General features: G+C 43.5%; 1 protein-coding gene across 1 annotated transcript; it reads left to right on the top strand.

Moving 5' to 3' along the window:
- Nucleotides 1-49,859: 49,859 nt before the first annotated feature.
- Nucleotides 49,860-97,728, top strand: SERPINB5 (serpin family B member 5). Its single transcript, XM_088471805.1, has 7 exons — nt 49,860-49,941; nt 58,357-58,527; nt 70,587-70,724; nt 72,179-72,296; nt 89,930-90,072; nt 94,429-94,596; nt 97,156-97,728. Exons 2-7 carry the CDS (start codon nt 58,360-58,362, stop codon nt 97,546-97,548), a joined length of 1,128 nt encoding a protein of 375 aa, XP_088327931.1. The 5' UTR covers nt 49,860-49,941; nt 58,357-58,359; the 3' UTR covers nt 97,549-97,728.
- Nucleotides 97,729-144,179: the final 46,451 nt, after the last annotated feature.

Below are 144,179 nucleotides of genomic sequence, written 5' to 3'. Positions count from 1 at the left end.
TGATGTTAAACAAAAAATCAACAAATGCCAGAGGGATAACTACTGGGTAACTTACCTGTAATGCATTGTTACACTTTAAATCTAAAAAACTATTTGTGATTGTGTTAATTTTTTTTATCTGTTGTTTAATTACACAGGTAAGTTTGGCTACGGCTGTAACGCCTTTTGTCGCTTCTACAAATTTTTGATGAGCATGAATATAATCAGGCACATATATTCACTAGATCAGTTATTCAGCAGAGTTGTTTACTTGCCGATGTTTTTTGAGAATGGAGCAATTTTTTTGCCACTGCATATGCATCTGAGTCTCACTGCACATGCATCAAGGTATATTACCATAGTCACATGCTGCTAGTCTTTAATTGCAGTGAGATTGATAGGCAGGGAGCATTTGGGGGTGTAATAGGGGGTATTGGCTAAAAACACAGGGGGTCTCGACTGTTCAGTGGGTGTGTCACATTCTATGTCTGCAATCTCGTACATAGTTAACATAGCTCTGGTGTCTCAGTTACAGAGGAAGTTCTGAGAGACCATAGACAGAGTCAATGTTTGCCTGATTTGTGTCTGATGCTGTGTGTGTACACAGTTGCAGACAGCTGCTATGGGTTGGGTTGGCATCTCAGTACAAGTCCCAGCCACTGCTGCATTAGCATATTTTCACGCCTCCACAGCTAAGAAAATCACAGCTGTGGGAGCAGCAGCATACAACTCTGAATCAGGCCCATAGAACACTCTATTGGACTATTAAAATCTAGGTTCAGATAACTTGATTCATCTGGTGGTGTTTTGTTATATGTTCCAACCAAAATATCAGATAGTATGCTCTGCTGCTGTCTATTGCATAATCTGACATTACATTAGCCTCCGCCACCTAATTATGCAGTAGAGAATGAGCAGGTAGAGGTATTGTTACCATCAAGCAACTATCAGAGAACAGAAAGTGGAAGTCTGGTTAGCTAATCACTTATTAACAACTTCTTCACACCTAAGTATACATGATTTATATACTTTTGTACTATTATAAAATTAAATGCAACCATAACTCAGTGTAGCATACTGATGTGCCCAGCTATAACGTTGCATCACAGCGTTATCTCTCACGCCACGCATGGCGCGCCACACACCACGCCATGAGTCGCGCCACAAAGAAAGTTTAGTAGTGAAAAAAGTCATTACGTGTAATACAACATTTTGCCCACCAGGTGTCACTTTTCCTAAACTACATAGCGCATGCGTGTGATTTCATTACGTGTAATACAACATTTTGCCCACCAGGTGTCACTTTTCCTAAACTCAGTGGCGTCACAAGGGGGGTGCGGGCCGCACCCGGGTGTCACCCGCTGAGGGGTGACACCAAAGTGCAGACTCCCCCTCTGGTGACAGGAGCCGGGTGCTGCACTGTAGAATTACGTGCAGCACTCGGCTCCTGTCACAGTGAAGGAGCCAGCACTACAAACACACTGGTCCCCGGGGGCAGCCCGCACCTCCTGGACCCCCCGGAGACACTAAAACCAGGGTTCGGGAGCGCGGCCCCGCCCCCACATGTGAGGCCCCGTCCACTCGTCCTGATGCCCCGCCCCTTTCCCCGGCGCGCGGCTACGCCACGCTCCTGCTTTTACACCCGCACCGGGTGCAACAAAATGTGAGGACGCCACTGCCTAAACTACATAGCGCATGCGTGTGATTTCCAATGTACCGTACAGTATGTTCTGTATCACCGCCCGATGATTGTTTGACAGAAGCGGTGATTCGGTACACTATACAGTATTACAACGTTTTCCACATGGAATCAGGAATGTACGGTATAATAAAGCGGTAGAAGAATGTCTAATCCAGTTTGAAATCATTAAGCTCTGTATTACCCACTGACTGTGAGGTTGAAATCATACTGTGTTTGCGCAAATGTAAATACTGTCGGCACTGTCCCAGACATAGACATTAGACTTTACAAACTACAGAACTCTAGTAATGGGTGAAGCGTGTGGCCTAGCGGTCTAATGCCTAGTCTCACTGCTTCTCCCCTCTTCTTGTTCCGTGGGTTCGAGACCTTGAAAATACAGTATGTTTTTTTTATTTATTTTTAAAATCTTCACTTAAAATATTCAGTATTCAATACAGTACATGTGGAGCGCATGCCTGCCCAGTGCTTCGGGAGTCAAACAGCGAAAATAGGATTTTTATTATTGTACATACAGTACTGTACCTTAGAACGCAAACTTGCGTCAATGCCGGCGCTGACATAAACGTGGACATTATAGTGATTTATTATGACCATCAAGTGGCAATGGGCCCTGTCAAAGAGACTGGTTTCTGTATATCAAACTGACTGCGCGTTTAAACCGCAAAATTGCGTCAATGTCTGCGCATGCCCAGTGGTCGGGTTTCAATCACAATGGAATGTGTGCCGCATGTCCAGTGGAGCCAAGCCATACATTAAGTAGCGCTATGCCATGGCGCATGCCCAGTTGTCTGTATTGCTAACAGTACTGTTGAATTTTCACACTTGTGCCATTCTGCACTGTCCGAGACTTACCGCACAGTATACACAATAGTAAATTCATGACTTCATAAGGTGCTACAGTAGTGGACTAACAGCAGTTTGTAGGGAAGGCTGCTTATTACATACTGACTGTGATGCAGAGCGCAAACTTGCATCAATGAAAATGCTGTCCTAGACTTGGAAACTTTAGTAATTTAATATGTTTAGTAACTGATAGTTGACTCTGTATAAGAGAGGGGTCTCTATAGTACAAACCGCAAAATTGCGTCAATGTCAGCACAGTTTGCGTTGTGGTAACTTAAGCCAGTTCTGATGGGTTACGGTACAAATAGGATCTCTGGCGTGTGCCCAGTGGCGGGGTTGCAATGCAGTGGTGCTGCGCCATAGCCATACCCTTGTAGCGCTATGGCTATGTATGGCGTACAGTATGGAAGATCATACTGTACAGTAGCGGGTCATGATTCACACACAGTGAAAGTGTGTTAATATTACTATTAATATTGTGTAATACTGTGTAATAATATTATACATAAACATAAAGTACTGTAGAGGACTAGGAGAGACTTGTGAGCAAGGGCTTAGGTGATCCGTCTTGCTTACACTTCTCTCCTTATGTTCGAGACCTTGATAATGTAATTTTTTTAATGTTCACTATAGTACTGTAGTTCAGTCTTGTTATCCAACCCTTACAAAATTCAATATATCGTACTGCGCATGCCCACTTGTCTGTATTATACAGTACTTACAACTGTAGTTGTAAGTACAATACGGTAGACATTGTAGTGATTCCCTGACTCTAGGAACTACAGTACAGTAGATGCAGTAGTCTAGGGGGCTAATGCCTAGCCCTACTGCATCTACCATTTTCTTGTCCCACTGGTTCGAGACCTTTAAAGTATATACTGTATATGGTAATTTTATTTTGTTTTAAATCTTCGCTAATACATTATCCAGAAATTCTGGTATTTCTATGCCACAGTACTTTATGACAAAAAAGTGTAACCTTGACTGTGTAATAATAATAAAAAATAAAAAGTGTAACCTTTCAAGTTTCGAACCCGCAAAAGGGTTGTACAGGCAGCGTAATGTATTGGTTTGATTATTTACCATTACACTACAGCCGCCTGCAATACCAAGTTTGCACATGGCTTGAGTGTTTCCTACAATACTGTACGTCATCGTATCTCAGGCGCATGCCCAGATCTACGGTATACCCTTGTAGCGCTTTTTTTTTTTTTTTTTTAAGTCTTCGCTACTTTTGTTCAGTATTGTTATCCAACCCTTACTAAACTCAGTACATTTTATATATTAGGGGGTAAATGTACTAAGATGGGAGTGCTATTAAGAAGTATTACTGTATCTTCTAGAAGGTTCTACTGTAGATAAATGAGAAGTAGAATCTGTTTGGTTGCTATGGGCAACATACAGTACAGTAACTTCTTGAATAGAACTCCCATCTTAGTAAATTTACCCCTAGAAGTTTCACTTTTTACAACCTTTTTTTTTCTTCCGCCCCCAAAATGAAAGTGAATTTTTAGTGTGTTCTGACTTTTTTTTTTTAAAAGTTACGCAGTTTACAGTACCTTTAGGGGACTGTCTTAAGGCTGCACGTTGAAGGCTTCCCGCAACATTGCACCCCAATTCACCAATTTTTTCCACCTGCTATTCATACAGTAGGCGAAACTTTTTCACATACTGTCTTACTGTACATTGCATTGACTTCCCGCCTACGGTAGGCGGAAAAGCTTTCAAATTGAATACAGCGATAATTTTACGCCTGGTGAAATGACGTAATCTGCGAAACTTTTTTTAGCCAATCACGTGTTTTTGCTCCAATGGGTGAAAAAGTGCCAACCAATGTGCTCCCAACTGTCATCTCACAGGCTTTGTTTGAAAAATGACAGTTGGGAGCTGATTGACTGACACCTTATCACTTTTTTATCACTTCTCACTCTGTCTCCTAACACTGCTTAGTACAGTAAATACACCCCTTGGAGTGAAAAGACAAGACCGGCTAAAAAAAGTAAATAGACCACCCCTAAATTGAAAACGTCCCTCAGTGTATACAGTACTGTATGTCTACTGTACTGTATTCAACTGTAAGTGCCGGGCAGCTGTGAAATCACTGTGATGGGCAACAGGGATACTGTACAGTATATGACTGTGGGCGGCAACCCCCATTGGCCGGCGCGCCTCTGGTGAGTGAAATCCTGTCCAATAGTACGATATACCCCTGCATCTGTGTGTTATTGACTTTTTGTACCTTTTTAATGACAGATGCATGTGTTGGGTCTCAGACGCACTTAAAGACTGAATTACATACAGTACAAACACCAGTTGTATAAATTAATGAAAATTTTTATTTAACCTACAGTAACATGCTGTACAGAGGGGGGGGGAACTTCTTTAGCTTTCCACCCCCGTAGTCCTCTACTGTCCCCCGCTTCTTTCTTCTGCCGCTGGCATGTCCTGGAATTCCAAGCTGGACACGGACATGACTACTGTACAGTACATACAGTAGGAGGAAGGAGATGACGTGAGAACAGTCCTTCCGATACGCCCTACTGAACCGAGGACTACAGTACACAAAAAGATTAGGCTTTTAAGTTAAAATCATCACTGGCACTTTTGGCCTCAGATCCAGGTGCAGTCTCTACCTTGCATCGGAGTGCAAGGTCCACTGTACACCCTGAAGAAAGGAGGATAGGCAGAGACAAACAGACAGTAAAAGAGGGACACACAGGTTCTCACCGGAGATGCTCTTGTTCTTCATCCTGCTTGATCCCACACACCCTGTACTGTAGGAGAGAGAATACGCCATGCAGGGCCCTTTCCTGCTCTAACAGTGTCACACTAATCCACTTCTCCACATTAATATATGCCCTAACTAACCAGACTAACAAATTTATTAATAACTAATTTGAATTATAATTAAGCCTGGTGGTGAAATACTGTAAGCAGTGCCCCTAGGCCCACAGCCCATAATATAACGATTAAAAAAAATAAATACATGAAACAAGACAGTATTTGGGTGCCCCAGATGGAGGTGAACACCAGCTGTCTGAATACGATAACAGAGCACTAACATTATCAAAAATGCTTTTCTCACCTTATCCTGATGTCGAAGGGACCGCCGCTCCAACCATACAGTAGATGTACAGTAGAAGCCTGTCTCTCAATTCACGGTGCATCCACTACTGTACAGTACTGTATGTCTGCAACTATGGATGTGGATGTTGAAGCAGCCACTACTACTGTACTGTATATGAACCAAAGGAACCTGAAAACTTGAAACATCTGCATTACAAATGGCAACATCAAGCGCAGTAGCAGAAACTGGCAGCTGCAGCACAATCTGTGATGATGCCAATGTGTGCCTTGGAACAGGGGGCAATGTACAGTAAAAGTAGGTGTCAGTAAAAGAGGAAAAGTATGAAGCACAGTACATAAGGTACAGTAAGGGAAAGTTATTGTAGATAAAGAGCTTATAAAATAAATTAGGAGAATACTGTATACTGTATAATGTAGGGACAGAAAGCACAACCACAATACTGTACATACAGTATGGACACAGTGTACAGTAGTTAGCAGTCCGGATCACAAACTGAAAAGAGGAAGTTAAACCCCTCCTCCACATTACTAATTATATACAGTACAGTATAAGCTACATAGCAGTTACTTGACCGTTTCTTTCGATGACAAATGGTAAGACTCTATGAAGATGATCAATATAATTGTTACACTGGGCACATGTCAATACTCTTCTCCAAAACTTCATTATTCCATCCAAAATTTCCTGTTTAGTTGTTGGTTTCACATCAGACCTGATGAACCTCTTCAACTGGGCCCAGACCATTTCAATGGGTTTCATGTCCGGTGACCTACAGGAAAGTAAAAAAAAAAAATTCAGTCACAGAGTACTGTACTTTAGTAAAAAGTACTAGAATAATTACTGCTCGGTACTGTACATACTTTTTGGTACAATAAACAGTTAATACAGTACTATAGGACAATACTCACTCTGGTGGTGTGCGTTCCCAATTTATCCATCTCTCTTCCATGAATTTTGCTGAAGCCGAATGTTTGGGATCATTATCCTGGAATAATCGATGTCCTGATGGAAAGCATTTTCTCACAAATGGCACCATACAGCAATCTACTATTTTTTCTTGGAAGAAGGCCTTATCCATGATGCCTAAAGAGATGAGAAATTGTCAGTAACAAGCGTACACTGTACAGGACTGTAAATAATTTTTACAACAAACTTTACTGTACTGCACCTTCAAAAATATAGATCGGTCCTACACCCCAACGAGATATACCTCCCCATACATGGACCTTTAACGGATGCTTCGGACGTGGTTTAAGTGAGAGATGTGCGCGGTGTCGGAAGGACAGTCTTGAGAACCTCTCGAGAGAAACTGAAGTTTCATCTGTGAAAATGACGTCATTAAAATTCTCTCCACTCTCTATCCACCGTCGTGCTTGTTCAACTCTCTTTACTTTATTAACATCCCTTATCATGGGATTTATCCTGTGGAATAAAAACAAGTTTTAGTTTACTGTCATGTAAAATCAGTGCATTATTAATATACAGTATATATATATTTGACAGTATGTACAGTACCTTGTAGGGCCAAAAGTCCATCCCAGTTCCTTACGCATCCGTTTGATGCTGGAACAGGAGATGTCCAGGTCACATTCTGCTTTTAGATTACGTTGGATTTGTAAAGCTGTACGCTCATCATCCTCACAAGTCAATTTGTGCACAATCTTTTTGACGCTCCTACGTTTGAACACATACATAGCATATAGCAATTATTGGACAGTTAGTGTTGAAATTGGAACACAATACAGTAGCAAACTAGTAACATACAGTATACTGTAATAAAAAAAGGTTGATGTAAAGTACCTACCATGTGCATTTAGAAGGAAATCTATATCTGGTCCGCGTTCTCTCAAATGCATGATAGTGCACAGTCTGTAAACTAACAAGAACACCAGGCCTGGATCTGTCGTGTTGTTTTGTGTTCTTTTTTCATGCTTGCAATTATCTTGCTGACGGCTTTGCTGATTTTTGCCATGTTTGACGACAAAATCTGTGTAAAGAACAAGAGAAATACGTTACAGTACTGTTGCTGAGTATACAGACTGAGTAAAGTATACAGTACATAATTTAATGTACAGTATCTTAAGCACAGGGGGGTATTACATTCTTACTGTACATCAGCCGTAACATGTGTACACCGGTATATACTGTACTGTACAGTATAACCAGCTAGTAAATTTCATTTTGCAGGCTGTGTTTAATAAATGATAGTTTTGAGCTAATTAGTGATATATATTTCCCAATTTAATCTCACATCAAGCTTTCATACAGTATGCTCCTAAATACGCAAATATGCATCTACCATATGAAGGAGACAAACAGGACAATAAACACAGCAATATTGCGACTGAAACTAAGATGGCCACCGAGCAAAACAAGATGGCAGCGGGTACAGGACGCTCACTCACGGGAGACCATGTGGGACAGCGGGAGGCTAGGAAACGATCGGTGTGTGTGATAGTTACTTGATACACAAATAAGCGTCTATGGGGATGGGTGAAGGACGGGGCATACCGAGGCAGCGGGACGTTAAACACAGCAATATTGCGACTGAAATTAAGATGGCCGCCGAGCAAAACAAGATGGCGGCGGGGACAGGACGGTCACTCACGGGAGACTATGAGGTGCAGCGGGAGGCTAGGAAACGATCGGTGTGTGTGTGATAGTTACTTGATACACAAATAAGCGTCAACGGGGATAGGTGAAGGACAGGGCATACCGAGGCAGCGGGACGTTAAACACAGCAATATTGCGACTGAAATTAAGATGGCCACCGAGCAAAACAAGATGGCAGCGGGTACATTTTTCAGGACACTAGGGCAGAGCTAACTGCTTACAGTAAATGGATTAACAAAGCTTCCTTTATTATGGTAAGGTGAGGCTCTTGCTTGCTTTGGGGGAAGGGACCTGATGCGCACTGTGTATGACTCTCGGCCCCACTGGGCATGCGCCAGAAATCCCATCGCAACCCTCCTACTGGGCATGCACCCGCCAGAGATGGAAATTCAACAGCATACAGTACTGTACCGACTGCAGTAATACAGCCAACAGCGCATGCTCAGTGATGGCATAGCGCTACATGGCATATGGCTTGGTGCCACAGATCCCATTGTACCCCCCTCCATTTCTAATCCATGGCAGATGGCTGACAGCCACCATAGCGCCAAACGTGTAATACAGAGAGCTCTCTCTCATACAGATCCCACTACTACCGTACTAAGTGTGCATGGTCGGAGCAGCATCACCAATGTCATAAGTTTGCTATGCAACGCTATTTTGCGCTTCAAACGCGCAGTCAGCTTTGAACACAGAGCGCTCTCTCACAGTCGGAAACCACTCTCAGACACAGTCCAAGGGACGTAGCCATGGCGCGTAAGGCTGAGACCGCATCTACGCTGTCGCATGTTTGCGTTTTGGGTGCACAGTTTGTGATACAGAGCCCTGTCTCTCATTCTAGACAGTAGATTCACTAGCAGTTTCTGCAGTTATAAAATCACTATTTTGTGGTGCTAAATTCAATTTTAATATTCAGTACAGGCACATTCATAGTGGCACACTAGTTGTCCTAGCAGACGGGGGATGGTGTCCTTAGCAATGGTCACAATTCATAGCATTTTTCAGGACACTAGGGCAGAGCTGACTGCTTACAGTAAATGGATTAACAAAGCTTCCTTTATTATGGTAAGGTGAGGCTCTTGCTTGCTTTGGGGGAAGGGACCTGATGCGCACTGTGTATGACTCTCGGCCCCACTGGGCATGCGCCACAAATCCCATCGCAACCCTCCTACTGGGCATGTGCCCACCAGAGATGGAAATTCAACAGCATACAGTACTGTACTGACTGCAGTAATACAGCCAACTGCGCATGCTCAGTGATGGCATAGCGCTACATGGAGTATGGCTTGGCACCACAGATCCCATTGTACCCCCCTCCATTTCTAATCCATGGCAGATGGCTGACAGCCACCATAGCACCAAACGTGTAATACAGAGAGCTCTCTCATACAGATCCCACTACTACCATACTTAGTGTGCATGGTCGGAGCAGCATCACCAATGTCATAAGTTTGCTATGCAACGCTATTTTGCGCTTCAAATGCACAGTCAGCTTTGAACACAGAGTGCTCTCTCACAGTCGGAAACCACTCTCAGACACAGTCCAAGGGACGTAGCCATGGTGCGTAAGGCTGAGACCGCATCTACGCTGTCGAATGTTTGCGTTTTGCATTTTGGGTGCACAGTTTGTGATACAGAGCCCTGTCTCTCATTCTAGACAGTAGATTCACTAGCAGTTTCTGCAGTTATAAAATCACTATTCTGTGGTGCTAAAGTCAACGGCACCGTCAGTTTTTCATATTCAGTACAGGTACATTCATAGCGGCACACTAGTTGTCCTAGCAGATGGGGGATGGTGTCCTTAGCAATGGTCACAATTCGTAGCATTTTTCAGGACACTAGGGCAGATCTGACTGCTTACAGTAAATGGATTAACAAAGCTTCCTTTATTATGGTAAGGTGAGGCTCTTGCTTGCTTTGGGGGAAGGGACCTGATGCGCACTGTGTATGACTCTCGGCCCCACTGGGCATGCGCCAGAAATCCCATCGCAACCCTCCTACTGGGCATGCGCCCGCCAGAGATGGAAATTCAACAGCATACAGTACTGTACTGACTGCAGTAATACAGCCAACTGCGCATGCTCAGTGATGGCATAGCGCTACATGGAGTATGGCTTGGCGCCACAGATCCCATTGTACCCCCCTCCATTTCTAATCCATGGCAGATGGCTGACAGCCACCATAGCGCCAAACGTGTAATACAGAGAGCTCTCTCTCATACAGATCCCACTACTACCATACTTAGTGTGCATGGTCGGAGCAGCATCACCAATGTCATAAGTTTGCTATGCAACGCTATTTTGCGCTTCAAACGCACAGTCAGCTTTGAACACAGAGCGCTCTCTCACAGTCGGAAACCACTCTCAGACACAGTCCAAGGGACGTAGCCATGGTGCGTAAGGCTGAGACCGCATCTACGCTGTCGCATGTTTGCGTTTTGGGCGCACAGTTTGTGATACAGAGCCCTCTCTTGGCACTACAGATCCCATTGTAAACCCTCCACTGGGCATGCGCATGAAATCCCATTGCAACCCCTTGAAGCAGACAGCCACCACAGCGCAGACATTGACAAAAGTTTTGCACTATTTAAACACACAATCAGTTTGCAATGTCTTACTTTTAAACAGCCTTTTAAACAACAACACGTACAGCAAAACACTACTAAAGTAGTTTCACTATAGTGTCCAGAGCAGACAGTGACAATAAAAAAAATATACGGTACGGTATATTCTTTTCCAGGGATCAAACCTGGGACCATAATTCTACCAAAGTGATCACCTAACCACTAGCCCACACGACAGCTACAGTGAACCGCACAGAGTGGCCTCATCCTTGTGCACTCCTCCCGCTGCTGTTTTTAATAAAATAAAATAAAAATTGTCATACTGTAATTCATCCCATCTCAGTGAAAGCTGTGCGTGCATCTCATTAATCTACAGTATCGGTTATACCGTGACAACAACTCGGGCAACTTCTCTACTATTCAGAAACTGCACCGTACCGTATGTATAATACAGTATGTGCAGTGATTTGCATCCTGTTATAAGATCTCACTGTACGGTACAGTACTATATACTGTATACAGTATGTATATTATGTGACATTAAAAATTCAATATGGGTTGTGCGTACATGCAAATGCTGTGAATGTGATATCCATCCAATTTACTGTAAGTTTAACAGTATGGCATTCTGTACAAGGCATTCAGTACAAATTACAACAGTGGAGCACTCGCCACCCAGCGGTTAAGCACTGTATTACATGCAATTACAAAAGTGGAGCACTCGCCACCCAGCGGTTAAGCACTGAATTACATGCCGTAGCATATCCTTCGTTGAAGAATACCACGGTATTCCACAAGTCCATGGCACGACTCAGAGGCCTGCACACCACGCCACAAGTCCATGGCGCGACTCACGCCATGCCATGAGCAATAAAATAGCTGGGCAGATCTGTAGGTGTGTGTTGAATCACAACACAACCACTGAGTTTTAGACAGAAAGTCAACTTGAAAATATTTCAGTAACTGTTTTACTTTGCAAGTTCAAACATCTTTATGTTAGCAGCATCAAATAGCACAATGTTATATTTTGTGGGGTTCAACTTGATATATTATTTATAGGCATGAAATTGATACCACATGCAGTGAAAGTGTCTCCAGCGTCAGTCCGTGTGTCCATTCTGCACAATCATAGGGATACTTAGAAGTCCAATGATCTGTGACTGATGCTGCATCTTTGTACACAGATGCAGTGGGATCATGAATGGGGTGCGGAACACACCTGGGTGTCACCCTCAGAGGGAGTGACACCAAAATGCCAGCTCCTCTGCAGTGACAGGAGCTAAGTGCTGCAGTGTGACATTCTCCTGCAGCACCCGGCTCATGTCATAGGAGCTGACACTGCAGACAGCCCAGTCTCAGGGGGCAGCCCAGCATCTCCAGTAATGCTGGGCTGCCCCCGGAGTGATGTTATTGGGATCCCCTGTGAGTCCATGCCTCCTTTATTCAGGGCCATGCCCCCTTTCTAGCTGGAAGCGCCTCCGGGTATCACCAAATCCGGTGACGCCTCTGCAGATGTTTGGATTTGCAAAGCCGCAGGTGGGTGTCTCAATACATTCTTCAGCGTCTGCATTATTTGCATATTATCACACAGCAGCTGCGTACCAGATCCCAGCTGCGATGGCATTAGTGAAAATCTCTGAATCAGGCCTATATTTTGGTGGTAAGTATAAATGTCACCAACATTTATGAAATGTACTCATTTACTTTTTCTTTTTAGGAAGTGGAGCAGGAAATAGAACATAAGGGTGTCTCCGTGCATACCTGGGTAGAGATGGTGGTGCAGAGCTGGTTGGTAGTGCTGCTGACAGATGTAGTGCTATATGGTTCAGGTATGCAAGCTACTATTTGTGAACCTAAAGACTATATTACTGAGACCCATTTGATTAGAATTCTTGCAATCTAATGATAGCAGGTATTTGTGGCTCCATGGCTGTACACAACCTCTTAAAGCTGGTATTCATATAGTATAACATATTATTTACTCTCTGTATCTCCCTGGAGATTTGCTCATTTTGCCTCATTTGTGCTTTCATAAAAGAAAAACCGAAAGATTGCATAAGAAAAGAGGTGTTTTAAACCTCTTGGATGGGGGCTGGCATTTATGCAAATCACTAGTTATAGGTAGCTTATGGCAAGTAGGGGCGGGTTTTTAATAGGGACACTATGTAAGGGGCTAGAAGTGTGGGCCAAAGCCTCTTTATTTCAAGATTCCCCACCCTCCCTCCCCAAAAATATTTGGCCATACTGTTGTGGATTTGTTTTTAGTGTGGCGGGAAAGAACGCAAGGGCACCAGTCCGGGTGCAATTATTTTGTTAAGAGCGCTACCTTCGCTGACTGGTAGTTGGCTGTACCAACCTAACGGGGAGCAGTATCATCACCTAAATGGGTGGGTAGTCAAAGTAGAGGGTGAGCATTACGTATTGTTGATTATATGGTTTATATTATGTTTATGCACTCTGGGCGATCTAAGTCTGCTATGCCTTTGTTGTTTGTGTGTGGGCATTGCAGATTTGGCTGATTTCCAGCCGTCCTTTCTTTGCCACCATACATCCTTAAATAAATAATAAATAAATAATGAATAATTGTTGCTCCAATAAATCGCCATCAAGTTATCTGCCAAATCCATGTCTCAGTGTCTTTATTTATTTTAGTAGGGTAAGTGGTTTGCACACATGACACACCTCATCCGATAGAAGGTTTATCAACCTGTGTTCATCCACTGCTGGATCTCTTGCAGGTGTTATTTGTGGTGCAGGTGGAATGAGCTGTTGTTTCATCTGGCTGTTGTGCAGGTGGTAAGTGAGACAAGAAGTGCAGAGTAATCATGGGTTTTTTTCATCAGGCCTTTCCCTTTGTGTAGAAGGAATCAGTATGTAATACTGCTGGCCACATGGTTGGCAGTTCGATTCCCGGCAGCGCCAGGCTGACAGAGGAAAAGATCCCGGCAGCGGCAGCCCGACAGCGCTGGAAATCCCGATCATCCCTAGGTAAGCATGAACTAACCTAACCTACCCCTCTAACCCTAACCCTCCCTTAGGGGTGCCTAACCCTAACCTCCCCCCCAAGTGCCTAACCCTAATCTCCGCCCTCTAAGTGCCTAAAGCTAACCCCACCCTTCCCCCGTGCCTAACCCTAACCTCCCCCCGGGGGTGCCTAACCCTAACCCTCCCTCCCCCTAGCCTAACCCTAACCTCCCGGGGGGGTGCCTAAGTCCCCCGCGGGAGCCCTAAACCTAACCCTCCCCCCCGCGGCTGTCCGCTCATGGCGCCCACAATCCCTTCGATCGGGATGCCGGGCGCCGGTCTCCTGGCGTCGGAGAAATGAGCGGTATCTACATCTATATACCGGTCATTTAACCCTCGCAGGGATATGACAGTCGGGAAGCCAGCTGTTTGTATAATGTAAGCCGGCTTCCCGATTGCATCCCGTGTAGAAGGGTCATCATGCTGCAAGATATCACTTTCTGATGAAGAAATCGACAGGTATTAATGATTGTGCCCTAAGGGGCCTATTCATCATTACTAATGGGCTTGTTACAGATGCAAAGCTCTAGTTTCTGAATGTTTTTTGTACAGGCCCATTCATTATTAGGGGCCCAATATTCTGTTTTCAGAGTATGCTTACGGGAACCAATCACATCTAAAGAGGCCGTTGATTCCTGAAGCCCCACTCCTTCGTAGGAGAATGAGGTCCAGGGTCCTGAAGAGGAATCCGAGAGGATCCCTCAGCCGCCTCCTCATTGCGAGACCAGTGGCTGTGCACACGCTTGACCAAGCAATTATTTGTTTATCAGCTACATGACCTCTACATTAATTTTTCATTTATTTATTGTTATGTTTTTAGTGTTATGGGAGAATTCAATTAAGTGTAACGTGCAGCCTTGATGTCTGGCTGTGCACATTACCATCTGTAACAGTAGCCAAATTTTGCACACCCCTATAACAACTGTCCATGTGACACACATAATGACATATCATAGATTTGTTTTATTGCCCCAACCAGTGAATTAACCAGGATAGCAATGTTCATTCCACCTTCTCTGGTCCTCCAGAAGACAACTTTACTCATATTCAATTGTCAAAAGTACAATATTAAACACTACTAAGGCTAGACATCAGCAACAAGCTCTGGAACTGAATAAATTACTGATGGTCAAGCACTCTGGTGCTTCATACCTGCCCATATGATGTCAAAGTAGATGGCCTGCACTTGACCATAGTGACATCACAAGCTGCAATATTTCCTGCTGAGTAATACAAACTTTCCAACAACTCTACCCCTTAAGCATTGTGCGACCCATGAATTGGCTCTGTACTAGTGCAATAGTGACATTTGTCAGTTTCCTCTGAAATCTGCTAAATTCCAAAACATTACTCAACAATTTATACTGTAACTGCTTCAGCATTTTTCCTTACCTTATTCAGCATTTTAGATCTATTTGATATATACAGTACTGCATATAGACGTATCACTGTTCAGAAACCACTTAGTTTCATCCATTAGCATATGAACAAACATGACACACACAGGACACCTATACATTAGATTAGACAATAGGTTTTGACCACTTCCTTTGCTGGTGAAATTCTTACTGTCAGCCATAGCTCACACTAGCAACAGGAGCAGATGTTGAGATTAGAAGATACTGATCACAGAGGCAAGGGCTGTCTGGCAACTGGGGGGTAGACACAAACAAAAGGCCCGGCTTTTCTACCAGTGTGTGCAACAGATAAATGGGTGTAATAAAAAATGTTGTAGGTGTGGCTTAATGGGGGTGTGGTTTAAATATCTATTGTAATTTGAGACACATTGTTATGTAAATGAGCTACGGATACATCACCTACAGTGTTGTGTACATCCTCATCCTCACAGAGTATTAATTCGACCACCACCACAGGTCCCTCTGTACGTTCTGGAGGCTGGTCTCCCTGGAAGAGTTGATAATTCATTTTTATGAACATCATCTTCTCCACATTTTGTGGAAGCAACCTCCTACGCCTTTCGCTGACAAGGTTCCCGGCTGCACTAAACACTCTTTCGGAGTACACACTGGAGGGGGGGCAACTCAGGCAAAATAGAGCCAGTTTGTACAGGGGCCTCCAAATTGCCTCTTTTTCCTGCCAGTACAGGTACGGACTGTCTGACATGCCTACTTGGATGCTGTCACCGATGTAATACTCCACCATTTTGTCAATGGTGACAGTATCATATGCAGTGACAGCAGATATGTCAGAAATTGTGGCCAGATCCTTCAGTGCGGACCAGATGTCCAAACTTGGTCCTGCCTGCCCTGCATCACCGCCAGTGGGTTGCTTAGGATATCTAAGTTTTTTCCTGGCAGACCCAGTTGCGGGAGAAAATGAAGAAGGAGCTGTTGACGTGTCACGTTCCGCTTCAGCTGACAGTATTTTCACCAGCAGGTCTTTGCACCTCTGCAGGCTTGTGTCGGCCGGAAAGAGAGACACCACATAGGCTTTAAACCTAGGATCGAGCACGGTGGCCAGAATCCTGGCAAAGCGAATGAAGGGCTTCATCCACAAGTCCCTCATGCCGAGCACAATCGCTCCGTCTTAGCTCCTCCATCCTCTGAAGCATATAGAGGGTTAAGTTCCACCGCGTCACAACCTCTTGCTTCAGGTGATGGCGGGGCAGGTTCAAGAGTGTTTGCTGGCGCTCCAGTCTTCGGCACGCAGTCGCTGAATGGTGAAAGTGGCCAGAAATTTTTCGGGCCACCCAAAGCGTCTCCTGCACACCCCTGTCGCTTTTCAGAAAATTCTGCACCACCAGATTTATTGTGTGAGCAAAGCATGGAACGTGCTGGAATTTGCCCAGATGTAATGCCCGCACAATATTGGTGGCGTTGTCAGATATCACAAATCCCCAGGAGAGTCTAAGTGGGGTAAGCCACTGGGCGATGATTTCCCTCAGTTTCTCTAAGAGGTTGTCGGTGGTGTGCCTCTTACTGAAACCGGTGATACACAGCGTAGCCTGCCTTGGAACAAGCTGGTGTTTCTGAGATGCTGCTACTGGTGACGCTGCTGTTGTTGCTGCATAAGGTGATAAATGTACCCAGTGGGCTGTCACAGTCATATAGTCCTTAGTCTACCCTGTTCCACTTGTCCACATGTCCGTGGTTAAGTGGACATTGGGTACAACCGCATTTTTCAGGACACTGAGGACATTTTTTGTGACGTTTCTGTACAGTATCGGTATCGCCTGCCTAGTGAAGTGGAATCTAGATGGGATTTGGAACTGGGGACACACTACCTCCTTCAATTGTCTAAATCCCACTGCACTAATGACGGACACCGGATGCACGTCTAACACCAACATAGCAGTCAAGGCCTCAGTTATATGTTTTGCTTCAGGATGACTGCTGTCGTACTTCATCCTCCTCGCTAAGGACTGTTGGAGGGTCAATTGTTTAGTAAAAGTAGTGGTGTTCCTATTTCCTCTCTGGGATGATGAACGACTCCCAGCAGTAACAGCAGCAGCGGCAGCAGTAGGCGTAGCAATGCAGGATCCTCCAGAGGAATCCCGGATAGGAGAGTCAGTCATGCCAGTGACATGGCCTGCAGGGCTACTTCCGTTCCTGACTAAGGAGGAAATTGACGAGAAGGGAGTTGACGGTGTGGTTTTCAGGCGCTTGGATACAACAGGACAAAGGGATTTAGGTGTCCCTGGACTGCTTACGGTCTTAGCCAAAGTTTCTGAACTTGACAGTAACTTTTTATGAACGCGCTGCAGGTGACGTATAAGGGAGGATGTTCCTAGGTGGTTAACATCCCTACCCCTACTTTTTTCACCTTTACATATGGTACATATGGCAAGACAGTTGTTGTCCGGATTTGGATAGAAATATTGCCAGACCAAAGAGGTGGAATGTTTGGTTTTCTGCCCAGGCATGACCATGATGGGCTTTTTCATCCCACGGACAACAACTGTCTCCCCCGGAGCCTGATTTAAACAAACCACATCACCATCAGAGTCCTCCTCACTAAATTCCTCCTCAGCGCCAGCTACAACAGTATCCTCATCCTGTTGTACTTCAACAGTGACATCTTCAATTTGCATATCAGCAAGTGGACTGTGGGTGCTCCTTTCAGCACTTGCAGAGGGCATGCAAGTGGTGGAAAGAGCCACCTCTTCCCGTCCAGTGCTGGGAAGGTCAGGCACCGCAACCACCACCACACTTGGACTCTCCTTGGGGATTTGTGATATCTTCTTAGAACGCACAGTTTTTCGCTGTGCTTTTGCCAGCTTAACTCGTTTGATTTTTTTAGCGGGATGAGGGCTTCCATCATCATGTGAAGCTGAACCACAAGTCGTGAACATAGGGAAAGACCTTAGCAGTTCCTTGGCACTCCGTGTTGTAAATGTCATATTGGCAAGTTTACGTTTCTCCTCAGATGATTTAAATGTTTTTTTTAAGGTCATTTTCCTGAACTTTGTCATTTGGGATTGTATATGCCCTCTACTAAGACATTGGGCATTGGCCTTGGCAGACGACGTTGATGGCATGTTATCATCTACGTCATGACTAGTGGCAGCAGCTTCAGCACTAGGAGGAAGTGGTTCTTGATCTATCCCTATTTTATTTTTATCGCAGAAAGTTTGGTCCTCCATTTATGTTATATTGATATATATGTGCGGCTAAGGCACACACAAACACAGAAAATTATTTTTTATTTTTGTTGGAGACTAGTGCACTTTGTGGGTTACACCACCGTTTAAGAAATGAGCCAGCCGGCTCTTTACTTATGGGACACAGGCGCACGCTTGGCGCTGCTCCTTTGTTGATGCACGTGCAGCTACAGTGCACACAATTCACAAACACAGAAGAAAATGTTTTTTTTGTTGGAGTGCACTTTGGGGGTTACACCACCCTTTAACAGATAGACGCACGCTTGTCGCTACTGCTATGAGGATGCAGGTGCGCTACTGCGCATTCATCTCACACACAAACACAGAAAAAAAGATTATTTTATTTTTGTTGGAGCGCACTTTGGGGGTTACACCACCCTTTAACAGACAGAAGCACGCTTGTCACTGCTGCTTTGAGGATGCAGGTGCGACTACTGCGCATACATTTCACACACAAACACAGAAAAAAAGGAGATTATTTTATTTTTGTTGGAGCGCACTTTGGGGGTTACTCCACCCTTTAACAGACAGACGCACGCTTGGCGCTGCTGCTTTGAGGATGCAGGTGCGGCTACTGCGCATACATTTCACACACAAACACAGAAAAGAAGATTATTTTATTTTTGTTGGAGCACACTTTGGGGGTTACACCACCCTTTAACAGACAGACGCACACTTGGCGCTGCTGCTTTGAGGATGCAGGTGTGGCTACTGCGCATACATTTCACACACAAACACAGAAAAAAAGAAGATTATTATTTTTTTGTTGGAGTGCACTTTGGGGGCTTGCACCACCCTTTAAGAGATGAGCCAGCTGGCCCTTTACTTATGGGACACAGGCGCATGCTTGGCGCTGCTCCTTTGTTGATGCACGTGCAGCCACAGTGCACACAATTCACAAACACAGAAAATATTTTTTTATTTTGTTTGGAGTGCACTTTGCGGGTTACACCACCCTTTAACAGATGAGCCAGCCGGCCCTTTAATTATGACACAAGCGCACGCTTGGCGTTACTTTGTTGATGCACGTGCGGCCATAGTGCACACAATTCACAAACACAGAAAATAATTTTTTATTTTGTTTGGAGTGCACTTTGGGGGTTACAGCACCCTTTAACGGACAAGGCAGCCGGCCCTTTACTTATGGGACATAGGCGCACGCTTGGCGCTGCTCCTTTGTTGATGCACATGCGGCTACTGTGCACACAATTCACAAACACAGAAAATATTTTGTTATTTTGTTTGGAGTGCACTTTTGGGGTTACAGCACCCTTTAACAGTCAAGCTAGCCGGCCCTTTACTTATGACACAGGCGCACGCTTGGTGTTACTTTGTTGATGCATGTGCGGCTACTGCGCACACAATTCACAAACACAAAAAAAATAAAAAAAATTTGCAGTGCACTTTGGGGGTTACAGCACCCTTTAATGGACAAGGCAGCCGGCCCTTGATTTATGACACAGGCGCACACTTGGCACTACTTTGTTGATGCACGTGCGGCTACTGCGCACACAATTCACATACACTGAAAAAAAATAATTTTTTTTGGAGTGCACTTTGGGGGAGCTCCCCTGATGCACAGATCACCCCCTGGACATCACTACAGCACCCCTCCAGGACTACAGCCTTTATGGGACACTGCACAACACAGTCCAGCCAGCCCCTATAGACTTTGGAGTGGACACAGCCCCTATGGACAACTGAGTGCACAACACAGCCCAGCCAGGCCCTATGGACAACAGCAGCACAACACAGCCCAGTCAGCCCCTGTGGACTGAGTGGACACAGCCCCTATGGACAACAGCAGCACAACACAGCCCAGCCAGCCCTAGCTCCCACCCTCCCTCTTCACTGTAGACAGCCGGAGTGAGAAATGGCGCCGATGCGGGGACCTTTTATAGAATCCAAAACCCGTGAGATCCAGAAGGCGGGATGATGATGTTTTGCCTCGATTTCCGATCCGAGTCAGGCAGGAAAAGTCGAGCAATAGAAATTACCAAGCAAGTTTGGTACAGGTGCTAAGATGGGCTGTCAATTCCAAGCTGCTACTAAATAGGGCTAGTCAGGCCCATGAAACATATATATAAACACAAAGAATAGTAGTGCTATTGATGATACGAATATATTTATGTAAGTCGAAATGCATGGATAATTCATTACTTTAATAAACACATATAACAAAGACAATTAATATAAATATAAAAAATATATAAAAATGCTGTAAATCATCAGCCTGAATTGATAGAACAATTTTCCACCCTAATTGCACATCTAAATAAGCATGAAACAGCTGTTCCTGTAGTGCTCCTGGATAAAGTTGGTCTAAAAAATAAACAGTATTATTTATGAAATTCACTGTAGCTGTCCCATATAGATAGTCAACTGGTGACAAATGGCATTTAATTCAGTAGCAAATAAATTTTTCATGGTATAGTTACCATTCCTTACACCGATAGGGGGATCTCCTATTGACATACACACTTGATATGCTTCACTTGGAGTCCTCCAAATTCCACGGTGTGGATCTGTGTTAAAGTCCCATGAATGCAGGGGTGGTGAATAATCCAAATAGACCCCAATTGGGGTATATCCAGTGAGCTGGTTCAGAATGTCCGGTTCAGCAATAACACGGGTGATAGAGTCAATTGGGCAAATAGGGGAGCTGTCCTGGTGGTGTTCTGATGCGTTTCACTGTACAAAATGACAGCTTTTTCAAATGTATAGATTGTGCATCTGGTGGGGCTTTTTTATACCCTTCCAAATATCCATAACTATTGGCACCTGATCTTAATGATCAGCTCATTAATAGATAAACAGAAAATAATGTTTAAAACAAAAAACAGAGGCAGACCCATTCATATATTATATACAAATAGAACAATCAACTTTTAACAATTGGTAAACTCAGCAAAACGGGAAAAGTCGACCCTGACTCAGATACGACTCGGATCGGGGAGGGCTCGGGGGGGTTTGGATTTCAGAAATCCGAACCCGCTCATGCCTAATATATATATATATATATATATATATACTGTATATGTATATATATATACATATATCATAGATAGATATATATATATATATATATATATATATATATATCATATCTATATATATATATATATCTATCACACATATATAAGCAGACCCCACACACACACACATATATATACATACATACATACATATATGCTGTATCATACACACATAAACAAGCACTCCCCTCACACCAAACCACTTACCTGTTTTCTGATACTAATGTAGGCAAGCAGTCATGGCTTCAGAGGGGAGTGAATACGAGGAAACATGGGTACTGGGAGGAGTTGGGAGAGGACGGAGTAGGATAGAGAAGGGAGCAGGAGAGGAGGGGTCAGACTGTAAAGGAGCTCAGGTCATTGGTGGCTGGTCCCAAGGGAGGGGCCAGCCACTGTAAAACCCGGACAGCAGCAGCTTTGTACTAGTGTAGAATAGATCAGGCAGGGATCTGCTGCTTGGGACTCGGACCTAGACAGCTCCGCCCCCAAAACACTGCGGCCCACAGATGGCAGCAATGTACCGGTCCGGGGGGCAGATGGCACCCTACCTCCCGGCCCAGCCGCCACTGCACAGTGGTCAGGCAAGCTGTGTTCTCTACAGTCAGGGGTCCAATAAGGAGTTGCTAAGAGTCAACAGCAGAGGCTGTAGAGCCTGGACAGCAGTCATAGCCACTGCAGCAAATCACTGTCCTTGCCCAGAAACGCCTTGATGCCTCCACAGCTGCAGTGAAGAATCCAAAGAATCTGGGGGGAGGGTGTATTTACAATTCAAGACAGTGAGATTAGAGCTTGAAACTATGAAAAGCTCATAAAAAATAAAATAAAATACACTGTCTGAGGAAGCAGTCTGTTGCACAGAGAAATGCATTGCAGAGACACAAGCACTTTCTTTCATGTAAGAAATCAGTTTTTATTTTGTATTTATTTTAATTTTTATTTTATTATTTTATTATCAACATTTTTTTCTTGCTTTTTTTTTTAACTATATTTTTTGTTATTCTTTATATATTTTATTGGATCAAAAGCATTTTAAAACACCTGGTTTTTACTAGGGGTGTGCACCGGCCACTTTTCGTGTTTTGTGTTTTGGTTTTGGATCTGGATCTTTCTTCGTGTTTTGGATCTGGATTGGTTTTGCCAAAACCACCCTTCCGTGTTTTGGGTTCTGGGTTTTGTGTTTTGGATCTGTATTTTTTTGAAAAAAAGCATAAAAACAGCTAAAGTCACAGAATTTGTGGGTTTTTCTGCTCCTATGCTATTATTAACCTCAATAACCTTAATTTCCACTCATTTCCAGTCTATTCTGAACACCTCACACCTCACAATAGTGTTTTTATGTCCAAAAGGTTGCACCGAGGTAGCTGGAAGACTATGCTAAGAGATATGAGTGGGCGGCACAAAAACATGTGGTCGATCTAGGAGTGACACTGCAGTGGCAGACAGGATGGCAGTTTGAAAAACTAGGCCCCAAACTATACATAATGCAAAGAAAAAAAAGAGGTGCAAGATGGAATTGTCCTTGGGCCCTCCCACCCACCCTTATGTTGTATAAACAGGACATGCACACTTTAACAAACCAAACATTTCAGCGCCAGGGTCTGCCACACGACTGTGGCTGAAATTATTGGTTCGTTTGGGCCCCCACAAAACAAGCTGGCAATTAATCTGTCCCTGCACAAACTGGCTCTACGGAGGCAAGATGTCGTCCTCATCCTCCTCATCCACCGATTCCTCACCCTCTTCAGTGTTGTGTACATCCTCATCCTCACAGAGTATTAATTTGTCCCCACTGGAATCCACAACCACAGGTCCCTCTGTACGTTCTGGAGGCTGGTCTCCCTGGAAGAGTTGATAAACACTCTTTCGGAGTACACACTGGAGGGGGGGCAACTCAGGTAAAATAGAGCCAGTTTGTACAGGGACCTCCAAATTTCTTCTTTTTCCTGCCAGTACAGGTACGGACTGTCTGACATGCCTACTTGGATGCTGTCACTGATGTAATCCTTTAACAGACAGACGCACGCTTGTAGCTGCTGCTTTGAGGATGCAAGTGCGGCTACAGCCCACGCAATTCACAAAGACAGAAAAAAAAAGAAGAATATTTTTATTGTTTGTGGAGCGCACTTTGAGGGTTACACCACCCTTTAACAGACAGACGCACACTTGTCGCTGCTGCTTTGAGGATGCAAGTGCGGCTACAGCCCACACAATTCACAAAGACAGAAAAAAGAAGAAGAATATTTTTATTGTTTGTGTAGCACACTTTGAGGGTGTCACCACCCTTTAACAGACAGATGCACGCTTGTCGCTGCTGCTTTGAGGATGCAAGTGCAGTTACAGCCCACACATTTCACAAAGACAGAAAAAAAAGAAGAATATTTTTATTGTTTGTGTAGCACACTTTGAGGGTGTCACCACCCTTTAACAGACAGACGCACGCTTGTTGCTGCTGCTTTAAGGATGCAGGTGCGGCTACAGCCCACACATTTCACAAAGACAGAAAAAAAAGAAGAATATTTTTATTGTTTGTGGAGCGCACTTTGAGAGTTACACCACCCTTTAACAGACAGACGCACGCTTGTCGCTGCTGCTTTGAGGATGCAAGTGCAGCTACAGCCCACACAATTCACAAAGACAGAAAAAAGAAGAAGAATATTTTTATTGTTTGTGGAGCGCACTTTGAGGGTTACACCATCCTTTAACAGACAGACGCACGCTTGTCGCTGCTGCTTTGAGGATGCAGGTGCGGCTACAGCCCACACATTTCACAAAGACAGAAAAAAAAGAAGAATATTTTTATTGTTTGTGGAGCGCACTTTGAGGGTTACACCACCCTTTAACAGACAGACGCACACTTGTCGCTGCTGCTTTGAGGATGCAAGTGCGGCTACAGCCCAAACATTTCACAAAGACAGAAAAAAAAGAAGAATATTTTTATTGTTTGTGTAGCACACTTTGAGGGTGTCACCACCCTTTAACAGACAGACGCACGCTTGTTGCTGCTGCTTTAAGGATGCAGGTGCGGCTACAGCCCACACATTTCACAAAGACAGAAAAAAAAAGAAGAATATTTTTATTGTTTGTGGAGCGCACTTTGAGAGTTACACCACCCTTTAACAGACAGACGCACGCTTGTCGCTGCTGCTTTGAGGATGCAAGTGCAGCTACAGCCCACACAATTCACAAAGACAGAAAAAAGAAGAAGAATATTTTTATTGTTTGTGGAGCGCACTTTGAGGGTTACACCATCCTTTAACAGACAGACGCACGCTTGTCGCTGCTGCTTTAAGGATGCAGGTGCGGCTACAGCCCACACATTTCACAAAGACAGAAAAAAAAGAAGAATATTTTTATTGTTTGTGGAGCGCACTTTGAGGGTTACACCACCCTTTAACAGACAGACGCACGCTTGTCGCTGCTGCTTTGAGGATGCAGGTGGAATCTAGACGGGATTTGGAACCGGGGACACACTACCTCCATCAATTGTCTAAATCCCACTGCACTAATGGCGGATACCGGACACACGTCTAACACCAACATAGCAGTCAAGGCCTCAGTTATACATTTTGCTTCAGGATGACTGCTGTCGTACTTCATCCTCATCGCTAGGGAGTGTTGGAGGGTCAATTGTTTAGTAAAAGTAGTGATGTTCCAACTTCCTCTCTGGGATGATGAACAACTCCCAGCAGCAGCAACAGCACTAGGAGGAAGTGGTTCTTGATATTTCCCTATTTTATTTTTATCGGAGAAAGTTTGGTCCTCCATTTATGTTATAGTGATATATACGTGCGGCTAAGGCGCACACAAACACAGAAAATATTTTTTTATTTTTGCTGGAGAGTAGTGCACTTTGTGGGTTACACCACCCTTTAAGAAATGAGCCAGCCAGCTCTTTACTTATGGGACACAGGCGCACGCTTGGCGCTGCTCCTTTGTTGATGCACGTGCGGCTACTGCGCACACAATTCACAAACACAGAAAAAATATTTTGTTTTGGTTTGGACTGGAGTGTACTTTGGGGGTTACAGCACCCTTTAATGGTCAAGCCAGCCGGCCCTTTACTTATGACACAGGCGCACGCTTGGCACTACTTTGTTGATGCACGTGCGGCTACTGCGCACACAATTCACAAACACAGAAAATATTTTTTTTTTGGTTTGGACTGGAGTGTACTTTGGGGGTTACAGCACCCTTTAACGGTCAAGCCAGCCGGCCCTTTACTTATGACACAGGCGCACGCTTGGCACTACTGTGTTGATGCACGTGCGGCTACTGCGCACACAATTCACAAACACAGAAAATATTTTTTTTTTGGTTTGGACTGGAGTGTACTTTGGGGGTTACAGCACCCTTTAACGGTCAAGCCAGCCGGCCCTTTACTTATGACACAGGCGCACGCTTGGCACTACTGTGTTGATGCACGCGCGGCTACTGCGCACACAATTCACAAACACAGAAAATATTTTTTTTTTTGGTTTGGACTGGAGTGTACTTTGGGGGTTACAGCACCCTTTAACGGTCAAGCCAGCCGGCCCTTTACTTATGACACAGGCGCACGCTTGGCACTACTTTGTTGATGCACGTGCGGCTACTGCGCACACAATTCACAAACACAGAAAATATATATTTTTTTGGTTTGGACTGGAGTGTACTTTGGGGATTACAGCACCCTTTAACGGTCAAGCCAGCCGGCCCTTTACTTATGACACAGGCGCACGCTTGGCACTACTTTGTTGATGCACGTGCGGCTACTGCGCACACAATTCACAAACACAGAAAATATTTTTTTTTTTGGTTTGGACTGGAGTGTACTTTAGGGGTTACAGCACCCTATAACGGTCAAGCCAGCCGGCCCTTTACTTATGACACAGGCGCACGCTTGGCACTACTTTGTTGATGCACGTGCGGCTACTGCGCACGCAATTCACAAACACAGAAAATATATATTTTTTTGGTTTGGACTGGAGTGTACTTTGGGGGTTACAGCACCCTTTAACGGTCAAGCCAGCCGGCCCTTTACTTATGACACAGGCGCACGCTTGGCACTACTTTGTTGATGCACGTGCGGCTACTGCGCACACAATTCACAAACACAGAAAAAATATTATTTTTTTAGCACTTGGGGGGAGCACCCCTGATGGACAGAGCACCCCCTGGACAACACTACAGCACCCCTTTAGGACTGGGACACTGCACAGGACTTTGGAGTGGACACAGCCCCTATGGAGAACTGACTGCACAACACAGTCCAGCCAGCCCCTAAGAACTTTGAAGTAGTGGACACAGCCCCTATTAACAACAGCAGCACAGCACAACACAGCCAGCCCCTATGGACTTTGAAGTAGTGGACACAGCCCCTATGGACAACAGCAGCACAGCGCAGCACAGCACAGCACAACACTACTCTGCACTACACTACACTACACTACACAGCCCAGCCAACCCTAACTCCCACCCTCCCTCTTCACTGTCCACAGCCGAGTGAGAAAATGGCGCTGACGCGGGTACCTTATATAGGATCCAAAACCCGCGAGACCCGGAAGGCGGGATGATGACGTTTTGCCTCGATTTCAGATCCGAGTCAGGCGGGAAAAGTCGAGCCTGACTCGGATCGTCATCGGATCGGGGGGGCTCGGGGGGGTTCGGATTTCAGAAATCTGAACCCTCTCACCCCTAGTTTTTACCATACTTGCTATGTACAGTGGCCCTGATTCAGAGCCGGACGCTCTGAATCAGGGCCGTCCTATTTAAATTTGCAGCGGCCTTTTGGACGCTCGCATAGCTGTGGGTTACCACCCACAGCTTATGCGAGCGTCCATGATGATGGTCGCGATGGTCAAGACCATCGCGACCATCGGGCTTGCGATGAGACCCTGCGGTAGGGTCTTGCTGCCGCAAGCCCTGGAGTGATTTTGGCTCTATCAGAGCCAAAATCACTCCCACTGACATCACTAGTGATGGGAACGCCTCCGTCTGGGCAGCCACGCTCCTGGCATGCCCAACAAAAGGGGGCGTGCTGTCACTCACCATCGACAGCACGCCCCCTTTGGTGCGAGACCCGGAGCGACAGCTTGGCTGTCGCTATGCAGGTCTCGCACATGCGCACGATGGAGCTTGCGCATGCACATTTGGGTACCATCGACCCGCTTGCGAGCGTCCTGCGCTCGCGAGCGGCTCTGAATGAGACCCAGTATTCTCAACTTAAAATTCTTGCTTTTATACAGTATACTGAGTGAAACTAATTTTGTAAATATAACCTGTGATATAAATATATGAGAGCTTGACTAATCTTGAGGGGATATAAGCACCTGTTTTTTTTTTTCATTAAATTAATACTAGAATCAGCTGGTTAGGTCCTTTAGTAAAAGTTGTGGGATAAGGCTATCAGCATTTTCCAGGGCAATGAGGGTGGATGAGTTGGATACAGTCTTTAATAGTTCTTCGAATACAAGTCTTTGGATCAACTAGGTAGGGGGTGTTGGATCTTTTTTCCTTCACCTCCTGAGCTGTTCATTTGTCCTGTAACATTAGCTAAGTGTTTTTGTCAGGTGCGGCCGGAAGGTGGGGCTCAATGGTTGATCTTACTCATGCTGATCTTTTGCAGTTTACTTTAGGTTTGCCTGTTGAACAGTATGGCATGCACTCATTTAGAATAGGGGTGGTGACTTGTGCAGCAGCATTGGGTTAGTCAATCAAATCTATAAAGCAGCTAGATCATTGAAAGTCATCTGCTTGGTTATATAAGGAGAGACATGTTACCTAGTTAGTAGTACTTCACATGAGTTGTTTTTAGGAAATCCAAGGCCTTCAGCCTCCAGCTGCTTTGGGGGAATGTAGTTCCTTCTATTTTGTGCCCTCAGTGAGGCTTTTGTGGTTTTCACCTTCATCTGGGTAACCCAAAAACATTTGTTTTCCCTTTCTTGGCTAGAAATTATTACTATTATTAATTACTAATGTTGGGAATTTTTCTTACAGGTTTTCTGGGGGCATATTGTTGGGTGTTATTCATGGGGCATTCATTTATTTATTTGGCCAGCACGCATACACTAGCTAGTTTGTTAGGTTGGTGTAAGAGGTTTAAAATGGGATGGTCTTCTAGACCTCCTTTGGAATGATGAAGGCAAGTTTGGAACACCAGATTGGTTGGCTTTTCATTTATGGGGAAACAATTTGGGGATCTGTAAAGGCATTGAACTTATCAATTCTATTAAAAGAGATTTACAAGTAATTTCGAACTGGTGGCCGCAAATAAGGCTATATAAATATTTATCCACTGGGCTGCGGCTGGGGGAACATTGCTTTTTTCTGCCACCATGCCTAATTCATTTAACAAATTTGATAAATAAATTGACTGTGACCTCAATTTTTTTCAAAAATATCACTGTGTACATGTCATTATTTCACTTAGTTGTTAAGTATTAGTATAATAATAAAATCTTTTTACACCTTTAGTGTTTGGAAGTGAAGGAATAAACACCCCTGATATTTGAGTCAATACAATTAATTTATTTAGAAAACCAATTGGCCTATCCTTTCCATACATCCATTTCTAATTATTATATGAATAAGAGATTAGATCTCCACTATATGGGAATACTTTTGACCACAACTAGAGCCCACAATTTTTTTTATTAGGGCTAGCACATTGTTGATCTAACTAATTTCTCCTATTTTTGAAGAAAACATATAATATCCAGTGCCAGAGAAACACACACAAACCTATTATGTAGAACAACAATTTATAGAATTGACAACATGTTGTAAATATTTACCACTCTGACTTTAATATGTTTTTAAAGTTTAAAGTGTTCTTTTATAAGATTAAAACATTAGCATTCTACGCTGGTAAACACAGCCATACAGTATGTTTATAGAGATTTCTTGCTTGGAGAAGCACTGACACACCCAAACACTCCCTATGCATAGCATCCATTATTTGTCCTAACTTGCTGAAGTCATCACTTCTTCAGGCTGGCTGCTCTGGATGATAAACTGTCATGAAAGGAATGTGCAGATTTTTCGCAACATCTTCATGTAATTTAATATTCTTAAAAACATTGGGCCTGATTCAGAGCCGTTCGCTATTTGCGGTCGTTCGTTCAAAAACAAGGGGTGGCTATACAAATGATCCGTTCGCAAATTGCAGTCTGTTCACACCTCTAAGTCTGAACGAGCGAGCAAAACATACGCTCGTTTATTTGTTACAAACGCCCCCTGGCCGCTCGCACCATACGTCATGTCCGCTATTTATTAGATTAATCGAGTACATCGACCAGCGTATGAACTGCTCGCTATTCTTGTGGTTGGTTTTTGCTACCACAATCTTGCGAGCAGTTCTGGCTATAAAATAACCCAGTGACGTGGTCAATGACGCTGCTGTATTAATTATGCACACCCATAAAACGCCCGTTTTGACCTTTAAGCACGCCTGCGTTCTGATCTCCACTCCCCGTTTTCAAGCACCTTCCCCTGTTACCACCCACATACGCCTCATTCTGTCACTCAAAATAGCAGGCATTCGCTATATTGCGAGCACATGAATTTCGGCCGCACTGACTGGTTCGCGCATGCGTATAACGATCCGTACGCATGCGCAGATGTGCGAACATCGCTCGGAACGAGCGTACTGCCGCTAGCGAGTGGCTCTGAATGAGGGCCATTATTCCTTTAGCTGCTTGATACATGCTTATAATAACTCATTGATAGGTTCCTTGACATAAATATAATATATATATATAATATATATATATATATATATATATATATATATAAATATATAAAACATGTACCTTTTAAAAAGTTTGTTTTCTTCCTCTCATTAAGCAGATTTCTGAAACCCACCTTATATTAGGGAGAACCATAGGACTTTTAAAAGGGGGGATTGTAAATCTTTATAGAAGAAGGCACTCTGGATCCTCAATCAAATATTGCTGCTTTTATATAACTGATGCAACATTTACAATATTAGAATATATTTGTAACATTTATGACCCAAAGTGCTGCTTCAATTGTGTGGTGTGTGTGTATATAAACATATGCCAGCATATGCCAGCACCAAAAGAAAAACCAATCTATGATTTCTAAACATATGTTTTTTTTTACTATGAAATTTACTTTATTATTATAATAACATAATAGTGCCTGTGTGAGGCAGGTCTTAGTTTTAAATAATCTACTTCCACGGCAGTGCAAATACAATCATCATTTCAAAGACTGACTCATCGCTGTGAATGTCAGGCTGCCCTGGAGACTGTGGAGAGCTCCTTTGCAGTCCGTAAAGGATAACTGGAAAAGGCACCTTTGATCCATAGACATTTCTGGGTGGAGACTGGGAGATGACCTAAAGTGATTGCAAAAAGAGGTGGCACGGACATGTTATGGGAGTGTCATGAGCGTATTTTAACATGTGGCTGTGATCTTTTTTGCAGCACCACAGCCACAGTGGCTATATTTTTAGTAAGTTACAAGGGAGTCTGTGCGCCAAGCTGGGGCAACTCGAGGAGTTGATGTTGTGACCGATGGTGCTTCAATGGTGGAGAGATTGGATCCACTAGTGCAGATGAGCATTGCTCAGATATGCAATGTGGGTGTTGCAGGAGCTACCCAGTCTGTCACACAGAAGTACACAAGAGGAATACTCAACCTGACATTTGCATATTTTTGCACTTGCGAATACATGAGAAATCGCAGCATCTCATGGTCTGCCTGCACCTCTGAATCAGGCTTTGAAACAGCAGAAAATAAAAGGTACAGAGGGCGCTCTGAATGAGCGCCCGCTCTGAATCAGGGCGTTTTTTTTTTTTTGGAGCTTCCTCCTGGATGCTCGCATAGCTGTGGGTTACCACCCACAGCTTATGCGAGCGTCCATGATGATGGTCGCGATGGTCAAGACCATCGCGACCATCGGACTTGCGACGAGACCCTGCGGTAGGGTCTCATTGACCGCAAGCCCTGGAGTGATTTTGGCTCTATCAGAGCCAAAATCACTCCCACTGACATCACTAGTGATGACTAGTGATGTCAGTGGGGCCGGAACCAGACGGTAGGCGTTCCCATGGGAACGCCTCCATCTGGCAGCCACGCCCCCGGCACGCCCACCAAAGGGGGAGTGCTGTCAGTCACCATCGACAGCACGCCCCCTTTGGTGCGAGCCTGGAGTGATGGAGAGCCCGTTGCTAGCCGGGTCTCGCGCATGCACACGACGGAGCTCCCTCCGTCGTGCGTATGCGCACTAGGGCACCATCGACCCGCTTGCGAGCGCTCAGCACTCGCGAGTGGGTCTGAATCAGGCCCAGAGAACAGTTTCCAAGATACTATTCAGAGTTAATTTTGCCCCCCCTCATTGAGTGTACATGGGGGGATGTTTCCAAGTACCTGGAAACCAACCTGACCCTGTTATATCGTGGACTCACAGGATTCCTGTGTATACAGATGGTGCATGCTAAATTCCAAACAAACTGATGATATTTTATTACTTCTGCCTAAGGGATCCTGTGACTGGAAACATTGTACAAAGGAGCTTTATTACAGAATTTTCAAATAATGTAATTCGAAAATGTAACTATTTCCAAGGGATGATTATCTTTTATTCATATTTTCTTTTCACACAGATTAACCAAAGGGGAAAAAAGAGGCAGAGCGCTGACCTAGTGTAGCATATTTAGTTAAAAAATTATGTTAAAAATTACGGATGAGCTGGTTCGGCTTCCTGAGAACCGAACCCACCCGAACTATGGAGAACCGAGGCAGATCTGAGTCGGCTCGAGTTTTCCCAGCTGACTGAGATCTGAAAATGAGGCAAAACGTCATCATCCCGCTGTCGGAGTTTCGCGGGTTTTGGATTCTGTAAAGGTCCTGTGATCGCCGCCATTTTTATATTCCAGCTGTGGAGAGTAAACAGTGAGGAGGGAGGGAGCTGGGATCTGTGATCTGTGCTGTTGTTGCACGCTGACGCTGTGCATAGGGGCTGGCTACTGTTGTACATATAGGGGCTGGCTGTTGTCGTGTCCATAAAGGCTCGCTGTTGTCCTGCCCATAAGGGCTGGCTGTTGTCTATAGAGGGGCTGTCTGCCTGTTGACCTGTCCATAGGGGCTGTCTGCTTGTTGTCCTGTCCATAGGGGCTGGCTGTTGTCTTGTCCATAGGGGCTAGATGGCTGTAGTGCTGTGTTGTCCAGGGGGTGCTCTGTCCTTCAGGGGTGCTCTTCACCAACCCCCAGTGTGAAAAAAATTTAAAAAATTGTGTTAGCCACACTTGTCATCTGCGCAGTGTTGCTGTGCTGCTGTCTGTAAAGGGGCTGCTGCCTCTTTCAGGGGTTCATCCCAGGGTTAAAAAAACAAACATTTTTTTTTGTGTGTGTGCATGTTAGCCACACCTGTCATCGGTGTAGGTGCGCAGGGGTGCTGTGCTGCTGTCTGTTAAGGGGCTGCTTGCCTTAAAAAAACTATTTTTTGTGTGTGCGTGTTAGCCTCACATGTCATCGGCGTAGGTGTGCAAGAGTACTGTGCTCTTGTCTGTCAAGGGGCTATTGTCTCTTTCAGGGGTTCACCCCCAGTGTTCAAATAAAAAAAATGTTTTTTGTGTGTGTGTTAGCCACACCTGTCATCGGCGTAGGAGCGCAGAGGTGCTGTGTTGCTGTCTGTCAAGGGGCTGCTGCCTCTTTCAGGAGTTCACCCCAGTGTTCCAAAAAAAAATAAAAAAAAATGTTTGTGTGTGGTTGTGTGCATAGTGAGTATGGAGGACAGTCTCATGACCAGAGAGCAGGATCCACATACCAGTCTTGTAGCTGCCAGCAGCAGTCATGATGACGATGCAAGGCCGTCAACATCATCTATGAAGGCCGATGTACCAGGGCTTAAGTGAGGCAAAAAAGTCCAGCTAAAAAAAAAATCAACTTTTACCCTGTTTAAGCAAAAAAAAATGTAACGCTACAGTAAGTCAGGTTTAGAAAAAAAATTGGCAATATGCCATTCACTACACGAAGTGGCAAGGAAAGGATAAGGCATTGGCCTGTATTTATGATGACTGATGGTTTTTCTAATGTCAATTTAAGCCCCTCTGCTTTTAGGAGAGGTACAAAAAAAAATTGTTAAGATGAGTAAGACACTGGAACCAACTGTGAGTTCTGAAAAATCACAAATCCCAGATTAGAGTCCAAGTGTGTCTGCTGTTGCCATGTGTAAGCCTGACCTTTCTAGTAATACTGTACTTGAAGAGGATCCTTCTTCCACCATTTGTATGCCTTCTGATGTAGAAATCGAGGATGCTTCTGTGGAATTGCACGAGGAGGATGAGGAGGATATTTATTTAGTTGGCGATAACAACAAGGATGATGAGGATGTTGATGATGATGAAGATGTTAATGGCGAGGATGTTTGCGTAAAGCTGTAAATCAGGCAATAGTTGTTGCCCATGGTGGCAAAAATCCCATTGTTGGCATACCTAGGCAAAGGACCAAATAATCCACTTACATTGTGTGGAATTATTTCCACCCAAATCCGGACAACCTTTGCCAAGCCATTTGTAACCATTGCCAAGTAACAGTCAGTAGAGGTAAGAACCTTAACCATCTTAGAACCTCCTCCCTGTTATGTCACTTGCAGCTCTTTCATCAAATTGGAAAGAGTATTTCAAATTCTAAAACTATGGGGACAAAAAAAGGAACAACATTCAGTCCAGTGTCACCTAGCTGCTCCCTTCTATCAGGATCCAAGCGCCTGCAATCTCCACCACCAACACCTGCATCATCATCAACATCCTCATTTGTGATTGGAAGTAATTTAAAAAAACAATTGACTATTAAACAGTCCTTTCACAGAGGAAGTAAGTATAACAGCTGTCATCCAGTTTCACAGCGGATCACTGATGCCATGACAGTTGTGCTAGTATTAGATGGTGAAATAATAAAAAATGAGGATGATAGTGTGGAGGATGAGGGGGAAATTTGTGTCCTATCTGACCCTAATGTGGATGTTGATGATGAGGATGTGGTTTGCATAAATCAGCCACCAGTGGCAGCAGTTCTTGCTCATGATAAAAAGAAAGCCAGAAAAGCCACATCTTGGGTGTGGAATTATTTCAATCTAAATTCTGACAACAGTTGTGAAGGCATCTGTTCCATTTGTAAAGCCAAAGTTAGCAGAGGAAGGGATGTTAATCATCTAGGCACCTCCTCCCTGTTACGTCATTTGCAGCGAGTTCATGCAATTTGTTTAACAAAATTGTAATTTGTAAATTAATAACAAGCAGTCCAGTATCAGCTACCAGCAGTTTGGACCAGCACATGCAATCTCCACCACCAACACCCTCATCATCAATCTCCTCCTTAATAATTGAATGTAGTCCTTCCAAAAAATGTTTTGTGGGGGCCCAAACAAACCAAGGAGTTCACCCATGAAAGTGTCAGTCCTAGTGGCTAAGGTGCTTGATTTCTTAAACTGTGCATTTACTTTTTAATATCCCACGTAAGAGTGGGTGGGAGGGACAATTCCATCATGCACCTCTTTTTTTTACATGTTGTACAATTTGGGGCATTGCCGACTGACATTATTATAGTTTATTAAACTGCCATCCTGTCTGCCACTGCTGTGTGGCAATGTTTCATAGATGTCCTATATTTTTTTAAACTGCTGTGCATTTGTGCAGCTGCTCTGTTGCTTACTCTAGCCAGCCAGCTCACTGCAGCCTTTGGCCTATATTGGTGAAAAATAGTGAAATCCATATTGTGAGCTGTGAGCTGGGTAAAAATGCATGGAAATGCCCGAAAATGATTGTTATTAAGGTAATAATACTGTAGGAACAAAAATAGGCCCAAATTATGTGGTTTTAACTGTTTATATAATTTTTTGGAAAAAATACAGATCCCAAACCGAAAAACAAAACACCAAGGAAAAAGATCCAAAACCAGATCCAGATCCAAAACAAGGGGAGATCCAGACCCAAAACCAAAACACGGGAGTCAGCGCATATCTCTATTACAAATGAATAATACGGACTAATAATGTGATAGCATTAAAATATCACATAAATAAAAACATAAGATCTTTGATGGGATAAGGCAATTATTCCTAACACTGTAAAACTGAAAATTGGGGGACTATAATAAAGGATCTTACAATATAAATTCCAACACCCGGACCAGATGTATACAACATCGGACTAGAATTGAAGCTCCAATGAATAATAGATTGTTGTTTTCTGAATAGAAGCGCACTTCATTTTCTAAATAAGTGCATCAACATTTTTGGAAGGATTATGGCCTTCAAGGGGCACCAGCGACATCCCAGTACACCATGGATTGCCTACTAAGGCCACACCAGGGGTACGCTGTAGCCTATTTAGACAACATTGTCGTATATACAGTACCGTAGATTGGGACTCACACTTGTCCAAAGTTCAAAAAGTACTGGACAGCTTAAGACACCATCGGATTTTCATAGGCCAATTACCTTGGGTATGTGATTGGCAAGGGACAAGTGAAAACTCAACTTCGAAAAGTGGAGATGGTTAAGTCCTGGCTAAGACCCTCCACCAAAAAATAAATGAGGACTTTCCTTGAGCTGTTGGGCTATTACCGCCATTTCATTCCGCATTTCACCTCCAGAGCTTTACTGTTGACTGACACCCTTAAGAAGGCTTAGCTGGAAAGAATCCTCTGGTCCAAAACAGCTGAGGCAGCATGGGAGGATATGAGGATGGTCCCATGTACCAATCCGGTCCTACAGAGACCTGATTTTCAGAAACCCTTTGTCATGCAAATCGATGCCTCGACAACAGGCTTGGGAGCTGTTTTGTCACAGTCCATTGCAGGTGAGGAGAAGCCGATTCTCTACCTGAGTAGGAAACAACTTTCGCTATAGTCGAGCTAGAATGTTTGGTGATAAAATGGGCAGTAGAAGCCCTAAAGTATTATCTCCTGGGGAGAGAGTTTGTCTAAGTCACTGATCACGCACCCTTGAGGTGGATGCATCTCAACAAAAAGGTCAACTCCAGGGTTACGCATTGGTTCTTGACCATGTAAGCTCTTGAGAATGTAAGCTCTTGCGAGCAGGGCCCTTCACCCTCTTGTGCTTCTCCTTACCTTATTTTCATCTACTTCTTACTCACCACTAGGACACCTAACACTTGGTGCTTATGCTCTTTTGCATATTTGGGTGTTATGACCACCAATGTATCAATGTATTATTATCCATGTCCTTGTCCTGCATTGTATTGTATTGTAATGTAAGTCACTTTTTTGGATATGTACTTTGTAAGGCGCTGCGGAACACTTGTAGTGCCACATAAATAAACAATGATAATAATAATAATTGACCATTAAACAATATAAATTTGTCGTACAACATCGGCCTATAGCTCAACACAGAAATGCGGATGAATTGTCCCGGAACTTTGATAAAGCCGAATGGTGTTGTCCGTCACCATTGAAGATGTACACTTCCCCAAGCTTGGAAAAGCAAAAGGGGGGATGTGTGGTGAGAGGGGTTGCCTCTCATCTGAATTACCCACATTCCTGTGGGATCAGTCCCCACCAAGTAAAACCTGTGCAGTCTGCAGTAGCAGTGGAGGTTTGGAACTCCGGGTTTTCAGGATAGCACAGGTCCAGCTGCCAGTCGTCACTGGAAGACAGGAAGAGTTTAAAACTCTCATTCACCCGGGGCTCTGGGCACTAATGCCGAATAGTGGCCAGCGAGTAGGCCAGAGTTTCCGTAGTGCCAGGGACTTTTGGATTTGGTTGTGCTAGGAAGCATAGCAGACTGTGGCTGCATGCTACTGCAGCAGACTGAACATTAGCACTTTGAGCGCGGGATCATTTATTTCCATCTGCATGTCTAATCACTGTGCCTGTTTGTCCAGCCCTTTGTGTGTATAGGTTAAGCTGCAATATTTGCTTCCATTAAAAGACACTGTTTCACTGGGAACCTGCCTGTCATGTGTTCTACTTTCTGTGACCCTGTTACACTATATAAATATATATATTTAACAATAATTACTTTCATTCCCTCTTACACGACAATTCCATTTACAATTTTCATCCTTTTTACGGAATTGGTTTCAAAAAAGAAAACCATTAGTTCTTAGTCTTTACACAGCATAGTCTAATAAAAATGTACTAAGCCTAGTGCCCACTGTTGCCCATCTTTCAGCGCTTATATAAACTTATCTCTCAGTGAAGATTAGTTGAAAGTTGCAGAAACAAGAGAACAGACTATTAATACTCCACCCGCCCTTCTGGAAAAGGTCTTAGATTGCCAGTCTAGGTTACATACCAGCTATATACAGAATTCAAAATTTAACAGACACATTGCGCTGATAAAGACCATAGACCAAAGCCCATAATGACTGCACTTTTCTTCTTCACACCCTTTTTGTCTCAACACAATCTTGCACTGTGTACTGTTCATGACATGACTGACAGAGTTGACTAAGAGAATCCTATGTGTCATCATTGAGTAAGCAGCAAATATACTGCAGTGCATGCTTTGAGAACCTGATGAATCATTAAGCTCCTCTAGACACTGATAATAAAATTAGAAATGACAAATAAATTTGTAATATGTATGATATGATGCAACAAACTGAATTTGCTTTAATAAAATATACAGTTTGGAGCAACATCAGCTAAATCATCCACCAAATTCTACTTTACTGTATACAGTGCCAGACTGGAATTTAAAGGGCATACACATTTTATACCCTAAATAATAAATACACAATAATTTACAATATGGTTCTGAACTTTTTCATTGGTTTTATGGTATCAAAAAGTTCTAGGTGCCTAGCAGCAGTCAATCCTCTTGGAGTTTAACAGGCAGTGTGAACATGAGTATATTATAAATAATGTTCATGTAAATATTTTAATGTGTACATGTTTTCTGTGTCATGAGGGGGGTGGGGGCCCACCAGGGTGTCACCCTCGGAGTGGGTGACACCAAAATGCAGACTCCTCCTCAATGACAGGAGCCAAGTGCTGCAATGCAATATTCTCCTGAAGCACCTGGCTCCTGGCACAGAAGAGGAGCAGGCAGTGCAGGCACAGATCTCTGGGGGCAGCCTAGCATCTCCGGGGATACTGGGCACACCCCTGGAATTACGCAATTGAGATTTCCAGATAGGCCATACCCCCTTTGTTAGACAACACAGTGCAAGGGGGGCTATAGAGTGCGCACCGGGTGTCACCACACCCGGTGACGCCTCTGTATGTATGTTGTATGTATACCCTTAAACAGTGTTGATTTTCCATAGAGGTACTTAAGTTGGTCACCTGGGAACCACTGATGCAAGGATGCACATGTTCCAAGATTCTCCATCCCATGCAATTTATTTCTACATTATGGGCCTGATTCTGACTCGGATGCACTTCTCATGTTGGACGCAGTTAAGAATTTTTTTCTTCTGTGCATGCGTCTAAGGGGCATTGCACATGCATCCAGAGGGCCTGGGTGCTAATATGCACGCAACGCAGTTGCTAATATCAATGGTGATATGTAAATGTTTGCATTCGCATTGTGTATGCAGCCTAACATAATGACGCCCTCTTCCCCTTAGTCACATCTGTATACTTATGACAACATAGGTAATCAAGCTGTAACATCGAGTAACATCGGACCCATACGCACAGTTAAGGCAGGTCAGACCTCACTCAGGAATTGCTAACTTCATCACATGCTATGAGGCCTCAGGCTGCGTATGGCATCAGAGTGGCTAATTTATACACGCCCATGCAAAGGCATTGAAAAGCACTGGCACGCCTGCATTTGCTCTACCACTGCCCCATCACCAACCACAAAGGCACATCCTGTCAATCACTCTGCCATGGGTCTGCTTAGCCTCTGCGATCACAGTTCCGATCGCAGTGGCTTGTTTGCGCACTGCAATGCATACGCATGCGCAGTACGCAACAATCGGCTGATTGCATGTGTATAAGCAACTGTGTTCCTTGCTGAATCAGGTCCACAGTCACAGTTGAGATTGAGACACACGGTCTCTGAAATGTCTTGAAAATGTAGTGGGCATTCCTGGGCAGTGACAGGGAGGTGGCAATGTAGATGCCCAGAGATGGTCTGTCTTATCGGCATGTTATGGGAGTATCAACTGGTTGTAAACACAGACACATAATCACTCACATTGGAGGGCATAAACTGACGTTGATTGTACACCAACAATAGCATGGGGATAGTGCAAGTTTTGATGGTGCAACCGATAGCTGCATTTAAGGAGGCACCAAGCAGTATTTTAGCAATTAAAAATGCTCAAAGTGGGTGTCCTAGTCCTTGTACATTCAGATAGATGGGTGTACACCAGGGAAGGGCTTGTTGTGACATCTGTATAAAGTCGCAGACAAGAGACCAGCAAATCACGCAGACAAGGAGACCACTGTGTGCGACTCAGAATCAGCCCCTACATGCGGGGATACATCAGTTACTTAATAGAGGTCAACATTTCAATACTAGAATATATCAATAATTTTGAGATAGACTGTATAGATCCAAACTCATGCATTGTAAGAAAATCCAGTAAATGGTGATCGTATAACAATCCAAAAGGAATAAGGTATAGCATTGGCAAGTAGTGAAAACAAAACTGAATTTAAATATGTACTGTATTTGGAACTTCTGGCTAATACGGTAAAGATGAAAACAATTAAGTATATGTACAATGTATTTTGTGACAAGTAACACAATTAATTTTGTGTACTGTCATTAAACATTTTGTCATTGAGTTTACAAAATTGGGAGATAGGCCACAAAATCTTTTTCGTTATTTGAGACATTTCTATGACAAAATCAATTATCTACTGTAGCTACAAAGTGTATTTTTAGAAAAAAAATCATCTAGTGACATAACAAAATGAGAACTACTGCAACAATTTTTAGCCACTAAATAATTTATAGTAAATATATGTAATAATATAGAAATGATCAAGTGCTATTTGGTAACTTAGAATTTATTTTGTAACATAAACTAATATATTTTGTCTTAAAAATATGTTATATTACAAGTTTAATATACGCCATACAGTACATGACATTATCATCATTATACATAATATTGAAAGGGATGTTTACATAATAGATTTAGTTTACAGTAAATCTCTAATATTCCTCATAATAGATTTTGTGCAACAGATATGTCAACAATCAAACCAGCCAATCAAAAACTAAATTAGTGGTCATTTTGAAAAAACAAAGCCTGCTGTTTCTCCCATAGTTTTCTCTGCTCCAAGACTTTGTTTTGGTTTTGCCAAAACTGCCCTCATGTGCTTTGGTTTGGATCTATATTTTTTCAAAAACTGATAAAAACAGCTAAAATCACATAATTTGGTCCTGGTTTTGTTCCTACAGTATTATTAATCTGAATAACATTAATTTCCAGTCTTTTAAAGTCAATTTTGACTACCTCACAATATTGTTTTCATCCAGTTTATGTCAAAAAGTTGCACAGAGCTAGCTGGCTGACTAAGCTAAGTGACAGCAGTGAGTGGCACAAACATGTGGCAGTTCAATTTCCAACATGGCACATCTAGGAAACAGAGTGGCACTGCAGTGGCAAACAGGATGTCAGTTTAATAAACTATATAACCCCATATTAGAAACCAAGAATGTTTTAAGCAATCAAGAACTAGATCAGTGGCCCAAGGGAGGTGGATTATGTATCTACTGGACATTAGGGAAAGATAAAAAGGATAGATTCATTTGTAAATTTTATTTAATTTTTTGATGCCAAAGTAAGTTTGTGAGGCAGGAGGGGAGCGCTTTACAAAGAAAATTTGCCCATTCACATCAGTCCATGCCCCAGTGGAGCTTACAACAATCTATAGAGGTGGATGTATGAAGCACGGAGAAGTGTGCCAGTGGAAAAGTTACCCATGGAAACCAATCAGCTTCTATCTATCATTTTATAGAATACTTAATAAATTCAACCTCAAAGGGCAACTTTTCCACTGGCACACATCTCTACTCTTCACTGCTTCATACATCTACCCCATATGTTCCCAATCACAAGCACACACACGTATACACTAGGGGTCATCTTTGTTGGGAGCCAATTATTAACTTACCAGTGTATTTTTGGAGTGTGAGAGGAAAACGTAGTACCCGTAGGAAACCCACTCAAGAACAGAGAGAATATACAAACTACACACATGATTAGTATTGATAATTTAACCATAAATAAAGCAAATCCAAAAAATTTTAAACTTTGTTAAAAAAACAAGCATCCAAAATCCCAATGAAGTTGATTTAAGGTCTAGTCAAATTGAATAATTAATTATATAATTTGGTGATACTAGTCTGCATCTGTTGAGAACCTGCAGGAAATGAGGCCTATAGGAGAATGTATCTGGATGATAAGCTGGCGATGGATGGCATTGCAAGGTACAAAAGAACATGAATGCCCCAGTAAAGTACAGTGGTAAACAGTACACTGCCTGTCAAACACACACAATCTTGTCAAAGCCCATAATGAAAAATGGTGCAAGATGGAATTGACCTTTGGCTCTCCCACCCACTCTAAAGTAGTATATTAAAAAGGACATGCACAGTTTCACAAACAAATCACATCAGCGACAGGGACTGTCACTTTTTTGGCTGAAGTGATTGGCTTGTTTGGGCACCCACAAAACAAGTTACCAATGGGCAGCTAACAGTGTTGTTAATGATGGGATTAAGGCAGCTAACAGTGTTGTTGTTAATGATGGAATGATGGGCTTAAGGCAGCTAAGCTAACAGTGCTATCAATGATCTCTACAGTGGCAAGATGTCATAATCATTATCATCCTCGCCCTCATCAGTGTTTACATTATATCACGCAATATTAATTCATCCCTGCTGGAATCCACCATTACATAAGTCTCTGTTCAGATGTTTCCACATACATCTATCCTCCTAGTGAATAAAACAGCCCTTCTAGTTGAGCCATGCCATGGCATGACTGGGTAGCACTGAGCATCTTATTCGCACAGCGGTGCAAATATAAAGCACAAGCAAATTCTGCTGATTAAAATGATATACTGCATGCCTATATTCTGTGTGCAACTGCAGGTCCAACTGCATGCGAATAGCTACATTACAGTGTCACAGCCGCTGACCTTGTAACATAGCATTTCGCATGCAGATACATCTGCAGTCACACATAGAATATAAACATGCTGCATATTATTTTAATTAGCAGAAGCTGCTTGTGTATCCTATTCGTATTGCTGTGCGAATAAGAAGCAAAGTCACATGCAAAGACACTCAGCACTGCTGTCACATGGCACTCATGCGTTATGTTTAACGAATCTTGCACATGGAGGACAGATGTACTGTGTGTGGAGTGGACACATCTGTACTTTGACATAAATGCCGGTAAAGGTCTTCCTCATGGAATTTATAGTACATTTTGATGAACATCATCTTTTCCATATTTTGGGGATGTAGCCTCCTATGCCGATCAGAGACAAGGTATCCAGCTGTGCTGAAAACTGTTTCTGAGTACACACTGAAGGGAGGGCAGCTAAGTAATGCAAAACCAGTTTGTATAAGGGCCTCCAAATTGCCTTTTTTCCTCCCAGTAGTCAAAAGGACTGTCTGACATGTCTATTTTTACACTGTCATTAAAATAATCCTCCACCATTCTATGGAAGGTGGCCATGTCAGATTTTATTACAGTAGAGATGTCACTAATATTGGGCAACTCTTTTAGACCTTACAAGATGTCAAAATGTTGTGTTGACTCATCCGCATCACCAGTGGGTTTCTTGGTAAAGCACAATATAAAAAGGGGGGATGGATGCGCTGTCACAAAGCAGCTAGTGATAAAGGGATAGTCAGTCCCTATAAGGAAACAACATACAAATATATACACAAAACCAGCGCTAAATAAGATGGACGGTGTAATGTAAACCACAAAGTTTTATTTACAAAACATAAATACCTCAAATAAAAAATGAATGAATAAAAGTTCGCAATAGAACAAGATAAATGAATGTCTGTTCCTGTGTAATGAACAGCTGGAACTAGGACAACCTCCAATACGTCCCATACAGATGAAGGCAACACTTAATTACCATGAGGTGGTGTGTAAATCACAGCACAGTCCTTAGCATTCCAGATGCAGCACTTTGTAAGCTGTGTAATCAATCCACATGGAAAGTTCCATTATATGCCAAAGGGGTCCAGGAGGAGTAGATCAGAGTCCAAATTATAGTCCAGCAGTATTACAGGAGAACAGAGGGGTCTCAACGCATTTCACTGGGTAAAGAAGACCACCCAGCTTTTTCAGGAGTACTCATCTGTACTCATCTGTCTTGTAGTGAGACCTGTAGCGACTGAGCTGCAGTTGCAGGATGGGTCTCGCGCATGCGCACGCCGGAGGTGGCGCATGCGCAGTGGGGGACCATCGACCCACTTGCGAGTGGGTCTGAATCAGGCCCCTAGTCCAACAGTTCCCAGAGTGCAGTTTACCCTAATTGAGCTATACCATTAATGCATTGGGCTTTAGGCAGTTAATTGATGTCCTGTGTCCCAGCTACCAAATTCCATCTCGATTCCATTTGACTAGAAAAGCAATTCCTCGCCTGTACCAAGATGTTAAAAAGATGTAATTATTGGTCTACAAAATGCCATTGTACCCACTGTCCACTTAACCTGACACCCCACAGTGAAACAAGGAGGGAGGTAATTGCTTTTCACTGACGACTGCATAGCAGTTCTCCTGGGGGACATATGATAAAGGCCTCAAAGCAGAGATCATACGGAGAGCTACAGTATCTCTGAAGGAGACGCTGACACCCCACAGTGAAACAATGAGAGAAGTACCTAATATAAACTGTATATTAGATTGTATAATTAGTACTCACTGAAGACTGCTTAGTAGCCTTTCAGGGAACGTATGAAAGTTGCTTATAGCACAGATCATATGGAAAGTTGATCCCTGCAAGAGAAACTGACCCCCTGCAGTGAGCAATGGAATAATAGGACACAGGTGTCAAACACACTTATCCTGTTTTATATATAGATCTAGATATTGTACAAATTAATAAATAGTTTTTGTTTATACACTACAGTCTAAGGCTAGTTTTCTTTAACACGAATTCCAATCAGTTGAGCACACCTGATATCTATATCTATATTAATCCAATGCATTAATGGCAGATATTGGACCCAGATCTAATACTAGCATAGCCATCATTGCGTCAGTGAACGGCTTTGCGACTGGGTGACAGCTGTCATACTTGCTTCCTCTTGCAAAGGATTGTTTAAACTTCAATTGATTTTTGAAAGTATTACTAGTATTTTTGGTTCCCTTCTGGGATGAGAGTCCAACCAGCAGCAGCAACAGGCCTGATGCTCAAGGATTCTCATAAGGAATCCTGGATAGGGGAGGACTCAGTTAGCCTTAGAAAATTGGATGCAGAACTAGCTCTGATCATTAGTGAGGAGATTAATGATGAAGATGTTGGCAGCAGAGATTGCAGGTTCGGGGATCTAGCTAAGAGAAGAGAGCTAGCTGATGTTGGACTACTTGTTACTGGTTTAGCATAAGTTTCTGATTTTGCCAAAAACTTTTCATGAATGTGCTGCAAATTATGTAACAGGGAAGAGATTCCTAGATGGTTGAGGTCCCTCCCTCTACTTACTGTGGCTTTACAAATGCTACAGATGGCAAGACAATTGTTGTCAGGATTTGGGTAAAATAATTCAACATATAGGAGGTGGATTTTTTGTCTTATGCCAAGCATGACAATGGCCTTCTTCTTATCACAGGAAAGAACTGCTTCCACTAGTGCCTCACTTACACAAACCCTCATCATCAACATCCTCATTAGCACCAGCATCAGCTACACAAATATCCCCCTAATCCTGTTGCACTTCCACAGTAGCATTCTCAATTTCTAGGTCAGCATCTTTGCTTGTGCTGTTTATCCCCACTTTGGCAGAGGGTGCACAAATGGTGGAAGGGGGCTTCTCCATGACTACAGAAAGGTCAGGCTCACACTCGTGGACACACTTAGACTCTCCTCAGGGATTTGTGACGCTTATGAACACACAGTTTATTCTACTGGCTTAGTGTTTTTTTTCACCACTGAAATTCTGGTTAAAAGCCACCGGTTCAAATCCCAACACTGGAAGCCCGACATCAGAAAATCCAGATGCCGGCTGGTAAGTATATTTAACCCTCCCCTCTCCCCCCTATCCCTCCCCTATCCCTCCCTTAGGGGTGCCTACCCCTAAGACTCCAGGGGTGGTGCCTAACCATAAGTCCCCCCGTGGTGCTTAATCCTGAACCCCCCCTCCCCCACACCCTAAATCTAAATCCCCCTCAGGGGGGGTGCCTACCCCTAACATCAGCCCGGTGGTGTCTAACCCTAACCCCCCTTCCCCTAGCCTAACCCTGACCCTCCCAGGCAGGTGCCTAACCCTAATTCCCCCGGAGTTGCCTAAACCTCCCCCCCCCGGCTGACAGCTCCCAATGCCCGATTTCCCTACTTTCAGTATGACGGGCGTCGGGATTTCAGCATGGAGCTAATGATAGGTATCAGTATTTACACACCTATCTTTAGTCCCATGCTGGGCTTTCGGAGTCAGGATTCTGGCGGTTGGCATTCCGCCCTCCGGCATCCTGACTACATCCTTCCAAAACACGCAAAATCCGGTGCTGGGAAGATGTTTTGCTTTGTTTTAAAATCCAAATTGGGGCTCGGATCTGCACGGATCAGGTAAGTTCAGGTGGGTTTGTTTTCCTGGAAACTGAACCTGCTCATCTCTAGTTTTCTATTGGTTTATGCAATCTGTCACTAATCTACTGTACTTTTTTCATTCTTGATATGATATTTGAGGACTCTATGATCACAATGATACAATTCTCTCATACGTAGCTCCACTTTGTACACCAGTGTTCTGAATTTCATTTCATAATTGATAACTCCTGATTCTTTATATAAATATAATTGACATTTAAAAAATGACCTATACAATTGTATGAGTACACTGTAACTCATGGGCTTATTTCCCACCCCTGCTGTAACTAGATGATCTGCATGCTGCATATTAGAGGCAAGAAGCAACAACGCTAGCCCTCAAATGGAGCTTTGTTGTGCATTCAGGGCCGGATTAACGGGAGGGTGACAGGGGCGGTCGTCCCGGGGCCCCCACACCTAAAGGGCCCCCACAATACCTGGATCCTGGAGTACAGCATTTCACTGCCTCCTGTCTTGACATTAACTGGCTGGCTGCTCCCGACGCTCCTCTTGTTCCTGCTTCTCCCTGCGGGGCTAGAATAACAGCGGCCGACTGCACACTGCTGTAAGTAAACCACCGGACCCGCTCAGCATTCAAGTCACTCCTGACTTGAATGCTGAGCGGGTCAGGTGGTTTACTCTTTCCCCAGGACCAGTGCTCCGGGTGGCTGTACGGCCCCTCATACCAGCCGCGGCGGTTACTGAGCCCTGCTGCGGAAGCCTTCAGTCACTGCACCTTCTCGATTTCCGCAGCTGCTGCTCCTGGCTCCCGGATAATTGCCGCTGGACAGAACTCCGCTCTCTGTGCTGTGGCTGCCCTCCTAATCTCCACCCCTGTAGCTTCCCTACACCACATCTAGATCCCTCTCTACCACCGATAGACTGGTCACAAAAGCAACGTGTGAGTAAAATTTCCTGTGGGAGCCTATATGTATATGTGTTTTTTCCTGTGGGTGCCTATATGTATATATGTTTTTTTCCTGTGGGAGCCTATATGTATTTTTTCCTGTGGGAGCCTATATATATATATATATATGTTTTTTCCTGTGAGTGCCTATATGTATGTGTTTTTTCCTGTGGGAGCGTATATGTATATACATTTTTTTCCTGTGGGTGCCTATATGTATATGTGTTTTTTTCCGGTGGGAGCCTATATGTATATGTGTTTTTTCCGGTGGGAGCCTATATGTATATGTGTTTTTTCCTGTGGGAGCCTATATGTATATATGTTTTTTTCCTGTGGGTGCCTATATGTATTTGTTTTTTTCCTGTAGGTGCCTATATGTATATGTTTTTTTCCTGTAGGTGCTTATATGTCCTGTGAGTGTCTGTGTTTTTTTTTTCTGTGAAGACCATGGGCCCCATTTAACAACAAGCACCCGCTAAAGGAGTTATGTCATCTTTCCAGTATTTAATAAACAGCTGTAAACTTATCTTATCACTGTTTGTCAGTGTACCACTTACACCATACCTCCCAGCATGACCCTCTCCAGGAGGGACACAATGCTCTGGTCCTGGACTTCCCTGGCAAGAGGTGGGGCTGCAGCGCAGTTCAAAAGTCAAATAGGGGAGTCACACCAACTGTCATTTCACACGCTCCCAAACATCACTGGCTCGGACTCACTGGCAGTTGGTGTGACTCCCCCATTTGAATTTTGGACTGTACTGCAGCCCCACCTCTGGAGCCACCACCAATCATAAATTACCAGGGAAGTCCAGGACCAGAGCATTGTGTCCCTCCTGGAGAGGGTCATGTTGGGTGGTATGCTTACACCACTGTATGTATAATATATATATATATATTTATATATATGCATATATTTGATGGGCCCCCCGCAAGTTTGTTGCCCAGGGACCCCCACAGACCTTAATCTGGCCTTGTGTGCATTTGTCATACCCTCAAGAGGATAACTTGAAATTACCTGGTCCTGCTCCCCTCCAAACCCCGTAGCAATTGATTTCCATGCAGCAGCATCATTTCTGCTGCTACTGCATACCTGGAACTTTATCTAAGTGGCATATATCATTCTTGACAGTATTTTGAAATAACTTCCAGTGATACTTTGCTGCTAAAGTATCAGACATGAAATTATGTGACTGCTGTATGTAGGCAAGCATTCTTATACTACAGCTCCTATCAACTTATTGTCTACTCATTTTGACTATAATAGAATATCTTTTTGCTTAAAATACATCTATGAAATGAAAGTAATACTAGTAAGAGTGGAAGAAAACATTTAAAGAGTGAGAACTTTTCAACCTAGGACTTCCCTGAAAGTTGGGACTGATGGCAATTATGTCAGGAGTCACATGGCTAATATGGTAATGAGGCATAAAACCATCCAAACAATGTTCACTCATAGACATTTTCCACTTATCACTGTTTACAGTAGGGAGATGACCTTAGTACTCTGGGCCTGATTCATCATGGATCGCAATTGCAACCACGTATGCAGATTGGTCGATGGTGCATACTGCGCATGCGAGAGTTAGCTTTGCAATCATCCTGCGATCACCTACACAGATACAAAGCCATCACAGAGTGAGTGAGGTCAGGTCAGCGTTTGGGGGTGGTGACATGAAAGTGGTCGGAGAAACACAGGCGTGCCAGTCCGTTTGAACACCGTTACTTGGGCGTGCATAAATTAGCCACTGCGGCAGCATACACAGCTTGTGCACTCACTGCATCCGACGAGATTAGCAATTTCTTAGTAAAGTCAGACCTGTTGTAATTGTGCCTGAGGGGCCAATGTTATTCGATGGTACCGATGTATATGCAGGATTGCAAGGTCTTACGGATGTACGAAAGCGGTAGTGGGCGTCTCTATACTGGCTTTGCGATTGCAGTCATTAGAATATTTTTGCAGCATACCTGTTTGTGTAATCGCAGCTGCAATCACAATAGAGATCTGTAGTGAATCAGTCCCTCTATCCTCCTCCTAACATGTCTTCAAAATGAATTGGGTACTTGTGTACTTTATGGACTCATTGCAGAGAGAACCCAAGTGTCCTACACTCATTATTATTATCAATCATGGTAATGTCTAAATCCCCTTCACGGAGAAGACCCTGACATCATCAGCCAGTGTCCAGCGTCATTCCCAGTGTCCATCGTCATTCCCAGTGTCCATCGTCATTCCCTACCATCCAAGTGGGCAGAGAGGGGGAACATAACCTTGTGGCGAGCGTAGCGAGCCACCAAGCCTGAAGCGTGGCGAGCGGACAACTTTCTTCTTTAGGTGGGGACAACTTTCGGTACTTGTGTACATAAAGTACACAAGTACCATTTAAAACATTCATTGGGTTCTCTCTGCAATGAGTCCATAAAGTACACAAGTACCATAAATTGTAAATATGCCCTTTTTTATATTACTGTTAGTTCTGGAAGCTGCTATAATTTGCAAGAATTATTCCGATACAACAAGACAATTAAAAGTGCATAGACTCCTGGATTCCACAAGACTGTAGCCAAAGACAGCAGTTTGGTTGGACAAACGTGTTTTTCCTTACAGCACTTCAGCTCCATTAAACCACTATCCCAGTGTTCTTTATATATGCTGCCAATACTTATCATATCTGTTGGGTGGGAAAAGAACTGACTCATGCATGCCTTCACACATGTCAATGGGTGTGTTACTTGTGCTCAGCTACAATTACAGATTATTTCAGCACCTTAAGGCAGTAGCATAACTACAAAGCTCTTTTCAATTCTACATCTCTTTCTGGGTTACTCTTTTCTCCAGATATAACCAGGTAAGCAGTGTACAGATCTTTATATTTTATGCCTTTTACATATTTTCTAAACCGTTTCTAACTAGTGTAAGCTGTTTTGATAAACTATGTGAAATAAGACAAGAATTTGTCATGCAAAATATTTTGCTTGTTATAATGGATTGCTTTAATTACATATTTGATTATAGTATTACCTGTACCTTAATTAAAATAACCATATTACCCACAGTGCATAATGATCATAGATTACCTCTCTTATTCTATATACGTTTTATTGTATGAGTAAAATAAACATGTTTATGTCAAATATAATGACTTTTTTTCATTCAAGAAGCTGGTAAACATAGATGATTTTGTCTGCATGCAAGTCATAAATTGGGTTTATAATTAACTAAATACTGAGAGAGTATTGTTATATTGCTGTATCCTGTTATTATCCCTATTATAAAGCTGTTCAGTATACATTTCGTGCCCCAAGCTTTCAGTTTACTATCATAACGATATGCTATTAGCAAAGAATGTAAAATAAAACTAACAATTATAATATTATAATTATTTAATAATTCATTTAATTTACATTTATACCCTTCTGGATGCCGCTGCTCCACTCTTCTGAGGTGGAGAGTGAGTGCGTACGCAATGAAGGACCCCCACACAAGCACTGTAGAGCAAAGATGCACCCAAAGGAGTAAATCACTGGCCCTCTCCCAAATTTTGTTACAGAGCACAGAGGTGCTGTGTTCTGCTCCTGTAAATGTATTTGTATGTATACTGTAACACAGGGTATAGAAATGAGGACTCAGACAGGCAGGTACTTGGTAAAGCAGTGGCTTTTAATAGCAGCCAACACTGCACCTTAGCATACGTGAGCATAGGCCTGGATACACACAGACACATAACAGAAAATAAGCAAATAAACATAAAAGTAAATGTCCCTGCACTCCTTGTGCTAATATCTGTGGACCTTCCAGGTCCTGTCACCCTAATGCTATTCGCCATCATACAATATCCCTTGCCTTGCCATCTTTCAGCTGATCCCCAGCTTCCGGCCTCACCAAATTTCTGCTCTAATTCTTCTTGGGCTGTCCCTTTACTCCATCTGGCACAGTTGTGCATTGTGTGTGCATGTGAGCCTGTGTGTTTATTGTGTATATTATATATATGACAGTTTTGATGCCTCAATAGAGTGTTTGACATTGTGTCTGTAAAATGTTGAGCTTTTGTAGGGGCTGATATGCATCATCATAACCAAATTTTAATGCATTGCTACCTAATAAACCGTAATGAATGAAAAGAAAGGGAAAAGACCAGCTCTATGGACACAACACATTGCTTACATACATGGGGGGAAAGTTTCTGTAGATCTTCTTGTTTGGCGATTAAAAGCATACAGTATTGTTGGATGTAAAACAAAACCACCAATAGGATTATTGGTCAAACACATTTTCTAATAATTTCATTAAACATTCTGCATATCCGGCTTAAAATGTAATGGTGGAAGATTGTAAATGTACAAAATGATATCATGCTTGCCACATGGATGGTAACTCTAAGAACCAACATATGAAAAATTATTAATATGGTTGGTACAAAAAAAGGAAAGAATGAAACTAAAGCTGGGTACACATTGGAGCGATGTCGGCACAATATGTTTTTTCTGGACGAATCGAAATGACATATGGGCCGCATTGCTCAGTGTGTACAGCCAATATGCGCGCTCCCACGGACGTGCTGCATGTCCAAATGGATGATAATGCAAGATCCAATATTTTACAATAAAAGACCAATATTAATCTAGCTTTCCAATGCAGCGTTTCCTTTGTATTAAGTATAATGTCCACAGTCCACTATAGACACATGAAGACCCTTCCTCATATTTAATACAGTGTCATTGTGTGATCACAAACCAGAGTTGCCCAACTGAATAGAAAGCACACTTTAATGTAAACTTGTGCATTGTCCTTTTCTAAGAGAGGTTGTACTTGTACTTAACAAATATAGGGGCTTATACAGAAGTAAGAGCAGTTTAGATTTGGTGGCAAATGACCAATGTTTATTGGACTGTGCATGTGTCGGAGATACAGTGTGCATGTGCCACAATGCTGCTGCAATGCTGGTAACAATTAAAAATAACTTGCAGTTTGATAGACAAACTGCAATAATTTGGGGGTTGGGTACGGGATGCCAGAGCTCGAGATCCCAGCAGTCAAAATCCCGATGCCGGCATCCCGACCAGGTTACAATGCTGACACTCCAGGTAAGTAATCCTAACCTAACCCCTCTCCTTACCCCGAACCCTCCCTCCCCAGTGCCTGAACCTAACCTCCCCCCATGTGCCTACACCTAACCCTCCTTCCCCACAACTTAAACCTAACCGCCCCCCTCCTGCAGCCTAAACCAAACTCTCCCCCTAGTGCCTAACCCTAACCCAGAGTTTCCCAAACTCCGCCATTACAGTCCAGATTTTAAGGCTATACATGCTTGAGCACAGGTGACTTAATTAGTACCATAGTCAATTCGATTTAACCATCTGGGCTCAAGCATGGATAGCCTTAAAACATGGACTGTACTGGCAGAGTTTGGGAACCTCTGCCCTAACCCCTTTCCTTAACCCTATCCCTCCTCCTAGCCCCAGGACTTACCTTCGAGATTTCGGTGGTTGGGATGCCGGCGCCAGGACTCTGATGTGTTGGGATTCCGGTGTCAGCATTCTCACCACCGGAATCCCCGCGGTCGGGATTCTGACCGCATCCCTAAGTGGGTGGCAGAGACAGGGAACATTGCAGAAAACAGACATGTCTCTGCCGTTCTGGGGAGTATCAAAGCCAGCGACTGCATCTTTGGACGCATATTCTCTGGCCCTAGCAGCTTAGTTAAGGTGATCATTCTGAGCAACCTTAGGGTTGCTCAGATGTCTGATGCTCGGCACAATGGACAAAATGTTTCTCCAATGCTGCATCTTCAGATTCATGCAGCGGATCTGAGGTGGCTGTCTCATTACACAAGAAGCCACCTGCAGCATCTACATAACTTCTCAGCTTCCCTGAGGCCAAAGACTCAGCACCGACCCAGACTGCATGCACCTCTAAATCAGGCCCATAATTTCAATTATCATTAAATTAACATAGATGCTCATTCCTTTCCTAAATGTTGGCCAGATTCCCCATAGCTAACAGAAAGTCCATGGTCAAAAACAATGCTGTGTGTATAAGAACCTGCCACTTTAGGATTTATGAAGATTGCTCCCAGCACTGTGTGCTGGGCTGCTGACATGTAAGAGGGAGGGGGCCTCCATCGGGCCCTTCCAACAAGCCCGGGCCAGGGTAATTAGTACCCGCTCCCCCCCATTTCGATGCCCCTGATACCGATAACTGCACTGTGGAACTTTTTTGCGACTTCGACACATGCACAGTTGAAGAACATTGGGCATTTGCGTGAATATCGCCATTGCATTCAACTCAGAATCAGGCCCTTACAATTAATACAGAAGAGCAGCTATACAAATTGCAATCTCACTGTAGGTAGCACCCAATATGTGGACAATACTTGGACTTACTTATACAGAGTATAACCACAGCATGTTCACGCATGACCATGCTACTCATACATAATTCATTATTTCAGACACTGATTAGGCCTTTCTTATTAGTGTGACTTTTACTAACAAAGCATTTACATAAACATGATTAAAATTAAAGGTACTCAGAACAAAACAAAATTAAAATAACATAATGTTGACTTAAATTAATAGCTTTAAAAATAATTAAAAAGCTACTGATAGCTGCTCATAAATGTATAATTTAAATGGTAAAATAAACTCGATTAGCCACCATATCTCCTAAAGAGAAACTATTCTAAATGATGGGGGTATTCAATTAGGTGCGAGAATAGCTAAAATCCTGCACCTGTGGGGTTTTCCCTGCAGTTGCGGGAACTTTGCTAGTCAATGAGGTGTGGGGGTTTTTAATTTTTGAAGTGCCTGGAGGGATTTTGTTGTGCACCTCCAGGGTGTGTGTAGTGTGTGAGTGTCTGTGAGTGATTGTGTGGAGAACTACATCTCCTAGCAGACACCTCCCCTTCCAGCAACCCCTGGCCACCCAGCAGCCTCCTCCCCAAAGCTGGAGGGGAGATGACCAGGAGCCGTCGAGACCTCCAGAGAGGGTTAAGTAGTTTTTTTTTTATCTTGCACCGCAGGCTTTTCAGTGCTGAAATCAGATACATTGATTTTTAAATTGAATACTGCGGGTATCCGGGGCGTGCATACCCATGGTAAATAAAAATTGGACGCGAGGTCCGCATGATTTTTTGAGGAGGAAACCTCGCTTCCAATTGAATACACCCGTATGAGTGGTCAAAATGGGAAACTAAACCTATAAACGAACAGGAAAGATTGATGCATAGGTTAAAATATAATTATATACAATGCAAAGTATATTTGTTCTCTTTGGTTGATGCAGGAACAGTTTGCATGTGCAGTGAGAAATACTGAGCTACATTTATTGATTTGATAAATTATCAATGCCTGGACCAATATGAAATATGCAAATTATATGACCAAATCTTTTCATGTGGGGGCAGAATAACACACTACCTCATAAAGTAGCAGCAAGTGATGTTGTAAGGCAGACTGGCTGATCTGTGTTCATTGTCTCCAGAAACATTTCTGTTACTCATATGGGTGTGTCACATAATGAAAAGGAAATTTGTATACTAGTATTTTATCTTGTTAGCATAAAGTTCAGTGCTGGTCCTACTATCAGCAAAATGTTGCCCTTATATGTTCATTTTATTTGAAAGAGCACCTACAGTATCTGAGTCCAAGCAATCTCTGTCTGGGTATATAAAATGGGGTTTCTTAACTGGTTATTATAATAGCTCACCAATGATATATCTACTACTATTCTTACCACATTCTTTGTAATGGTTCCCCTGGCATTACATTGTCTCAGTAATGACTCTAGCCCTCATTCAGAGGCGGTCGCAAGAAGCGATCGGTCTCTCTGAATGAGGGCGGTGCTTCATTTTTGAAGTGCGGCCTCCTGGTCGTTAGTTAAGCTGTGGGTTACCACCCACAGCTTAGCGACCGACCAGGTAGATGGTCGCGATGGTGATCACCATCGCGACTATCGGGGCTTGCGACGAGACCCTAAGGTTGGGTCTCGGCAACCGGAAGCCCCAGGGAGCTTTCTGCTCTGATGGAGCAGGAAGCTCCCCACTGACATCACTGATGATGTCAGTGTGGCCGCCCACAAAACGGAGGGCGTTCCTTAAGGAAAGCCTCCATTTTGGAAACACCCCCCCCCCGGCCCGCCTACAAAACGGGGTGAGCTGTCGATCTGTCGACAGCCGCCTCTTTTGTAGCGAGTGCGGCCACTGCGTGTGCGCAGGGCTACCTATCGACCCGGTTACGAGCGCATCAGTGCTTGCGACCGGGTCTGAATGAGACCCTCTATTCCATCTTGATGTGAGTGCCGGAGCAATTCATCATTGCTCCTGTACGAAGACTGCTCCTTGTATTTTCAGAACTTGATGAATTCTGTCACCATACTAGTGTATGTGGACAGCGGGCTTTTCCCGGGAGAGAAATGAAAACATGAATAACCTGAACACTTAGGGCCTGATTCAGAGCCGCTCACTAGATGCGATCGCTCGCACGATGTGTATGCAAATTGCGTAGGCAGTGCTAACGCACAGCAATGCATTAGCACGCCCAGTATTTCTTAGAGAGCGATCACACTGTATATGCAGACACCCACCACCCTGTTTTAAGATGCCCACTTGTGCATGTCATGTCCATGAAGTGTACGCAACCATCGGTATATCGGATGCTATTGCAGCACTTGAGGTTGACCATACCCTGCCACAAGCACTGCAAGCACTTCAGTGTAAAAACAAGCCAGGTGACGTGTACTGTGATCAGTGGCAGTTCTAGGTGTGGGCTAACACGGCCGTCGCCCGGGGCGCCGGCCCCTAGAGGGCGCCACTGAGTCCCCAGAAGGTAAAAAAAAATTAAAATCCCATAATAAAAAAAAAACAGTGCCGTTCCCCCCTGCGTTGCCGGGCGCCTGTTGATATTTGTTATCAGCGGGCACCCGGCTCCCTCCCTGCAAAGGCAGCCAAAGCTCACTCCAAAGCTCCGGCTCCTGCATAGAGCACTATGGGAGGGACGTCATGAAATCATGACGTCTCTCCCATAGATCCGTGGAGCCGGAGCTCACTCCAGAGCTCCGGCTCCAGCAGAGAGCACTATGGGAGGGATGTCATGACGTCTCTCTCATAGATCCGTGGTGGAGCCGTGGTCGGACTGGACGGCAGCGGACGCAGGAGCGGGGCCTAAGGTAAGTATTGTGTTTGTATTTTTTATTTTTCAGAAGGGAGGCATGGGGGCATTACTACTAGGGGCATGTCTGTAAGGGGGCATTACTAATAGGGGCATGTCTGTAAGGGGGCATTACTACTGGGGGCATGTCTATAAGGGGGCATTACTATTGGGGGAATGTTTATAAGGGGCATTATTACTGGGGACATGTCTATAGGGGGGCATTAATACTGGGAGCATGTCTATAAGGGGCATTACTACTGGGGAATGTCTATAAGGGGGCATTACTACTGGGGGCATGTCTATAAGGGGCATTACTACTGGGGGCATGTCTATAAGGGGCATTACTACAAGGGGCATTACTACTGGGGCATGTCTATAAGGGGCATTACTACTGGGGGCATGTCTACAGGGGTCATTACTACTGGGAGCATGTCTATACAGGGGCATTACTATTGGAGGCATGTCTATAAAGGGGCATGTCTATAAGGGGGCATTACTACTGGGGGCATGTCTATAAGGGGCATTACTAATGGGGGCATGTCTATAGGGGGGCATTACTACTGGGAGAATGTCTATAAGGGGGCATTTCTACTGGGGGCATGTCTATAAGGGGCATCACTACTGGGGGCATGTCTATAAGGGGGCATTACTACTGGGGGCACTACTATAGGGGGCACTACTGGGGGCATTCCAACTTTGGGCACTACTATAGGGGGCATTCCTACTGTGGGCACTACTATAGGGGGTTTTATTACTGGGGCACTACTAATGTGGGCACTACTATAGGGGGCACTACTACTGTGGGCATTTTATTAGGGGCACTACTACTCAGTACTGTGGGCTTTGTGTATAAGGGGCACTAATTTAGGCATTGTGTAAAAGGGGCACCACTGTGTGTCATAACATGAATAAGGGACTAATGTGTGGCATAATTTGAATTGGGGATACTGTATTATAAAGGGAATTACTGCATGTGGCATAATGTGCTATACAGGGCATTACTGCACGTGGCATAATGTGTTATACAGGGCATTACTGCATGTGGCATAATATGTTATAAAAGCCATTACTGCATGTGGAATAATGTGTTATAAAGGCCATTACTGCGTGTGGCATAATGTGTTATACAGGGCATTACTGCATGTGGCATAATGTGTTATAAAGGTCATTACTGTTTGTGGCATAATGTGCTATACAGGGCATTACTGCGTGTGGCATAATGTGTTATACAGGGCATTACTGCGTGTGGCATAATGTGTTTATAAAGGGCATTACTGCGTGTGGCATAATGTGTTATACAGGGCATTACTGCGTGTGGCATAATGTGTTATAAAGGCCATTACTGCGTGTGGCATAATGTGTTATGCAGGGCATTACTGCGTGTGGCATAATTTGTTTATAAAGGGCATTACTACATGTGGCATAATGTATTTATAAAGGGCATTACTGTGTAAGGCGCATAACTGCACATGGCAATTATTCGCCACGAGGGGAGAGCTTGGGGGAAGCGCGTGTGCTTTCAGCGCGTGCAGAGGAACGTCATCTACAAAAAGTTTTTTTTGGGGGGGGGGCACAACTGTGAACTTTCACCCTGAGCTCCACAATGTCTAGAACCGGCCCTGACTATGATGCTGTCTTATAATTATGCACACCTCTAAAACACTGTTGAGATGCTCAGGCACGCCTGCATTTGCAGCTCCACTCCCCCGTTTTTAATGGCCAGCCCCTGTTACCACCTTCAAATGGCTTCTCCTGTCACTCACTCTGCTGGGCTGTCTATGCACAGTGAGCGAATGCATTGTGAACTTTCGCTAAGGTATGCACATGCGCACTGCACTACATACACAATGCATACCATCGGCAGCAGCCATAGTATGCATCTTAGCGAGCGGCTCTGAATCAGCTCCTTCATTTCTACAAAAGCAGGTGACAATGGTCATTTTCACCTGCTTTTGTAGAAATTAAGGGATGATGAAGTAGCTAGGTAGGGAGTGGGAAGCCGTGCTCAGAGACCCTGTATTCAGTATTTTTGTATATTACAGCTTCATTGTTTTGTGTCACAAGTGTATATTACATGTCATTACAGATTTTATAAGCCATTTTGTTTCTTTCAGAAAATGGAGGGCTTTCATCAAGCAAATACGGCTTTATCAATGGACGTTTTAAAAATATTAACTGAACAGAGCAAGACAGAGAATTTTATCTTCTCCCCAATATGTCTGTCATACTCTTTGGCTTTAGTTTTTAAAGGATCCAAAGGAAATACTGCAACTGAGATAGAAAAGGTAGGTAACACATTAAACCATATTATTTAGACAGTATTAGAAGACAGTTTAATTGGGAGAGTTCTTACTTCTTACAGTACGTACTTAGCTATTTCAACCTTTTCATGCTAATCCATGTCATTAGGAACAGGCCCTCGTCTCCACTGGTCACAGCAGTCATTCACCTTCCTGAGGGACAGACAATTTGGAAGGAAAAAGCTGGGTGCTGCATGGGGAAGTTGCGGTTTCTTAGTTCAGTAGCACCATTTCTTAGAATAGGTATTTGTTTCATACTGAGGGGCCTATTCATTAAACCTAAAAATTATCTAGAGATAATTAGGTTTAGAACTCGCATGGAGTTCTACCACATTATAGGTGGAATTCATCATTCCAACCCCTCCATAAGTATCTATTCCGAAAAGCTGTCATTTATGCGATGACAGCTTTTCGGGAAATAGTTACTTTTCATTGCCTACACTACCTTATCGCATCTGGAAACAGTGCTGCGCATGCGCTGTTACATCTGTAAAACCAGCGCATGCGCAGCACTGCCTACAGATGCGTTAAGTTTGTGTACCCCCTCACCCCCCTCCGCTCACCTCCCCCCCCCCGACTTACCTGTCCGCGCAGTAGCCTCCGGCTCCGTCCTGCTGGTCTGTCATGTGGTTTCCCAGCAGACCACATGACAGATTAGAAAAAAAGAAAAACTTTTTTTTTCTAAACTTTCTTGTGCTCTGCTGGGGAGCACACATGACAGACCAGCCTCCGGAGCCTGAGGACGGAGCAGAGCGCCGGAGGGACTCGTCGGGGGACCTGCACACGCGGATACAGGTAAGTCGATTCTGCTATTCGCCACCTCACAGTGGTGGATAGTAACTGCATCAAATTCCGAAAATTCATAATTTTCGGAATTTGATGAATACCATAATTTCCACATCCCCATACTAATGTATGGGGAGTGTGGAAATTAACGCAGGGGAACTTAGCAAGGAGATATCTGTGATATCTCCTGTGCTAAGTCTGTTCATGAATACCAAAATAACGTTATTTAAGGAAAATGTCCTTAAAAACGTTATTTTAGTGTTGATGAATAGGCCCCTGAATATTTAAAAAATGTGAAAAGAATATTTGGCCTTTTTTATTTACTATATGCATAATGCATTTTTGTTTCAAAACTATGCAATTTGTCCTTCAGAGATTTCATAGAACAACATTTTTGACCAGATGTTTTTTTACAATGAATAATTATTGTATTTATATTTATCAAAAGAAGAAGATCCCTAAATCCCCTGAAAACACCAGGATGTGATGGCCATCGCCAGGTATAGCTGTGGCCATTGCAAGGGCTCTGATGTAATGTCTTGCCCTTGCTTGTAATTGCATATTTAAGCACCACGTCGGGGTTACCTGTATCGCCGGATGTTATCCTATGCTCTCACCTTATCAGGTTAAAAATATGCTTTATTACTCAAATATAATTTTATTAAAACAAGTTTTTCCTATATGTTAACATTTATTTTGTATTTATATTTTTAATTTGCACTGAATCTGCATCTGGAAGCCCAATACTTGGCTCCGTGTACAATGCACATGTGTGACACAGCAATGCCAGGTTATTCATGCTCAGAAGGCACTCCAAATGGCCGGCCCTGCTGTAAATTATTCCTTACTGCTGCCAGCCAGTATTACTGGGAAGCTGGGCATTGCTCATTTGCAGCGGCAATTTTTCATTTAATAAGTATGTAGTACCCCGATGTGGAAGTGTGGGCACAGATAAATTAGGTATAGATGGTAGTAGAGACGGCAGCTCCAGTGGATCTTACTTTCTTCTTCCATTGACTACAACGGCTCTTCCTTCCCAGACTGTAGCAGAGAGGCTAGGCCCGCGCACAGTAAAATGGCTTAACGTGACAACCTTGATTAGGCTGAATAATTTAGCAAATTTATTATTAGCAAAGTATGTCCAAGTAGTAATATGCACATAACACATATAATGAATAGCAAAATAGAATCCATTTTGAATTAGCATGCAAAACTGTACAGTGGTGGCCAAAATTGCGGACACTTTTTGAAATTTGAATGTTTTTCAACTTCAAATGCTTATAAAAACTGTTACACTTCACGCAGTGAAATGATTCATATATCAAATGAAAGGAAATTTAATGCTGAATTCAACACAATAAACAGAGGTCAAATATTTGCATTACAAGGGAAGTTATGAAGTGAAATCAACACTTAGGGTGAAAATCCCTGTGTACTTATGATGTTACTGTCCTATCAGTATTTCGTTGGGTATCCTTTATTTTTCAAGACAGCAGATATATGAATCATTGCACTGCGTGAAGTGAAACAGTTTTTATAAGCATTCGAAGTTGATAAACAATAAAATTTCAATATGTGTCCGCAATTTTGGCCACCAGTGTATATACACCCCAGATTGATCAGTCGTTTACTTAATACAAGTGATCAAAGAGTCCTTTTGTTGGAGTTCTCTCTTGCTAGGTGGTCACTGTTCTATTACATGTAAATATTTGTAATCCACAATAAGACAAAAATTATGCTGTTTTGTCCTGCACTTTATTGATTATATATTACAGTCCTGAGGGCATATATATCTTCAGCACTCTAGCAAGTACTCTCCGTCACTTAGCCTTTTATATATCTTTCCAATACTTAGCAAGGCTCAATTCACTTTTAACATATGAATAATAAGATGTAGTACAGACTTATGTTGGGATGTCCCCCTTCTCTCCACGGATCCTTCAGGGCCACAGCACTGCCACACTGCACTGAACACTGGGCCTGATTCAGACCCGGTCGCAAGCACTGAGCGCTCGCTACCAGGTCGATGGTGGTCCAGAGCGCATGCGCACGACAGAGCCGGCTCTGTCATGCGCATGCACGAGACCCGGATAGCGATGGGCAATTCGTCGCTCCAGGTCTCGCACCAAAGGGGGCGTGCTGTCGATGTTGAGTGACAGCACGCCCCCTTTGGTGGGTGAGCCGGGGGGTGGCTGCCCAGACAGAGGCGTTCCCATGAGAACGCCTACCGTCTGGGAGCGGCCCCACTGACATCACTAGTGATCACTGGGGTCACTGGGGGACACAGACGGCTTCTAGGATTCGTAAACGGAATAGAATCTGTTCAGACCTCATAAAGAAACTTTGCACTTTAAATAGGATGTTTTTGCGAGTTTAGAGTGAATGGTTTGGTACGTTACACAAGTGATGTCAGTGGGAGAGCTTTCAGCTCTGTCAGAGCCGAAAGCTCTCTGGGGCTTGCGGCAACGAGACCCTACCTCAAGGGTCTCGTCGCAAGCCCGATGGTCGCAATGGTCTTGACCATCACGACCATCATCATGGCCGCTTGCATTAGCTTTGGGTGGTGACCCACAGCTATGCGAGCGGCCAGGAGGCCGTTCTTAAAAAAAAAAAGACCGGCCCTGATTCAGAGCGAGCGCTCTGTTAGAGCAACCGGCTCTGAATCAGGCCCACTGTCTCTTTCCCAACTGCCAGAACTCAGCTGTGCCCTCAGCACTACATACAGCACTAGGTACTCAGTGGCTCTCCAATCCGACTCCACCTAAGTGCTATCGCTTGCCCCAGTCTCCTTTCAGACTCACACAGACCTCTAAGCCAATTCTCTCCTCACACATAGACAACTCCTCTCCTCAGTGTCCTCTGCTTTCAACTGTGCATGTCTTAACCAATAGTCTTTTTTTGAATGTCTCTCCTGCACCCTACAGCGGCACCATGAGTACACCTCCCATACTACAGGATCCATAGGATATAATGGCAAGCTTTGTTCAGGGGTATCACAAATATCCACAATATTTGCTATTGCCATGTTTAACAACATTTATAGTTGCTTGCAACAGGAAATTTTACTGTCCTGGAAGATGTTGACTGTATGTAATCTAGCAATAACTAAGCAATACTGTATATGTATATAAATGCACGCAGAGTACTATTATACTTGCATAGATATGGGGGCAAGCTTGTGTTTGGCAAGGGTGTATATGCTCAGCAACCTAAGGCCTATTGAGAGAAGAGGAGAAACTGTGACCTGTGCTTTTTGGGTGTTGCCAGTGCCATGTGTTTCCCCCTATACAATGAGCCCCAATGTCTCCCCAAATTAGTAAAAGTAGAACAATTTGCATCATTTTATGAAGAAAATAGAAATAAAATGTTTACTTATTATTTATGCCCAACTGTGTGGTCAGCTGGGAAACTGGTGACTTTGCTGCCATGATTATGGGTTTATTTTTATGTGAGGTCAGGAGCTGTAGTACCATCTGCCCCATTGTTAATCTGGCCCTGCTCACAATGGCACCCTCATATGGAATTATAACTTTAGCAAGAAACTGCTGTAAAATGAGTTTACAGCAATTTGATAAATTGTAAATAGATTGTATTCCCCATAAACTGATACATTTGACCACCCACGGGGACTGCTGCTGGCAATAGTACTACCATCGCCAATGGTTACCCGCTGATGTATAGGGCAAAGTCCTATTGTATCTCTTGTGAAAATGCCTTTTATCACTGTATAATTACACAGATGTAATTACACAACCCCCAGTACCTTATTGCTCATTAATGACTCCTGCGACCGTCTATTTAAGATAACGCAAGGCATTAGACAGGCCTGCCCTCTCTCTCACCTCAATCTCTCCTTGCACCATATGCTTCGAGTATTTAAAAATTTGCAGATGATCTTTTGTTCTATACTGTATGTCCAATATTGCTTCCTCTTTGGACTCTCTTACAGAGAAAATCACAGAAACTGGTCTTGGGGTTCCATGTAATTTTGATAAATTTAGGCTGGGGATTAGATGACCTTCTTGAGTTGTTAATACTTGATTGACATGGGTATCCAAATCTATGACATATTTAGGTATTCAGCTGTCGAAAAACCTAGCTAATCTATTCAATTACAATGGGAAGAGATCTGTGATCTCTGGGCCTGATTCTGACCCGGTCGCGAGCGCTTCCTGGCCATTCGCCAGCTATTTGAGTGACCAGGAGGACGTTCAAAAAAAAAATAGCCTGGCCCTGATTCAGAGCGAGCGCTCTGTCAGAGCGTCCGGCTCTGAATCGGGGCTTCTGTCTCTCCTACATAGAAAGAGCAAACCTCTTGAAAATAATGAAATTACCAAAATGATTATAGCCCTTGCTATCTTTACCCCTACTGCTCACCAAATAAGATGCCTAACTAGTTAATAATTCCTTTATCTCCTTTATTTGGAGAAATAAATGCACAGGAATTATCTTAATCAAATTACAACAGCTCGTTGCCAATCGGGACATTAATCTGCCCAACATTGTTGCTTATAGTTATGCTGCACTTCTACACTATTTGAGTGACTGAATACACTATATGAATACACTATTTGTGACCTACCTTTCCACCTTTCATGAAAAATAATTCCTGCCAAACCTGTCTTTGTCAGTCCTTCTAGAAAATCTCCAGCAAAAAATTATTGCTGCAAAATTGGCAAATTCACTGTCAGACTGTGCTCAGACTGTAGTTCATACTTTATCCTAGGGTTGACGTATTTAAGTCTTGGAGAAAGATAAAGAACCAACCAATCAGATTTTAACTGTAATTTTTCTAGCACAGCCTGTAAAACAACAGTTACAAGCTATTTGGTTAGTACTTTATCTTTCTCCACATTATCTCTCTCCAATATTTCATAAATCTTCCCCTAAAACACAGATATAAACTTAATCCCTATAAATCAGCCCATTTGTCATTTATGGGCAATCCTGACTTTCAGCACAGTGGGAAGATTGTGTGTTGAAAACAATGGGCTATGTACAGGTCTTGGAACAATTTCCGGCCTTGGGTCCTCATTATCTTGCTTTTATGCAGGCCCAGCATTATGTCAGTAGTGTGGACAACTTTTTTCTACACTCAACTGGACTAAACCCCTTAATACACTGTTGCTAATGCCTCCCCCTCATAAAAACAGCGATATCTACTCATTATACCTTGTTATATGACATTTTTATATGAGTGGCTGGAGGAAAAAATCACAGAATGTTTATTTTATATATTTTGGAGAGTTTTGTTGGTACTCAGTGGACCCATGTTAAGTAAAGTATTTGGAGATGATTTGTTCCACACTTTGGTATGAAACATAGGTATTTTTATAATATCCTCCTATTATATGGCAATAGTCCCATACATAACTTTCCCTTCTGACTTTGTCGTACCTCCTGTTAACTCACAAAAAGACCTTCGGGGGTCCCTGCTCTCCGTTATTTTACCACAATTGTTACTCCTTGATTTCTCGTTATTTGTCTGTATCAGCATCATAAAGTTTAAAGCCTGATCCACTGGTGTTTCCTTCAATTTTCTATGTGGTCCTTTTGGAGCTTCGTAACTTTGTAACGGTTGTACTGCACGGGATTACCTATTGTCTGTCTACAATATATGAATGAGCATTTCCATTAATAAAGAATATTTAAAAATAATAGGCTTCCCGGGTCAAAGTTCTGGCCAGCACCTCCGAGTCAAAGTTCTGCCCAGCATACACAAACGGGAGGTCTGACTAGGACCTCAACCCCGTAGTATGTGTTCTGGGATCAAATGTTACCACTCTGTTAAGTTTTCCTACAAATTCATCCAGTGGAAAGGTCAGAACAGGTTCCCCGAGTCAAAGCTCTGCTTATTGTACACCAACGGAAGATCCAACCAGGACCCTAACCACCTAAAACCTAGCCAGGATCCAACTGGACCACCTTGCGTTGGTTTCATCCCAATCTGTGCAGGGGTGTCTAAATGCATCCCCGGACAGTCAAACAAACATACAAACAAATAAATGGTCCAATTAATTTTATATATAAGATTTGTCAGGATCTGGTCAAAATAGAGACAGTCAGCATACCGGCGCTTAGAATGCCGGCACCGGAATTCCAACACCTGTCAGCAGTAAGTACTGGGATTAGGGGAAGTGTTAGGGTTAGACACTAAGGGGGAGGGTTAGGTTTAGGCACTAGGGAGGGTGGGTTAGGGTTAGGAGCAGGGAGTGGGAAAGAGTTAGGATACTGACTAATAAGTGTCGGTATCCTAACCCTGTAGGGATGCTGGCATCAGGATTCCAAGTACCGGCATCCTGTACCCAACCCGATTTGTTATTATGTCACTTTGTTGCATTGTCAAGTTGCCCTATGTGGTCTAAAGCTTACTTTTCAATACTAACTGACTTTGTAAATTTGGCAGCCTTACCTTGAGAGCTGTGGAAGATATTCAACAACAAACAAACTTCTTCATATATATATATATATATATATATATATATATATATATATATACAGATACAAGGCAGCACACAGAGACTGGTTAACTGGTGAAACCAATTCAGTGTTTATTTCTCAACGTTTCTGGGTACGAATCCCCATCATCAGGATATAAACAAATACAATGTGCACATTAAATAATCTTACCTCCATACACCCCCGCGGTCACCGTGGCCACGCCAGACACTCTTCCGGGGTGTATAATTCCGGGAACGGCAACTCTGAAGAACCGAAGTTGCGTCACTCTGGGCCGGGCAGTGGTCATGGGAATGCTGCAAACACAACAACAGGATTAACCGTTGCTATGGCGATCCTCAATAAACATACTAAATGTGAACAATCTGTCGTGTAGCATGTACATCTAAAAAAGCATAGTAAAAAACATAAGTACAAATGATAAAATCATCTCAAAGTTGTATACCATGTGAAGCATAAAAGAATGTTTAAGATATGCTGTGATCAGCATAAAAGACACATTAGTGCAGTGATACATGTGTTAAAGTCCCATCAACAAGTGAAACTGTGTTATGTCATAATCCACTCACAATGTACCACTATCATACTGCAAACTACTACCAATAATAATTACTGAACATCTATGTAGAAATCACATCTGTCGGCATATATGCCTGATAATATGGTTCCAACATAAGGAATGTGACTAAGTTTATTCATGATCTGATAAATCTACAGTTAATGAACTCAGGGCCTGATTCAGAGCCGGACGCTCTGACCAGAGCGCTCGCTCTGAATCATGGCCCTCCTCCCTAAAAATGGAGCGGCCTCCTGGCCGCATGTATAGCTGTGGTCTTTGACCATCGCGACCATCGGGTCGGCCCATCGGGTCGGCTGCCGCAAGCCCAGGAGTGATTTTGGCTCTATCAGTGGGGCCGGACTCAAACGGTAGGTGTTCCCATGGGAACGCCTCCGTCTGGCAGCCACGCCCCCGGCACGCCCACCAAAGGTGGCGTGCTGTCAGTCACCATCGACAGCACGCCCCCTTTGGTGCGAGACCCCGAGCGACGTTTTCCTCGTCGCTCGTCGGGTCTCGCGCATGCGCACATCGGAGCTCCCTCCGTCGTGCGCATGCGCATTCGGCAAAAATCGGCCCGCTTGCGAGCGTCCTTTGCTCGCGAGTGGGTCTGAATGACCCCTCTGTTTCAAAATACCTATATCATACCTAACTATTCGAGAGGCAAAAACATCAGAGATTATGTCATCAAAACTGACATCTCTGAGGGCCGTATCGTATCTGCATTGTATTTGTGGAGGTCATCATCCTCCTAAGGAGGGCATTGGAGTAAGTATACACTATGAGCACAGGAGTACTGGGTTTTGCAATATATATATATATATAGATAGATATAAGATATAATTGTTTTTCTATAGATCCACCCCCAGTAGCTCCACCCACAGTTCCTGAACCTATTTTTCCAGAAAAATAGCCACAGTCAAAAGTATTACCACTCATTATTTTGTTTGTGCCATCAATGATGTCATTAGTCACATGTTTGTCAAGAAAACAGATATTGCAATAAAATCTGTGCTTAAATATGTATGTCCTGTATCCAAATGACACTATATGGTTTGTTTTTAAGCATATTATATTATACAGATTTTGCAATATTGTTTTCTTTAATGCCTTAACCATTTATTTGAAGTAGAGATGTGCGTGGAACTCCGTGTTTGGGCTCTATTTCATTGTCATGTTTTGGTTTTGGTTTTGCCAAAATCACCCTCACCTGTTTTGGTTTTGGATCTGGATTGTTTTGAAAAAATTATTAAAACAGTTGAAATCATATTGTTCGCTCCTGTGTTTGTCCCTACAGTATTAATAACCTCAATAACATTAATTTCCAGTCAATTTTGACACCTCACAATATTTTTTACCAATGTTGGCCAAAGGCTGGCTGGCTAAACTAAGCAACAGAGGAGCAGCACAAACACTTGACAGTTTAAAAGAATATAGCACATCTATAGCACAGCAGTGGCAGACAGGTTGGCAGTTTAATAAACTATATGACCCCATAGAAACCAATAATATTTTCATTAATCAAGAACTAGATTAGACAGAAAGCTAAGGGCAGTACAGGGAAATTGAGGTGGAGTATGTAGTGGAAGATAGATAAAAAAGAATTATCAATTTATCGATTAAAATATTTAAATTGAGACATGGCCTTGCAAGAACTGTTTTGCAGCAACTGAGAAGAGAAAATACCATAAAAGAATACAATGTTAGCCAAGGATTCTGGACAAGGATTGCAAGAGAAGCTGGCCATACTACCCTCCCCAACTCCCTCCTCCCTATTTGCGTAATAATGTAGTACATTTATGAAGTGCACCACAGAGTCTGAGTAATATTTTTTAACACAGGGTCTGAACACATAACACAGTGCCTCACAGCGCTCCCAGAAATGGCACCCTAATGACATTATTTTTTTAATACAGTGCCTGAGCACATAACAGTTTTATTTTAATATTTAATAACACAGTGCCTAAACACACAACACAATGCCTCACAAAGGTGCTAGTAATGACATCCTAATGATGTTATTTTTTTAACACAGTGCCTAAACACACAACACAGTGCCTCACAGCGCTCCTAGTAATATCACATAATGGCTTTTTTAACACAGTGCACACTACAGTGTTTATTTTTTTACACAGTGCCTTAAGAACACACAGTGTGGTCCTCACAGTGCTCCTATTACAGTAGCATCCAATGGCATTTTTTTAAACAACACAGTGTCCCTTTAACACAGTGCTCCTAATGGCTTTTTTTTAACACAGTGCCTGCCTGAACACACAACACAGTGCTTTTTGTAACACAGTGCTTGAAGTCCTAAACACACAACATACTGCCTCACAGTGCTTCTATGGAATTTTTTTGTAAATAACACAGTGCCCCTTTAACACAGTGCTCATAAAGGCATTTTTTTTAATACAACACTGTGCCCCTTCAACACAGTGCTACTATTAGTTTTGTTTAGTGCACACTGCCTGGCTCTGAACACTCAACACAGTGCCTCACAGTGCTGCAGCCCACAGTCCACACCCTCTCCGTCTGATCTCTTGTGTGAAATGGCGCCCTATCACAATGGAGAGACTTTTCTATAGAATACAAAAAATGCATGATGCGACACCGGGAAAATGTCGCAATCCAAAAAATGCGACATCCGGCACTGGCAAGATGATATTTTGCCTTATTTTGGGTTCCGAAGTTGGCGGGAAGACCTGAGCCACGGCTTGGTTCAAGTGGTAATCTCTAAGTTTGGGTGCGTTTGTAGTCTAGGTATCCGAACACACACATCTCTAATTGGAAGTAATGATTTAAGGTGTTTGTCTAGTGCTGTAATTCATTTTACTTTGTTATAAATAATGTATCAACTCCCAACTGCAAGTTTGTGACTAGACACTCACACTGTGCAAACTTGCTGAGGCCGCCTCAGTGACAGCCCTGATATGAAATCAGGTAAATCATGATGTGTCAACACATTCTCTGACAGCTGACTTCAAGTATATTGGCAAATTGGTGCCTAGAAAGTGCAGAAGCCTCCATGTAAATAAAGGGAGCCTGGAAACTGATAAAGAACAGTATGTGTTAAAAAAGTACACACATTACAAACACGTCACAGAGGTTAGTTAGAAGCAGTCTGTAATAGGTAAGGGGAAATGATTACAGAGAACCCTGACCTGTCTAAAGATGGGTACACACTGATAGATATATCACCTGTTCATTTGAACGGGTGATATATCTATAGCGCATCGTCGGGTGTGTACAGCGGACATGTCTGTGAACAACGTTGTTCACAGACATATCCGATCTGCTATGCAGCACAGCATATGGCCGATATATCTTATAGCTATATCGGCCATCTGCTGGTGTGTACGGGCAACCCACTGATTGCCCGTACACATGCTGCGGCATCCGGCGGTGATTGACAGCTCAACTGGGCGGGCGATTTAAATGCCCGCCCACTTAAGCTGTCAAGCCCGGCACATAGGGCAGATGAATTGGTAAGTATGTATACACTTGTATTAACAATTGGTAAGTACACTTATGAATTGGTAAGTATGTATAAAAGATGCGATCGCTTAATGTTAATAATAGCATCGCCATATGTACTTAAGTGTGAGTTTAGCTAAAATGTCGCTGAGCGGCCATTCGCAAAATGGAGTCTTGCCGATCTCATTTCCAAAATGGTGTCTTGCGGCCATTCGCAAGATGGAGTCATTTCGATCTTATTTTGAGCTGATCTTGTCTCAGCCAATTATCCAGCTTTGACAGCACCAATGGTGGGGAGGTAAGGGTTAGGCACTAGGGGGGTTGGTTAGGGTTAGGCACCACTAAGGGTTAGGGTAGGGAGAGAGGAGGGTTAGGGTACTTACCAGCCCCAGTAGGGATTTGGATCTGTCTGTCTTCTGCTGTCGGTATTTGAAACGGCAGCTATTCAGCCACCGGCATTACATACGGATTCCTTTCAAAGTGCATTAGTGTAAATATATCTATTGTGTCTTCATTTCAAATTGTTCAGGGCAGGGCCCATTTCATGGGAGAAGTGGGCAGCATACGGGAGAGCTGCCCATTATAAAAGTAGCAGGGAAAACTCCCCCAAATTCCAGGAGAGTGGGAAACTATGTCTGACAGTCTGCAGATTCACTATTCTAACATATAACACTGTATTTTTTTAATGTAGAATTTACTGTCTATCCTTCCTTATTTACATTATTAAATGAACATGAGACTGTGTAATATGATATATTTCTATTACTAGGTTCTTCATTTTGAAAAAGTCAAAGATTATGATTTTGGATTTCAAACTCTGACTTCAGACATATGTAAAATCAGTGCTACCTTACCCTTGAAACTGATCAAGCGTCTTTATGTGGACAGTAGTTCCAACTGCTCTAAAGTGAGTATCATAAACATTTGCATATTATATTTATATTGTATGCACAAGAAAAAGAAATACCTGTGTACATTCACTTCTGTGTAGAAATAAACCCATTAATGAAAGCTCTTTATCACTTTAATGACAAATTCCTGATCAATGTGGGGTAATTCAAATGTTTTCGTGGGCGGGTGACAGTGCCAGGCGGCCGAAGGAGCATTTCAATTGTTGCTCCTTTAGGACGTGAACAGCCTCCGGCACCAGCAATTCTGCTCACTCCCTCTTGAGGAGGCGAGCAGAACTGTGCAATAAGTCCTAGTTATGGATAATGAATGGGCGCCCAAAACAACTGAATTGCAACATTGGATGCCCATTAATTACCACTACTTAAAAAATAATTGAATCCTCTAATATGTTTCAGGTTGTCCAATTAAGATGTCTATTATATAGAGATAAGCCCTAAAACCAGCTAAAAAATATTTTTCTCTCTATTTAAGAATACTTCCCTACCTGTTGCTGGCTGCACACTACCCTATTTAGTCAGGATCCTCTTATCACTATTACTGTCTGAGGTTTGGGATACAGTAGAAAGGAGTCAGTAAAGGAAAAAAATGCTGCATCGTTAAAATAAAGCATTTTTTCCTGTGCACAATATACTATATATACAATATATACCCAGTTTATTCATTCTGTCCCATGTATTTCCACAACCAGGACTAGCTCACAGAGCCTGGTGCTGGTTGATGAAAATACGGGGTCCCCCCTTTGTCTTTCCCCCCCCCCCCCATATTTTCACAACCAGAACCGGCTCACACAGCCCTGTGCTGCTTATCCTTTTGTGGAGGCCCTCACATCACTTTTTGTTTTTACTTTGACACTTTCATTCCATTTTTATTTTTTACACACAGAAGCCTTCACGGATCTCACTGATCTGTGAAAGCTTCTGTTATAGACGCTGTGCTAAGGCTAAAATCAAACTGAAGCAGGTCTATTATTTTGCAATTTTTTTTGCTAGTTCCTGTTCACGTTTACACCTCGCACCCTATTACATCTTGTGAGTTGTATGTTTGTAATGGCAAATCATCTGGATGTGAGTTTGGGGCATGCGAGGAGTGGAAATGCAAGATTAGTGCAAGTTTGTATGCTCTCGCAGGCTATTACATTTGCAAATCGCACCTATTTTGCAAAATAAAACACATTTTCAGCTCTCGCAGGAGATTACATTTCGCCCTTGTTTTTTTTAAATTGTGCTCTAAAATAGCTTTTATATAATAATAAATATTGAAAAATGATTAATGTTTTAATTAACAGACTAATAATGTGAAAATGGGTGTTTTCAAACCCTTTTCACATTTATTTTAGTATCACAAGAATGTACTAATGGGCAAGAGGAGGAGTTTTTGTAATTATATTGCACACTTAATATACTGTATATGATAGAACAAAAACTTTCTATGTACATCAATTCCTTTTAGGAATTTATTAATTCAACAAAGAAACCATATCCATCAGAATTGGAAATTATTGACATCAAAACCCGAGCTGAAGAGGCCAGAAATCAGATAAATACTTCAATAAAAGAACTCACTGATGGTAAGTAACTATGTTTAAAACTGTATATTGCACCCAACCCATTCTTTTATTTTTCTACTGTATAACATGTCTCATAAGGAGCAAAAATATTATGATGTTTTTGCAGCAAGTAGGATTCCGTTTTAACACTTAGGGGTATATTTACTAAAAAGTGGATTTTTAGAAGTGGAGATGTTGCCATAGCAACCAATCAGGTTCTACTTAACATTTATCTAGCACCTTATAGAAAATAATAGCTAGAATCTGATTGTTTGCTATGGACAACATCTCCACTTCTAAAAACCCACAATGTAGTACTGTAAATATACCCCTTATGGTCCCTTTGACTTGCTCTTAATTCCCAGTATACAAAGCATTGCCATATACTGTAGCTCTGCATTATTAAAGACATTCTAAGAGGTGACAATTCCTACTCAAGGGTGGTTTATTATTATTATCATTATAATTATTATTATCCTTCTTCATTTATAAAGCACTATTATATTGCATTGAACAATGATGGGAATATGGCATAAATAAATACATACATTGATATAAAACAGAAGGTAAACATGGCCTTTCCCAACTTAGCTTACCATATAAGAGAGGTGGTAACAATTTATACAAAACAATTGCATCTAGAATAACAATTTAATTGTCGGTGGGGAAAATTGGTATGACTACTGTAAGGCAGCAGCATTATTAGTCACTGTTGGTAACTGGCATTTCTGTGCAGCTGCTAGTCATGCTCTATGGCTGGACTCACAAGAGACAGTGGAGGCAGGAGACAATGTGTTGATATGTGTGTGCTATTTGGTGGTGATATGCACAGATAAATAGCAACACCAGCAGCATTCCAGATACACTAAACAATCCAGGTACTTAACCAGGTGAAGAGAAATGGAAGTAATTCAAGGCGCTGTCAGATCAATACATTTTAATCACAAAATAGATAATAAAAGTAATAAAATAAAACACAATACAATAAATACAGTTAATCACTAGACCACTTCCTCAATAATGCAACTCTGGATCCAAATCCAAGACACATGTCTATAATAGTGAATACAGAATTATCTGTACTTCAGCTGTGATTCACAATAATTGTATCCAAAGGAATAACAACACAGTCATTAATCTGTATCAACCAGCGAGAAATTGTATCCAATATGAAATCTGTGTTCTTTCACTTTAAAACTTAGGCATATTTGTGAGATTAGTATATATTTCACACACAAAAAAAGAAAAAAACATATAGTTCTAAAAAAGTGCACTCATCCCCTTTCACACAGAAAATGAAATTACTGGGTAAAGCACTTTTGTACATGTTTTTGTCCAGTGTGAAAGGGTCAACCCGGGTCGAAAATGCCGGGTCTCCAACCCTGGTCAGAGACCCGGCATTTTCGACCCGGGTTGACCCTTTCACACAGAAAAAAAAACCTGTGTTGATCTGAAAATTACCAGGTAAAAGTGTTTTACCCAGTAATTTTATTTTCTGTGTTAAAGGGAGGTAAGTCTTTATTAGGTAAACCCACCCGGCATTTAAATGCCGAGTAAAAGCCGGAAAATTTCACACATTCTTTGGGAAAGCGGTATTAAATAACAGGGAAAGGGGAAATGGAATGACGGGTCGCACCAAGACTCATGTACACGCAGAACTACCCTGTTAGTAATCTATATGTGTCTCAATACTACATAACATTCAGGGCTGCAACAAAGGGATATAGTATAGCATATCACAAAAAGAAAGAAAAAGAATCCCCATAAGAGTGCACTATTTCTTGCCAACATCCACATAAAATATAACTTTTATTAAATATTCTGTTAATAACCACTTAAGTGGTAAAGTTAAAAACACAACAAAATATACATAAAAAAAATAAATAAAATAGTATGTATAATACTATCAAGTGCTCAGTCATGTGTGTCCTAACTATAAATACTCAATGGTATGCCAAATGTAAGTTGACTACAATAGATATGTGAAGTTGCCTAATGTAGTAAATTCTATCAGTATTATAGATAAATAGGCAACCTTATACAGCTATGTCCCTTAGTGTTGTATAAACTAATGCCTGAGCATATAGGGCCAAATGTAATAGGGTGAGAGTTTAGAAAATGTGAGAGTTTAGCAGTAAACTCTCACATTGGTTGAGTTTTATCTTCAAAATGGGAAAACATCTGAATGAGATTTTGAATCGTGAGAGTTTTTTAAGTCTAAAAAAATGTGAGTTCGCTCTGTTACTTTGTTTTTGGACTCTATTACATTGGCAAAGTTTAAAAAGTGTCAGAAACTCTCACTTTTCTAAACTCTCACCCTATTACATTTGGCCCCATATGTGCACTATAAATATGTAACTGTTACATCAGTATCCTTCCTATATGTAGTTCTAAACTAGGCACTGGATATACTGGAGTAATCTATATATAACAGGCATCATATAGATAATCCTGTGTAGATATCGTTGTATCAATACCAAATATACAGTCAGTACTACATATCCCCCTTGTATTTAACACTCCCGGCTTGTACTACTGATATTCTCTATAAAGCTGCCGCGTGCTCTGGCAGCGCGGGCGGCTGTCAACTGAAGCCCGCACTGACTCTGCAGCGTCGTGCGGCTTACAGCTCCACTCGTAGCCGCCGTGAATAGTGCACAGTGTGAGACATATAATCACAATAACATATGGTTACGTCTTCATCAACACATTTGGCAACATATTTCTACACATCGAAGACAAACTAGTCTTTTCAGAAATCTTAAGAAAGTCAGCTGCTAGCAGCCATTGATGTCCACAGCCATCATCATTTATTGTAACTGAAATTGCTTAATCTTTTGCTTATGGAGACTCTTTAAACAAATATTCATGGTGTGTTGCCTTACAATATGTTTAGTGTTCTATGGCTGCTGTTTGAATGCTTGTCAAAATACTAATATTTAGGTCCGTATGACTGTAGAGCACATCAGATCACCAAAGAATGACAAGAGACCATAGCTGTGCAGCATGTGTCTTTTGTGTCTTTACTCTGCAAATGCTAACACCAATCTAAACAAACAAAAATGGCCACTGAGTAACATCAGGTGCAAGGGTCACCTGGAATGGCAAAGTTTCTGCTAGCCGCACATGGATCTACACCCTGCCTTTCAAGAAAAGGAAAATAACAATGTGCATGTGCAAAACAGTGTAACAATGTTGAGTGGAGAACAATGTGCAATGAAAATACATACAGTATGCATAGATATCATATGGGGAAGATGGATATCAGGGCAAAGTCCTAAAACTTAGAATTGGGCCTTGAGACCCTGTGGGATCTAGTTATAAGATTGGAGCCAATTATGAGGACTCTTCCTGAGAGTTATCTTCATTGGTTGCAAAGATGGGATCATCTGAGATCAAAGTAAAGGTATTGGAAATAGAGTCCTGGTATGGTGTGACATGCTTTCTGATGTACATGACCGGTGTACTGTAGTGGATTTGAGCAGAGTCTCAGGCACTTAGTAGCTGGCACCTGTGCTCATAGAATCTGCTTCCTCAATGAGACTGTCGGACCTACAGGTAAGTCCTTGCAATTTACAGAGTTTGTTATAATCCAATTGGGTGCACAGGTTGATCAGGGTGTTAGTAATTTTAATGGTATAATGACCTATTGTAGCTGGACAACAACTGTTGTCTGAAATTGGTCATGGCACTGTGCACATCAGGTGGTTGCAATAGACTATTGGCCGTGGATATTGCAGTTTGGTTACGCCTTGATAGAAGATGCTATGCAGAGGGAGAGAGACCATCCCTGGGCATATTTCTTAAATTCAAGAGTGCCAATAAAAGGTCTGACACATCTCTAGAACATTTCTTGAGAAGATGCTTGGCTGATTGGTCTGCTGTTTTAGCCAGCCCGTTAGACTGTGGGTACCTAGGGCTGCTATTTTATACTAGAGATGAGCGGTTCGGATTCTGTGGAATCCGAACCGCTCCGAACATTGGGGATCCGAGTCCACCCGAACCCTGTTCGGGTGTTCACCGCCTGACTCGGATCCCCGTTCGGGGCCGAACGGCGGCCGCCTGATGTCGGATTCTCACTAGACAATCCGACATCAGGTCTCCTCGCGTGTAGGGCAGAGCGCTCTGCCCTACACAGACACAGACACACAGCCGCCAGCGGCAGCTGTGTGTTTGTTACAGCAGCCAATGAGAGTCACACAGACTCTCATTGGCTGCTGCACGGAGGGAGCCGGCTGGAGCTCACACATGACGGCGCGGGAGCGGGGATACAGGTAAGTTTTATTTTTTTTATTTTTTTACTTGTCAAAGGTCTGGGGGCGCTACTGGGGGGGGGGTCTGCACTACTGGGGGGGTCTGCTACTGGGGAGGGCTATACTACTGGGGGGGCCATACTACAGAGGGGCCTGCTACTGGGGGGGCTATACTACTGGGGGGGTCTGCACTACTGGGGGGGTCTGCTACTGGGCGGGGCTATACTACTGGGGGGGCCATACTACAGAGGGGCCTGCTACTGGGGGGGGCTATACTACTGGGGGGGGTCTGCTACTGGGGGGGCCATACTACTGAGGGGCCTGCTACTGGGGGGGGCCATACTACTGGGGGGGCCTACTACAGGGGGGCCATACTACAGGGGGGGCCCATACTACAGGGGGGGCTACTACTGGAGCAGCCTACTACTGGGGGGCCTGCTACTGGGGCAGCCTACTACTGGGGGAGCCATACTACTGGGGGGGCATACTACTGGGTGGCATGCTAATGGGGGGCATACTACTGGGGGGCCTGCTAATGGGGGACATACTACTGGGGGGGGCCTGCTAATGGGGGGCATACTACTGGGGGGCATTCTACTGGGGGCACTGCATAGTGGACCCTACTACTAAGGGGACTGCATAGGGGGCACCACTGCTGGGGGACATTGTGTAAGGGACACCGCTACTGTGGGCATTGTGTAAAAGGGGCACTACTGTGTGTCGTAACATAAATAAGAGACACTACTTTATGGTGTAATGTGAATCAGGCCCTATGTGCGGTGTAATGCTAATAAGATTGTGCACTGTGACTCCTAGGGCCGTAGCCCACTTTGTAAACAAGTACTGTGATTCTGCTGGCCGTACCCCACTGGGTGGGTGCACTACTTTTCATTTCTGCCACTGCTGTGTGGCAATGTGTCATAGATGTGCTTTATACTGTGGTGTCTGTGTCGTTGTGCCGCTGCTTTGTCGCTTAGTAACCAGTCAGCTCACTGCAACCTTTGGCCAATAATGTTGAAAACAATATTATAAGCTGTGATATGGTCTAAATTGACTGGTTATTGAGGTTAATAATACTCTAGGAAGAAAAAAAAGACCAATTTATGTGATTTTAGCTTTTTTTGTCAATTTTTGTAAAAAAATCCAAATCCAAATCCAAATCCAAATCCAAAGCCAGTCACCGCAGTTTGGCAAATCCAAATCCAAATCCAAAGCCGGACGACGAATTAGAACCAAATCCAAATCCAAATCCGGCAAAAATGGTCCGGCGCACATCCCTATTTTATACATGTGATGTCCCATAAAGCTACAAATATTTTGAATGTTGTGCTCATAAACTGCATAGTATTGTCTGTGAACAGCTGCTGGGTTATGCCATATACAGAGAAATATACATCATCTTGTTGATGACAGCTGTGCTAGTAATATTGGCCAAATGGTCCAGTTCAAACTACTCAGAGTATGATTCCACTAAAATAATGTTTCTCTCAATCATAAATGTCTGCTGCAACAATAGACCAGGGTCCCTGAGCCTGATGGGGATGCAGGGCATAGCAAGGGGCACAGGCAGCTACAACACAATCAATGTCAGAAGACATAGTAGGCCAAAACAAAGCATCCTTGATTCTGATCTTTGTAACTTCCACACCAGGATGACCCTGAAGTACTTCAGTGTTGAAATTACAGGAAGGCATGAGGGATAAGATAATGCTTAACATTAAGAAGCATGCATCCAATACGGGATGCCGGTGCTCGGGATCCCAGCAGTCAAAATCCTGACACCAGCATCCCGACAGGGTTAGGATACCAACACCTGTCGGTAGGTATCTTAAACCTTCCCCTCTCCCTACCCTAACCCTAATCTTCCCTCCCTGGTGCCTGAACTTAACCTCCCCCCTCATGCCTAAACCTAACCTCCCCCTCCCCACACCCTAAACTTAACCCTCCCCCCTACATTGCAAGCGCACACTGAACACTTTGGTTTGCGGTACTTGCAATTCTAAAGGCCCCCATGCTGTACATCAGCAATCTGAAAACCACAATTGGACTATTTGAAGATTGTTGCCCGATTTTAGGATTTCCCAGTCTTGCAATCTGTGGCCATACAGTACATTACAGATTTTATCAGTTATTTGTAGATCGTTTTGAGCAAACACAGATCTTCCAATCTTGAGAGGCCCATCCTTTAAAGGTCTGACTTTGTTTCACAACTCAACAAATGTAATAGCCTTGTAACTTGTGAGTTTGAGGCTAATACATGATGTGAGTGTGTGTGAGTTTACTCGTATGAAAACTTGGACCTTGTAATGTGAATTTCATTACAATGTCCAAGTTATACAGAAGCCTTCACAGATCAGAAACATCAGTGAAAGCTTCTGTATGTAAAAGAATAGTAAAATGTAAAAAAAAAAAAACAACAACATGGGGTTCCCCCCTAAAAGCACAACCAGCACTTTTTTGAGCCGGTAATGGTTGTGATAAATACAGGGGGAAAAAATGTAGGTTTCCTCTGTATTTTCAACAACCAGCACTGGTCACAGTGAGCCAGTCCTGGTTGTGGAAATGCCGGGGACAAAATAATTAGGGGTCCCCGGTATGTTCTATAACCAGCACCGGACTCTTTCTAGCGGGTGTGTAATGCCACAGCTGGGGTACCCTTTCACCGGGCCCCCTGTCCAAAGCATTCACACCTGAATGCTAGTCATCCTTGGCCGGGGAATCCCTGGGGAAGTGGGGACCCTTTTAATAAAGGGCTTCCCTTTCTCCAGGGCACAGCAGGCCTGGGCTGATAGCCCAGGACCATCATTGGCACCCCTTGGCGGTGGGTGTCAGGTTGATTGTGTTAAAAAAATAGATTAGTAATATTATCTTTAACAGGAGAACTAGAGGTCCCAGCAAGCCTCCCCCGCATGCTGGCACTTGGAGAACCACAACTACAAGTATGCAGGGCATTAAGGGCCCACTGGTACCTTTAGTTCACCTACAAAATAAATATTAAAATAAACACAGAACACACACACTGTGACAGTATAATTTTATTAAACCATACATGCACACATACATTCACACTCACGCATACTCACCTATAATTCCTGTAGCCAGTCATTTCCACTTGTCCAGCTGCATCCACGACACCTGTAAAAAAAAAAACATTCTCCCCTACCTCTTGCTCCTCTTAAGTCCATGTAGGCATCCGCTCACATCCACTTGTCCAGTAGCATCCACGACGACTGTAATAAAAAATTCATACTCATCTATCCCTTGTACATTTTTTTTAGTCAATGTAGGCATCCACGTCTTCGGAAAAAGACAAACCGCCATTACACGAGCCCACGTACAGGTACAGTTCTTAGAGGATGCTGTGGCATTACGCCCCCGCTAGAAAGAGTCTGGTACCAGTTGCGGAGAATACGGGGGACACATACTCATTTTCTCCCCTCTTATTTCACCAACCAGGATCATCTCTCTGAGCCTGGTGCTGGTCAATGAAAATACTTGGGACACCTATGTAATTTTCCCCCAATATTTTCTCAACCAGGACAGGCTCAACAGAGCCTGTGCTGGCTCTTAAAATAAATGTTTCCCCTGTATTTAAAGAACAAGAACAGGCTCAAAAGGGGCTGGTTATGCTTGGGGTTGGAGGGGCTGCATGTCTTTTTTAATTTTAACTATTTACTTGCTTTACATTTGATCACACTGATCTATGAAGGCTTTTGTCTAATGGTGCCTACACACGGTCAGATTTTATGTCAGATCTGAACAATAACGATTTTAAAAATCGTTTCACTGTTCATATCTGACAGTAGATAATGATATCTGACATCTGATGTGTTCGCAGTCAGATTTGGATGATTTCATTCATTTTAATACTGTCTGAAATTGTTCAATCGTTCAAATCATTTGTAAAATTGTTCAAATCGTTGGTAAATTGTTCAATCTGTTCATCGTTCATCTGACAGATCTGACCGAGTGTATGCACCATAACACGCACCTGCTCAGGCTAGACTCGCTAGCCTGAAGCAGGTATATTTTTTGCCATGTTTTGCCACACACATTTTGTACGTTTTTACAACTCGGACCCTATTACATTTGACGAGTGGTATGTTCACAATGACAAAACATCTGGACGCATGTTTTGTCATTGCAAGTTGTGGGAATGCCAGAAACATGCGAATTAGCATGTTCTTGTATTCTATTACATTGTCCGAATTCTAAAAATGTTAGTTACTTCTAAAATTTTACATTTTTAGAACTCGGACCCTGTAACATTCCACCCCATATCGGTAGAGTAGCTCTCTAATTATATGTTCAATGTTTAATGGTATAGTGAGGTGCAGCAGAATTTAGTAGAGGCAGACCTGTTTACCTAGACTATTTTGGCATCCTATCAGATCTGAGGGTTATAGGGCTACTTGCCTTGATGTTTAGATCTGGTGTAATTTAAGTTATGGAAGTTATGTTTTTTATTAATGTATATGTATTTTCTTTAAATATTTAGCTGTTCTCCCAGGATTAAGGGAATTTTTCCCATATCTCCTCCCCACACTTTTTAGTACTACCCCTCACTTATACCTCTTTTCCACCAAAAACCCGGGTCCGACCTGGGTTTTCAGACATGGAGCTTGATTCAGACCCGCTCGCTAGATGTGTTGGCACTATGGACCTCATTCAGAGTCGATCGCTTGCTGCAAGTGATCGCTCTGAATGAGGGCGGCTGCTTACTTTTTTAAGTTCCGCCTCCTGGTCGATCGCTAGGCTGTGGGTTACCACCGACAGCTCTTGCGATCGACCAGGGTGATGGTCACGATGGTCAAGACCAACGCGACCATCGGGGCTTGAGACGAGACCCTAAGGTTGGGTCTCGTCAACCGCAAGCCCCAGGGAGCTTCCTGCTCTGATCGAGCAGGAAGCTCCCCACTGACATCATTGCTGATGTCAGTGGGGCCGTCCCCAAATGGCAAGCGTTCCGTCGGGAACGCCTCCGTTTGGCCGGCCACGCCCCCTGCCCGCCTCCCAAACGGGGCGAGCTGTCACTCACCATCGACAGCTCGCCCCCTTTGGAGCGAGACCCGTAGCGACAGAGCGCCCGTCGCTAGCCGGGTCTCGCGCATGCGCACATCGGAGGGGAAGCATCAACCCGGTTGCGAGCGCTCAGCGCTTGCGACCGGGTATGAATGACCCCCAATGTCTTAGAGTGCGATCGCATTGTGTGGGCAGATGGCCACCAGCCTGTCTTAAGACGCCCACTTGCGCATGTCATCTCCAGGAAGTGTATGCAACCATCGGTACGTCATGAACCATCAGAAGCGAATGCAGCGCTTGTGGTTGACCATACCCTACAGAAAGCACTGCGAGTGCTTCATTGTGAAATACAACCAAGTGACATATACTATGACACTGACTCTTAATTATGCACGCCTCTGAAACGGCATTAAGGCACCTCCACTCCCCCGTTTCTAGTGGCCAGCCCCTGTCACCACCCACAAATGGCTTCTCCTGTCACTCAGTCTGCCAACCAGTCTATGCGCAGTGAGCATACACTTCCGGATCGCTCACACTGGTTTGTGCACGTGCACTGCGATTCGTACGCATGCACAGATTGCAAAAATCGTCTGGCTGCGTGCGAACACAGCCTAGCGAGCGGGTCTGAATCAGGCCCATGGTTCCAACCCAGGTCAGACGCCACTTACACAGCACCATCGATCTGGGTTGTGAGGTCATAAAAAGTGGGAGGTGACTGCTCCACAACCACCAATCAGCTAATTTTAGGCATATCCCAGGTTGGATAAACCAGGTTGCGCCGTTTACACTGCACCATTACCCAGGTCCATCCTGGGTTTGACCCTGGTAGCTACCTGGGTTAATACTGGGTCACTTGAACGGGGTTATTTTTCAGGTACCCTTTTACACTGACCTGCAATCTGGGTAGACCCAGAAATAACCCAGTTTTTTCTGGTGTAAAAGGGGTATTATTTTTCCCCATAATTTTGGTGTCTGATGTAAGTCATTTTGAGTGCAAGATATCTTTATTAATAAAAGTTATGTTTTTGAAATGTATATTATTATATACCATTAAGATTGCTCACAACATAGATTTCTTTCTCCTCTTTTTTGAAACAGAAAAATGTCTGTATAGTAGTTTTTCAGTGTTTTATACAAGTTTGTAAAAAGTTGGAATAAACAGTTTTACCTCTCATATGCAAGTTCTAAAACCTTTTCCCATCAATACAACACCTCTGCATACCTGTCCCACATCATTTAAAACTCCACATATCTGTCCCGCATCATTTACACCTCTGCATACCTGTCCCACATCATTTATACCTCCACATACCTGTCCTACATCATTTACACCTCCACATACCTGTCCCTCATCATTTACACCTCCACATACCTGTCCCACATCATTTACACCTCCATATACCTGTCCCACATCATTTACACCTCCACATACCTGTCCTACATCATTTACACCTCCACATACCTGTCCCATATCATTTACACCTCCACATACCTGTCCCATGTCATTTACACCTCCACACACCTATTCACATCATTTACACCTCCACATACCTGTCCCATATCATTTACACCTCCACATATCTATCCCACATCATTTACACCTCCACATACCTGTCATACATAATTTACACCTCCACATACCTGCCCCACATCATTTACACCTCCACATACCTGTCCCACATCATTTACACCTCCACATACCTGTCCCACATCATTTACACCTCCACATATCTATCCCACATAATTTACACTTCCAAATACATGCCCCACATCATTTACACCTCCACATACCTGCCCCACATCATTTACACCTCCACATACCTGTCCCACATCATTTACACCTCCACACACCTGTCCCACATCATTTACACCTCCACATAACTGTCCCACATTATTCATACCTCCACATACCTGTCCCACATTACTTACACCTCCACATATCTGGCCCACATCATTTATACCTCCACATACCTGTCCCACATCATTTACACCTCCACATACTTGTCCCACCTCCACATACCTGTCCCACATCATTTACACCTCCACATACCTGTCCCACATCATTTACACCTCCACATACCTGTTATACATAATTTACACCTCCACATGCCTGTCCCACATCATTTACACCTCCACATACCTGTCATACAACATTTGCACCTCCACATACCTGTCCCACATTATTTACACTCAGTGGCGTAACTATAAATTTTGCTCCCCCCTGCCATAAAAGTTTCTGGCACCCCCCCTCACCTACAGAACCCCTCCTCTTCTAGAGACCGCTCTCCATCTGTCCCTACTACTAATTCCCCTATTACTCACCTAGGGCAGGATGCATTAAGCATTGCATTCCGAATGCGAACACTGCAAAGGACCACTCTCTCTGTAAGAATGGCCCTTTGAGATGGAGGTACTTCTGAGTCTATGACCCAGAAGACCCTCTGGCGCATGGGCTAAAAGATGCACGCGCCACGGGGGTGCTGGGGGGGATCTGATTAGATCCCTTTCACAGCACTCTCCCGACAGAAGCCCATAGGCTTCAATAGGGTAACTCCATCAGGAAGATAGCGTTACCCACTGCAACCAAGCCCCGGAGTGCACCGCATTATGGGGCTTGGTGTATATGAGAAATGCTGTCAAACTCGCATTTTCGGGATTTGACTGCATTTCTAACTGCAACCCGCCCCTAGAGACTGATGGGAGCCCCTCCATAGACCGCTGGAAGGCAGCAAACAGGGTAGTGGAATCACACGAGACAGAGCCATGGTATGCAGTAGTGCCCCGGCATGTGTGTATGAGCCCATATACCCTGCTGCTGCCTAATGAACAGTAACTGACACCTGCTGCTGGCTGCAGCTATTTTAGGTGCCTGGTGCCTTTATCCCCGCCGCCCTGAGCCATTAGCCGGTAACTTTGTATCTCTCCAGCATGTCCTTATAGGCTTGGAGGTATTCCTGCTCGTTCGTGCGGTCCTGCGAGAAGGAGGCACGTAGTAAGCAGGGCCTCTCTGAGCTTAATTTGCTTGGTAAGCGAATATTGAGGGGGCGTGGTCTCGTGGGAAAAGCCGTACCCCCGAGCCACACCTCATGTTTGGTAAGCTGGAGGCGAGAGAAGGAAGTCATAGGGGATTAAAAATAAAGGGGAGTGAGACTGTAGACAGGTGGAAGACTTTTGAACTGAGAGAGCAAGAGAGGCAGAGAGAGAGGGGGCAGAGAGAGGAGAGAGAGAGAGGAGTAAGCGAAGTGAGAGAGAGGAGAAAGGGGAGAGAGAGAGAGGAGAAAGGGGAGAGAGGCAGCAAAGCGGGGAGAGAGAGAGGCAGAGAGAGGAGAGAGGGAGGCAGAGAGAGGAGAGAGGGAGGCAGAGAGAGGAGAGAGAGAGGCAGAGAGAGGAGAAAGGGGGGAGAGAGAGAGGAGAAAGAGGCAGCAGAGCGGGGAGGGAGAAAGGCAATGAGAGGAGAGAGGAGTGAAACATTTCCCTTTTGCCAGAAGGTAAAGAGAACCCCATGCATGACTGGAAAACACACTATCCATCAACCGGGCATATACCAAGTACAAACCACAAGAGGGACAATAATTCACTTATTTGACTTTATCAATGTCACTACTCACTACAATAGCACTGACCTGAGATCAGATCTTCAGGCTTCCTATCCAAAATTCTTTATATGCCACAGTGTGTCCTCAATTTTAGTTGCACATTTACACACACCTACATATAGACAGGGTTACACATACATACATATACACACACCTACATATAGGCAGGGTTACATATAGAGACATACATACATATATACACACACACATATAGGCAGGGTTACATATTGAGACAAACATACATATACACAGACCTACATATAGGCAGGGTTACATATAGAGACAAACATACATATACACACACCTACATATAGGCAGGGTTACATATAGAGACAAACATACATATACACACACATATAGGCAGGGTTACATATAGAGACATGCATACATCATATACACACACCTACATATAGGCAGGGTTACATATAGAGACAAACATACATATACACACACACACACACATATAGGCAGGGTTACATATAGAGACATACATACATATACACACACCTACATATAGGCAGGGTTACATATAGAGACATACATACATATACACACACCCACATATAGACAGTGTTACATATAGAGACAAACATACATATACACACACCCACATATAGGCAGTGTTACATATAGAGACAAACATACATATACACACAGCCACATATAGGCAGGGTTACATATAGAGACAAACATACATATACACACAGCCACATATAGGCAGGGTTACATATAGAGACAAACATACATATACACACACCCACATATAGGCAGGGTTACATATAGTGGCATACGTACATATACACACACCCACATATAGGCAGTGTTACATATAGAGACAAACATACATATACACACAGTCACATATAGGCAAGGTTACATATAGACACATACATATACACACACCTACATATAGGCAGGGTTACATATAGAGACATACATACATATACACACACCCACATATAGGCAAGATTACATATAGAGACATACATATACACACACACACCCACATACATACATATATGCACACACACACTCCTCAGTTGAGGAGTTGAAGAACAAGACGGTGTAGCCCCGCCCCTGCTCAGGTCAGAGTAGCATGTGTACTGAACTCCTCTAATCATGGCTCACCACATGCTCCTCTGACCCCCCAGGGTGACTCACCATAGAGAAGCAGAAGGGAAGGAGCTTCCTCCTGTGAGTGCCTCCTGTGAGTAATGTATTTCCCAGAGCACCGTTATCGCTCCTTCCCTGACGGTTAGGTCTAAATTCGACCCTGGCCCCCTAGGACTCAGCGTCTGCCAGTGCCACCACCAGGCTGCTGCCGCTGGCAGAGACAACAGGTGAGATGTCAGGGAGAGGGTATCTGTCACTGGAGATGCCCCGGTCCTCTTCTTGTCCCTTCCCGCACACACGGCGGCCAGTGTCCCAGCTGCCACAGCCATTTCCCCAGCGCCATGAGCTCGGTGGTGTCCGGGGCATTGCCCACTCCAGCCGCTTGTCACCCACCACCTCAACACCAAGTGTCACGTCCCCGCGCCATCCCCTGCCTGGCGCCCCCAAGCCACCATGGGGTCTGCAGGATAGGTTGTTACGCCACTGTTTATGTTTCCACATACCTGTCCCACATCATTTACACCTCCCCATAACTGTCACACATCATTTACACCTACACATACCTGGAATCAGTATGATTTACAGCCGGCCGCATGGTAAGTATCGCTATCCTAATTCCCCCCCCTAACTCTAACCCTCCTTTAGGGGTGCCTAACCCTAACCTCCCCCCAAGTGCCTAACCATAACCCCACTCTAAGTGCCTAAACCTAACCCCCCCTTCCCCGCAGCCTAACCCTAGGTCTCCCGGGGGGTGTCTAACCTCCACCCGGGAGCCTCTAACCAAACCCTCCCCCCCGCGGCTGTCCGCTCCCGGCACCCGGCTTACCTTTGATAGGTATACTGGGTGTCGGGCTCCCGGCATAGGTCTAATGACAGGCGTCGGGATTTCATTAGTACCTTGCTGGGATACGACAGTTGGGAAGCCGGCGGTCGGGATTTTGTCCGTCGTCTTCCCACTTACCTGTCCCACATCATTTACACTTCAACATACCTCTCCATCATCATTTACTCCTCTGTATACCTGCCCCACATCATTTACACCTCCACATACAATACCTGTCCCACATCATTTACACCTCCACATACAGTACCTGTCCCAAATCATTTACACATCCACACACCTGTCCAACATAATTTACACCTCCATATACCTGTCCCACTGTCGTTTACACCTCCACATACCTGTACCACATAATTTACACCTCATATACCTGTCTCACTGCCGTTTACACCTCCACATACCTGTACCACATAATTTACACCTCCACATACCTGTCCCACTGTTGATTACACCTCCACATACCTGTCCCACATCATTTACACCTCCACATACTTATCCCACATCATTTACACCTCCACATACCTGTCCCACATCATTTACACCTCCACATACTTGTCCCACATCATTTACATCTCCACATACCTGTTCCACATCATTTACACCTCCACACACCTGTTCCACATCATTTAACCCATTATTGAGCTTTTTAGAGACATTCACCTGAAAATTTACATATCTTTATTGTCCAACTTATGCTATTTAAACCCCTCCAAGTGCATGTTTATTCATTGGGAGGGGTGTACCCGAGGTTCTGCACTGTGTGACAACAATGTGAAAAATCATTGTGAGTTTGGGATTGGATTGTAAATGTGATTCGCAGTGTGAGGTCACTGTGAGAACAACTCACAGGACCCAACTCGCACCTAATAGCATTGAGCCCTATGATTTTAGGTCCTGTGTAGAGTAGTCATTTAGGGGCATATTGAATAATTTTTGTGTTAAAGCCCAGAAAATTAGCATTGCTTATCACTGCATATAATTTTTCATGCCTTTTTTTGTTTTTTATTATTATTAGTCAGACGCCGGGACACAGGCTCTGGTAAAAGCCCATCCTGGTGTAAGATTAAAAGTAAGATTATAGCTTATACACTTTACTGTCTGACTCTGATCCAGCTTATTTAATGCACATACGCAGTCATTGTGCCAGGTATGTGTAAGCAGTAGTTACCGGAAAGGGATTTAAATAATGCAAACAACCTTTTTTGGAGGATTGACATAATATGTAGTTTAATAATGGGCCCTTACTGAGAAATTATATCCCACATTAGTGAAATGTTTATCGCCCTTATTTTGTGATATCGTGTATCTTCTAACCGGTGGTGTCACTGGGGTTGATGACACCCATAGCCTGATTCAAATGTAAATGCTAATGTAATCGCAGCAGCAATTTCTCAATCGCTATTGCGAAAATATTCTAATGACCCATTTGCCATCCAGTGTTTAGAGACGCCAACTGAAAGTATCTCACAACCAGTGGCGGCTCCAGAGGTGGGGCTGCAGCACAGTCCAAATTTCAAATAGGGGAGCCACACTCCCCTATTTGAATTTTGGACTGCGCTGCAGCCCCACCTCTGGAGCCGCCACTGCTCACAACCGCCGGTCATGCACAAAAACCAGAAACATCAAAAACATCGAATGCATATCAGGCGGCCATCAGCCTTCTGAGTAAGTCTAAGCTTTCACAGACAGAGCAGGTCCCCAGACACACAATGGGCTCTCCTCCTGTGATTAGGAATGTGTGGATAATTTATGGATGCCCAGAAAACAGTGTTTAAACGGTCCGACACACTTTCATTTTTATAACCACCTTCCCGTTACCTCTTCCAAACATTGACTACCTATCACTCACTTTGCAAATTAACCCTCTATGTGAGCATAATTGTAAAACAATTACTCCGTGTGCACAGTGCAGCTTTTATGCATGCATAGTGGCTAACAATTGCTCAATCTGTGTAAATATCAGCATTACGTCCACATCTGAATCAGCCCCAGAGAGCGGTCCTCACCCTGTGTCCACAAAAGGGGCGTGCCCTTCTGTAAACATAGCCACTCCCCCTGATGCCCCTGTTCTTGTCATGCTGTAGGCTTGCCCAGGACTCCTAGACCCGCTGGGCAGCCCCCTGCATCATTTCAGGCATATAGGATGAGTGAACATCATCCATCACCGCTGCTCGCCACTCGGTGACACCATCCAAGGGGGTGACATCAAAATAGCAGAGCAGCTCTGCTATTTTGCTGTCACTCACTCAAATTGAGTTACTCTGTGCTGCCTGCACCCCCTAGTGACACTACTACTTCTCTTTTACCATTATAACATTCAATGTTCACACTGTATAAGATATACATTATTGATGTTAGAGAGCAGTGCACTCCGATATACATCAGAGTCACTGGGAGGTCCAACTTGGTGATATCATGGCACGTGCGCAGCCTGGTGTGCGCCACTGTGTAGAGTGTCATAGTACTGGTGAGACCTGTATTATCTGTTGTATATAGCTACCATTACCGCTGATATAGCCACCACTGTATACCGTTGTCACCACTGTGTTCTATACTACATACCGCTGTTCTTGCTGTTACTAATAAACCCAGTAGTATCCTGGTTAAGGACATCTGGGTGACCTAACATCCACTTTCATATCATCTGTGTTCCAACTGGGCTCACCACAAGGTTTCACCAATAGTTCATATCAATAATTGAAAGTTGCTTGTGCTGTGGACATGAAATACAGATGTAGCATTAGCAGATGGTCTAGGAAAATCTGCCAATAAGATACAATTAATCTAAACATCATGCCTGGTATTGTAAATAATATATGATTTTTACAGGTCATATGCAGAATGTGTTGAGCGATGGTTTGTTGAATGAGAATACTAACATGCTCATGCTGGGATCTGCATACTTCAAAGGTTCCTGGTTATATAAATTCAATGAATCTGAAACAAAGGAAGGAGTGTTCCACATTAACAAGGTACCAACAATGTTTCTTCTCTTTGATAATTGTTACAAAACTGTTTTGCTTTCTATATTAAATAATTTGTCGCTGGAAACAGTTATTTGTACACAATATTTCACACTGTGCTGTAGCAGCCATTCAAACTACATTCTAGCTTATTATTTAACAAAGTTATAGATTATACTCCATAGTGCACCCTGTCATGGGAAAGTGTACTTGCTGTGGATCTTCTCTGGGTCCCAGCTTTGCACTGATTCTGATGTGGAAGGTATTGCACAGCCACAGGGAAGCAGTGGTGCAATACTAAAATGCAAATGCAGTAGGTGGTGTCTGCAGGAAATAGACACCTCCTGTATTCATCTGCATTTTGAGTGCTTCGTCGGAAGTAGCAGCATCGATTACCATGGCGACCACTGGTTCCGATGGGCACAGCCCCTGCCAGACTGTGTAAGCTGAAGCTTACTCAGACCTACCATCGCAACTGGTCAGCCTAGTCCATGAAGTCTGCGCCCTAAGGGGGACTGCGAGCATTCATGCTGGACCCGGGTTCTGCGCATACACAGATTTTAAAGCTTTGGATTTGTACATAAACCATTGGGTTTGTGTACAAATCCAAATCAGGCCCTTAGTACCAAGTACGTTTTGTAAAAAAAAACACAAACTGAAAATAAATAAAAGCACAGGGGAGGGACTTTAAAGCTGGGTACACACGATACGATGGTGCAACCCAGCAATGGTGCAATGCGATATACAGATACATTGCACGCGCTGTACACACTGAATGATACTGTATAAGATGGCGCAGTGTATTGTTACATGTAACTGCACCATGTTGTTCATTGCATCATCTCATCGGCCATGTATAGTAGCAGAGCAGATGGGACGATGCTATGAATGACCATTATTAATGATGGATCAGGTGTACACACTATATGATGTGTATGGTACATCGTTCTGATCTGCATCAGGAAGATATATCGTACGATACATCATATAGTATGTACCCATTATAGTATGTACACATTATTAAGATTGTCTATCTCTCCCACCCTGGACCTACAAAGATGAAGGTCCCCTTGTTTGAAAAAGGTTTTTCAGTGAGATCACCAGATAAAAAACACTACATTGATGATAAATCATGGATCCAGAGATGGAGGAATATCTTCCGCAACCTGGCATCCATAAGTCCAGATGCACCTGTATTTGAAAGAGAGGGGTTCCCTCTTTCACATGATGTTCCCCCTTAGTAGCTACTGTATTGTCCGGTGATTACCTATGAAATTACGCCTGCATAGCACTGGTGCAAGTGTAGATAGTGCACACGATGGTGCACCGATGGTGGCATGTGGAAAATCACTGTCGATATTACAGTGTGCAGAGACGCTGAAAGTGGGCGGCTCAGTGCTTGCACATTCTGGTATATGCTAGTACACAAGGGGAATGCTGAAACTACCATTTGCATATTATCGCTCCCTCAACTCCGCCAACAGACACAAAAGTGGATGCAGCAGCGTCCACCTCTGAATCAGACCCTTAATATAGTAGGTTTCCTAGTTTAAAAAATGGTAGGCCTTGTTGGACAGCAATATTATTACTACACATAACATATTTAAATCAAGCCAGTGAACATTTGCAAAATATATATATTATTTTTAAGTGTAATTTTTTTTTTGTGAAACCCTGTACCTGGAATCCTGCAGGTTGCTAGTTTTCATTGGTTAATTAATGCTGAAACATGAACCACAAAGTATTTACTTGTAGTATTTGAAAAAAAATAATAATAATCATGTTTGATTTGGTTGCACTTTCTTGTAATTTCAATAAAAAACACTTTTTTGGGCCTTTCAATAAAATTTGAATTGACGTCTAATGGTGCGTACACACGATCAGATTTGTTGTCAGATATGAACGATAACGATTTTAAAAATCATTCATATCTGAAAGAAAATCTGACATGTGGGCCTGCAACGATGAACGATGCGCATTCCCGCATGTCAGATTACGATATCTGACATAATTTGTGTTTGCAGTCAGACTTTGATGATTTCATTCATTTTAATACTGTATGAAATCGTTGAATCGTTCAAATCGTTGGTAAAATCATCGTTGGTGTAAAATCGTTGGCATCATTGTGTAGGTACTGCAATAAAAAATCATTGATATTGATGTTAACAAACGTGAAAAAATGACATCAGCACATGGGTGAGAAAAACTCTCAGCAGCGAAGTGGCTAAAGAGTTGCTGATTCCCGTGGGTGGGGTGACAGGTGCCAGACCAGCAGGTTGATTTGAAAAAAAAATGAAAATACTATAAAATAAAGCAGAATAAAATTTAACAGCATTTTATGGTTTGCTTTAATGCCTTTTACAGTACAAGCTACATCCAAAATCAAACTTTGAGTTGAACTTTGAATTTGAGTTAACAGTTTAGTAATTATAAAGACAAACCGCAAGGAGGTCAACACATTTCAATAGTTTTTGAGATTGACTCTATCAAAAGTTAAAGTTTTTCCAACCAGGCTGGTTTAATTGAGCTTTTTACTTACTCAAATAGCTTGAGTATTTTCTGCGTCAAATTTCCTGTATCAAATTCTTCCACTAGGTGTTGCTATATACACACGTTTATTTCTGGGACTTGTGGCATCCATTTATCTTCTACCTTCAAAACATACAGTATACTGTTAAACATTCGTAACAGAAAACTTTGCATTATTGCATCTTGAAACACTATCATGCATGGAGGTATGGCCATTGATTGCAAGTTTTATTTAAACAATGTTGATTGTGCACAGTCATTTCCAAACGGTATGCGTTCTGCATCCCGGCAGTCTGGATGACGACGCTTACCTTACCAACGCTAGTATACCGATGCCGGTCAGAATCCTGACGCCGGCATCCCGACCGCCAGAATGCCGAAGGTAAGTAGCAGGATGGGGGGGAGGGTTAGGGTTAGATTTAGGGTTATGCACTAGGGGGAGGGTTAGGCACTAAGGGGGGAGGTTTAGGTTTAGGGTGCGGGGAGGGGGAGGTTAGGTTTAGGCACTAGGGGGGATATTAGGTTCAGGCACCAGGGATGGAGGGTTAGGGTTAGGGTAGGGAGAGGGGGAGGGTTAGCTTACCAACCACCAAGTGATGGTATGTTAACCCTGTCTGGATCCAAATGTCGGGATTCTGACCGTCTGGATCCCGTCTGTCGGTATTACATACCGATTCCTTCCAAATGTATTAGTGACTTAGGGCTCTATTTATTAACATTATATTTACTAAAATAAAGTGAAAAAGAGTGTTTTCACACCCTTTTCAGATTATTTTAGTATCAACTATAGTTACTAAAGAGCAATTGGTGTAGAATTCGTAACATTCTACTCCAAGCCCTAATTATCACTTATTTTTAGTAAGCAGATCACATTTCCCATAATTATAATGGGAAATGTGATCTGGCCAAAGTTACTAAAAATAAATTATGAAAAAATACCGGGGAAAGCCCTATGTTAATAACACCACCTGGAGGTGGCGTTATCCAGGGTCTTCCCCGGTTACCGGACTCCTGATCTGCTCTAAAAGGCAGAGCAGAGCCCGGAGCCGGCCCCAGTGATCAGCTGTGTGGTCTAAACCACATGCTGATACACTGTACAAAAAAAGAGAAAAAAATTAGTAAAAAAAAAAAAAACTTACCAGAGTCCAGGGACCGGATATCGGGGCTCCGGAGATGTCCTCCCTCCAGTCAGCTAGTCTCCCATCCTACACCGGGACCCGGTTATCAGCTGAACGGGTCCCAGTGCAGGATGGGATGACAGCTAACCGGAGCCACAGAGGACATCACCAGAGCACTGATCACCGGAGGTAAGTGAAATTAAGGGAGGGGGGTCGCGAGGGGGAGGGGAAGGGCCGCAGGGGGAGTCACAATCGTGGGGGGGCTTAGCAGCAGGGGGCGGGACTTAGCTGCTGCCGGTAGGCGCATGCGCGGGTAGTTGTCACAGTATTTTTTGCGAAAATACCGTGATAAGTGTGCGGAGGGAATTCGCAGGGAAAGAGCTTTATCTCAAGCTCTGTCCCTGCAAGGGATTTTTAGTAAATCCCTGTGGTATTGGCTTATGATATTGGTAATATCACACTACAATCTGCATTCAAAATGCGGATTGTAGTAAATAGAGCCCTTAATGAGCTATACATATAGCCTGTGTCTGAGCAGCATGTAAGTGCATGTTTGCAGTGTAAACATGTACCCATGTAGGTGCCAGATTGATACACTATGCATGTGCACAAGCTGCTTACATACTTGGTGCTAAGAAGATATAACTATCAGATGTAAAGTCATGTCTTCTACTTTCTAATATGCAAATATGATAATGGTTTCAATTCTTTCATTTAGACTGAATCTAAGCCTGTACAAATGATGCAGTTGGAAGCACGACTCAGCGTAAGATCCATAAAAGAACTGAACCTGGTGATCTTGGACATCCCATTTGCAGGCAAACACATGAGTATGCTCATTTTAATGCCAAAAAACACGGAAGATGACTCTGCAGGTCTAGAAAAGGTAACATTAATGCTCAATATGATCAGTTAACAATTGTGCACAAAATTAATTAAATATTTATAAAGGCATTCATTTCTTTGTGATATGATACACATTCGTTTTGCACTACATTTGAGCTTGAGGTGTCTGGGTCTGTCATTTTAACAGGAAGCAACTTTTGCACTATAGAAGGGATGCAAATTACTTTGGCCAATGTAAATTAAACTATCAATCACTGAAAACTACCATATGTAATAGTGGCAGCCCTGATGTCTCCTCTCTTCATGATTTATTCAGGCTACAAATGAGGCTCAAACTCCCCAGTAATTTAGGACAAAACAAAACACACCAAAAGGCACATTTAATGAAAGGGGTGGTTCTAATGTGGTAGTAGATTGGACTTTAATGTGGCATTTACAGTTTTGTATAGTCCGCACCCTTTAATCCTAATTTGTAGAAGCATCTCCTGTTCTGGACAGACGATATAAGTATATCAACGCAAAACCAGGACATTCCGCATCCAATGTGTTTTGTAAATGACGTCCTGTGTACTGCATGGTGCAAATAAAGCAGTTCTGCTTCCTCTTTCTACATATCTCAGCTTGTAGGATTGGTGGTTTCAGTGCTCTCCACTATTTATTGGTTGCTGATGTTATACATGGGTGCAGGTTTCAGGAACCACTTTATGGCCAAGTAGTTAAACAACTCTCATTGGCCTGGTGTTATAGTATCATTGTTTTATCAAGAGTCCTGATTGTATTGCAAGTCATACTGTACTTTAGCAAATAAATGGCCCAGTCCTGATATATTGTCATTTGTAATGTTGCAGTAGAAACTATTTCCTACTGAACTTTGTAATGATTTTGATTTGGTCATTGTTCTTATCTGGGTATTTATACTGTATATTCAGTTTTTGACACTTCTCTGTTGGTTATTATGAGAACACTCTTCACTTACAATTCTGAATTGTTGTGGAAAATTTATTTGCGTGTTTTACATGTAGGTGGCAATAAAAGGGAAAACACTTTTGTAATGTCACTTAGTAGAGCCTATATACACACTGATGCATTAATTCTACCAATACATGGCACTGTGTAGGATGAATTGGTCCATTCTACTACAAATTGACATCTCATTTATAGTGGTGGAAAATGCTGGTGGAGATGTTGTTCAAGAATATTCCATTAATGCCCGATTGGGTTCAGACCTGGTAACTGAGAAGGCAAAGACATACTGCATAGATAAGAGAAGTATCATGCTCAAGAAACCATTGGCAACCACACAAGCTCTATGGGTGCTGTCATTGTCATCCTGGAAGACACCATGGCATAAGGATGTTCTCTCAGTACCATGGTGTTTAGTGTCAACCTTGCATTATAAGGGTATGACTGCACCCAAACCAAGGCAGGGAAATTAACCCCTTAGCATTACAGAACCACCAGAAACCTTCAATGGTTTAAATAACCACTCAGGAATTTAGAATGCTTTAGGTTTATGCCAAACATGCACTCATCCATTTATCAAGAACACGATGGAAGAGGATTCATCTGACCATATCACCTTCATCCACTGCTCTGGAGTCCATTTCCTGTGGTCATTGTCAGGTGAAATGAGCGATTAATTTACCCCAAATTTGCTATAATATCCTGCTGTGTTCTCTTATTACTGTTTTTGATGAACCTGGTTGCTCAGGCCCTCAGTCAATAAATCTGCAGCTTCTTATCAATTTACACTGTCTTGGTTACTGAGACTGATTCAAAATGAACAAAAACAAAACTTCACCTATTATAATGCACTAATGAATTGATTTTTTTTATAACCATCTCCTTGTCTACTTTGTGAATTCTCCAGATGACAAACAATCACAAAATAATTAATATTGGTAATATAAATCTATCTATGACCATATGAGATTAAACAGATCATTCACTAGCACAGAATAAATGGTCTGAAATACAATTGTACAGCACTGAGGTAACAGTCCTTGTATTCACAAGGATTATTATTTTTCTTTTGATGTAAAATGTACCACAATAATCACAATTTTTCAATGTTGTTGAGGTCATCTCTTTAAGTCATGCCAGCCATAGTTCAAGACAACCAGGGAGGTCCAGCATTTTTATAAATGAGCCTGAGCATACTGGGATGTAGTGCATGAGGAACAGATTTGTGTAAGGCCTTACTTTCAATATGTTTCTCATTAACCTCGCTGTATACTGTTTTTTTGTGTGCTACCTGTACACAGTATGTTGAGATGAATTAATAAAAGTGATGTTAGTTCCTTGAATGCTAGATTCAAAACATTTCCAACATGTTATTACTGTATATCTAGATATTTATAGTTTAGGAATTGTTGACTTGTGTTATACCTAAAACCAATTGTGACAATTTTTTCAGGATATTACTATATTATTTAATGTTTTCTCTCACATATGTAATAAACTCAAGAAAACAAAAACTTTATAAAATAGCTGAAAAGTAATACAGTGTGTGTACGTGTTTATATTAATTGTATGTTATGTGTGTGTGGTTTGTGTTGTAATTCTACTCAATTGTTTTTCCCTTTTCTATCATTTTTAGCTGGAACAAGATCTCACTTTTGAGAATTATGTCAACTGGACCAACCCAAGCATGATGGCTAATAGCAAAGTAAAGCTATGTTTACCCAAGTTCAAGATAGAAAGCAATTATGATCTAAAAGACAATTTGAAGAGTCTGGGGATTAATGATGCATTTGATGAAGAGGTGGCTGATTTTTCTGGGATGTCAGAGAGTAAAGGTTTATCTGTATCTCAGGCAATTTATAATGCTGGTATAGATATCTCAGAGGATGGCACTGAGACAGCAGATGTGACAAAGGAGAGGTACTTGATGCCAAAAACAGAGTGTAATATTGATCATCCTTTCCTATTTCTAGTAAGACACAAAAAAACACAGAGTATTTTCTTTTGTGGCAGGTATTGCAGTCCATAGGCATCATGTTAGGCTTTCACCAATTTGTTTAATGGATATATATTACTAGATTGTTTCTCTAATATTTTCATGCAATTATTGCCCATTGTCTATGTAATATATGTTTTGTATATGAACAAATTACAGATTTGAGTTAGTAGTTATTTTTTAGCAAATAATAATAAATCAGAGGATAAACAACTATCATGTGTTTCTTTTACTAACACTTTAACATTGTGCGTTTTAGTGTAACACATATGTTTAGTTTAGTTTTATTAAACGTAATACATACACAGGTATGCATTGTAGTAAGGGACAGGAAACTGGGCATGATAGTTGTATCTCCATTGTACAAAGATATGTCCATCATGTGGAAGTAGAATAGACAAAGCCAATAGAAGACCGAAGACTGAGTAATGCTGGCCATACCCTGCACGATTAAAGGAGAAGATCTAACTGGGGGGAATTGTAACTAGAGATGTGTATAGACTACAGACCCCCATGTTTTAGTTATGGTTTCTAATTCATCATCATGTTTCGGTTTTGGCAAAACCACCCTCAAGTGTTTTGGTTTAATTTAGCTTTTTGGATCTAGTGTTCTTTAAAAATGTATAAAAACAGATAAAATCATTTCGCTTGGACTTGTATTTGTTCCTATAACATTATTAACCTCAATAACATTCATTTCCTGTCATTTCAAGTACATTTTGACCATCTCATAGCTCACAATATTGTTTTCACCAATATTGGCCAAAGACTGCAGTGAGCTGGCTGGTTAAGAGCAGCGGCACAAACACATGGCAGTTTTCAAGAATATAGCACATCTTCAAGTCCACTTCTAACTACAGATGAGTGGGTTTGGTTTCCATGAAACTAAACCTACTGAAGTGATTCACGACAGTGTGTAAAAAAAAAAAAAAAAAAAAAAAATTTGTGTGTGTTCAAAAATATTTGGGCCAAGATACTGTGTTTAATAAGAACAATAGCAGTCAGTAGGTCAAGGGCCACTGCCTTAATATTATCTGCACAGTACGTCACAATTGGTGGGTAGTTGTTTGTTTTATAAATATAAAACATTTTTTGTGTGTGTTCATTGAACTTCAGTCTGTGATACTGTGTTTAATAAGAACACTAACAGTTAGTAGGTCAAGGGCCACTGCCTTAATATTATTTGCACAGTGCACCACCATGTTGGTTGGCAGTTTTTTGTTTTATAAAAATAAATAATTTTTTGTGTGTGTTCAAAAAGTATCAGGCTGTGATACTGTGTTTAATAAGAACACTAACAGTTAGTAGGTCAAGTTCTACCATGCTAATAATATTAGCGCTGTGAATCGATAAGGATCATGACAACCAATAGATAGAACAGCAGGAGCAGCAACCTAGTACTAGCGCTGAAGGTGCTGGCACAAGTCATGATGATACTTGTCCTTCAACATCATCTACTAAAGCCGGTACTCAAGGGCATAGAAGTTTTAAGTTAGGGCATCTGAAGTCAAAACAATACTTTATATTGCTGAAAAAATCATTATCTCTAATAAAGGGAAAGTTTCCTGCAGAAAAACTTAAAATTGCCAACATGACGTACACCAAACACAGTGGCAAGGAAAAGCTCAGGCAGGGCCATCTCTTCCATAGGGCTTGTTGGGCAGTTGCCCAAGGACCCGAAGCTTGAAGGGGCCCACCAACCCTGCAGCTGAGGCCAGTTGGTAAATTTGTGATATTTTTATAAGACGGCCGTATTCCGATTTAATCTCCCCCCGTGATGATTACTCACATCTGTCCCAGTTTCACTTCATCCATGGCTTCAGACCAGTCAGACAGAGGGCCTGATTCAGAGCCGGATGCTCTGACAGAGCGCTCGCTCTGAATTAGGGCCGGCCTTCAGCTTTTTTTGAGCGGCCTCCTGGCCGCTCGCATAGCTTTTAAGGATACTGGCTATATACCTTCCTACCTATACCTTCTAAAACCTGCCTATAACTTCTAAGATTTACGATATTTGCGTACGCAGCCATACAGTAAACTAAAGACCTTAGACCTTGAACATGTGTTTCCAAAGCACAAAGTATTATTCAACCAAAGTACAGATAATACATGCTGTGATCTAAGTACAATTTAGCGCAAAGAAATTATACAGACCCAAGATACAGTCATACATACGCAAGTGCTCTGGGACCAGATTCCGGCATCAGCAAGAGACCTCCGTCAATCAGCAATCAGCAGAATAGACTAGAAACCCAGAGTCAGAGCACACATATTTATACCCCCCCAGAAATAAGCTGAACAAAAGAGAGGTCTTATTGCAATTCCATTGGCTCTCCTTCACGGTGCGTTTGTTACAAGGCACTTAACAGGTTGATTCATATGGCCACAGTCCAGCCTCCAACAGCTGGTTGCCTTCGTTTTTCCACCTCATGCAAATCTAGACTGTTGGTTTTACAAAGTACATTTTGGTTCTTTATGTCTTTACGGTCCATAAGTTGCGAACGCATGTTCCGATCTTCACACCGATGATACCAGAAAGCTGTGGATAAAGTGCAGATCAGTATAATACCAAACACGGTTTATTTATCATGTATTAAACCTTAGATACCAAATAGTCTTTATTTCACAGCATTTGTAATAGATGAATAAAACTTGGATCTTTTACTTTATAGCTATGGAACCTTTTGTGTAAGTGTGCATTATGTAAGTATTAGGGATATGAGAAAAGATGCTAGTTAGGTTTATCTGATTTGGGGCAGATGTGCACGCATGCAGCTAATAAACAGCATTCGCATGCCGGATATTGTGCGGTGTTTATGCATGAGATTCTATTTATGATGGATTTAACATATATATATATATATATATATATATATATGTACACACATATCTCATTCCTTACTAACAGTTTCAAACTGCAATGCAAATGTGTTATGGGCAGTGAGCTTCACTTCTCAAACAAGGTGGAGACCCCCAGCTGTGAAGCTGGGGCCATTCTGTCTGGGAGTGAGACTAAAACCTGTTAGGATTCAGACAAATTCAATTGTGTAGATCAATGTCTGGGTTATATTACAATTGCCACAACTATACTTGTCTATATACAGCGATTCCCAATTTGTATGTAAAACACTCACAGTATTCTGGTGTATTGTCTATTCTAGCTACTTTTCTCAGGAGGCTGTTTTTCTAGTTGTTTTGGTATTTCCCTATGCAAGGTTGTCCCCAGAATGGGCCTGTCATGGCTTCTAAAAAGATTATCAAAAACATTGCCATCTGTACTTAGCTCGTGAGTTGTAACTTAAAATGGCGCTGGTCGCAAAATGGCGTATTGCAGATTCTTGTTTCTAAAATGGAGTCTAGCTGCCATTCGCAAGATGGTGTCACGCACGCTAAATTTTACGCTGATTCCATCTCAGCCACTAATCCAGCTTCGACAGTCCACCCTTTGATAGCGAACAACATGCTATCACATCCTGATGTTAAAATTAATTTTAGGCATACATACATATATTATTTAATGCTATTATGGGATGGCATAAGGTGGTTCTTAATCCATCAATAATGTGTCTCTAGGAGGGGACATAAAACTACCATTTAACGCACACCGCGGACCTTGAGATATCATGTGAAAGATGTGGGGATGCACCAGTCCTATAAAGGAAGTCTTGAGGGGGATCAGGGACTTACATTATTTGAGTTGTTTGAAAATAATATTTTAATAATAATACATTTCATGCACGTCTAAACATAATACATTATATGATGGTATTCCCAAGTTCAGGGTTGTAATTCAGTTCTATATTTACCTCAGTATTCATATTGTCATTACTGACCACCATCATAATTTTGTTCTTTCATTTTACCTTATTATTACATTTTCCACACTTCAACACAATAGGAGCACACCGCACACATATGCCAATTACTATGATGATGACCAGTATAAGGATCAGGAAGTTGCCTACGCTTGCGATCATTTCCTGGGCCCATTTCCCTAGGCCTGAGAACCATTTTACAGGGTTCAACCATGACACCCATTCCTCTACCTTTTCCTCTACTTCAGCCACTGAAGCATTATGGTTCTTCCAAAATTCCCATTTCAGCTGCAGAATTTCATCCATCTTTCGATCTATTACCTCTTTGGGATCGCTAGTATCATTGGTGACATAGGTGCAACACTTCACTCCAAATTGGGTGGCCAAGGTTACTTAATATCCTCCAGTGACAGCTGTTAAATAATTTAACACTAGTCTGTGTTGCACCAGTTCTTTCTTGTACGTTTGCAATTCTCTACCTGTATACCTGAAAGTGTCATCATACATCTCGGTGATATTTTCTAGCAATTTAGCAAGATCCTGAATATATCTAAAATTTACTGTACCCCGAGCGATCCTGGTGGGATCCAATGCTACTAAAACTTGAAAGCCAGTTGTCTCACTAATTAACTGAGTGGTTTTATGCACGTCACCAGGTATCTTATTTCTTTTGCCTCTGTATTCACACTGTGTGTGAAGATATGGTGATGGTGTGTTTTTATGAATACCGAGCGGATAGAATGCATCATTATCATTAAACACATTTCCCTTGCAAACAGTCCTATTTCATGCTATTCCATCTAGTACATGCAAGTTTCTGGTTGTATTATCTTAGCACAATATCCATCTGGTACCTTACCAATAATTTCTTTGGTGGAACTCAATGTATAACGATACCTAAAGCTTCTCCCATTAGATTTAATTGAGCGTAACAGATCATGATTCGTAGATTCTCAGTGAGAAGGTCATCGTCTGATTATTCCCCATCACTTCCCAATTCCCTGGTTTATTGGGGTTGGTTATGTTCAAACACAAAAGTGATCTATCTGCTTGGAATTGATATCATTTTGAAATGAGGTGGTTTGGATGAGAGGAATTTTCCATCCAAGGTTTTCCCTTTTTGCAATTCTAAAATTTCCGTGGTATTCAGCGGAAATGGCACCAACCCTACATTATGTTGACCCTGTGAGCACACCCAACAATCAGTTTGATTTAAAACTTTGCCTATCATGCTATGATAATCCTCTAAAGGATACCCACCCCAGTACAGATTATATTTAGGTTGGCACCTTTGGATACAGTTCTCATCAACTAGGGACCCACAAAACTCACAAATACAGGAATCTTCAGACGATAAACCTCCACACCATTTCCGAGTATTAGAAATAACAGCTCTTTTAACAATTACAGTTCTAAGATTGGTCAAACACTCCCCTGATTGGCATAGCACTCCTCCTGACTCCACTCCATCAGCGCTGCCATCAGTTCCCATCTCCTCTATCGGTCCCGCGACACAGAAACCGGACATTCCCGAACCAACCAGGATGGTGAACACTCTAGAAGAGAATATGAAAATTAACACAGCAGGCCAGTCCATTGTCACAACAAATACCTGCAAATTTCTTTTAGTTCAGGTATCTCACTATGACCTTTTCAATCCTCCCGGAACAAGCTTGCGATCGACAGGTCCACATTATCAGCCTTGTCTCCGCCTTGTTTCTCCACCGGTTGATTGACCTTTTTGCAGTGAATGGAATGGACCCAGGTATCTCCCTCAGCCACCTTCAAAGATGTAGTACTTGTCAGCAGCACCTGGTACGGACCTTCCCACCGATCAGTCAAACAACCTGAACACAAGAAATTTCTGATCATAACATATTCTCCTGGTGCAACATCATGACAGTTAGTTTCAGGCTTATCATGGGACAACAATTTCAGTTTCTGCTGTTGCTGTTTTAACTGTTTACTCATTGATATAAGATACTTTACAGTTACCTCGTTGTTACTCTTCAAGTCTTCCTGTGGACTTATAATGAAATGAGGTTGTCTACCAAACAGTGTTTCAAAGTGGGACAGATTTAGAGGGGGTCTAGGAGTGGTCCTTATACTATGCAGGACTAATGGTAATGCTTTGGACCATCCCAGTCCAGTCTTTGCCATGATTTTACTTAACTTATTTGTAATAGTCCTGTTCATCCTCTCTACCTTGGCGCTGGCCTGCGGTTGGTAGAGGGTGTGAAGTCGACTATTGATACCCATCAGTTTACAAATATTTTGAAAAACATCACCTGTGAAATGGGTACCCATGTCACTCTCAATAATTTTAGGGATACCATATCTGCATACAAATTCCTGTACTATTTTCTTGGCAGTAAGCGCAGCAGTATTAGTGGCCGCTGGGTAGGCCTCGACCCAGTTAGAAAATACGTCAGTACACACTAATACATACTTGAGATTCCTGTAGGGTGGTAATTGGATGAAATCAATTTGTATTACCTGGAAATGTCCATCAGTCGGTGGAATGTGGGATGGTATGGTAGGGATCGCTTTCCCTATGTTCTTCCTCAAGCAGGTCAGACAGGATATTGCTCTCTTTTCTGCTTGTGAAGAAAAACCCGGTGTGCACCAGTATGCTCTCACCAATTTCCACATACCTTGCTTTCCCAGATGAGTCAGACCATGTGCTGCCTCAGCCAGGCTGGGGTAATATGCTTTGGGGGCTACTGGTTTACCTTGTCTGTCCATCCAGAGCCCGGAGGACTCTTGCCCACATCCCTTGGACTTCCAGATGGACTTTTCCTGGATTGAACACAAATTTTGCATCTCAATTAGTTTCAGCATATCAATTGTTTGGAAAGACATAATTTGTTCTGTTGGTAAAACCATTTTTAACCCTGCTGCCCATTTTGCAGCTTCATCGGCTCTGTTGTTGCCTAGTGACACCGGGTCACTCTCACATGTATGGGCTTTGCACTTAATTACTGCCACTATTTTGGGCAGTTGGATTGCTTTTAAAAGATGTTTTATGTGTCTGGAATGTGCAACTGGTGTGCCTGCTGCTGTCATAAAATTTCTCAGACGCCATAGAGCTCCAAAATCGTGCACGACTCCAAACGCGTACCTAGAGTCAGTGTAAATGTTAGCAGATTTGCCTGCTGCCAATTCACACGCTCTTCTTAGTGCTACTAACTCTGCCACCTGGGCTGAGTGAGGAGGACCAAGAGGTTCAGCTTCTATGATGTCTGTGTCATTTACAACAGCATAACTTGTACATAATTCACCTGTGTCTGTCTGTCTACGACAACTCCCATCCATGTAAAATGTCACATCCACTTTCTCTAACGGTGTGTCACGTGTGTCAGGTCTAGCAGTAAAGGTCTGATTCAGATATTCCATACAATCGTGTGTATCATTATGTCTGCTGAACTCACTTCCCGCCAGCAACCCGTCTCCTTCCACCCTTTGTACATCATGTTGTACATATGGTAAATACGTTGCTGGATTCAGTGTACTGCATCATTTAACAGTGATGTTTGCAGGTACAATTAGAGCTAGTTCCCATTTGGTAAACCTAGCTGAAGAGACATGTCTGGTTTGGGCAGAGTTCAGCAGAGCAGATACAGCATGGGGAGTGTAGACAATCATATCATGGCCCAATACTACGTCCTCACTTTTACTCACCAATAGAGCTGTCGTTGCTACACTTCTTAAACACGTTGGGATTGATCTTGCTACAGTGTCCAATTGGGCACTGTAGTATGCTATGGGCCTACTGGCATCACCATGTTTTTGTGTGAGGACACCTGCAGCACAACCATCGGCTTCCGTACAATACAAATCAAAGGGTTTTTCATAATCAGGTATTCCCAATACAGGTGCTTTTGTCAGACTATCCTTAAGATTAAGGAAAGCCTGCTCTGATTCCTCTGTGTATGACATGGTCGGGCTTTGGGGAAGAGACTAAGTCCTGTAAAGGCAAGGCCAAAATAGGGGAAACCTGGGATCCACATTCTACAGTATCCACACATTCCCAAGAAGGTACGAATTTGCTGTTGGTTCTGCGGCAGTGTCATGTTCTGTATGGCCTGGATTCTGTCATTTGTGAGATGTCATAACCCCTGAGTTAGGCAGTGTCCCAAATACTTTACTCTGGATTGGCATGGCTGTAGTTTGTCCATAGCAACCTTATGTCCTGTGTGCGAGAGGTGAAGCAACAAAAGTTTAGTATCATTTAAACATGACATAAACGAATCAGAATATAGCAATAAATCATCCACATATTGGATTAGAACAGACCCATTGGCAGGTTGAAAAGATTGTAAACAGTCGTGCAAGGCCTGGGAGAAGATACTGGGGCTGTCTATGAAACCCTGGGGCAATCGTGTCCATGTGTATTGTACACCCCTATATGTGAAAGTGAAAAGGTACTGACAGTCAGGATGAAGAGGTACAGAGAAGAAAGCAGAACAGAGGTCAATGACAGTGAAATGGGTTGCATTTGGTGGGATCTGCATAAGAATGACAGCTAGATTTGGCACTATGGGAAATTGGTTTCCTACCACCATATTATCACCTCTAAGTTCTTGTACCAGCCTGTAACCCCTCCCACCACTCTTTTTCACCGGGAAGATGGGACTGTTGGCTACACTAGCTGTACGAACTAAAATTCCCTGTTGTAATAATCGTTCAATTATTGGATAAACTCCTAATTCTACCTCCTGTTTTAGTGGGTACTGAGAAATTTTTGGAGCTTGCCTACCGCTTTTTAAGTTTATCATTAAGGGGCTTACGTTTGCCATTAATCCAGTTTCCTGTCTGTCCTTGGTCCAAAGTGAATCTGTAATTTGGGATAACATTTGATTTACCTGAGATGGATGTCCATTTACACTGGTAGAGTGATACAGTATCCTTTGGGGGTGTCCAACATATCCCTCACCTCGTGCGCAACTCTCTCTGGGATATCTAGAAATACACCATCAGGGGTGTAATATATGACACATCCCATCTTACATAACAAATCTCTTCCCAGTAGGTTAGTAGGAGCCGCTGCAGCCAGAAGGAAAGAATGCCTAGTATGCAGCGGCCCGATAGTAACCTCTGTGGATTTTGTTAAAGGATAATGTTGCACTTTACCAGTTATGCCCATTGCTGGTACTGTCTCGTTGGTTACCTGTAAATTAACGGGAGATATTATCACTGACCTGATCGCCCCTGTGTCTACAAGAAAAGGATATTTAGTACCAGCTACATCAACCATCATGACTGGCTCTTCCATAGCACCTCCCGTTAACCTGGCTATCTGTAGACTACAGGTATGACCTGACCCCTAGCGTTGGCTCCCACTCTCCAATAAAGCATTAATGGCCACAATTGGAGCTGGTGCCTGTTGGAGATTTGCTTGTCTCTTTGCATATCCCTTATGGGGATATCCAGGTTTTCCCTGATTTGGAGGTCCTACCCCTTTTGCCGTACAGTTCCTACTTACAAGTCCTGGCTGGTTACAATTGAAGCATGTTCGTGGATTGGATGACGACAACGGTTGTTGTGTGAGTTGAGCAGGAGGGGGAGGTGGCGGGTATGGGTAAGGATATTGAGGGTAATGATATGGTGGGGGATATGTATTTTGTGGATAGTATGGGACTTGTGGTTGTGCAGGGTAAGTGGGATAGGGTTGTGTTTGCAGTGGTGTGGGACTAGAGAGGGCATGTAACTGTTCCGGTGTAAGTGTGTGTGTGGGTGCAGGTGTATCTGCTGGCTGTGATGTTACCGTCATTCCTTCCAGAGCTTGAATACTGACAGCCATTAGTTTCTCGCTCTGGGTCTCTCTCTTCTTTGAGATGTTTTTATCATGTTCTATGGCGGATTCTATGAGGGTATCTATTGTGACTCCCCTCCAGCCAGGCTGTGAGGTCTGATCCTGGGTTTTGAGGTTCTCTTTAAGGCCACCCATGAGTATGTTGACAATCATTCCCCTGTGGTGAATGCTATCTTTAATATCCTCTAACCCAGTGTACTGGGTGATAGCCTGCAGAGCCCGGTCGCAATAATCTTCTGCAGATTCACTCGCCTTTTGCTTTATGGTGAAAATTTTATACCCAATTGAGTTATAATGCGGGAAATATTACCTTGGTTTACTTGGTCTGTTAAAGGAACGTCACCATCCAATACACAATCCGTGATAAATTTTGTAACGTCGATATTGCATGGTAGACAGGCCCTTAACAGCACCCGCCAATCTTTATAGGTGGGCTCATGAGAACTACCCAAATTTCTCAAAAATCTTTGACATTTGGCTAATTCCTTTTTGGGATTGGGGAAATCATTTATGATGGAATTTAGCTCTGCTCTTGTCCAAGGACAATGCATTACCACATCCCTTGTAGGTACAACTCCATTCGCGTCCGCATTCCCATTTGGAACAGTGATTGTCCGAATGGGATGCAGACCGGCTGCAGTGCTACCTTTGACCTTATTACCTGGCTGGGGGTTTAATCTGTTGCTGCAACGTATAGTATTAACAACTTCCTCCACAGGTGCAGACGAGTTTTACACTTCCCGTGCTGTTACAGATAGAGATGGCGGCACCACTTGAGCTTGTCGTGGTGTCGCATCTAACATGTGCACAGCATGGGAAACGGCAGACATAACAATAGGCTCATCATCCACATCATAAACATTTTCTTTATGGTTACTTAAGAAAGGGTACAAGTTTCTTGTTACATTTTTATGAGTTTTTTTCATGACTTTATCTGCACCTCCATCCACATAAGGTGGCGGTGGTGCGCGTGAACGACTGGCAATACATTCCGCAACGCTACCTTGCCGCACGTGCGTGCCATTTTGTGGCTCGCACGCATTGCAATCCAGCGCCGTGGGTGTATCTGCTGGCAATGCGCTCACAACACTAGTTTGTGTCGCTTGCACATTTTTAAGCCACGCATCCCCTTCATGCTGCCACAATTTTAAACATTCATAATATTTTACTTTTTTCTCTCGAGAACGCATCAAACTGATGTGATCCTGGACATTATCCAATACATCTTTATCAAAACTACCAATCCTAAATGGTCTAACACTCTTCATAGTTATTTTAAACCATACATCACAATACCTTATTGCATAAGTACCGTACTTAGTATGTATAATATGACGGGCCGATCCAAGCGGCACTTCCATTAGCAGCACATCATTGTCTAACATTTCTATTATTTGCGTGGCTCCCATCTTGGGACAACTCCTACGTTTTTCAATAAAAATTTAACCTGGTGAAAGACAATTAAGATACTTTCACTTACCTGCGGACGCCTTTGAAAAAGGGTGTATCCGCAAACCCTATGGAGGACTTCTAGACGCTTCCAGTCACTTACGGAAGTAAAGGTCGCTTCCGCTCAGCAATCCCTTTTTGACTACCTTTCAACTGCTAGGGGGCAGCAAAGTACCCTTTGTGTTCCAGTTGATTTCGTCCACCCTCCCACCAGCTCACAATCACAAGTTAACCAAAATTATGTGGTTCAATTATAGTGTTCAAATAAGCTTAACAGATCACACACATTGATTACTGAATGCTATAATCACGCTGGGGGCCGAACCCTAACAAAAATAACAATCCATACACCTGCTTTGTTTAAAGTAAATGGTAAGCTGCTACCGAGTCACTAGGCCAACTCCTGCGCCTAGCACTTAAGGGTCCTACGATACCCTTAACATTTAGGTCCCGTGTTACACCCTAAACAAATACTCACTGATACACACTTTTTTCCTGCGCAAAAATACACATGTTAACCCAGATATTAGCAACAATTGATAATGTAAACTCAATGGCTTTTTTAAACACGTGGTAGCACAACCAGAAAATGCATACGCTATTGTGCGACTAGTCGCATACATAATAGGGGTGAGCGGGTTCGGATTTCTGAAATCCGAACCCACCCGAGCCCCCCCGATCCGAGTCCGATCCGAGTCAGGCTCGACTCTTCCCGCCTGACTCGGATCTGAAATCGAGGCAAAACGTCATCATCCCGCCTTCCGAGTCTCGCGGGTTTTGGATCCTATATAAGGTACCCGCGTCGGCGCCATTTTCTCACTCGGCTGTGGACAGTGAAGAGGGAGGGTGGGAGTTAGGGCTGGCTGGGCTGTGTAGTGTAGTGTAGTGTAGTGCTGCCGTTGTCCACTACTTCAAAGTCCATAGGGGCTGGCTGTGTTGTGCTGTGCTGCTGTTGTTAATAGGGGCTGTGTCCACTACTTCAAAGTCTATAGGGGCTGGCTGGACTGTGTTGTGCAGTCAGTTCTCCATAGGGGCTGTGTCCACTCCAAAGTCCTGTGCAGTGTCCCAGTCCTAAAGGGGTGCTGTAGTGTTGTCCAGGGGGTGCTCTGTCCATCAGGGGTGCTCCCCCCAAGTGCTAAAAAAATAATATATTTTCTGTGTTTGTGAATTGTGTGCGCAGTAGCCGCACGTGCATCAACAAAGTAGTGCCAAGCGTGCGCCTGTGTCATAAGTAAAGGGCCGGCTGGCTTGACCGTTAAAGGGTGCTGTAACCCCCAAAGTACACTCCAGTCCAAACCAAAAAAAAAATTATTTTCTGTGTTTGTGAATTGTGTGCGCAGTAGCCGCACGTGCATCAACAAAGTAGTGCCAAGCGTGCGCCTGTGTCATAAGTAAAGGGCCGGCTGGCTTGACCGTTAAAGGGTGCTGTAACCCCCAAAGTACACTCCAGTCCAAACCAAAAAAAAAATTATTTTCTGTGTTTGTGAATTGTGTGCGCAGTAGCCGCACGTGCATCAACAAAGTAGTGCCAAGCGTGCGCCTGTGTCATAAGTAAAGGGCCCGCTGGCTTGACCGTTAAAGGGTGCTGTAACCCCCAAAGTACACTCCAGTCCAAACCAAAAAAAAAATAATTTTCTGTGTTTGTGAATTGTGTGCGCAGTAGACGCACGTGCATCAACAAAGTAGTGCCAAGCGTGCGCCTGTGTCATAAGTAAAGGGCCGGCTGGCTTGACCGTTAAAGGGTGCTGTAACCCCCAAAGTACACTCCAGTCCAAACCAAAAAAAAAAATTATTTTCTGTGTTTGTGAATTGTGTGCGCAGTAGCCGCACGTGCATCAACAAAGTAGTGCCAAGCGTGCGCCTGTGTCATAAGTAAAGGGCCAGCTGGCTTGACCGTTAAAGGGTGCTGTAACCCCCAAAGTACACTCCAGTCCAAACCAAAAAAAAAATTATTTTCTGTGTTTGTGAATTGTGTGCGCAGTAGCCGCACATGCATCAACAAAGTAGTGCCAAGCGTGCGCCTGTGTCATAAGTAAAGGGCCGGCTGGCTTGACCGCTAAAGGGTGCTGTAACCCCCAAAGTACACTCCAGTCCAAACCAAAAAAATATATATTTTCTGTGTTTGTGAATTGTGTGCGCAGTATCCGCATGTGCATCAACAAAGTAGTGCCAAGCGTGCGCCTGTGTCATATGTAAAGGGCTGGCTGGCTTGACCGTTAAAGGGTGCTGTAACCCCCAAAGTACACTCCAGTCCAAACCAAAAAAATATATATTTTCTGTGTTTGTGAATTGTGTGCACTGTGGCTGCACGTGCATCAACAAAGGAGCAGCGCCAAGCGTGCGCCTGTGTCCCATAAGTAAAGAGCCGGCTGGCTCATTTCTTAAAGGGTGGTGTAACCCACAAAGTGCACTACTCTCCAGCAAAAATAAAAAAATATTTTCTGTGTTTGTGTGCGCTTTAGCCGCACGTATATATCAATATAACATAAATGGAGGACCAAACTTTCTCCGATAAAAATAAAATAGGGAAAGATCAAGAACCACTTCCTCCTAGTGCTGTTGCTGCTGCTGGGAGTTGTTCATCATCCCAGAGAGGAAGTAGGAACATCACTACTTTTACTAAACAATTGACCCTCCAACAGTCCCTAGCGATGAGGATGAAGTACGACAGCAGTCATCCTGAAGCAAAACGTATAACTGAGGCCTTGACTGCTATGTTGGTGTTAGACGTGCGTCCGGTATCCGCCATTAGTGCAGTGGGATTTAGACAATTGATGGAGGTAGTGTGTCCCCAGTTCCAAATCCCGTCTAGATTCCACCTGCATCCTCAAAGCAGCAGCGACAAGCGTGCGTCTGTCTGTTAAAGGGTGGTGACACCCTCAAAGTGTGCTACACAAACAATAAAAATATTCTTCTTTTTTTTTCTGTCTTTGTGAATTGTGTGGGCTGTAGCTGCACTTGCATCCTCAAAGCAGCAGCGACAAGCGTGCGTCTGTCTGTTCAAGGGTGGTGACACCCTCAAAGTGTGCTACACAAACAATAAAAATATTCTTCTTTTTTCTGTCTTTGTGAATTGTGTGGGCTGTAGCCGCACTTGCATCCTCAAAGCAGCAGCGACAAGCGTGCATCTGTCTGTTAAAGGGTGGTGTAACTCTCAAAGTGCTCCAAAAAATAAAAAACTATTTTTTTAATGTGTTTGTGACTTGTGTGCGATGTAGCCGCACTTGCATCCTCAAAGCAGCAGCGACAAGCGTGCGTCTGTCTGTTAAAGGGTGGTGACACCCTCAAAGTGTGCTACACAAACAATAAAAATATTCTTCTTTTTTCTGTCTTTGTGAATTGTGTGGGCTGTAGCCGCACTTGCATCCTCAAAGCAGCAGCGACAAGCGTGCGTCTGTCTGTTAAAGGGTGGTGACACCCTCAAAGTGTGCTACACAAACAATAAAAATATTCTTCTTTTTTCTGTCTTTGTGAATTGTGTGGGCTGTAGCCGCACTTGCATCCTCAAAGCAGCAGCAACAAGCGTGCGTCTGTCTGTTAAAGGGTGGTGTAACTCTGAAAGTGCTCCAAAAAATAAAAAACTATTTTTTTAATGTGTTTGTGACTTGTGTGCGATGTAGCCGCACTTGCATCCTCAAAGCAGCAGCGACAAGCGTGCGTCTGTCTGTTAAAGGGTGGTGACACCCTCAAAGTGTGCTACACAAACAATAAAAATATTCTTCTTCTTTTTTCTGTCTTTGTGAATTGTGTTGGCTGTAGCCGCACTTGCATCCTCAAAGCAGCAGCGACAAGCGTGCGTCTGTCTGTTAAAGGGTGGTGACACCCTCAAAGTGTGCTACACAAATAATAAAAATATTCTTTTTTTTTCTGTCTTTGTGAATTGTGTGGGCTGTAGCTGCACTTGCATCCTCAAAGCAGCAGCGACAAGCGTGCGTCTGTCTGTTAAAGGGTGGTGACACCCTCAAAGTGTGCTACACAAACAATAAAAATATTCTTCTTCTTTTTTCTGTCTTTGTGAATTGTGTGGGCTGTAGCCGCACTTGCATCCTCAAAGCAGCAGCGACAAGCGTGCGTCTGTCTGTTAAAGGATTACATCGGTGACAGCATCCAAGTAGGCATGTCAGACAGTCCGTACCTGTACTGGCAGGAAAAAGAAGCAATTTGGTGGTCCCTGTACAAACTGGCTCTATTTTACCTGAGTTGCCCCCCCTCCAGTGTGTACTCCGAAAGAGTGTTTAGTACAGCCGGGAACCTTGTCAGCGAAAGGCGTAGGAGGTTGCTTCCACAAAATGTGGAGAAGATGATGTTCATAAATGAATTATCAACTCTTCCAGGGAGACCAGCCTCCAGAACGTACAGAGGGACCTGAGGTTGTGGATTCCAGCAAGCACGAATTAATACTCTGTGAGGATGAGGATGTACACACTGAAGAGGGTGAGGAATCGGTGGATGAGGAGGATGAGGAAGACATCTTGCCTCCGTAGAACCAGTTTGTGCAGGGACAGATTAATTGCCAGCTTGTTTTGTGGGGACCCAAACGAACCAATCATTTCAGCCACAGTTGTGTGGCAGACCCTGGCGCTGAAATGATTGGTTTGTTAAAGTGTGCATGTCCTGTTTATACAACATAAGGGTGGGTGGGAGGGCCCAAGGACAATTCCATCTTGCACCTCTTTTTTTTCTTTGCATTATGTACTGTTTGCGGCCTAGTTTTTCAAACTGCCATCCTGTCTGCCACTGCAGTGTCACTCCTAGATGGGCCACGTGTTTGTGCCGCCCACTCGTGTCGCTTAGCATAGTCATCCAGCTACCTCGGTGCAACCTTTTGGACATAAAAACACTATTGTGAGGTGTGAGGTGTTCAGAATAGACTGGAAATGAGTGGAAATTAAGGTTATTGAGGTTAATAATAGCATAAGAGCAGAAAAACCTACAAGTTCTGTGATTTTAGCTGTTTTTATGCTTTTTTAAAAAAAAATACAGATCCAAAACACAAAACCCAGAACCCAAAACACGGAAGGGTGGTTTTGGCAAAACCAATCCAGATCCAAAACATGAAGAAAGATCCAGATCCAAAACACAAAACACGAAAAGTGGCCGGTGCACACCCCTAATACATAATGAAGCGACTACCACACAACCGTATGACGTACCCTTAGCTGCGTACGCAAAAGTGCGTCCCTATTGCGCACAAAAAATGCGAGTTAGCCGCGTGCACAATACTGCGCCACCCCTTTTAAATGCAAAATACTGTCAACAAAGGAAAACAAAGGAAAGGAAAACAAACTTCTTCCTCTCTTGTCTCTGGATTCTAGTCAGCGTCTCTTGGTCACACGATAACGGGTAGCGATCTCTCAGCATCGAATGGTTGCAGGTAAGACTGCTTGTGGCCACTATCCACCCTTTGCTGAGATATAGATATCCGTGTATATATCGTGTGATTAGGTACGTGACTTCACTATGAGCCCCCAACTAAGGATACTGGCTATATACCTTCCTACGTATACCTTCTAAAACCTGCCTATAACCTCTAAGATTTACGCTATTTGCATACGCAGTCATACAGTAAAATAAAGACCTTAGACCTTGAACGTGTTTCCAAAGCACAAAGTATTATTCAACCAAAGTACAGATAATACACGCTGGGATCTAAGTACAATTTAGCGCAAACAAATTATACAAACCCAAGATACAGTCATACTTAAGCAAGCGCTCTGGGACCAGATTCCAGCATCAGCAAGAGACCTCTGTCAATCAGCAATCAGCAGAATAGACTAGAAACCCAGGGTCAGAGCACACATATTTATAGCCCCCCAGAAATAAGCTGAACAAAAGAGAGGTCTTGTTGCGCTTCCATTGGCTCTCCTTCATGGTGCGTTTGAGACAAGGCACTTAACAGGTTGATTCAAATGGCCACAGTCCAGCCTCCAACAGCTGGTTACCTTCGTTTTCCCACCTCATGCAAATCTGGACTGTTGGTTTTACAAAGTACATTTTGGTTCTTTATGTCTTTACGGTCCATAAGTTGCGAACGCATGTTCCGATCTTCACACCGATGATACCAGAAAGCTGTGGATAAAGTGCAGATCAGTATAATACCAAACACGGTTTATTTATCATGTATTAAACCTTAGATACCAAATAGTCTTTATTTCACAGCATTTGTAATAAATGAATAAAACTTGGATCTTTTACTTTTTAGATATGGAACCTTTTGTGTAAGTGTGCATTATGTAAGTATTAGGGATATGAGAAAAGACGCTAGTTAGGTTTATCTGATTTGGGGCACACCTCCGTTTGGGCAGCCACTCCCCCGGCCTGCCCACCAAAGGGGGCGTGCTGTCACTCAACATCGACAGCATGTCCCCTTTGGTACGAGACCCGGAGCAACGGTTTGCCCGTCGATATCCGGGTCTCACGCATGCGCATGATGGAGCCAGCTCCATCGTGTGCATGCGCACTGGGCACCATCGACCCACTTGCGAGCGCTCAGTGTGGGTCTGAATCAGGCCCAGAGTCTCTCTGCATGTGTCAGAGTTCTGATGAGCATGCAGGAGGGTTTAATTTTATTGACCATTTACATTTTTTTCCCATGAATGGGTGGGTAGGGGCCCCAGTGCATTGCTTTACCCAGGGCCCACACTGCTAAGACAACCCTGAGCTCAGGCCTTGGTCTTTGTTTGTGAGTGGTAGTTCTGCTACTGCAATCAGACAGGCATCTTCTTCTGTAACCTCACGTGACAATGCAACACCTTCTCAATCAGAGTCTAGAAGAGGTGCCAAATGTAAATGAGCAGCACTGGTGACATAGAAATTGAGGGTGCTACTAAGGAAGTGCAACAGGGTGAGGGGGATATTTGTGTAGCTGGTGCCAGCGCTAATGAGGATGTTGATGATGAGGATGTTGTTTGTGTAAGTGAGGCACTAGTGGAAGCAGTTCTTGCCTGTGATAAGAAGGCCATTGGCATGCCTGGGCATTAGACAATAAAATCCATTTCTTATGTGTGGAATTATTTTTACCCAAATCCTGACAACAATTGTCAAGCCATCTGTTGTGTTTGTAAATCCAAAGTAAGTACAAGTAGGGATGTTAACCATCTGGGAACTTACTCCCTGTTATGTCATTGGCAGCGAGTTCATGAAAAGTGTTTGGCAAAATCTGAAAATCATGCTAAGGTAATAACAACATGCAGTCTAGCATCAGCTAGATCCCAGCACCTGCAACCTCCACCGCAAACACCTTCATCATCAATATTTTCATTAATGATCAGATGTAATAGTGCATCCAATTTGCTAATGCTAACTGACTCTTCCTCTATCCAGGATTCCTTAGAAGAATTCTTGAGTGCTAGGCCTGTTGCTGCTGCTGGGGGTTAATCTTCATTCCTAAAGGGGACCTAGAAGACTAATAGTAGTTAAAAAAAATAATTAACTGTGAAACAATCCTTTGCAAGATAAAGCAAATATGACAGCTGAAAACCAGTTGCACAGCAGATTATTGTAGACATGATGGCTATGCTAGTAATACATTTGCATCCAATATCTGCCATTTATACATCTGGTTTTAAACAGTTAACTGATGTCCTGTGTCCCTGCTATGAAAATCCACTTCGGTTCCATTTCACCAGAAAAGCAATTCCTTGCCTGTACCAGGACGTTAAAAAAAAACAAATTCTTTGCCTACAAAATGAAATTACATTGTACCCACTTTCCACTTAACCATATGTGATATATCTGGGGGTATTTAGTTCAGTAAAGAGGTCAGTGGTGCTGTGAGTAGGTGCATAATAAAGATCCACACGCAGCTGTGCAGGTTAAAATTAAATAAATGGTGCTTTACTGTCAGCATTGCAGGGAAAAATAATAAACAACCTAGCCCCTCATGCAGGGCACTACCTCACTGCTTGAACCCTGACTATAATGGCCAGCCAGTTTCTTGTAGCCCCAGTCCTCTCTCTTACAGGTATAAACATGGCCTCCTGCCCTTCACACAAAGTCTCTCTTGTGGTCCTCCCTGCCTGGCTTGCAGGTCTGGAAACCAGCCTCTTGGCCTGACTTCCACAAAGTCTCACAAACAGTCCCAGATATTTGCAGCCCTTCCTACTTGACTGCAGGTCTGGAAACCAGCCAATCTTGGCCCCCACTCGCCTTCAGGCATGCTGGGCACTGGGCACTGTAGCTGGCACCACCCCAGTTGGACTCTCCTCTGACAGCCTGACTGGTCTGCCTCAGTCCTCACTGGAGTGAATCCACTGGGCAGCCGCTACTTGTGGTCAAACTTAAGGTGCCCATCCACTAGACGATTAAGTTGAGCCATTGAATGATAATGATATCGTTATCGTTCAATCGTTCATAAATCATTTGCAAATCATTTACAAGAAAATGTCTAAAATGACCAGTGATGCTCTCGCTGGTCATTTAGACAACTATCATTGGGCAAACATTCTGGTCAGGTTCAGCATGTTTGCAGATGATTGATGTGCCTACACTGAATGACTGCTCGTTCAGTGAAGGCACATCACAGACTGACAAACAACTGCATGATTACAATGTCATAATCATGCAGTCGTTTTGAGGTCTGCTAGTGAATGGGCAGCTTTAGTTTTTCTACCCTGTATGGGCAGATCCCTGCAGCCCCATAAAGAATCCATGGCTCACTATCGTCACCTAGCATGATATTGCCACACAAAGATATGTGGACAAGTGTAGTAGTCAAACTAAAAATTACATTACTGTGAAAGCCCACTGGGTGGGTGTATTGCCTTCAGTAGAAGATGCAGTCAGTAATACAAAACAGCAGCTCATTCACAGGCAGGCTACTCTCTGTATTACCAGCTTCACTAAGAGGCTTTCCAGTGTTAACCTGTTAGAAAAGCTAAATGGCTTACCCTGCTAGAACTCTCCTCAGGATTTGTCATTTCTGATAATGCAACAAATATTGTGAGAGCATTACAACTGGGTGAATTTGAACATGTCCCATATGTAGTGCACACAATCAACTTGGTGGTACAGATTTTTTTTTTTAAATTACAGATGTGTGTAGGAGATGCTGTCTGTGGCCTGAAAAATTTTGGAACATTTTCGCCATTTAGCAATTGCCTGTAGAAGATTGCAGCAAATGCAAGAACAGTTCAATTTGCCATGCCACCAACTGAAGCAAGAGATAGTAACCAGGTGGAATTCCACCCTTTATATGCTTCAGCAAATGGAGGAACAGCAGTAAGCCATCCAATCTTACACACCAAACTATGACATAGGGAGAGGAAGGTGAATATACCTTAGTCCAGTACAGCGGAGAAAACTTTCCATGTTATGAAAGGTGCTGTAACCATTCAAAGTAGTAACCTATGAAGTGAGTTCAGACACTGTCAGCTTGAGTCAGGTGATTCCCTTAATTAGACTACTGGAACAGCAGATTGAGAAAACTGAAGGAGGAGATGAAACAAAGGGATTCCACCAAGTATGTTGGACTTGTAGATCAAGTTCTTTATTTGCTTTGCCAGGATCCAAGGGTTGTGAACATCTTCAAATTGGGTCAATACATTTTGGCAACCATGCTTGATTCTAGGTTTAGGTTGTGCATCATGTCTTTCTTTCCCACTGACACAGATCTTAAGAGATGCAAATAGCTCCTTGTGAGCAAGTAGTCAGCTCAAGTGGCACATGACATGACGATGTCTCTTTCAGTTTATCCTGCAAATGCTGCTGCCAGGAAAATATGGAGTTTTCCCAAGAGGCCGACTAGTGATGAGGCTGAGTCAACTCAGTGCACCAGAGTGACACAACATTTTGACATCTGGTCAGGTCTAAAAAAGCTATCAAAAATTAGTGACACCTCTACTTTGACTCCATCTGATATGGTATACATCTATAGAATTATGGAGGATTATTTTAATGCCAGAGTACAAATAAGCATGTCAGACTGTCCTTTTGAGTGCTGGGATGAAAAAAAGGCAATTTGGAGGCTTTTGTACAAACTCGCTTTGGTGTCCTTAAGCTGCCTACCCGCCATTGTGTTCTCAGAAAGAGTTCTCAGCACAGTCAGGAACCTTGTGAGCGATTGGCATAGAAGGCTACTTCCTCAAAATGTGAAAAGATTATGTTCATTTATATGCTTCAGCAGTGGAGGAACAGCAAAAAGCCATTCAAAGTTACACAACGAGCCACGACATAGGGAAAATGTACCTTACTCCAGTGCAGTGAAGAATACATTTTATGTTGTGCAAGGTGCTGAAACCCTTTGAAGTTGTCACGTGTGAAGTGAGTTCAGACAATGCCAGTTGGAGTCAGGTAATTCCCCTAATTAGACTTTTAGAAAAGCAGCTTGAGAAACTGAATGAGGAGCTGAAACTAAGTGATTCCGCTAAGTATGTCAGACTTGTAGATCAAGTCCCTTATTTGCTTAACCAGCATCTTAAAATTGGATCAATACATTTTGGCAACCGCAATTGATGCTAGGTTTAAGTCGTACATTGTGTCTTTCTTTCCAATGGACACAGATCTGAAGAGATGCAAAGAGATGTTGGCAAGCAAGATGTCAGCTCAAGCGACACCTCTCATCCTTCAGTTTCTCTGGCAACTGCGGCTGCCAGGAAAAAACTCAGCTTTCCTAAGAGACCCAGTGGTGATGCACATGAATAAACACAACATTTTGACATCTGGTCAGGTCTAAAACAATTGCCTAAAATTAGTGATACCTCTAACATGACTCCATCTGATATGGTCACCATTCCAAGAATGGTTGATGATTATTTTAATGATAGCATCCAAATAAGCATGTCAAACAATCCGTTTCACTACTGGGAGGAAAAAAGGCAATTTGGAGGCCCTTGCACAAACTTGCTTTGCTTTATTTAAGCTGTCCACCCTCCAGTGTATAGAAAGCGTTTTCAGCACAGCCAGGAACCTTGTCAGTGATCGGCACAGGAGGCTGCTCCCTCAAATTGTGGAAAAGATGATGTTCATCAAATTGAACTTCAAATTCCATGAGGAAGACCTCTACCGCCAAATACATCCAAGTACAGAGACTTCTGTAATGGTGGATTTCCAGTGGGCTTGAGTTAATATTGTGTGAAGATGATATACACATTATGAAAAGGAGGATGAGGATGATAATTACATATCCTTGCCACTTTTAGAGATCATTAACAACACTGTTAGATGCTTTAACCCATTAATTAACAACACTTTTAGCTGCCTTAAGCCACTGGTAGCTTGTTTTATGGGGGCCCAAATAAACCAACCACTTCAGCCACAAAAGTGTCAGTCCCTGTAGCTTAAGCGATTGGTTTGTTAAACTGTGTATATCTTTTTAATTTACAACAGCAACAGTGAGAGCACCCAAGGACGCTGTTTGCAACATTGGTGAATGTCTTTTTGCATAGGCAACAAACATTTTTATAGTTTATTAAACTGCCATCCTGTCTGCCACTGCTGTGTGGCAATGTGTGTCCTATTTTAAACTGCTGTGCATTTGTGCCTCTGCTCTGTTGTTTAGCTTAGCCAGCCAGCTCGCTGTAGCCTTTGGCCTATTTTGGCGAAAACAATATTATGAACTGTGAGGTGATCAAAATTGGCTATAAATTACTGAAAATTAATGTTATTGAGGTTAATAATACTGTAGGGCAAAACAGGCCCAAATTATGTGATTTTAGCTGTTTTTATAATAAAAAAAACAAAACGTGAGGATGGTTTTGGAAAAACCAAAACACGACAATGAATTAGAACCAAAACATGGGGGTTTGCGTTCATATTTAGTAACAATTAGAAATCATTATGTAACGCTAAATATTTCACGATTTGGGTATCTTTTGTTTTTCTATATTCATCTTCATTGAAGTATATTTCTTATATTGCACCTTTAGAGTGTCTCCATTTGTATTAATTATATTCCCCTTCTATTTGTAATGCCTGTTATTTATTGGAAATAAAAATGTGTTTGCATTAAAGAAAAATCAAAACTTTATAAGTAGGTCAAAATTCAGGGCCTGATTCAGCAAGGAACGCAGTTGCTTATACGCACGCAATCAGTCAATTGTTGCGAACTGCGCATGCGTATGCATCGCAGTGCACGTGCGCGAACTAGCAATTACGATTGCAGGGGATACGCAGACCCATGGTAGAGTGAGTGACAGGAAGTAGCGGTGACTGCTTATAAGCAGAACTGCCATCCATAGTGAATCAGGCCCTCAGTCTTAATCATAATTACACCAGGTTTTGTAAACATGCACAGATTTCAGATGGATAATGAGCTGATAGGGTCTGTCTGCAATCATCACAACTAGTTACTGTAGGTGCAGGATGTTTGGCAGATGCAATGCAGAAATTAATGAGCAACTTTGTAAACCCTGATATATAAGTCAGAGTAGATATAACCACTCCAGTATACCTTCCAACTGTTTGGGGGACAGTCCTAATAATACAGGATTGTTCCTCTCTCCCAATATTGGGGAACTGTGTCCCTCTCATATACATATATGTGAGATTATTCACTTGTGGCAATTATAGTCAATGCAGGGATGTTTTCAGTAAAGAAGGACTAAAACTAACATCATGCAGCCATGTACCCCTGTTCAGAAATAAATTTTATAACACTGTGTGTAGATGAATTGGAATTAATGGAAACAGTGTCAGACTGGGGCATAAAGGGTCCACCGGGGGAATGCAGTGGTAGGGGCCCATGCTTAACAGGTGTGGTCAGACCCCCAGAAGTGCTTGACTAACCAATAGGCAAATCTGGTTGTAGTTTCTATAGAAATGAGCCAAGCACCCATGTTGATCAGTGGTATTTCTCCACCAGGTAACTAACCATATAATTGAGTAACAATGTATGATTTGAGGTCTGGAACCTGACACCGAGAGTAGGGGGGTGGGCTCTCAGGCAGTGAGGCCCACCGGGGATATCCCCTGTGCCCCTGTGGGCCAGTCCAACCCTGAATGGAAATGATGGAATATAAGGCTTCTGCACTAGTTCTCCTATTGCTTCCTCCTTTCTTTAAATAATTTTCCTGCTCCTAAGCTTCACCTCCTCGGGAGGCAGACAAGTCATTATGTATGCAAATTTGGACATATGGGTTGTGTTCCACTGTGAGGGAAAATAGAATGAATCAGCAATGTACAAGATTAGTAACATGTAATGGCAAGGGGAAGTAATATAGGCTAAATGGCAGATATAGTGTTATACTGTATGTATATATATATATATATATATATATATATATATATAATTCCTCAAATTAGGGGTGCACTCACAAGACTTCAAGTTGCAGTAAGAAAAAGCTTTTATTCCATGGTATCAAAACATAATAACACCAACGTTTTGATCCCTTCTCTTTGTCAAGGTACAAATGAGCTTATACTACAACATGCATTAAATACCCATAACCCCTCCCACATACATATCAATATTCAAACATATAAACCCAGCCATGGATATAATTATAAAATCAGAGTCAGCAGTGCAGCCTATCTAGAGTGTGAAACCCTTTCCATCTAAAGCAGTGGTCAGGGAACAGGGGTAAATTACCCCACATGGGGTAATAATGAAATTCCTGGGGGTAATGGACGGACAGTCGGGCATGCATATGGATCATTCTATAATATAGAATGATTTATATGCATGCCTGGCTGTGCCGCAGGGCGGCTCTAAGCCGGACGCCCGCTGAGATGTTATTACCAGCGGGCGTCCGACTCCTTCTCTGCAGCTTCCGGCTCTCTCCATGCGTACTATGGGAGAGATGTCATGATGTCTCTCCCATAGTTCCGAGGAGGAGATGGGAGGACAGGACGGCGGCAGATGCAGGAGCGGGGATTAAGGTGTTTTTTTTGTACAAGCGGCACTACAGGGGCATTATATGGGGGCACTACTACAGGGGCACTATATGGGGGCACTACTACAGGGGTATTATATGAGGGCAATACTACAGGGGCACTATATGGGGCACTACTACAGGGGCATTATATGGGGGCACTACTACAGGGGCACTACTACAGGGGCATTATATGGGGCACTACTACAGGTGCACTATATGGGGGCACTACTACATGGGCATTATATGGGGGCACTACTACAGGGGCATAACTATAGGGGCACTACTACAGGGGCATTATATGGGGCACTACTATATGATTTCCTTCCTTTCAAATCAAGGGGATAACGACAGCGTATCTAAATATATTTTGGGTAAAAGATAAAAAAGTTCCCTGACCCCTGATCTAAAGGACATCCAGTGTCCTGTAGCTGCATATGGGCACACTCACCGTGATTCCAGAGTCTGGTGCCGACTGTGACATGCAGGTGAACCGCACGCTGCCGGAGACAGCCGTGATCACATGGTTCATTACCAAGGAAACTCCCAGTGCAGCCAATCAAAGAGGGACAGATGCAGTAGACACTGTAATGTCCGGGACTGCTATGGGCACTGCTATGGGCAGTAATATCGCACCAGCATACGCGAACATCTTTATGAGCAATTATGAGAATCGCCATGTTTACCCGAGGTTTTGAGATAGCATCGGTTACTTTAAACGATTTATAGATGATGTGTTTATGCTTTGGCATGGTGATGTGACCTCTGCAGAAGTGATGGTCGATGTATTGAATAGTATAGATTCACCTATAAGATTCACTTTGCAATGTGATAGAAAACAAATACATTTCCTGTAACTGTGTTAACCACTGGTCAGGGGCTCGGACACTGATTGTATAGGAAAATCACTGATAGAAATACGCTATTGGACTATAACAGTTATCACCCAAAACGGTTAAAAGAAACTATATCCATGTCTGGGTTTATATGTTTGTATGTGATATGTATGTGGGAGGGGTTATGGGTATTTAAGGCATGTTGTAGTATAGGCTCATTTGTACCTTGACAAAGATCCAGAAGGGATCGAAACGTTGGTGTTATTATGATTTGATACCATGGAATAAAAGCCTTTTTTTACTGCAACTTGAAGTCTGGTGAGTGTACCCCTAATTTGAGGAATTATACTAGCTGGATGTGGACCTTTCTACACCATATTTGTGGTAAGCACATTGGCTACACATATGAGTTGTGCAGACACATTATGAATTTATATATATATATATATATATATAAAATATAAAAATTTACATATATAGTGACACATGGGGATGGGGGAGCACTAAACTGGGGGCCCATTGACACCAGAGGTAGGTATGGGAGCTCTGCCATGGGGATCTAATACCACTAGGGTGTTGGGGGTTGATAATGCTGGGGATCTTTTGCCACCTGAGGGGGCTATTTCTGATGGGTGGTGGGAAGTGATATTACAGTACAATGGGGGCCTATGCACACAGGGGTTGGGGGGGTGCAAACCAACCCCTAAGTTCAGTATAAAAATGTTAAACATTTATTGTGCAACAGATGACTAAGCTAAAAGGGATAGAAGAGTTCAGACTCTGCCAAGTGAAACAATGAACTTCTATTATAGATTGCATACTATGACTACTAATCTGAAATGTAATACTATATGTTATGAAAACTTTTGAAAGGTATCCAAAACAGTTTGGATGTCAGTGCACCTATTCTGATTTTGGTTGCATAACTCATGTGTTTTCCTTCTGATATGTAAATGTTTCCATGGGAGGAATCAGAGAAGGTGATATAGGAATTGCAGTCATTGTACACTGCAAAACATCTTAGTTTTGCCCATTTGCTCCTGGATAGGCCTCCAAAAGCATCCTCAATTTCCATGTCATCATCATTAATTTTACTACTACCCAGCCTCAAAATTGCAGAGGGTACAGAAATGGTTGAAGGAGGTTTCTCTAGGATTACAGTGTCAGAATTGTTAGACTCACACACAATACTTGTGGACATACTTAAGGGTAAAATTATTAAGAATCGTGTTTGGCCAAGTTTGCATACCCGTGCGACTGATTTGCAAATTTATTAAGCATACAAAAACACGCAGAAATAGATGTCAAAACACTGAAAGAGATGCCAATAGACCATCGGACCAACCCATGAGTACTTTCCATAGAAATAAATATACATGGATTTACTAAAAATTGTTTTTCAAGACAAGATAGAACACGGACACGGTGATGGTGGGTGCAGGGTTAATGTGTGATAAATGTGTGATAAATATTACAATATATTGTTCTTTACCGTGGGACTACAGATCCAGAAAGCCAGCCCCGGCATGGAGAAATTTGGAGAACCACAAGTGCCACTATGCCCAGATAGTAAGGATCTGGTGGCACCTGTGCCCTCACTGTAAGAAATGATTTTAAAAAAGACAAGACACACACACAACAAATATGATAACCCTTTATTAGCATCTCATGTGCACTCTCACTCACACTACATACTTACAGTACCTACTCCATGGTGATGGTCGTGATGGTGACCCATGGCAGTGTCTATAGACTCTACACTTAGGGGTGTATGTACTAAGCCTTGGAAAGAGATAGCTAGGATGGAATTACAGTACCAACCAATCAGCTCTTAACCATCACTTTACAGGCTGTGTTTAAAAAATGTCAGTTAGTAGCTGATTTGTTGCTACATTATCTGCATCCACTTTATCTTTCTCCAAGGCTTAGTACATAGACCCCTTAGATAGCTATTGCTGTCAGGAGGTATCTGCTTCCTATAGACACCACTTGCAGTATTTTAATATTTGCTGGACTGTATTGCAGAGCTTCCTTGTGGTTGTGCAATATCATCCGGACCTGAATCAAGCCCTCAGAGCGAAAAGGTGTTGCAATCGAAGTTACAGAAGATGCCTGAATGTGTTTGGCCCTGGCTTCCACAATAGGCATTCTAGTGCATGACGCAGCAATAGCAGGCCATGGTCTGAGCATTTCTATGTCACTGGATATGGTGTATGGCATGTTGACAATTTTACGTTTTTCGTTAGTAACTTTTCACTTTATACTTAGAGGTGATGTCTTTTTTTAAGATTGAGAAATACTGTTTAGCTTTGAGGTGTCCTTTCTTAAACTATATTTCAAAGTGACTTCCTATAGTAGATGTCAAAGAAGTACTATCACTGCCAGCAATAGTACTGGGTTGCTCCTGTTCTTCAATTGACTGATTCATGATTGATTTTATTTTTACACCAGTATAGGAGTGAAGCTACTGTAGTTAAACTTAATTTCTACCACATCAAGTGAATGTACAAATTATTTGGGGAATGAGGGACTGTTACCTTTAGCATGCAGTTTTATTAAAAGACTGAATATTTTTGTTGATACCTACTAAGCACAGTAATATACACTGATTTTAGGAAACACACACTTGAAAAAATAAAACTTGAATTATTTATTTTTGGGGGTGCAACAGTCATGGACACATCTACTCTACACACATCCACTAAGCACAGTAATATATGCTGCCTTTAGGAAAAAAACTCTTGAAAAAATATAAATGCAGTTAATTCAATTGATGTATACTGTGGCATTGAGCCTTTTTAAAATAAATGTGCATTGTTTTTGTGAACTGATGACAACTGTGACATTATATGATATGGTTTGAGATTTTATAAACACCTTTTTCCATATGCAAGAGATGAGCGGGTCGGTCCAGTTCTCAGAGAACTCGACCGGCTCGAACTTCGCAATCTGAGCTCGGATCCAAGTCCGGCTTAGGGTTTTCCCACTTGACTCGGATCCAAAAATGAGGCAAAACGTCATCCTCCCGCCATTGGATTCTCATGGGTTTTGGATTCTATAAAGGTCCTGGTGATCAGCGCCATTTTAACTCCGGCTGTAGAGAGTGTGCAGAAAAGACATGCTCTGTCTGTGCTGCTGTTGTTCAAGGGTGCAGTGTTGTTGGGCTGGGGGTCTGTGCTGCTGTTGTTCAAGAGTGCACTGTTGTCGGGCTAGGGATGCAGTACATAATGGGGGGCTGCAGTACATAAAGGGTTGCTGCTGTGTTATCCTGTCCATCAAGGGGCTAGGGCTGCAGTACATAAAGGGGTGCTGTGTCATGCAGGGGTGCTCTTCCCCAGTGTTAAAAAAATAAAAGTTAAATACAATTATCATTCCACAAAAAAAATAAAAGATCTGTTTTGATTTTTTTTGTGTGTGTGCTACTGTAGTTAGTAGCTATGCTATTATTATTCGGTGACACTGCCGGCCAGACCGCAGTTTATCATCCACGTATTTGTGACTTTGCAAGTGGTCTGTCCACACTCCGCAGGGGTGCTTTGTTGTCCATAAAGGGGTGCTGTATTGTTCATCAAGGGGCTGCTACCTTGTCCAGGGGTGCTTTTCCCCAGTGTAAAAAAAACAGTTAAACAAAATTGTAATTCCTCAAAAAATAAAAAATAAATATTATTTATGTGTGTGTTAGCAACTTAGCTGCACCGTTATTGTTCGGTGACACTGCCAGCCAAACAGCAGTTTATCATCCACGTATTGTGACACTATAAGTCGTAGCACAGTGTGTTATTCTTAGTCATAAAAAATATTGTGACACTGTAAGTGTTAGCGAAGTGAGTTATTCTTTTCTTCTTATATATTAAAAATATTGTGACACTGTAAGTGGTAGCGCAGTGTTTTACTCATAAAAAAAGTTGTGACACTGTAAGTAGTAGCGCAATGTGTTATTCTTTTCTTATTCATAAAAAATATTGTGACACTGTAGGTCATTGATACCACAGTGTAATATTTAAAATTGGTACAAATTGATGTGTGTGCTGTACCCCACTTCATTTGTGTTTGTTGATATGGAGAACAATCAGTTGAGAAGAGATCAGGAACCACATACTAGTGCTGGAGCTGCTACTAGTGCCACCAGTCATGATGATACTAGTCCGTCTACATCATTTACTAAAGCTGATGCCCAAGGGCATATAGGGCTTAAGTCAAAGCATCTAAAATCAAAGAACCAATATTTTACAGTGGTAAAGAAAAAAACATCAAAGGGAAAGTTAGCTGCAGTGAGACATAAAATTGTCAATATGCCTTTCACCACAAGTAGTGGCAAGGAAAGGCTAAGGCCTTGGCCTTTATTTATTGGTGGTTCTGCCTCTTATGATGATGTAAGCACAAGTGAACATGCTGTTATAGAAATAAGGTTGCTTCTGTGGAAGTGCACCAGGATAAGCAGGATATTTGTGTAGCTGATGCTAATGAGGATGTTAATGATGAGGATGCTGATGATGAGGATGTTGTTTGTGTAAATCAGGCACCAGTGGAAGAAACAGTTGTTGCCCATGATAAGGAAAAGCCCATTGTCATGCCTGGGCACTAGACAAAAAAAATCCACTTCTTATGTGTGGAATTATTTCTACCCAAATCCAGACAACAATTTTCACGCCATCTGTACCCTTTGTAATGCCAGAGTAAGTAGAGGGAGGAACCTTAACCATCTAGAAATCTCCTCCCTGTTAGGTCTGTTATGTCATCTGCAGCGCACCCATCCAAATTTTTTTTTCAAAATTCAGAAACTTCGGCTAAAAAAGTACCAACAAGCAGTCCAGTGTCAGCTAGGTCCCTTATCTCTGCTAGATCCAAGCACCTGCCATCTTTAACACCAACACCTTCATCAACAATATCAATCATGAAGCAATTGGTTTGTTTGGGCCCACACAAAACAAGCTACCAATTGGCAGCTGACATTGCTGGCAATTATTTCTATGTGCACAAACTGGCTTTACAGAGGCAAGATGTTGTTGCCATCATCTTCCGATTCCTCACCCTCATCAGTGTGTACATCATCTTCACACAATATTAATTCGTCCCTGCTTTAATCCACAATTACAGGTGCCTCAGTAAATTATGGATGTAATTGGCATAGAATTTATAGTTCATTTTAATGAACATCATCTTTTCCACATTTTGAGGAAGTAGCCTCCTACACTGATTGCTGACAAGGTTTCTGGCTGTGCTGAAAACTCTTTCTGAGTACATACTGGAGGGTGGGCAGCTCAAGTAAAGCAAAGCCAGTTTGTGCAAGGGTCTCATTAATTGTAGGCAATTATTTTAGACCCAAGCAGATGTCAAAACTTGGTTGCATTGCACTTGGAGGAGAAGCCATCGCTGCATCACGTGCCACTTGAGCTGACAATTTGCTTACCAAGAGCTCTTTGCATCTCTTCAGATCTGTGTCCATTGGGAAGAAAGACACAGCGTATGACTTAAACCTAGGGTCCAGCACGGTCACCAAAATGTATTGATCCAATTGTAAGATCCTGACAATCAACCAAATAGAAAGCGCTGTCCCAGGATAGAAATTTTAGAATTTATTCAAAGCACTGTAGTACTTAATAAATCATTCAATGAGTAACAAATAAAAAGACTATAGTTACAACATAAAAAAGGAAGAAGAAAAATGTATGTATATATATATATATATATATATATATATATATATATATATAAAACAATGTAATGGCTATGGCGCCAGCCAATAACAGAATATAAATAAATTGTATAGATAAATAAATAAATAGGAATATTTCCACTATAGTGATAAAAATTACAGGACGGTCTACCTAAAGGTGTCAGCTGAATACCGGTGATAAGGATTGGGGCGTGAATTCCAAATGAGAATACGGAAATAGTGAAAGATACAGCGACAGGCGTCTCTAATAATAAAAGTGCAAGGTGCAATAAATATATGAAAATAAAAGCAATTTATTCCAAATTCATAAGGACATACTAACATAGATAAACAAATAAAAATGCACAGAATAGTAAACACATATGAAATAATCCTTTAAAAGTGTCAATCTAGTTTAAACTGATATAAAATAAAGGAGCAATGAAATAAAACTATTTAGTCATATGCTAAATTAAAAATACAGGTCATAAAGTCTCAGCACCATGATGTTTAAATAAAGTGAAGAAAGACAATAGTATATATTGCACAAGCCCAATAATATATACTAAATGCAAATAAGTATAAGCGGAGAATCAGGTTCTAAAAACAGCAGCAAATTAAAAGTGCTTATCTTGGTAACTCAAAGGCAAGAGTGCAGCTAGCAAACATGAGTCCACATTTATACCAGGTTTAAACAGAACTGATTAATCCACCTTAGGTTAATTGATGACCTCATATCTGGTCTAACGGTGGAATTTATCAAAAGGAAATTCCAAAACACTCCTATGTGATAATACATCATTTATAATATGAAAAAGGATTCCAGTAATGTCCAGATAATGCTAAAAATATATATAAATAAACGTTCAACTTGGCGGTAACTTCCGCCCAAGAGAGGTGGATTCCGCCCTTAACTGGGCACACATAGCGGTGTCAGGTATAGACACCAACATCCGCCCTCTTCCAGATCTATACGGAGATGAATGGCAACAAGGTCGACTTCTGCCTGATGCACGCAACTTTCGCCCTCACTCTAGGCTCCACGTGACGTCCATCTTCCTATTGAACGTCCAGGAATGATAACCCGGGTGCTCGGCTTCCGTATATATATAAAAACATATTTAGCATAAGACGTCTAAAAATGTCAGCCTATAATTCATGTAGCATAGACTTGTAACCAAAGTGCACAATGGAGATATTAAATATAGACCTTCCTAATTATTGCACATAGGATCTCATTCAGACCCGGAGGCTAAGCTACGGTCTCACGCAGCTAAAAGGGTCCAGGTATGCAAATGCCGCGATCGCAGCGTCTGGTGTAAGGACGCCCTCTATGTCTTAGAGAGCAATGGCAGAGCGAACAGACGCTGGTATAAAGCTTTTCTCTCTTAACACGTCATCTCTAGCAAGTGTCTGAACAATCGGAAACATCGAGAGCCATCAGAGCTGCACGCTGAGCTTGAGGCAGACCTTACCCCGCCGCAAACACCGCGATCACTGCAGGCTGAAAAACATCCAAGTGACGTGTACAATGATGCATCTTTGCTAATTATGCACACCCTTAAAACTCCGTTTTGACAGCCAGACACTCCCCCGTTCACAAGCACCTGTTTCCACCCACAAATGGCGCTATCTGTCACTCAAAATAGCGTCCAGTCTGTGTATTACGAGAGCACGATTCCTGGCCGCAGTGACTGATTCGTGCATGCATACTTTGATGCATACCCATGCGCAAATGTGCGATAATCGCCCATAGCATGCATTCGCAGCTTAGCGAATGGGTCTGAATCAGGCCCATAGACCACACATGAAGTCTCTCAGGAAAGGGTCATATGTTAATCTCGCAATCAAGTCAGGTGTTAGTTTGTTAGTATAGTATCCGTTTTCTTGAATGTTTAGAAAATATCAAAAACAAAAGCACAAGTCTGTCAGTATAATGATAAATAGTATCCAATGGTTAGTAAGCACTCTCCTTCGGTAAAGTTAATCATGCAGTCATTCATTAGAAAAAGACAGCAACCAGTGTAAATAAGGCTAGTGCCTGCAAACAAGAAAACATTTGTAGATAAAGTACTTAAGGGCACTTTATGATAAGAGACGTTCCATAAATGCTGTAATTAGCAAAACAAACAGGAACTGATAATGTTGCTTCCTCATTCCCCTTAACGCATCTATTCTTTGCTGAGAAACACATTAAGCTCCGCCCACTGCAAGTGACGTCCTAACCTATGGAACACTCTCTCCAGCATCCCCGCTCCGACCTAAGAACCTTTTTTTCACATAACGGCTGCTTTGCCTCTGCTATTGGGAGCAGCATTATCACCAGGAGGTCTGCGGTCACACTGCTTCAGCTAGCAGACTCTGGCTAATGTTAGTACCAGGGCCGGTACTAGACCTTGTGGAGCTTAGAGCAAAAGGCTCCTTTGGCGTCCCCATACCTGAAAGAGGGACAGTGCGCGCCGAAGGCATCGCCAAATATAGGGGTGTGGTTTAATGGGAAAGGGGCGTAACCACAGAATAGTACTGATTCACATTACGCTACACAGTAGTGTCTGTTATTCAAATTACACCACACAGTAGTACATTTTATACACATTCTACCACACAGTAGAACATTTTATACATGTTACACCACAGTAGAGCCCCTTATATACATTATGCTATGGTAGAGAGACCGCAGAAGACGAAGAGGGGGCTCAAGGCAGGTAGTTGGAGCGCTGCCCATTGTAATGTATATTAGCAGAGGTGCGTCCAGCAGAGGAGTCGGACGCACCGCTACTTATATACATTGCAGCGCCCAGTGGCTGGTAGACGGTCAGTGTCGGCAGTGCATACACAGGTGGATTGAGGCTTCCCCAGAACACTTTATAAACTATGAAATGTTGTCCTCCATGTTAAAACACTTAAATATAAACACTGGATCTTCTCTTCTCAGGGGCTCAGTAAGGGAGGCAGGCTGTTAATGCTTCTCTTCCATGACCCTCCTCTCTACCACGCAGCCGCTCCCAAAATGCCATGACTGTGCTCCCCTTCCCCTATCCACATCCCACAAACTGTGCTCTCCTATCCACATCCCATACACTGCACTCCCCTTCCCCTGTCCACATCCCATACCTCACTCACCTTCCCCTATCCACATCCCATACTGCACTCCCTTTCCCCATCCCTCACACTGTGTTCCCCATCTCCTATCCTACACATGGCTCCTGTACCCCCATCCTACACAGGGCTCCCCTATCCCCATCCTACACAGGGCTCCTCTACCCCCATCCTATACAGGGCTCCCCTACCCCCATCCTACACAGGGCACCCCTTCCCCAAACAACATGCTACAGAGGGCTCTCCTTCCCCCATCCACATCCCAAACATGGCTCCCCTTCCTCTTCCCACACATGGCTCCCCTTCCCCCATCCACATCCCAAACATGGCTCTCCTTCCCCCATCCTACACATGGCTCACCTTCGCCCTTGTATTCCCATTCCCCTCCTCCTCCTAATACCACAGCATAAAATGTCCTAATCCCACCTCCTCTGGCAGCCGCAGCTCCCCCTTACTGCAGTGCACTTAACATCTTCTTCCCCTCCTCGCTACAACTAGTGACTCACTTACTTGAATCAACCCTTCTCTTTATTCTGCCAAACGGCTGCAGGCTCCTCACTGATAGTGTCTTCCTTCTCCAGACCGCTCGTGACGTCAGGCTAGGGGGAAAAAAACTATATTGTGCCAGGTCATGTGATCCTGGCCCCAGCCCTCAGTGCCTGTTTACTGCAGTGAAGCAGCGCAAGTGCAGGGAAGCCCGGCCATAATCAGTGCAGTCAGCACACTGCTCCTGTCAGGGAGGGAGCAGCTAATTCTAGGTCGGAAGTAGGGGGGCCCGGGAGTTATTGTGGGCAGCAGCGGTGGTTAGGACCTGGCCTGCTACCCCCACTAAGACTGATAAAAAAAACATGGGGACTCAACGGTGCCCTCCAGGGGTCGGCGCTCCAGGCAACGGCCCTGTTAGCCTGTACCTAGAACAGTCCCTGGTCAGTACATTCAGTACTAGTCATCTGTGACAGATGGGGACGTCTAAATATATTTTGATGGGTTTTTATATATATTGTGACACAGTCAGGTTAGGGGGTCCCTCTCCTGGGTAGAGGACTCCTTCCTTACACACACAGCAGCTGGGAAACAGTACGCCAGACTGGGTTCGAGTACAAGCTGGTCGGTGCCAGTCTTTATTGTACAATGTCAGAAATAACATAAAGAAAACAAAACACAAATCCTAGCCCTGTCGGGGCACTAACTTCACAAGTGACTTCCCTTACTACAAGATCCTGGCAGGGCCTAATGCCCCCACCTGCAACAAAGGCACAGCACAACACTCACAGTTAGGTTTTCCAGTGTCTCTGAGCAAACTCCCTGTCTGCTCTCCCAGGTGAGACACTCAGCCCTAAACACACTAGGCTTATATTGGCCACTCTCAGGTGGAAACCCTAACAAGCCTGTTACCAGGCTAAGAGAACCAAAACCTGGAGTGGCCGTGGGTGGAGCCCTCCCTCTCCTCTCACCCACAACCCCCAGGTCCCAAACCGGCTTTTCAAAAAGCCGAGACTCAAGCCTGCTACACTGCAGACTTTCTCCTGGGGATTTAAAACACATAAGACAGGAATCTGGGATAAATGTCCCTGTCACAGACCACTTTACCAGTTATCCTATCACATATCCCCCCCTTTGTTTCGACCTATGGGGCGGAACAACTGAAGCCCCCAAACAATGAACGCGTGACAACGCGTCTGCTTTAGACAACAGGCCCCCTGGCCTGTGTTCCACTGAAAATTTAAAAGTTTGTAACGCCCACTTTATGGCCAACGCCTCCTTCTCCACTGTGGCATCGGGTAGGCATCGAATTTTGAAACACTGTTCAACTTTCGGAAGTCATTGCAGAAACGCACACTCCCGTCGGGCTTTGGAATCAACACAATGGGACTTGACCATTCACTATGTGATTCTTCAATAACCCCTAATTCTAGCATATTTTTAATTTCTTTCGACACTGATTCTATTTGTGCTACTGGTAACCTATAGGGCTTTAGATCAACTTTAACCCCTGGGTCAGTGATTATGTCATGTTTAATGATCGAGGTTTTCCCAGGTATGTCAGAGAACAGCACCCTATTTCTGATCAGAAACTCCTTGACCTCTTGTTGTTGAATTGCCGACAGGGTTTTTGCCACTGTCACTTCGGGAACTAAGGGCCCTGGATTTACTGGAGGGGCTCAGACGGCCGACAGTACCGTTCTATCTTTCCAGGGCTTTAACAGATTTATATGGTATATCTGTTCTGGCTTTCTTTTCCCCGGCTGGTAAACTTTGTAACTGACCTGTCCCACTCTTTCTAAGATTTCAAAGGGCCCTTGCCATTTAGCCAAAAGTTTATTTTCCACAGTGGGAACCAACACTAACACTCAGTCCCCAGGAGCAAAGCTGCGTAACCGAGCATTGTGGTTGTATACCCTCTGCTGTGCCTGTTGAGCCTGTTTCAGATGCTCTCTCACTATCGGCACCTCTATAATAGGCAATGGAACTAGTGGACCCTTAAAACGTGGTCTGGGAGCATGATACTGACACTCAGGGCAGGATGCGCAAAAGTCAGATACCTCTTTATGGAGCCCGGGCCAGAAAAACCTCTGCATTATTCGCTCAGTGGTTTTTTCTACCCCTAGATGGCCTGCCGTTATATGACCATGGGCCAGATCCAACACTGTTCTTCTGTAGGCTTTGGGAACTATTAGTTGTTCCACAATATCTTCCCGCTTCTTAGTCACCTGATATAACAAATCCTGACACATTGCCATGTGGGGATAGGACAAAGGACTATCAGGGTCTACGGGTTTACCATCAACTACTTTTACATTCTCCCTGGCTTTTACCAAAGTAGGGTCATTCAACTGCTCCACGGCAAAGACCTCTCTTCTGACCTCTAAATCAGGCAGACAATCACCTGGCCCAACAACACTTCCCACCTCAATGGGAGGCACATCAGTTGGCGGGCCACCGTCACGCTCCGCATTCTCTAGTTCGCCAATCATAGTAGAAAAAGGGAATAACTCTGACTCAGAAGAAACTCCCTCCTCCACTACATCGACAACCTTCTCAAATGGACTGGGGTTGTTCACTTCTGGAACAAAATGACTTTCCCACAACTTCCAGAAGTGAGCAAAGTCTCTCCCCAATATTGCATCGTACATCAGACCATGCACCAAACCCACAGAAACTATAGCCGAACCACATGGTGTCTCGATGTTCACCTCGGCAGTAACATAATATCGAGTATCCCCATGTATGCAGGTCACACCAACAGTTTTCCCTGTATGCCTCAAGGGGTTCACCAGCTCAGCTTTCATAAGTGTCACCAAGCTACCAGAGTCTAACAGTGCCTCTACTCGGTTGCCACCTACAGTGAGTACACACATGTGCTTATCATTCTCAGCCTGCCGGTCAGCCGTACAGGCTGTCTGTGCAAAGAAAGACGCCCTGCCGTAGACATGAGCAGTATCACATTGCATAGGTTCAGTTGTAAGTGAACAATTAGCGGAAATATGGCCGAAGTCACCACACCGGAAACACTGAATCATATTAATGTCTAGTCGTTTACGGGGCATGAACCTTCCTGATCTGGCAGGCCTGTCTCCAGGTTCTACACCCTCAGTCTTAGGTACATTCCACCGCCCAGCACCCTTCTCCCCTGGAACAGTCTTACCAGTGTCTGTGGGAGTTCGCCGGTGCGCCATTGGGGCTCGGTGGGGCATACTCATCAGCTCCTCAGCCGCCATGTACCTCTCCACCAGCTCGACCAACTGGTCCACGGACTTAGGGTCTGCATGGCTCACCCACTTGCGCAGAGTCACAGGTAATGATCGCAGGTACCGGTCCATCACGACCCTTTCCACGATCTGTGGTCCCGTCAGCGTCTCGGGCTGTAGCCATTTTGAGGACAGATGGACGAGGTCATGCATCTGTGAACGTGGAGGCTTGTCCATATGGAACCTCCAGCAGTGGACCCGTTGGGCATGAACAAAGGTGGTGACTCCCAAGCGAGTTAGGATCTCCTGTTTTAATTTTTTATAGTCCTTGGCATCAGTCAGGCATAAGTCGAAATATGCTTTTTGTGGCTCCCCAGACAAAAAAGGTGCCACCAGACTTGCCCACTGCTCCTTGGGCCAACTCTCCCTTTCGGCCGTTCTTTCAAATTTGGCGAGATAGGCCTCCACATCATCGCCCGAAGTCATCTTTTGGAGGAAGTGACTGGCTCGTATGGAGGGAGTGGTGGTGGGAGGACCAGTAGTAACATCTCTGGGCTGGGCGACCAGGTGCTGTACCACCTCTTTTATGGCCCGGCTGTTTTCCGCTAAGGCCTGGCTGTTTTCCGCTAAGGCCTGGCGGGTTTCCTCGACGGCGACCTGTTGTTGCCTCTGGGCTGTCTCCAAGGCCAACAGTTGCACCCTGGTGGATTCCTGCTGAGCCCAGGTAGCTTCCTGCTGAAGTTTGTTCGTCTCCTGCTGAGCTGCTGTAGCTTGGAGCAAGGCCTTAATAATGTCCTCCATTTTGTCCTGGGGTATAGGTTGGAATGCTCAGAGAACCTTGCCTCTCTGAGCATTGGCTGATGCCTCCTCTATGGGACTCCAAGGACACAGTGTTATTTCCACACTCACCAATTGGGTGTCTGTCCCTTTAATTTTTAAACGGAAAGTTTTCCTCTCGCTGCAACTTCAGTGTGTGTGGGTACCCGCATTCTCCACCATATTGTGACACAGTCAGGTTAGGGGGTCCCTCTCCTGGGTAGAGGACTCCTTCCTTACACACACAGCAGCTGGGAAACAGTACGCCAGACTGGGTTCGAGTACAAGCTGGTCGGTGCCAGTCTTTATTGTACAATGTCAGAAATAACATAAAGAAAACAAAACACAAATACAAGCCCTGTCGGGGCACTAACTTCACAAGTGACTTCCCTTACTACAAGATCCTGGCAGGGCCTAATGCCCTCACCAGCAACAAAGGCACAGCACAACACTCACAGTTAGGTTTTCAAGTGTCTCTGAGCAAACTCCCTGTCTGCTCTCCCAGGTGAGACACTCAGCCCTAAACACACTAGGCTTATATTGGCCACTCTCAGGTGGAAACCCTAACAAGCCTGTTACCAGGCTAAGAGAACCAAATCCTGGAGTGGCCGTGGGTGGAGCCCTCCCTCTCCTCTCACCCACAACCCCCAGGTCCCAAACCGGCTTTTCAAAAAGCCGAGACTCAAGCCTGCTACACTGCAGACTTTCTCCTGGGGATTTAAAACACATAAGACAGGAATCTGGGATAAATGTCCCTGTCACAGACCACTTTACCAGTGATCCTATCACATATCCCCCCCTTTGTTTCGACCTATGGGGCGGAACAACTGAAGCCCCCAAACAATGAACGCGTGACAACGCGTCTGCTTTAGACAACAGGCCCCCTGGCCTGTGTTCCACTGAAAATTTAAAAGTTTGTAACGCCCACTTTATGGCCAACGCCTCCTTCTCCACTGTGGCATCGGGTAGGCATCGAATTTTGAGACACTGTTCAACTTTCGGAAGTCATTGCAGAAACGCACACTCCCGTCGGGCTTTGGAATCAACACAATGGGACTTGACCATTCACTATGTGATTCTTCAATAACCCCTAATTCTAGCATATTTTTAATTTCTTTCGACACTGATTCTCTTTGTGCTACTGGTAACCTATAGGGCTTGAGATCAACTTTAACCCCTGGGTCAGTGATTATGTCATGTTTAATGACCGAGGTTTTCCCAGGTATGTCAGAGAACAGCACCCTATTTCTGATCAGAAACTCCTTGACCTCTTGTTGTTGAATTGCCGACAGGGTTTTTGCCACTGTCACTTCGGGAACTAAGGGCCCTGGATTTACTAGAGGGGCTCAGACGGCCGACAGTACCGTTCTATCTTTCCAGGGCTTTAACAGATTTATATGGTATATCTGTTCCGGCTTTCTTTTCCCCGGCTGGTAAACTTTGTAACTGACCTGTCCCACTCTTTCTAAGATTTCAAAGGGCCCTTGCCATTTAGCCAAAAGTTTATTTTCCACAGTGGGAACCAACACTAACACTCAGTCCCCAGGAGCAAAGCTGCGTAACCGAGCATTGTGGTTGTATACCCTCTGCTGTGCCTGTTGAGCCTGTTTCAGATGCTCTCTCACTATCGGCACCTCTATAATAGGCAATGGAACTAGTGGACCCTTAAAACGTGGTCTGGGAGCATGATACTGACACTCAGGGCAGGATGCGCAAAAGTCAGATACCTCTTTATGGAGCCCGGGCCAGAAAAACCTCTGCATTATTCGCTCAGTGGTTTTTTCTACCCCTAGATGGCCTGCCGTTATATGACCATGGGCCAGATCCAACACTGTTCTTCTGTAGGCTTTGGGAACTATTAGTTGTTCCACAATATCTTCCCGCTTCTTAGTCACCTGATATAACAAATCCTGACACATTGCCATGTGGGGATAGGACAAAGGACTATCAGGGTCTACGGGTTTACCATCAACTACTTTTACATTCTCCCTGGCTTTTACCAAAGTAGGGTCATTCAACTGCTCCACGGCAAAGACCTCTCTTCTGACCTCTAAATCAGGCAGACGATCACCTGGCCCAACAACACTTCCCACCTCAATGGGAGGCACATCAGTTGGCGGGCCACCGTCACGCTCCGCATTCTCTAGTTCGCCAATCATAGTAGAAAAAGGGAATAACTCTGACTCAGAAGAAACTCCCTCCTCCACTACATCGACAACCTTCTCAAATGGACTGGGGTTGTTCACTTCTGGAACAAAACGACTTTCCCACAACTTCCAGAAGTGAGCAAAGTCTCTCCCCAATATTGCATCGTACATCAGACCATGCACCAAACCCACAGAAACTATAGCCGAACCACATGGTGTCTCGATGTTCACCTCGGCAGTAACATAATATCGAGTATCCCCATGTATGCAGGTCACACCAACAGTTTTCCCTGTATGCCTCAAGGGGTTCACCAGCTCAGCTTTCATAAGTGTCACCAAGCTACCAGAGTCTAACAGTGCCTCTACTCGGTTGCCACCTACAGTGAGTACACACATGTGCTTATCATTCTCAGCCTGCCGGTCAGCCGTACAGGCTGTCTGTGCAAAGAAAGACGCCCTGCGGTAGACATGAGCAGTATCACATTGCATAGGTTCAGTTGTAAGTGAACAATTAGCGGAAATATGGCCGAAGTCACCACACCGGAAACACTGAATCATATTAATGTCTAGTCGTTTACGGGGCATGAACCTTCCTGGTCTGGCAGGCCTGTCTCCAGGTTCTACACCCTCAGTCTTAGGTACATTCCACCGCCCAGCACCCTTCTCCCCTGGAACAGTCTTACCAGTGTCTGTGGGAGTTCGCCGGTGCGCCATCGGGGCTCGGTGGGGCATACTCATCAGCTCCTCAGCCGCCATGTACCTCTCCACCAGCTCGACCAACTGGTCCACGGACTTAGGGTCTGCATGGCTCACCCACTTGCGCAGAGTCACAGGTAATGATCGCAGGTACCGGTCCATCACGACCCTTTCCACGATCTGTGGTCCCGTCAGCGTCTCGGGCTGTAGCCATTTTGAGGACAGATGGACGAGGTCATGCATCTGTGAACGTGGAGGCTTGTCCATATGGAACCTCCAGCAGTGGACCCGTTGGGCATGAACAAAGGTGGTGACTCCCAAGCGAGTTAGGATCTCCTGTTTTAATTTTTTATAGTCCTTGGCATCAGTCAGGCATAAGTCGAAATATGCTTTTTGTGGCTCCCCAGACAAAAAAGGTGCCACCAGACTTGCCCACTGCTCCTTGGGCCAACTCTCCCTTTCGGCCGTTCTTTCAAATTTGGCGAGATAGGCCTCCACATCATCGCCCGAAGTCATCTTTTGGAGGAAGTGACTGGCTCGTATGGAGTGAGTGGTGGTGGGAGGACCAGTAGTAACATCTCTGGGCTGGGCGACCAGGTGCTGTACCACCTCTTTTATGGCCCGGCTGTTTTCCGCTAAGGCCTGGCTGTTTTCCGCTAAGGCCTGGCGGGTTTCCTCGACGGCGACCTGTTGTTGCCTCTGGGCTGTCTCCAAGGCCAACAGTTGCACCCTGGTGGATTCCTGCTGAGCCCAGGTAGCTTCCTGCTGAAGTTTGTTCATCTCCTGCTGAGCTGCTGTAGCTTGGAGCAAGGCCTTAATAATGTCCTCCATTTTGTCCTGGGGTATAGGTTGGAATGCTCAGAGAACCTTGCCTCTCTGAGCATTGGCTGATGCCTCCTCTATGGGACTCCAAGGACACAGTGTTATTTCCACACTCACCAATTGGGTGTCTGTCCCTTTAATTTTTAAACGGAAAGTTTTCCTCTCGCTGCAACTTCAGTGTGTGTGGGTACCCGCATTCTCCACCATATTGTGACACAGTCAGGTTAAGGGGTCCCTCTCCTGGGTAGAGGACTCCTTCCTTACACACACAGCAGCTGGGAAACAGTACGCCAGACTGGGTTCGAGTACAAGCTGGTCGGTGCCAGTCTTTATTGTACAATGTCAGAAATAACATAAAGAAAACAAAACACAAATACAAGCCCTGTCGGGGCACTAACTTCACAAGTGACTTCCCTTACTACAAGATCCTGGCAGGGCCTAATGCCCTCACCAGCAACAAAGGCACAGCACAACACTCACAGTTAGGTTTTCAAGTGTCTCTGAGCAAACTCCCTGTCTGCTCTCCCAGGTGAGACACTCAGCCCTAAACACACTAGGCTTATATTGGCCACTCTCAGGTGGAAACCCTAACAAGCCTGTTACCAGGCTAAGAGAGCCAAATCCTGGAGTGGCCGTGGGTGGAGCCCTCCCTCTCCTCTCACCCACAACCCCCAGGTCCCAAACCGGCTTTTCAAAAAGCCGAGACTCAAGCCTGCTACACTGCAGACTTTCTCCTGGGGATTTAAAACACATAAGACAGGAATCTGGGATAAATGTCCCTGTCACAGACCACTTTACCAGTGATCCTATCACATATCCCCCCTTTGTTTCGACCTATGGGGCGGAACAACTGAAGCCCCCAAACAATGAACGCGTGACAACGCGTCTGCTTTAGACAACAGGCCCCCTGGCCTGTGTTCCACTGAAAATTTAAAAGTTTGTAACGCCCACTTTATGGCCAACGCCTCCTTCTCCACTGTGGCATCGGGTAGGCATCGAATTTTGAAACACTGTTCAACTTTCGGAAGTCATTGCAGAAACGCACACTCCCGTCGGGCTTTGGAATCAACACAATGGGACTTGACCATTCACTATGTGATTCTTCAATAACCCCTAATTCTAGCATATTTTTTATTTCTTTCGACACTGATTCTCTTTGTGCTACTGGTAACCTATAGGGCTTTAGATCAACTTTAACCCCTGGGTCAGTGATTATGTCATGTTTAATGATCGAGGTTTTCCCAGGTATGTCAGAGAACAGCACCCTATTTCTGATCAGAAACTCCTTGACCTCTTGTTGTTGAATTGCCGACAGGGTTTTTGCCACTGTCACTTCGGGAACTAAGGGCCCTGGATTTACTGGAGGGGCTCAGACGGCCGACAGTACCGTTCTATCTTTCCAGGGCTTTAACAGATTTATATGGTATATCTGTTCCGGCTTTCTTTTCCCCGGCTGGTAAACTTTGTAACTGACCTGTCCCACTCTTTCTAAGATTTCAAAGGGCCCTTGCCATTTAGCCAAAAGTTTATTTTCCACAGTGGGAACCAACACTAACACTCAGTCCCCAGGAGCAAAGCTGCGTAACCGAGCATTGTGGTTGTATACCCTCTGCTGTGCCTGTTGAGCCTGTTTCAGATGCTCTCTCACTATCGGCACCTCTATAATAGGCAATGGAACTAGTGGACCCTTAAAACGTGGTCTGGGAGCATGATACTGACACTCAGGGCAGGATGCGCAAAAGTCAGATACCTCTTTATGGAGCCCGGGCCAGAAAAACCTCTGCATTATTCGCTCAGTGGTTTTTTCTACCCCTAGATGGCCTGCCGTTATATGACCATGGGCCAGATCCAACACTGTTCTTCTGTAGGCTTTGGGAACTATTAGTTGTTCCACAATATCTTCCCGCTTCTTAGTCACCTGATATAACAAATCCTGACACATTGCCATGTGGGGATAGGACAAAGGACTATCAGGGTCTACGGGTTTACCATCAACTACTTTTACATTCTCCCTGGCTTTTACCAAAGTAGGGTCATTCAACTGCTCCACGGCAAAGACCTCTCTTCTGACCTCTAAATCAGGCAGACGATCACCTGGCCCAACAACACTTCCCACCTCAATGGGAGGCACATCAGTTGGCGGGCCACCGTCACGCTCCGCATTCTCTAGTTCGCCAATCATAGTAGAAAAAGGGAATAACTCTGACTCAGAAGAAACTCCCTCCTCCACTACATCGACAACCTTCTCAAATGGACTGGGGTTGTTCACTTCTGGAACAAAACGACTTTCCCACAACTTCCAGAAGTGAGCAAAGTCTCTCCCCAATATTGCATCGTACATCAGACCATGCACCAAACCCACAGAAACTATAGCCGAACCACATGGTGTCTCGATGTTCACCTCGGCAGTAACATAATATCGAGTATCCCCATGTATGCAGGTCACACCAACAGTTTTCCCTGTATGCCTCAAGGGGTTCACCAGCTCAGCTTTCATAAGTGTCACCAAGCTACCAGAGTCTAACAGTGCCTCTACTCGGTTGCCACCTACAGTGAGTACACACATGTGCTTATCATTCTCAGCCTGCCGGTCAGCCGTACAGGCTGTCTGTGCAAAGAAAGACGCCCTGCGGTAGACATGAGCAGTATCACATTGCATAGGTTCAGTTGTAAGTGAACAATTAGCGGAAATATGGCCGAAGTCACCACACCGGAAACACTGAATCATATTAATGTCTAGTCGTTTACGGGGCATGAACCTTCCTGGTCTGGCAGGCCTGTCTCCAGGTTCTACACCCTCAGTCTTAGGTACATTCCACCGCCCAGCACCCTTCTCCCCTGGAACAGTCTTACCAGTGTCTGTGGGAGTTCGCCGGTGCGCCATCGGGGCTCGGTGGGGCATACTCATCAGCTCCTCAGCCGCCATGTACCTCTCCACCAGCTCGACCAACTGGTCCACGGACTTAGGGTCTGCATGGCTCACCCACTTGCGCAGAGTCACAGGTAATGATCGCAGGTACCGGTCCATCACGACCCTTTCCACGATCTGTGGTCCCGTCAGCGTCTCGGGCTGTAGCCATTTTGAGGACAGATGGACGAGGTCATGCATCTGTGAACGTGGAGGCTTGTCCATATGGAACCTCCAGCAGTGGACCTGTTGGGCATGAACAAAGGTGGTGACTCCCAAGTGAGTTAGGATCTCCTGTTTTAATTTTTTATAGTCCTTGGCATCAGTCAGGCATAAGTCGAAATATGCTTTTTGTGGCTCCCCAGACAAAAAAGGTGCCACCAGACTTGCCCACTGCTCCTTGGGCCAACTCTCCCTTTCGGCCGTTCTTTCAAATTTGGCGAGATAGGCCTCCACATCATCGCCCGAAGTCATCTTTTGGAGGAAGTGACTGGCTCGTATGAAGTGAGTGGTGGTGGGAGGACCAGTAGTAACATCTCTGGGCTGGGCGACCAGGTGCTGTACCACCTCTTTTATGGCCCGGCTGTTTTCCGCTAAGGCCTGGCTGTTTTCCGCTAAGGCCTGGCGGGTTTCCTCGATGGCGACCTGTTGTTGCCTCTGGGCTGTCTCCAAGGCCAACAGTTGCACCCTGGTGGATTCCTGCTGAGCCCAGGTAGCTTCCTGCTGAAGTTTGTTCATCTCCTGCTGAGCTGCTGTAGCTTGGAGCAAGGCCTTAATAATGTCCTCCATTTTGTCCTGGGGTATAGGTTGGAATGCTCAGAGAACCTTGCCTCTCTGAGCATTGGCTGATGCCTCCTCTATGGGACTCCAAGGACACAGTGTTATTTCCACACTCACCAATTGGGTGTCTGTCCCTTTAATTTTTAAACGGAAAGTTTTCCTCTCGCTGCAACTTCAGTGTGTGTGGGTACCCGCATTCTCCACCATATTGTGACACAGTCAGGTTAGGGGGTCCCTCTCCTGGGTAGAGGACTCCTTCCTTACACACACAGCAGCTGGGAAACAGTACGCCAGACTGGGTTCGAGTACAAGCTGGTCGGTGCCAGTCTTT

This window comes from Taudactylus pleione, unplaced genomic scaffold, assembly GCF_031769625.1.
Source record: "Taudactylus pleione unplaced genomic scaffold, aTauple2 ptg000116l, whole genome shotgun sequence".
NCBI lineage: Eukaryota > Metazoa > Chordata > Amphibia > Anura > Myobatrachidae > Taudactylus > Taudactylus pleione.
The sequence above is the reverse complement of the archived record's forward strand: the minus strand, read 5'-3'. Positions and strand labels throughout refer to the sequence as shown.

Coding starts and splice junctions, on each gene's coding strand:
- SERPINB5 (XM_088471805.1), top strand. CDS start 58,360: ATGGAGGGCTTTCATCAAGCAAATACGGCTTTATCAATGGACGTTTTA. Junction 70,725..72,178: donor GTAGTTCCAACTGCTCTAAA/GTGAGTATCATA, acceptor AATTCCTTTTAG/GAATTTATTAATTCAACAAA. Junction 72,297..89,929: donor AATAAAAGAACTCACTGATG/GTAAGTAACTAT, acceptor TGATTTTTACAG/GTCATATGCAGAATGTGTTG.